General features: G+C 45.9%; 7 protein-coding genes and 1 long non-coding RNA gene across 13 annotated transcripts; 1 reads left to right on the top strand and 7 right to left on the bottom strand.

Annotated features, from left to right (window-relative positions):
• Positions 1–6,402: 6,402 nt before the first annotated feature.
• Positions 6,403–7,049, bottom strand: LOC136480946 (U1 small nuclear ribonucleoprotein C-2-like). The gene is made up of 2 exons (XM_066478363.1): positions 7,029–7,049; positions 6,403–6,798 (listed from the first exon to the last, which is right to left on the bottom strand). Exons 1-2 carry the CDS (start codon positions 7,047–7,049, stop codon positions 6,403–6,405), a joined length of 417 nt encoding a protein of 138 aa, XP_066334460.1.
• A 3,582-nt stretch (positions 7,050–10,631) lies between these two features.
• Positions 10,632–12,251, top strand: LOC136482962 (uncharacterized). The gene is made up of 4 exons (XR_010765260.1): positions 10,632–11,637; positions 11,723–11,870; positions 11,946–12,002; positions 12,086–12,251. It is a non-coding gene; the product is annotated as an uncharacterized lncRNA (long non-coding RNA).
• Positions 12,252–14,250: 1,999 nt separating this feature from the next.
• LOC136480947 (uncharacterized) lies at positions 14,251–19,209 on the bottom strand. Its single transcript, XM_066478364.1, has 5 exons — positions 18,593–19,209; positions 17,033–17,858; positions 16,906–16,944; positions 16,549–16,798; positions 14,251–16,313 (listed from the first exon to the last, which is right to left on the bottom strand). Exons 1-5 carry the CDS (start codon positions 19,207–19,209, stop codon positions 14,251–14,253), a joined length of 3,795 nt encoding a protein of 1,264 aa, XP_066334461.1.
• A 5,420-nt stretch (positions 19,210–24,629) lies between these two features.
• Positions 24,630–25,853, bottom strand: LOC136480948 (putative inactive disease susceptibility protein LOV1). The gene has a single exon (XM_066478365.1). The coding sequence runs from the start codon at positions 25,851–25,853 to the stop codon at positions 24,630–24,632; it is 1,224 nt and encodes a 407-aa protein (XP_066334462.1).
• A 6,543-nt stretch (positions 25,854–32,396) lies between these two features.
• Positions 32,397–37,328, bottom strand: LOC136484284 (disease resistance protein Pik-2-like). The gene is made up of 4 exons (XM_066481531.1): positions 36,312–37,328; positions 33,451–35,483; positions 33,233–33,297; positions 32,397–32,747 (listed from the first exon to the last, which is right to left on the bottom strand). The coding sequence occupies exons 1-2, from the start codon at positions 37,154–37,156 to the stop codon at positions 33,455–33,457; spliced, it is 2,874 nt and encodes a 957-aa protein (XP_066337628.1). The 5' UTR covers positions 37,157–37,328; the 3' UTR covers positions 32,397–32,747; positions 33,233–33,297; positions 33,451–33,454.
• An 8,067-nt stretch (positions 37,329–45,395) lies between these two features.
• Positions 45,396–57,296, bottom strand: LOC136484283 (disease resistance protein Pik-2-like). 6 transcript variants are annotated; one of them, XR_010765856.1, is made up of 4 exons: positions 56,173–57,296; positions 53,448–55,480; positions 53,273–53,333; positions 45,396–45,416 (listed from the first exon to the last, which is right to left on the bottom strand). XR_010765856.1 is itself a non-coding variant. In XM_066481529.1 (3 exons), exons 1-2 carry the CDS (start codon positions 57,030–57,032, stop codon positions 53,455–53,457), a joined length of 2,886 nt encoding a protein of 961 aa, XP_066337626.1. In that variant the 5' UTR covers positions 57,033–57,296; the 3' UTR covers positions 52,722–53,333; positions 53,448–53,454. The 6 variants fall into 6 exon arrangements, 2 of the variants coding, with proteins under 2 accessions (XP_066337626.1, XP_066337627.1); XR_010765853.1 differs by lacking the exon at positions 45,396–45,416 and adding an exon at positions 52,394–52,656; XR_010765854.1 differs by lacking the exon at positions 45,396–45,416 and adding an exon at positions 52,394–52,703.
• Positions 57,297–61,440: 4,144 nt separating this feature from the next.
• On the bottom strand, positions 61,441–62,723 carry LOC136480949 (uncharacterized). Its single transcript, XM_066478366.1, has 3 exons — positions 62,139–62,723; positions 61,667–61,995; positions 61,441–61,594 (listed from the first exon to the last, which is right to left on the bottom strand). The coding sequence occupies exons 1-3, from the start codon at positions 62,721–62,723 to the stop codon at positions 61,441–61,443; spliced, it is 1,068 nt and encodes a 355-aa protein (XP_066334463.1).
• Positions 62,724–66,649: 3,926 nt separating this feature from the next.
• Positions 66,650–71,462, bottom strand: LOC136482963 (disease resistance protein Pik-2-like). The gene is made up of 4 exons (XM_066480115.1): positions 70,434–71,462; positions 67,719–69,736; positions 67,499–67,557; positions 66,650–66,966 (listed from the first exon to the last, which is right to left on the bottom strand). The coding sequence occupies exons 1-2, from the start codon at positions 71,273–71,275 to the stop codon at positions 67,723–67,725; spliced, it is 2,856 nt and encodes a 951-aa protein (XP_066336212.1). The 5' UTR covers positions 71,276–71,462; the 3' UTR covers positions 66,650–66,966; positions 67,499–67,557; positions 67,719–67,722.
• Between the last annotated feature and the right edge of the window lie 72,717 nt (positions 71,463–144,179).

Raw genomic sequence — 144,179 nt, forward strand, 5'->3', positions numbered from 1 at the left:
ACCAAATCTCTTAGCTACGGGGCAAAATCTTACTCGTATTTTAAGCAAAACAAATTCCATTGCCGGAGCCTGAGGTGAAGCAGGAGCAAGCACGTCAACCGCGCCTTCCTCTCGGGCCTCCTCGTGCTGTTCAGCACCGAAGAACCCTGGGAGCGTATATGTGGCGGTCAGGGAGCGGAGGGCGCGAAGCCGCGTGGCGAGCCTAACGCCGGACTGGGCCATGTTGTCATGATGACGTCATATACGCTCTTTTTCCCTTTCAAAATTAAAGAAGAAATGTCTTCAAATACAAGTACACGTATCTCATCGAGAAGCTATCCCATTTTTTACCTTGAATGACAGTACTAAAATGAGCGATTACCCATGTTCCACTACTGGAGGCGTCCTCTTTGCCGAGGGCCCAGGGCACTCGGCAAAGGCCCAAAAGCCCTCGGCAAAGGCTTTGCCGAGCGCCGCCCTCGGCAAAGAGCCCTCGTAAAAAAAATTTAACGGTAAAGAGGCTCTTTGCCGAGGGCCATTTGTCGGGCACTCGGCAAAGGCTTTTCCGAGGGCCAACGGTGACCCTCGGCAAAGAAAAGCAGCCGTCAACGGCGCCTTTGCCGAGTGCCGACAGTTAGGGCACTCGACAAAGACATTTTTTATTTTTTTTTCAAAAACTCTTTGCCGAGTGCCGCGGCGGCAAGGCACTCGGCAAAGACATTTTTTATTTTTTTTAAAAAAAACTCTTTCCCGAGTGCCACGGCGGCGTGCACTCGGCAAAGCCATTTTTTTTAAAAGCTCTTTGCCGAGTGCCTCCCTAGCTTGGCACTCGGCAAATATTTTTTGCTTTTTTTTAAAAAAAATCTTTACCAAGTGCAATGTCCTGGCACTCGGCAAAGTTTCCCAGCTTTGCAGAGTGCCATAACCATTGCACTCGGCAAATCAACCGAAATTGTAATTTTTTTTATTTTTTGCATTCCACTGACACAAACAGTTCAAATATATATCACATGTCACATATATATCACAAACATCACAATAATCACATATATATCACAACGAAACCATTTTCACACATTATATCACAACCACAACTCAAATAACAATATATCGCAACCACAAGTCAAATATCACAACCACAAGTCACAAATTAACAACCACAGTCCATCAAGTCCAAGCACAAGTCACAACCACAAGTGAAGCTCAAGTCCAAGCACATGACGAAGCACAACTCCTCAAAAAAGCGACCTATGACACGATGGTGAAGCAAAGGCTCCATCATTCGGTGACGCATGAGCGGGGTTATTCGAACCCGCCGACGGAAGCTGCAAAAAGGATAAGAGGTTGCATGTGTGAGATTCATCTAGTAAGTTTCTATGTGAAGCATTGGTCCTCCTCCTCTGACCTCCTGTGGACGCTACCCCTAACCCCGACCCCTCATCTGAAACGGGAGGGCGTGGTCTCCCGTAAAGGGAGGCCGTCTCACGTCGTGGACGGCTGCTCGCCATCACCTGCAATCACAAAGAATGAACAAGACTTATTAGTATATATATTAGAAATAGATTCAAAATAAATAAAGAAAACACAAACTAAAACAAACGTAGTATTACATGTATTAGGAATAATCTTCATGATTAGGATCATAGGTGTCATCATCACTGTCAAAATTGTCCAAATGGGCAACACTATCTGACGTTTCTATGTTGTCTTCGTCGTCATTGCCTAGCCTTAATCGGTCAAGCATTTCTATGTCCTTGGCATTTTGCACCACATCTCCATCAACCTCGTCATCCTCCGTTTCGTTGTCTACTTCCATTTCGATCGCTTCAGGTAAGACTATCTCAAACGTGCCTGGTAGCCCATCTTCTTGATAGAACTGTCCATCATATATGTTTGCGTTGAAGTTGTAATCGTCATCGCTTGGGGCAGGTAGTTTACTGTGTGGAGACACCTGGTGCACAATAGCCCAACCCTTAAGATCCGCTTTGTCTTGGTTGGCATATCGCGTATAGTACACTTGCACGGCCTGTTGAGCCACAATGTAGACATCTTTTCCTAGATAGACGGAATCTTCTCGAATCTCGACTAGCCCAAGATGAGGGGTCCATCTCGTTTCTCGAGGATTAAACCAGTGGCATTTGAACACGACAGGTTTATGTTTGTGGCCATGAAATGAGAGTTCATAGATTTCCTCAACTCTACCATGATAGTCGAGGCCATCAGTGCCGGGCATGCAAACTCCGCTATTTGTGGTTTTCCGTTTGGGCCGAGTCTGCTCATATCTTGTTGTGTGGAAGTGATATCCGTTCACGTCATAACCGGTAAATGACTGCACCCTAACGTCATAGCCACCTGCAACCTGTCTTAACTCCTCACTCATGGACGAGTCAGTCTGGGCCTGCAAGCTCAAGCATGATAGGTCGTTATATTAATCGAACGAACGAGAAACTTGGAATATGGAACGTGGGAGCTAAATTGGACATTACCTTTTGTTTGAACCAAGAAATAAAATCAGGCCTCCCCGCACCCGCACCCCGAGAAAGAAGGGTGTCATGTTCCTGCGAGGTAGGATCCCTTGATTGATGCTAGGACTCACGAACAAATTCCCTGTCCGAACGAGAATCAGTGGGGTTGCATGAAGAATATCCAGGGTGTATTGAAACAAGTTCGTTGAGAACTTACTCGACGAACGGCTGCACCTCGGGAAGGTTGGTCAACACATATAGCATGACACTTCGCCACTCTTCATTTCCCAATATCTTATTGGTCGAACCACTTGGGCTGCCGAGTTGGCCTTGGAACAGGCTGTGGGTCCATTCATTTTCGCCAACATTGTAACGAGGGAGTGGATTATGATTGCTAGGAAGTTTCGGCTTGTAGTATAGTGTTGTGAAGTTTGCCACCTCCTCCCTTAGACTTGCCTCTGCAATGGAAGCCTCAATTCTGGCTTTATTTGTACATTTCTTGCGAAGAGTCTTTAGACATCTCTCGATTGGATAGCACCATCGGGCTTGCATGGGCCCCCCCCCCAAACGTGCCTCGGATGGGAGGTGCACAATCAGATGCTGCATGGGCAAGAAGAAGCCGGGTGGAAAGATCTTCTCCAGCTTACAGAGCAACACAGGTGCCGCTTTTTCCAAGTCCTAAGTGATGGTCCGAGATATCTCCTTGGCACAAAGCTGATGGAAGAAAAAGCTCAACTCTGCCAGCACTTGCCAGACATGGTCAGGGACATAGCCTCGGACCATCGCCGGAAGAAGCCGCTCAATCCATATGTGGTAGTCATGACTCTTCATCCCGTTGACTCGTAAAGTGCCTAAGTTCACTCCCCTGCTCAGATTCGCTGCATATCCATCTGGGAACATTAACGTCTTGATCCATTTTAGTACTTCCCTCCTTTGATCAGGTTCCAAGACGAAATCGACCTTAGGTCTTTTCTATTGTTTGTTTCGGCCACTAGGAGGCCGCATCTCTTGCTTCGGTCTATCACACAACGTCGCTAAGTCCACTCTAGCCTTAACGTTGTCCTTAGACTTGTCAGTGTTCATGAGAGTTCCCCAAAGTGCCTCGGCGATATTCTTTTCGGTGTGCATTACATTAATGTTATGTGGCAGAAGAAGGTCATCGAAATAGGGGAGCCTCGTCAAGCCGGACTTATGAGTCCACATATGTTCCTCACCATATCCCACAAAACCACCTCCTTCATTGGGCACGAGAGCATCTATCTGAGCACGCACCTCAGCACCACTCTTCATGCGCGGTTTAGGGTCTATCACTGCAACACCTTTCGTAAAGTTCTTGATGTCTTGTCTGAATGGATGGTTAGAAGGGAGGAATTGACGATGCCTGTCGAACGATGAATACTTGCCACCCTTCTTCAACCAAATGAACCTCACAGCTTCCTTGCATATTGGGCACGAGAACTTCCCGTGGACACACCAGGCGGCGAATAACCCATACGCCAGGAAGTCATGCAGGGAGTAGTGGTACCAAACATGCATCTTGAAGGATGATTTTGTAGCGCGGTCGTATGTCCATACCCCCTTCTCCCAAGCGTCGATCAATTCATCAATCATAGGCTCCATGTACACACCCATATTACTCCCCGGGTGTCCAGAAATTATCAACGACAAGAAGACGTTATGCCGTTGAAAGGAGATGCTGGGGGGAGATTCAGGGGGATAACAAACACGGGCCAACATGTGTATGGGGCAGACAACTGTCCATAAGGATTGAACCCATCTGTTGCCAGTGCGACACGTACATTACGAGCCTCAGCTACTTTGTCAGGATGTTTGTCATTAAAGTACGTCCATGCTTCGGCATCGGACGGATGCACCATCGTCCATGGCTTGTACCGTACACCTTCTTTATGCCATGTCATCTGTTTCACGGATTCCTCGGTCATGAAAAGCCGTTGGATCCTCGGCACAAACGGAAGGTGCCATAGGACTTTCACGGGGATCATAAGCTGCCTCTTCTGGCCATCTCTAGAGTCTACCTCTAGGTACCTTGAGGATTTACACTTCGGACAGTACTTTGCATCCTTGTGATCTTTCCTAAATAAGACGCACCCCTTCGGACAAACATGTATCTTGTCATATGGCATCTTAAGCATACGAAGTAGTTTCTGTGACTCGTACAAGTTCTTCGGCAGAATGTGCTTCTCCGGTAGCATGCTGCCAAACACGGCCAACATCTTATCAAAGCCTTCGCGACTCAGATTTAACTCGGCCTTCAACCCCATAACACGTCCAATGGCATCCAGCTGAGAAACCGTTGTACTCTCATGAAGGGGTTTCTGTGCCGAGTCCAACATTTCATAGAAGGCCTTAGCGGCTTCCTCCATCTCCTCCTTCTCACGTCCTTCTGCGAAGTGAGCTTGGTGAGTGTCATCTAGCATGTCTGCTACTCTGGCATCATCATCAAAAGCCTCGAGGCTTGGTCTCACCACATCCGCTCTTATACGATCTGCTTCACCATGGTGGATCCACCGGTGGTAGCCAGCCGTATAACCATTGTACACAAGATGTTTACCCATGGTCACCTTGTCTACCCTTCTGTTGTTGTCACATTTGCTACAGGGACACCAAAGTTTAGAATGTCCTTTAGCTACACCCGAGCTCCATGCATGTTCCAAGAAAGCATCTGTCCCATTCACCCACTCAATGTCAAAGTCACTCCTGCTTCTCTGGCCCGTGTACATGCACTAACGGTCTTCCATCCTTCCACATATACAGCACATAGTAATGTAACCATCAATTGCATCTACGCGGTGTTCCTACTCTCTAATAGGTGAGGATAGGTCCTAATCCCACCCGCGGATGCGTAGATGAGATTAGTTTCCATCCTGCTCTCCCTATCCGAGATAGAATTTCGGTAGCACCTCCCCGCTATTCTCCCGATGCACGTCCTGCAAGGGAGAGTGTGTATCCGGAGAACAACAGGGGGTGATGTCGAAACACCATCTCGGACCGGAGCGGACCATGGAAACTAACCCATCTACGCATCTGCGGGCTGTCCAAAAAACGTGGACCATCCAAAACAGATACGGTCGCAGATATACAAAGATCTGTATACCTCCAACCGTATCTCTTTCGAACGGGAGACACCTAACTAGGTTACGCGACCAAAGACCACATACGGATAGAGGGGTTATACCTAGGGTGCCGGTGAGGTCAGGGTAGCGGGGCGGTGGAGAGTCGGTGCAGTGGCGAGTCGACGCGGTGCAGGAAGACCCGCAGCGTCGACGAAGACGATCGGGGTCGCCGAGTCCCTCCCACAGGTCCTCCTGCAAAAAGGGCAAAAATGGTTAGTGTCGACTCAAAATTTCGGTAGCACCTCCCCTGCACGGGGAGGTTCCCAAAACCTGCAAAAAACATGGCACAAAGGCCAACAACCACATATATACCAAACATGGGCACGAAGGCCAACAACCACCAATATATCAAGAGGAGCCATGTACTTTAGTTCTCTTTCCATGCAGATGAAAGTATTGAAGTAGTACAACAACAATTACTACTACCCCTACAACTACTACTAACAACTACTTAACTACTAACAGTACTAATACTAAGAACTACTTAACTATTAACAACTACTACTACTAACCACTACTACTTACTAACTACTACTATTTACTAACTACTACTACTACTAAGCCTACAACTAACACTACTAACAACCACTACTACTTACTAACTACTACTATTTACTAACTACTACTACTACTAACCCTACAACTAACACTACTAACTACTACAACTAACACTACTAACTACTACTACTAACACTACAACTAACTACTACTAACACTACTAACTACTACTACTAACACTACAAGGGTAGGGCTTACCTTGGCGGCAAGAATGGCAAGAGCGAGGGCCGGCAACGACGGCGGGGATGACCGCAGCAGCGCGAGGATCAACAGGCGGTCGGAACGGCGCGAGGATCGACGGGCGGTCGGGTCGGCACCTTCCTCTTCTTCCTCCTCCCCTTCTCTTTCTTCCTCTTTCTCCTCCCCTTCTCTTTCTTCCTCTTGGTCCTCTCCTTCTCCCTCTGCTGGCCGGCCGCAGGGCACGGCGGGGCCGGTGGAGCTCGGGGCCGGCGGGGGAGCTCGGGGCCGGCCGGGTCGCTGTCCCCGGGGAGCTCGGAGCCCGGGGCGCCGGTGAGCTCGGGGCGGCGGCCGGGGACCCGGGGCGCGGGCGCGGGGCCGCCGGGGCGCGAGCGCGGGGCGCGGGTCCGCCGGGGCGCGGGCGCGGGGCTGCCGGGGCTGGGCGGGAGTGCCGGCCAGAAGCCGGGGCGAGCGCCGCCGGAAGCCTACAGTCGCTGTCGCCCATCTAAGCTGTGGTATTTTAGATGGCAGCATACCACCGGACAAGGAGAGGTAGCATATTAATCTACAACATTCTGTGTATAATGTTTTGACGGCGGGCAACTATATAATTCCAGTCCACCATCCTGCGATGGGCGACAGCGACTGTAGGCCCTGTCTCGGCCCTCCCTTGGTCCCTCCCTGCTCTACGGTTCTGCTGTTCTGGTATGAATACCAGCAGAATTTGGTTTGCCATGAGGTCAACTTTGATCAAGGCTAAGACTGAGCCTGGGTTCATGTACAGATTAGTGGTATGGGTGAGAAATTAAAGTTTGCACTTGCATAGGAGCAACATATTCAATTAAAAAAAGAATCTATATAAAGAATATTTGCTTCAATTCTGTTTGAAAAATTCAGAGTTTTTTTTAAAAATAGATTAATAAAGGAAATGCAAAGAGTCGACCTCTTCACCTCACATACAAGTTAGGGGCACCTTTGCCATCACAACAAATCTATGATAGTGTTCAAAAAGTGAATAATACATTTAATTTCATTGACTACTAAATAGACGGAGGATATACTTAGTATTTGTTTAGGCCATGTTTGGTTGGGCTTCCAAACCAGCTTTTGCTTCTTCAAAAGCAAAAGGCCAACCAAAGGGGTACAACTCCACCCCTTTTTTTTGTGAAAGCTGATTTTGTGGCGGTACAAATTTCACAACAGGGTGAGAACGAGGTGCTTGCACCGGCTGTGGAGTTGTGAAAATCCATGAAATTACCCACTTGCCACATGTTATGAAGATATCATTTCATTTTTTTCTCATCTTTTCTCTATTCGGCAGGAATCGCGAAGGTCCGTGCCAGGGTTTCACCGGCGGCAGCGCATCTTCGGCCACCTCATGGGCGACTACAAGCTCCACCGCTCCTTGCTAGAGCGCCACCCCTTGCCAGAGCGCCTGAGGAAGAAATGCGTGGAAAAAAGGACAAATATGTATTGGTTGGATGATACGTGGGGTTATGGATGACATGTGGGCCTACTGACAGCAATTTGCTAGTATAGTAATAGTCTTAAAAATTTATCGGGTTTTTTTTTAAAAAAAGAAATTAAAAATTCTAAAATCCCAGCTAATCATCAAAAATTCATAGAAATTTATCAGAGCTCACACTTACATGAAACTAGTTTTAAATTTTTGTCTGAACACGTCTTTGTCGTCGTAATGTCCGCTTAATATAAAGTTAAACCATACAATGCATGTTGAATATGCAATCACAGCTTGAATTATATTTTTACTTGAATTTTTTCTACATCCTCCATTGCATAATCTGGCCGAGTTTTAGATTTAGTAGACCATATAAGATTTACATAACTCAAAGCTAGGTTCCTAAGAATTTCATAAGATTAAATCAAAGTTTATAACTTTTAAATGCATATTTTTCTAGAAAAATATTTCATTAGTTTTTTGACAAAATCTTTCTAGTATTTTTTTTCCAAAAAATCTAATTGATCTCCCTAAACTATAAACATTGTCTGATTTACCTTCCGAGTTTTGATCGAACCAGGCAAATTGGATTTTCACAATAGTCGAGAGAGGTCAAATGGACTTTTCCCACTACTACAGCCTGTATTTGTAGGGGTGGCTCATAAGCATTTGTAGAGGCGGTTTTGCCAGCCACCCTACGGAAGCATTGCTATAAATCGCTGATTTGTATGGGCGGCTGGCCAACCACCCCTACAAATCACATTTATAGGGGCGGCGGTCTCCCCTATAAATCATTTTTCAGAAATGACGAATTCGGACCGAAAAAATAGCAAAAAAAAATTTAATCCGGGGAGGCCCCCACCGGTCAGCCACCCGCCCAGCCAGTAGGATACGAACTCGCAACCTCCCCCTCGCGCATACCCTCCTCTACCACTGCACTTCACACTCACTTATGTCAATTACAGATTTTCTTTCTCTACGTATTATCCTAAACCGAGTTTAAATTGATTGTTTGAGGCCCTAAATAAATTTAAATCGAAAGGTTATCAACTACAAAGTTGTATAACTTTTCGAGATCTACAACTTTCATTTTGTTAGTTTTTCCATCCGAGGTCATTTACAAAATTTGAATTCCAAAATTGAGAAATTCAAATGTAGTTTTCTTTGACAAGATGATTTCAAATAAAAAAGTTGTCAACTAAAAAGTTGCATAACTTTTTGAGATCTATAACTTTTCGTGTTTGATGTTTATCCATCCGATGTCATTTAAAAAATTCAAATTTCAAATTTTTTGAAATTCAAACGTAGTTTTCTTTGACAAGATGATTTCAAATAAATAAGTTGTCAACTACAAAATTGTATAACTTTTCAAGCTCTATAACTTTCATTTTGATAGTTTCTCCATCCGAGGTCGTTTACAAAATTTAAATTTCAAAATTTAGAAATTCAAACATAGTTTTCCATGACAAGATGATTTCAAATCACAAAGTTGTTAACTACAGAGTTACATAACTTTTCGAGATATACAACTTTTTTTATGTTTTTTCATCCGAGGTCATTTAAAAAATTTTAATTTTAATTTTTTGGAAATTCAAATATATTTTTCCTTGACAAGATAATTTCAAATCAAAAAATAGTTTACTACAAAGTTGTATAACTTTTTGGGATCTACATCTTTCATTTTGGTTGTTTCTCCATCCGAGGTCGTTTAGAAAAATCTAAATTTTAAATTTGAGAAATGTAGTTTTTCTTGACAAAATGAATTCAAATGAAAAATTTGTCAACTATAAAATTCTATAACTTTCCGAGATCTACAACTTTTATTTTTGTTTATTTATTCGTCCGACATAGTGGTAGTAACATTGTTCACAAATTTTACATATCACTCTTATAGTTTACAAAATTATAAGAGAAATATTTAAGTTTTGTGAACAATTTTATTACCACTTTGTCGGATGAAGAAATGATCAAAGTAAAAGTTGTAGATCTTGATGAGTTCTACAACTTTTATGTTCATGACTTTTTAGCTGAAATCATTTAATGTTTCAAAACGACGTTTGAAGTTGCTATTTTTTGAAATTTAAATAGATAAAACACAGTCACATGAAAGGATGGACAAAATAATAACTGTAAGAACACAATAAATTGATAGAGCATGATTTTTGAAAATTTTAGGAAAAAAGATCATCAAATTTGAAGTTAGTACGAGGGAGAAAGACTAGTTATAAGTTTTAGCCAAAGATTAAAAAGAGAAATCAGAGTTCTTCGATAATTTCAAAATTAAATTTCAAACAACATTTTGAAGCAGTAAATGATTTCAAATGAAAAAGTTATAAACAACAAGGTTCTATAACTTTTCGAGATCTACAACTTCTATTTCGACTATTTTTTCATCCGACAAAGTGATAATGACAAGCATTTGTAGAGGCGGTTTAATATAGAGCCGCCCTAAAAAAGGAGATGTTGCTATAAATCCTTTATGTACTAGTGTTCTATTTAGACAACAAAACTTTCTATTCCATAGTTTAATTTCAATACAATGTGAATATTCTCGGAGATTATTACAAAGTTGATGGTACTTCCATATTCATTAACTTATGTACAAAAAAATATTTCAAAAACATACTCGTAAATGGATCTGATCCTTATTAGAAATAAAATGTGAATTGTGCGCTCATGGATATTCATTAACATACAAAACAAAATTCAAATCAGATTTTCTGATGAACGCTATTTTTTTTTGCCGCCTACTGCAGTATGGAATAGTAAAACTTGCCGCCCAGTGGTAGTGATTTACTGAATTTTAATTTTACGCCTAAACTGCGCCCCACTCGTGAACTTAGCGGTTGGCGCCTCGTCTGCAGATTACGGAAAAAGGGGATCTATTACCCTCCGGCCTCTCCCTCCCCCATCTCCACATCCTCTCCCGCACCCCTTGATTCCTCGACGCCGAGGCATCAACCGCCCAATTCTTGGCCGCTCCTCCGACAGCACAGGCTATCCGATCCACTTCATCATTGCTCTTGTACGCAGAGGGCGGACATCTTCCCTTCCCATCGGTGAGCACACTTCACCTTCGTTCCATCTGCATCTACCTGTCTGGGGGTGTCGATCTTCTCCATATAGGCTCCGGCCGTTCCTGTCACTGCGTGCGGCGAGAGGAGCGAGCGATCTAGCGGTAGATGAGGGGTCCTGGCTGATCTGGGGTTAGGGGCGGCGGCCGGCGGCCCGGCGTAGGCCAGGAGCGAAGGGTCCGGCGGGGGCGCCAGCAGCACGGAGAAAGTTCGGCCCACCGTCCGTTCGGCACTCGGCGGGCAGCAGCAGCCAGCAGGGGGCGGGGGTCTGGCGGTGCCGCGGCGGTCGACCACAGCACAGCAGGCGAGAGCAGCTAGGCAGCCAAAGCGCCCAGCGCCCGGCAGGCAACCCCGTGAACTCCTTTCCTCTTTCTCAATTTCTCAGCCAGGTTCAGTACTGTCAAAGATAAAGTATTGAAGTACGTACTAGGAATCTCGGTTAAGTCAAAATTAGAATTGGCCCCTCTACATTTTGTTCTGCTTTTCTTTGCACATATCATTTATTTTTAAACCTGCAATTTTATTCTTTAGTTCGTTTAAAAATAGATAGCGCTGCAGGATGTAACCAATAGAATGCAGTATAATCTCTGTCACATCTTTATGTCAATTTGAATATCCCCACATTTTGTACACATCACTATAACCAATAGAAGGCAAAAAAAAAAAATAGATTTGAATATCTTGTGCAGGAAGATCGAAGGAAAGGAAAGGTTCATATGGTAGAATTATGGGATGCTGCTCGTAAGAAAAAGAATAGGAGATACAGCACCAACAAAGTGAAGCTAGTAATGGTATATTTCTCTACTCCTAATTAATAACATGGATTTGAAATTGTTGTTACGATTATGTGACCTTCCTATATGCTTATTTCAATAGGATGCATCATTTGAGAAATTAGAAAAAAGAAAAGAGAAGAACAATTGTAACCTTTCAGCTAATGATTTTAACGAGGTGTTCAATGAGATAAGACTATAAGAGTTCTGAAGGCCTAACTTTACTATGTGGTACCATAATGACCAACATGGTATGACTACGTTCCTCTTACTGTAATCCCTCATAGTATGGCTGAACTTGCTAAATCAATGATATGCTTTGATAGTGTCTACAGCAGAGGCCTTATAGAATTAATGCTCCAGCTCATAATCAATCAAGATCGGTATGTACTTGTTTCCTTGTTGTTTCAAAGCTAAATTAATTACAAGTTCCATGATCATAGCTTTATGTTTTACAAAATGGTAGAGCCAAATGGAAGTTATCTTATGTCACTAAGATACAAATATGAAGTTCTGGGCAAAGGAAAGTTAGTGACTACGGATAGCACTCGAAACATTGATGGCACCGTGCTTGGAAAAGAATTTGTTGGGGTTCATGTTGATGCCCTTGAAAATAATGGCAATGGGAACAATGGAGATGAGATGTTATCTAGACCACTCTATTCTATCAAAACTACAAGAGATGATATTGGCTTGTTGCTTGGCCCCGTTCACATGTAAGTTTTCTCTTATATTAAATGCTCTACAGTTTTGTAATTTCTAAAATTATACCATCTCTCTAAACACATGTCTTATTGTAGGTTAAGAGGCTTAAGAGTTCAACTCAAACTGCACAACTTGGTATGTTTCATTCTTGCGAGATTCGTTTGATTAGAATTCATGTTTGTCAATTTAATCTCCTTTTATTTTGCAGTATGGTGAAAACATGTAACTTGATATGGATGGAAAGACAAGCTACAAGTTTCGGAGTGGACAACATAGATTTTAGATGTTAGTGAAAAAAATAATAGATATTTGTATGATATTGTCACTTTGCCTATTTTTCTTTATGAACATGGTTTGTCTTTGAGTGTACTTTAATGAGTTAATCAGTATCTTGTTTTGTAAAGACAAAAATGGATTGTTCAATGTAATGCCTGCATGATTCACTCTCTAAATATCTATATTTTTTATATGACTTTATAAAACATTAAAGTATAACCTGGCTATATTAGTAGACACGAAATATAAATGACAATGTATCTATATTATTAGACACGCAATATAAATGAATCTACCCAACCGTCTCTATACTTCTTAATACACAATACAACGTCATTACACAACGTGACTATATTAGTACACACATAATGTAAATGTATCTATGAGAACGTCTCTATACTTTTTAACACACAATACAACGTCATTACACAACGTGACTACATTAGTACACACATAATATAAGTGAATCTATGAGAACGTCTCTACATTTCTTAGCGCATAATGAAGCGCTGCTATATAACGTTACTACACAAATAGACATGTTATATGAATGTATCTATAAAAGTGTATCAATATGCGTAGGCATGCAACTAACGTCCCTACAAAACGTCTCTTTATCACCTTGACACGCTTAGGGAACTCGTATCTACAAGTCCTGACATGGTCCATGCAAAGACGCTTCTAACACGCTTTATAAAAGCGTGCCTACAATCTTGTAGTGACGAAATAAAACGTGTCTAACACATAAATAAAGCGTCACTATAGGGGGGTATTTCTAGTAGTGATAAGAGCCAAAACCGTCTGGCTCACAGTCAAGTGAAGTTGTGTCTTGTGGCGATGGGCTCTGTTGTAGTCTTACAAGCATTGAAGCCAACTCCATTTGAGCTGCTCCACGGTTCATGCAGAAACTTGGATCAGAAACATCAATAATTCTACTTAATCATTGTGCACATACTATGCTTACAACCATAAATTATCCGATGACCAAAGTGCTTACTTCCTAGTGAAGAATCATAGAAGGATAGATGTGTCATAGACTCTCACGTGACAGATTATAAACAAATCGAGGCAGCACAGTACATGTTACATCGATATAGGACATAGGAGACTGGAACTGGAAAACAGAGTATCAACTGGTGGCCAGAAACAGAGTCGGTGAAGCTAAAACAGTAATGGATTCAATGATGGAAAATCAGTATGTGCTAAAACAGGTTTGGTAGTTTCATACATCAGCATAGATGTTCGCATAATGGAAATGCGACGGTGCTGTACCAGATATGTCTCTCTCAGGAATCACAAAGTTATTTGTTTGACGGAAAGTGGGCTAACACATTTTCAAAATCTGTGCGGTCGAATGGCTGACACTCACGAGCAGCAACAGTGACACCATCAGCTAGGATAGGACAGAACAGGTTGGAGAGAGTACTTACATACACTGTACGCATGCAGATCCAAATTCGTATCTCCTCAAGACACATTATTATTGTCTCCCCCTGAAAATTCGGATAAAGCTAATAATTAATTGAGTAGAGACAAGCGAGTGCTGTATATATATAATATATGCCAAAATGGAGACAGAACTGTAACAAGATAGAAACAAATTATGAGATATTAATTTGATCAGAACTACAAAATTCTCGTCGTACCTGATTAATATGATACCATATGAAACGTAGGATGGTTAGGATGCACATTGCATGCATTTCTCAGTGAAGCCAACGCAGCATCCCTCTCCGCATCAGGCACGTCTACACAGATGATCTCCCCTCTGAGTTCCCGAAGGGAAGGCAGGTACTCCAAGCCAATATTCACACAGTAGTCACTGTAGTTATCTTTTAGAGCCCACAGAGGGACATCAAATTGAAGCATTTCAAGATTTGGCATCACGCCAGAGGGTACAACTTTTCTGGAGTCATTGTTTTTTCTAGAGGCAAAGGGCATAGCATCCTCTCCATTCCACATATACAATGAAACGCTAGTGTCCTCCTCGTTGGCCTGCTCAAACAGAACCACTGCATTGGTAACGAAGTGCCTCAACTTCTGGAAGAAGCTGCGATCACTGGAGTTAATATTGCTTGCTGTTACCGTGGACTCTGTACTCAGGTCGAGATAACAGAGCGCCGGTAACCTAGCAAGGAGTTCCAGATCCTGCTCATCCATAGTAATCACAAACAGCTCCAAGTGGGCCAGGATGGGAAGAGCTGATGGATTAATGCATGACGACAATTTGGACAATCTAATTGCATGCCATCCCAAATAATGGAGAGGTCGTGAGAGCACAAAGCCTGCTGCTCCCCACATGGCTGTATCTGCGTGCCAAGCTGAACCGCGAACTTGTATATACTGGAGCTTTTGCAGATTCTTTACAGACTCCACGAAATCTCTCTGCATGCTCTCATCCGCCCCATCAGTGCCGAACACGAGCACCCTCAGTTCTCGCAGGTTGGCAAGCTCCTTGACAAATCTCTTGGGCTTATCACTGCAACCAAAAAATATTCTTAGCTCCTCCAGGGAAACCAGCTTCCCAATCCCATCAGGTACCTTTCCGTCAGCACATAGCCGGAGCAGCTCTGTTAGGTGCACAATGCTTGCTGGCAATGTTCCCTGCACATCGAGTGTTTGCAGTAACTTTAGATTCCCTAGTTGTATGGGGAGCTCAGGGGAACTAGCGTTGAATCTCATCCTAAGGTACCTCAAGTGAAGTAAATCACCAAGATGCTCAAGGTGGCAACCTTTCTCAAAGCTGCAGTATACTATGTCTAGCACGCGCAAAACTTTAAATCTCAAAAACTGGTCCCGGCTATCAATAAAACACCTGAGTGCAGTATAAGACCTCACTTTTTGCATCCCAGTGATCATTGCTTCAGAATTAATGTGCTTGGCTATTCTGTTCTGGTTGGCTAACCGACGGACACTGCTTGGTGCAGGTGTTGCTTCAACATTATCACCTAATATAGCAATAAAGTTTTCATCAGATGAAAGCTTACGCATCAGATCAAGAACCATATCATGAACATGACAGCTTTCTACTCTGCCATTCGACTCATTCTCCAATGGCTGGATCAAGCTTCTATTAATGAGATCATTGAAGTATCTTTGTCCAAGCTCAAATAATCTTGTCCCCTGTTTCCCATCAATAAATCCTACAGCTATCCACTTCCATATCAAAGAATCCTTTAGGATCAAATAATCTTCTGGATATGTACTTAGATATAGTAAGCATGTCCTCAAATGTGGAGGCAGATCATAGTAGCTAAATGAAAGTATTGTCATAGTATCTTCAGCTTCCCTGTTATCTGTAGTATGAAAACCAATAGAGTTGTAGACCATTGACCATTCGCATTCTGGTTTACTAGCCAACAAACTAGCCATTGTGATGATTGCTAATGGTATACCAGCACATTTCTTTAGAATTTTCTCAGAAATGTCATCTGGATGGTTATCAAGGAACTTTCGGTCTGCTCTAGATAACCTTGTATAAAATAATTTCATGGAGTCATCATAGGAAAGTTGTTTCAGCTTGTAAACCTCACCAGATGCTTTGGCAACATCAACATTTCTAGTAGTTGTGATTACTTTACATCCACAATTATTCTCAACAAGTGCTAGTTCGATTGCTTCCCAGGTGCGTACCTCCCATACATCATCAATAACAATAAAATACCTATCCACACCAAAGTGGAAGAACCATTGGTTAATAAAGTTTGGAGCTTCTGCAGAAGCAAGAAATTTGCTAAGATTAAAGGAAGTCAGCATGACAGATAAAACACAAGGTCGCGTTAGTAAAAATAAAACACATGACGGAAGTTGCGATGGTTAATGGTCAAGGATAATTTCCTTTGCGGTTCTAGTATTTTCCTTTGCGTTTTTTTAGCACCCAAGGTAATTCGGGATTCTAGTAGTGATATTTATAGAAACTACACACCAAATGGCTTAATTGATGAAAACTACATATGTAAGAAGTTAATTCTGAAACAAAAGTGGCAAATTCCTTTTTGTCATAAGTGGCAAATTCAAGCACCCTCAGTTCTCGCAGGCTGGCAAGCTCCTTGAAAAATCTCTTGGGCTTATCACTGCAACCATTGATTATTCTTAGCTCCTCCAGGGAAACCAGCTTCCCAATCCCATCCGGTACCTTTTCGTCAGCACATAGCCGGAGCAGCTCTGTTAGGTGCACAATGCTTGCTGGCAATGTTCCCTGCACATTGAGTGTTTGCAGTAACTTTAGATTCCATAGTTGTATGGGGAGCTCAGGGGAACTAGCGCATAATCTTATCCTAAGGTACCTCAAGTGAAGTAAATCACCAAGACGCTCAAGGTGGCAACCTTTCTCAAAGCTGCAGCCTACTGTGTCCAGCAGGCGCAAAAGTTTAAATCTCAAAAACTGGTCCTGGCTTTCAATAAAACACTTGAATGCGGTATATGACCTCACTTTTGGCATCCCAGTAACCATTGTTTCAGAATTAATGTGCTCGGCTATTCTGTTTTGGTTGGCTAACCGACGGACACTGCTTGGTGCAGGTGTTCCTTCAACATTATCACCTAATATAGCAATAAAGTTTTCATCAGATGAAAGCTTACGCATCAGATCAAGAACCATATCATGAACACGACAGCTTTCTACTATGTCATTCCACCAGATCCTCACTGGCTGGATCAAGCTTCCATTAATGAGATCATTGAAGTATCTTTCTCCAAGCTCAAATAATCGTGTTCCCTGTTTCCCATCAATAAATCCTTCAGCTATCCACTTCCATATCAAATAATCCTTTTCGATCTCATAATCTTCTGGATATATACTTAGATATAGTAAGCATGTCCTCAAATGTGGAGGCAGATCATAGTAGCTAAATGAAAGTATTGTCATAGTATCTTCAGCTTCCCTGTTATCTGTAGTATGAAAACCAATAGAGTTGTAGACCATTGACCATTCGCATTCTGGTTTACTAGCCAACAAACTAGCCATTGTGATGATTGCTAATGGTATACCAGCACATTTCTTTAGAATTTTCTCAGAAATGTCATCTGGATGGTTATCAAGGAACTTTCGGTCTGCTCTAGATAACCTTGTATAAAATAATTTCATGGAGTCATCATAGGAGAGTTGTTTCAGCTTGTAAACCTCACCAGATGCTTTGGCAACATCAACATTTCTAGTAGTTGTGATTACTTTACATCCACAATTATTCTCAACAAGTGCTAGTTCGATTGCTTCCCAGGTGCGTACCTCCCATACATCATCAATAACAATAAAATACCTATCCACACCAAAGTGTAAGTACCATTGGTTAATAAAGTTTGGAGCTTCTGCGGAAGCAAGAAATTTGCTAAGATTAAAGGAAGTCAGCATGACACATAAAACACAAAGGTCGCGTTAGTAAAAATAAAACACATGAGGGAAGTTGCGATGGTTAATGGTCAAGGATAATTTCCTTTGCAGTTCTAGTATTTTCCTTTGCATTTTTTAGCACCCAAGGTAATTCGGGGTTCTAGTAGTGATATTTATAGAAACTACACACCAAGTGGCCTATTTGAAGAAAACTTCCTATTTAAGGACACTTTATTACACAAAACTTACTCATCTATGGCCATGTTGCAAACATAGGCAACCCTAAAACGTTGTTTTTCCTATAATTTATAGTTTCAGAAGGAACACATTTTCAAAATCTAAGCTCGTAAAAATGTTTATGTATTTACTTAATTAAACTATGATGCTTAGAAGTGCTAAATGCATTGTCCTTTTTTATAGCTAGTGAAGTAGTCTAAAAGCTGCATACTATAAATGATGTGGAGATTATGTGCTTATGGTATACTTAAAAAAAGAGCACTCAGGGCATGGAGTGGAGAAAATTAATCTCAAGTAGTCTCGCATAAATGATGTGGAGATAGCATTTTTAGGATAACATACGACATAGTGTAGCATCGACTAACTGAGGAGCAATATCTTAAAAGCACAGGCTAAATACAATTTACAATTGGATGTCTGTGTTACCTCTTTTCCTTCAGGAATTCTCGGAGTTGGTGAATGAGGAGCTCGACGCCTCTCTCAGTGTTGTGAATGTCCTTATGGTTTTCACTGTCAAGATGAAAGAGAATATCCTTGAAAACTTTTACCAAGTCATGATCCCGACCGATTGAAATGAAAGCCCCGCAGTCGTATTGTGGTTTTAGCTTGTCATACACCGCTCTGGCAAGAGTGGTTTTACCCAATCCTCCAACTCCCACAACTGAAACCATCTTCATCTTCTTATTGGAGATATCATGATCCTGTTGGGATGTATTCAGCATAGACATGAGCTCGTCGCTTGACTTGTCGACGCCAATAAGTTGTGTCACTTCTTTGTACATAGCTTTAAGGCGAGGATCAATAGTTGACGTTGCTGCGAGTGGCTTGCACATAATCTCATCAAGTTTGTACTTCTGACGATTGTTGGCCACCTCCTCGAGATGCTTTGTTATGTCCATGATCTTTGCTGCAATATCACGGCGAGCCTTGGCCTTGCTGAACAGCTCACCCAGCTTCGTCATGGCAAGTTTGAGGCTGCTGGAGTCGGAGTTGTTCTTTCCGCCGTCGACGCGAACGAGAAAGGTGTCGATGATATCCTCCATGTCGTAGGATGCCTCCCTGACCTCTCCACTGCAGGCTGCTCCGTTATTGCGTTCTACTCAGAGCTAGGATGAGAGCCTGAGGCGCAGGGCGTGGTCGATGGCTTTGTCCTTTTGGTTTCCCCCTGCAGAAGTGCTACTAATAATGGCTTGAAATCCTAACTGAGCCAACCAAAAACTATCTCAACCATGCACAGCACAAGTGACACAATGCACGCCATTACTCCACTAGTGCAGAAATTTAACCAAACAACCTCAAATTATACATTCAGACCCCCAAATAAACCAACTATTTTTCTGTTTTGCATGTTAGTGTCAGCTCAACCCATCAGCTGAAACAGTCCAAATCCCAACTCAGGGTAGACAAGCATGTAGCTTACGGTTCACCGAAATAAATCTCATATTCTCATACCATTGTGTAACCACCCAAAAGCATCAATTATATCCTACCCGAAACCAAACCAAAACAAGCGTGCCTTCCAGTACACCCAAACGAATCCAACCTATTACCTGCAACCTTTAGTATTAACTGAACCAAGTCAGGCCAAATTAGAAACCAATCCATTAGCCCCATTCCAAACCAAACGAATCAGCATACCAAGCCTTCTCCAGGGAGCATTGTGTGTCACTAGGCCTAGTGGAGTCCAGGCAGCAATGATGATCAGATATCAATAGTTCGTACTACTAGAAAATTAATTTTCGGACAACCTCTTTGATTAATATAACATAGGCACATGTATATGGGGACCGCCTAGTGGCCTCTAGGCAAACATTCGTCTCTCAGTTAATCGTCGATTTATAAAGGCGGTCGACTTAGGACGTTTGTCTCGATCTGTCATGAATCGGTTAACAGAGGCGGCCATCATAAGAAGTTCGTCTGTAACAATAGACATTAACAAAAGCGGACGTTCTAATAAGGGTGGATCTCTAAAAATCGCCGTTAATAATTAACGCATGTGGGCATCATAATAGTTACATCTAAATAGAATTCATAACTTTTTCATATGACGTTGGATGACAACAAACTTTATATCAAAATTATATCCCTCCACACGATCTACAACTATATAGCATATAAGTTTTTTTAGTTGGAACTATTTAGAGTCCCAAAATATTGTTAGTCAGAGGTTTTGAAATTTTATTTTAAAACTTTTCAAAAAACATTGGATGTGGACATGGTCTATATCAAAGTCTGTCGCTACAATCTTGAACTTTGTAGTTGAAAAGTTTTTGAATTGAAGTTATTTAGAGGCCCAAATATTTGTTTTAAATTCATTGATATTGAAATCCAAAATTTATAATGTCCAAACGACCTTGAATAATCACATGGTTAGTACAAAAGTTGTAGTAGTTGATCCAATCAACAAGCTATTTGTTCAAAAGCTTTCTATTTGAAGTTATTCAGAGTCTCAAATATTTGTTTTAAATTGACATATTTCTATATTCAATTTTTTTGAAATTTTCAAACAATCTTGGATGGGGACTTATCTTATACCATAGTTATAGTGCTTGATACGATTTAAAACTTTGTAGTTAAAATGTTTTTCAATTAAAATCATTTAGGGGAAGAAATATTCGAAACAAAGTTATAAAATGTTGATATAAAAAGATGGGATAGCTATCTATTTATACTCACCAATGGCTGTAGGGCTGGCTCTAGGATTTGGAGGACCTGTTGGAATTGAGGGATCCCAGCGGGAAGGAATGAGGGGGCCCAGGAAAATGAATGGAAGGAACGAGCGAAGGCAATGGTCCTCAACCGAGTGGCTTCACTCACTCCGACACAATTGTTGAGACAATAGTTCCTTGGGTGGTGTGCCAACTGATCTATCTTTCTTGGGGCTCAAGTCCTCGTTTAATGGGTACGGCTATACATGTTCACAAGTACACAAATGCCCCTTGCCTGCTTCAGATATTTTGGCATATTCCCCCTTTTACGGAGTACACCAACGCCGAGGGATTTAGCGACATTTACATACACAACAACCTTCTCTATTGGGCCCTTGTCGAGTCAAAACCCTAGGCCCATCAAGTAGTCGAGCCTGATTTATGGACCTCCGCTGCAAGGGCTTCCTTCTCCAGTAATTGGCGGACCTATTGCCTATTGTCTCTAGAAGAAATGAAGATGGGCTTAGCCTGCTGGTTTCTCCCGAGGCTGCTTGGGATCCTCGGGATTTCAACACAAAGGCTCGCCCTGGAAGTCTTTGCTGAAGACTCACCTAGCCTTCATCTGTCACTCCATCGCTTTGGCTTGCACGGGTCCTTTGCCGAAGGTCCGCCTTGCCTTCGCCGTTAGCTTGCCGCTCGGCTCACGTGGGTCCCCACTGAAGATTATCCTTGCCTTCACCGCCGGCCTGTGGCTCGGCTCATGTAGGTCCTCACCGAAGGACTATCTTGCCTTCGTCGGCGCTCCTGGATTCACGACACCTGCATGGCGTTTGTTAGCCTTGGTTAGCGAACCCTTAGGCTGGAGGCTTCGCTCCCCAACAGTTCCTCCTTCGAGGGTGAGGTTTGACATAGGTGAGCCTGATCCTCAAATCTTGATGCTTGCCTTCGAGTCCGAGGGTTCTCTTACCACCTCCCTCTCCGGGCTCTCTTGTGTCAGACTTGCGCCGCGTTCACTTTTGAAGTGGTTGGTTTCCTTAGTGTTTTACTGTTGAAACAAATGGACAGGAGTTTGACCGTGACAAGGTGGAAGTTGGACCGTTAGTTGGGGCACTGTTTAAAGTTATTTGGGTGGTAGATCGGAGGCACCCCCTGTCACATTACCTACGGTTAAAGATCCAGCTTTTTTGTTTCTGCCATTGTTTTTAGAGATCCTTCATCGCGTTTGTTGGAAGTGGCTACATTTTGTGGCTGTGGTCCTTGGTCTAGGCTTTCTAACGTGAAGGTTCGGGAGTGGAATTTGTATTTTGAGCAATCCTTGATGGCGAGTGTGAGGGCTCAACATTTGGAAGAGCTCTGAGCGATGTTCAGGCCAGCCCTAAGGATCTAATCAAAGGCGGTAGCAAGACTGGCTAAGGCAAGGTTGAATATGCGAAGGCTTTCGAGTTTGGTCCTTCGCTCACCTTTGAGGCGGATGTGAAGAAGTATGCTGAGCTTGGATGGTTTGCCGAAGGCCGGGCTACAGCTCCGAAGGGTGAGTCTGTGCCTACGTGACTTCTTTATTGTGGCCCTGCGCATGCCATGGGTAAGGTTTGTGAAGGATGTGCTGGAGGCCTTCTCTGTGCAACTGAATGAGTTGACTCCAAATGGGATTTTGGCTTTGGCAAAGTTCTATTGGGCAAGCCTCACGTTCAATGTTGGATGCTGATATTGACTGCTTTTGCGCGCATTATGAGCTTCAGCGGCAGCTGAAGCGGATCACGGTCAAAGGCCTGACGAAGGAGGAGCAGTTTGCCATTTGTACCTTTATGCCCAAGCGGACTTTCGAAGGGCTAGGAAAAGGTATTTGATTGCTTATGCTCAGCGTAATCGCTGGAGCAACGATTGGTACCACTACTGGTTCTATGTCAGGACTCCAAGATTTACCATTAAGGAAGATGATGGTGAAGATGCCTATCGGTCCCCTCCTGCATCGAAGATGAAGGAGATGAACCCTCGACTCGGGTTGCGGCCGAGGAGACCGATAGAAGGGAGGCTTGAGAGATGGCCTTCGAGAATCCAGCAGACTGTCCACCATGACGGAGGTTCTTGACATTCTAAATGGCGACAAAGAGTTGGCAGCAGCCCAAAAAACAATTGCTCAGTAGACTCGAGATCAAGAGATGAGACCCCAAATGAATGTACGTAGATGATGTGTTGTCTTTTGCTGACACCGGTTTGGACTTTGTGTATTTTTGCTTTCCACCACATATTTTCCCAGAAAGTAATATTTCCATCCAGTTTAAACTATATATGGGATATGCTCTGTGTTTCCTATTCTCATTTAAGTTGTGACTTAGGAATAACCACTGACACCCGGAAAAACAGTACTTGTAACATCTTTTTATTATATAGTGAGTATATATAGTGAGTATATATCGCACATCTTTTTTTTTTGAGCAATGAGTATATATCGCACATACCCATTGGCCTGCTGTTCTCGCCACGGGGGCCGACGTGGCCCATGGGCCAGCAATCACATTTGTTACTGAACTGTAGGCCCACGGGATGAAGACCCATACCAACGGAACGGCTGTTAGCCATGGCCATGACGCAGCTAAAATTTTTGGATCGTGCCGTGTCTAGACTCTAGAGACCTTGTGTCTAAAAATTTTAGTCCACTCTATTTTCTCCTATGCGGTTGCACTATTTTTAACCACCGTGTCTAGAGGTTTAAGCCATATCGGAGAAATTACCATTTCTAAATAAAAATGATATGTTTTCAACCTCTACCGGGTCTGCCGGCTCCATGGCTGCATTCTCTGTTCTCTTGTTCCATGCCTGGATCCAGCATCCCAGCGGGCAAATGCGTCGTGTGGAAACCAGGCAGCGGCAATGCAAAAAGGCACCCTGAGGCAACGCAAGCAACACATAAAGCCTCCTCAAACTTTCGCACAACATAAATATAAATACGTTCCAAGCTTATTAGAATGTACGAACCACAGAAAAGGTCGAGAAACCAACTAATAATACTATGCTTAGAACCATAAATTATCCGATGACCAAAGTGCTTACTTCCTAGTGAAGAATCATAGAAGGATAGATGTGTCATAGACTCTCACGTGACAGATTATAAACAAATCGAGGCAGCACAGTACATGTTACATCGATATAGGACATAGGAGGCTGGAAAACAGAGTATCGACTGGTGGCCAGAAATAGAGTCGGTGCAGCCAGTGACTGAAAAAAACTACGTCCGTTATGTAATGGATTCAATGATGTAAAATCAGTATGTGCTAAAACAGGTTTGGTAGTTTCATACATCAGCATAGATGTTCGCATAATGGAAATGCGACGGTGCTGTACCAGATATGTCTCTCTCAGGAATCACAAAGTTATTTGTTTGACGGAAAGTGGGCTAACACATTTTTCAAAATCTGTGCAGTCGAATGGCTGACATGCACGAGAACAGGTTGGAGAGAGTACTCACTTACACTGTACGCAAGCAGATCCAGATTCGTATCTCCTCAAGACACATTTGACATTATTATTGTCTCCCCCTGAAAATTCGGATAAAGCTAATAATTAATTGAGTAGAGACAAGCAAGTGCTGTATATATATATATATATATATATGCCAAAATGGAGACATAACTGTAATAAGATAGAAACAAATAATGAGATATTAACTTGATCGGAACTACGAAATTCTCAACGTGGGATGGTTGGGATGGACGTTGCATGCGTCTCTCAGTGCAGCCCACGCAGCATCAGCCAACGCAGCATCGCTCTCCGCAACAGGCACGTCTTCACGGTCGATCCGCCCTCTGAGTTATCTTTTAGGGCCCGCGCAAAGGGACATAAAAAACAAGCACTTCAAGATTTGGCATCACGCTAGAGGGTATAACTTTTCTGGAGTCATTGCTTTTTCTAGAGGCAAAGGGCATAGCATCCTCTCCATTCCACATATGCAATGAAACGCTAGTGTCCTTCTCGTCGGGCTGCTCAAACAGGACCATTGCATTGGTCGCAAAGTGCCTCAACTTCTGGAAGAAGCTGCGATCACTGGAGTTAATATTGCTTGCTGTTACCGTGGACACTGTTAAGAGTCTGAGATAACAGAGCGTCGGCAACCTAGCAAGGAGTTTCAGATCCTGCTCATCCATAGTAGTCACGGACAGCTCCAAGTGGGCCAGGTTGGGAAGACGTGTGGGATTAATGCATGACGGCAATTTGGACAATCTAATTGCCTGCCATCCCAAATAATGGAGAGGTCGTGGGAGCACAAAGCCTGCTGCTTCCCACATGGCTGTATCTACCTGCCAATCTGAACCGTACACATCTATATGCTGGATCTTTTGCAGATTGCTTAGAGACTCCACGTAATCTCCCTGCATGCTCTTGTCCGCCCCATCATAAGTGGCAAATGCAAGCACCCTCAGTTCTCGCAGGCTGGCAAGCTCCTTGAAAAATGTCTTGGGCTCATCACTGCAACCATTTAATATTATTAGCTCCTCCAGGGAAACTAGCTTCCCAATGCCATCCGGTACCTTTTTGTGAGCACATAGCCGGACCAGATCTTTTAGTTGCACAATGCTAGCTGGCAACGTTCCGCCCACATCGAGTGTTTGCAGTAACTTTAGATTCCTTAGTTGTATGGGGAGCTCAGGGGAACTACCGTAGAATCTTAGACCAAGGTACCTCAAGTGAAGTAAATCACCAAGATGCTCAAGGTGGCAACCTTTCTCAAAGCTGCAGTCTACTATGTCCAGCACGCGCAAAAGTTTAAATCTCAAAAACTGGTCCCGGCTATCAATAAAACACTTGAATGCGGTATATGACCTCACTTTTTGCATCCCAGTAACCATTGTTTCAAAATTAATGTGCTCGGCTATTCTGTTTTGGTGGGCTAACCGATGGACATTGCTTGGTGCAGGTGCTCCTTCAACATTGTCACCCAATATAGTAATAAAGTTTTCATCAGATGAAACCTTACGCATCAGATCAAGAACCATATCATGAACACGACAGTATTCCACTCTGCCATTCCACTTGCTCTCCATAGGCTGGATCAAGCTTCTATTAATGAGATCATTGAAATATCTTTCTCCAAGCTCAAATAATCTTGTTCCCTATTTCCCATCAATAAATTCTTCAGCTATCCACTTCCATATCAAAGAATCCTTTTTCGATCTCATAATCTTCTGGATATGTACTTAGATATAGTAAGCATGTCCTCAAATGTGGAGGCAGATCATAGTAGCTAAATGAAAGTATTGTCATAGTATCTTCAGCTTCCCTGTTATCTGTAGTATGAAAACCAATAGAGTTGTAGACCACTGACCATTCGCATTCTGGTTTACCAGCCAACAAACTAGCCATTGTGATGATTGCTAATGGTATACCAGCACATTTCTTTAGAATTTTCTTAGAAATGTCATCTGGATGGTTATCAAGGAACTTTCGGTCTGCTCTAGATAACCTTGTATAAAATAATTTCATGGAGTCATCATAGGAAAGTTGTTTCAGCTTGTAAACCTCACCAGATGCTTTGGCAACTTCAACATTTCGAGTAGTTGTGATTACTTTACTTCCATGATTATTCTCAACAAGTGCTAGTTCGATTGCTTCCCAGGTGCGTACCTCCCATACATCATCAATAACAATAAAATACCTATCCACACCAAAGTGGAAGAACCATTGGTTAATAAAGTTTGGAGCTTCTGCAGAAGCAAGAAATTTGCTAAGATTAAAGGAAGTCAGCATGACACATAAAACACAAGGTCGCGTTAGTAAAAATAAAACACATGATGGAAGTTGCGATGGTTAATGGTCAAGGATAATTTCCTTTGCGGTTCTAGTATTTTCCTTTGTGTTTTTTTAGCACCCAAGGTAATTCGGGATTCTAGTAGTGATATTTATAGAAACTACACACCAAATGGCCTATTTGAAGAAAACTTCCTATTTAAGGATACTTTATTACACAGAACTTACTCATCTATGGCCATGTTGCAAACATAGGCAACCCTAAAACGTTGTTTTTCCTATAATTTATAGTTTCAGAAGGAACACATTTTCAAAATCTAAGCTTGTAAAAATGTTTATGAATTTACTTAATTAAACTATGATGCTTAGAAGTGCTAAATGCATTGTCCTTTTTTATAGCTAGTGAAGTAGTATAAAAGCTGCATACTTAAAAAAAGAGCACTCAGGGCATGGAGTGGAGAAAATCAATCTCAAGTAGTCTCACATAGATGATGTGGAGATAGCATTTTTAGGATAACATACGACATAGTGTAGCATCGACTAACCGAGGAGCAATATCTTAAAGCACAGGCTAAATACAATTTACAATTGGATGTCTGTGTTACCTCTTTTTCTTCAGGAATTCTCGGAGTTGGTGAATAAGGAGCTCGACGCCTCTCTCAGTGTTGTGAATGTCCTTATGGTTTTCACTGTCAAGATGAAAGAGAATATCCTTGAAAACTCTTACCAAGTCATGATCCCGACCGATTGAAATGAAAGCCCCGCAGTCGTATTGTGGTTTAAGCTTGTCATACACCGGTCGTATTGTGGTTTAAGCTTGTCATACACCGCTTTGGCAAGAGTGGTTTAAGCTTGTCATACACCGCTTTGGCAAAACTGGCTGTGGCTTTGCCGAGGGCTATGGTCATGCCCTCGGCAAAGCTGGGAATTTTGGAACACACAGAATCCCAGCTTTGCCGAGCGCATGACCATAGCGCTCGGCAAAGAGGAAGCCTTTGCAGAGAGCTGAGCCATAGCTCTCGGCAAAAAAATGTCTAAAAAAAATTGTCAATATTCTTTGCCGAGAGCTCTTCTGACAGACGCTCGGCAAAGTTTTTTGGAAAAAAATTCAGAAATTTTTTGCCGAGAGCTTGCTAAGGCTCTCGGCAAAGACCAACTTTACCGTGACCTCTCGCCGTCACGGCGAAAATTTTTGCCGACGGCCGGCTAACCCTCGGCAAATCCTTTGCCGAGAGCCCGAGATGCGGCTCTCGGCAAAGTAGCCTTTGCCGTGAGGTACTGTGCCGACTCTCGGCAAAGCCTTTGCCGAGGGCAAAGGCTTCTTTGCCGAGCGTATCCGGCCCTCGGCAAAGAACCTCGTTCCAGTTGTGCAAGGTCCTCCATGATGAAGGAAGGACCGGGTCCTTCAAAATTTGCCTCCTGATAGGTTTGCCTAACATGTCAGTCCTACTTCTCAGATGCATTTATCAATTGCGATATAATTCATTCCATCCGTTTCCTTCCTAGTCCTTTTTTTTTGAACAAAGTAGTTACAACATGTCGTTGCCTCGAACTCTTCCCTGCCTCTACTCACGCACAGTTTACTATGCTATAAACAAAGCAGGCGACCTAGCTACAGCAGCAGCCGCCCACTAGCTTGTGAGTAGCCTAGCCTCCACTGCGCGACAGGGCCGGCTCAACATATATCCGATCCGACTCCACCCCGGCATGAACGATGAATGCATGATGCTTGACGATGCATGTCCAGCAACCCAATTCATCCGTCCAGATTGGTGACGGGGCCCTTGAACCAGTGCCTGGCGCTGAGCACCCAGGACGCGAGGACGAGGAAGAAGAGGCCCCCGACGGCGACGGGTGTGTAGTTGAGCGTGTCCTTGGTGACCGGGTACGTGACCGGCAGTGAGAAGAGCACGGTGATGGTGGCCACCCAGAGCACGGCGACCTAACGACGCGCTGAAACTGCATGCTCGGCGCCAGCGTCAACGGCGCCGAGCTCGGCGCCAGCATCTACGGCACCGAGCTCGGCGCCAGAGTGACTGGCGCCGAGCTTCCTTCCATGTAAGTTCGCCCCAACCCAGGGGCTCGGCGCCAGCATCGATGGCGCCGAGCTAGGGTTCATTTTCTGAATTCTTTCCGCCAGGGGTCTATTTATGAGAAACTTTAAAAAAAAGACTAAAATGTAAAAAATTCGGGCCTGCAGTAGCTGAAGAGAAGCAACCAGGCAGCCGGGGGACTATGGCAGCCATCCATCGATGGGCCTCGGGTACCTACGCTGGTAGCACATGCGTCCATGTGACGCTGCGCATGCATCCATGCGGCTGAACATCTCACTGTCACCTCACGTGACCATCCTCTCGGGCCTCCTCGTGCTGTTCAGCACCGAGGAATCCTGGGAGCATATATGTGGCGGTCAGGGAGCGGATGGCGCGAAGCCGCGTGGCCTGCCTAACGCCGGACTGGGTCATGATGACGTCATATACACTCTTTTTTCATTTCAAAATTAAAGAAGAAATGTCTTCCAATACAAGTACACGTATAGAAGCTATCCCATTTTTTACCTTGAATGACAGTACTAAAATGACCGATTACCCATATTCGGAAAAATAAAATAAAATGAAAAATAGATATTGCTCTACATATTTTGGTACCGGTCCGACCTAAGTTGGTATTACCCCCCACCAATTTGGTACCTCCAGATATTTTCAGTTAGGTACCTCTTATTTTTACACCGTCCGATATCGCCCAATAAATGGTCCATATTTTTCCATATTAAAATTTTACATTTTATTAACAGAGGCGGTCTAAAATTGGAAGCGTCTCTAAAAATAATATTTTAAGGGAAACCACATCTTACTAATACAAAAATAATTTCAGAAGACAAGGAATTTTATTAACAGAGGTGGTCTGAAATTTTTAGCATCTCCAAATACGCAATGAAATTCAGATCGGAGGAAAGCTTCAGTACAATCTGAAATCAATAATTAATTAAGCATCTGAAAAGGTAGGGCTTTAATTGCAACCCACAACCTCAAAAAAAGGAAAATGCAAAAAAAGAGAGGAAAATTCTGACTTAACTTGTATCCTGTTTGTTACTGTAGTAACCCCTTGAAGACTAAAGGGGATTGAACTACTTTGGGGCCTGTTTGGTTAGATGGGACTAGAGACTACTGAGTCCATTTTAGTCCCAAATAGTCCCTACTTTCTCGAACACATGGACTACTAAAGCGACTAGAAGACGTTTGGGCTGTAGCCCTTGAAGGATGGCTATTTGGGGCTCTTAGGCCAAGTTGACAAACCATGCCCTTATCTCTCTCCTCTTTTATTGTGTCGGGACCATCCGCGTCTGCCCGCTGTAGCGTGCGTCGCCGCGGCCTAGAGCACCGATAGCGACTGAGCGATGAGGCTATGCGCGATGGCGACGGCGAACAAGGAGCTCGCGGCCCCTGGAGCTCACGGCCGTGCACGGGGGAAGGCTACGGCGGTGCGGTGAGCCCTTCCTCCAAGCATCGGCAACGGCGTCTTCTCTCCCTGGATCTGACAGCGTGGAGGCGCCCCGCCTCCGCTCTCCACCATCCCGGCGTGCAACGAGATGGTGGTGAGCTCGTGGCCGCGACGGAGACGGCGGCCAGCTCTGGCATCCCGATGCCCCTTCCCCACCTCCGGCATCTAGGCGGCCCCTCCCCACCTCCGACATCTTGGCGCCCCCTCCCCACCACGGCCCGCGGCAGCGCCCCTCCCCGGGCGCGCGTGCAACTGTCGGCGAGACGGAGCTCGGGCAGGAGTGGCGCGGCATGCCCCATTCCTCGGCGCAGCTAGGCAAGAGAAGTAGGGGTATTTTGGTCTTTATTTATCTGTCTTAATGGTCTTTAGTCTCTTTGAGTCCCTAGAACCAAACAGGGCCTTAGTCACCTTTTAGTCTCCACGTTTGACATTTTTTTAGAAAGGACGGTAAAAGCTTTTCCGTGATTTCTATTAGACAATGAAAGAAAAAAGGCAAGTGCCAGTCCAGTTTTTTGAATGGAAACTGGACCAGAAAAACCATACAATTGAGGAGAGTGCCTCACTCATCCTGCATAACTTTGGTATAACTATCACAACTCACGCCACTACTTGCAGCTTGATTGAATCGACCCAACTAACAACTACCCAACTAACAACAACTTGGCCGAAGAAATGATCCATTGGAGCACTGAGCACCACCACCCTTGGAGAAGCGCCATGGCAGACGGCAAGAGACTAACGGCGAAAAACTGGATAGCCTAGACAAGCCTTCAAGAAGGAAACGGTACTTGTAGTTTTTTTTCAGATTGATTCCTTCTCCAGTCCACTTCAATTTCTCTCATGTGTTTATATAGAACGGTAATGCTGGGAAAGCGGTGCCTGCCCCACTCCACCTCGCAGCTGCCGCCTTTTCCCACCGTGCGCCGTGCTCCTCCCCTGCTGTGCCCACTCCGCCTCACTGTGCCCATCCCCCGCCACGCCAAGGTGCTTCCGCTACCGCAGTCCCCCACCAGGAGATGTTGTACCGAAAGCGTATATTGTAAATGTATATCTCAATTTCAAGTGCTTTACATGTTTCGGAGGTTCGTTGCATGTGTTTTATATGAATGTTCAACAGTAGATTTGAATGTTGCATGTGTTGCAAGTGTTTCAGAGGTATGTTGCTAGCGTCTACTAAAAATGTTTCATCTATTTTAGACGTATGTTACAAGTATGTTCTTTTGATGTTGCACATGTTATAGTGGCTATACGCATATGTTCCAAATGTTTCATATGTTTTAGTTGTATGTCGCAGCAAGTGTTTTATGTTGTAGGTGCAAGCCCCCATCATTGGTGTCGTCGAGGGCTGTGGCCACTGACGCGGGAAGGAGGCGCAGGCCGCCGCCGACGGTGTGGGGAGGAGGCTTACGCAGCACGGCACCGGTGGGGAAGAGACCCACACGATTCGTAGCAAAGGAGTCCTACGCGGTGGAGGTGACCAGCACCCTGTCGCGTCCGCGTGATGAGCCGTGGGCGGTGGCGAGCCATCCGGGGCCGGGGGCGAGTCATCCGGGCGAGCCGGGGGCGGGCGGCACGTGAATCTGAGCAGATGGGCACAACAGGCTCCGGATATCCAGGCGCTGGCCTCTCCGTATATAAGAGATTGGTACATGATCAGCAGCAACCTACTCCCTCCATTTAATATTATAAGTCGCTTTGACTTTTTTGGTACATCCATTTTGATATGCATCTAGATATAAAATATGTGTAAATACATAGTAAAATGGATGCCAAAAAAGTCAAAGCCACGTCTAACCAGGACCGCAGGAGACGGTGAATCACGCATTAGATTTCACTGGGCTGCCCTCATGGGATTTCTTTTCTGGTGCGGTTGTGCTCCGCGGGGTTCCCAAGGTCTGTCCGAGGTCAACTCGATCGGCTGCGAAATCTCTGACATTGTTCTTGTCCATTCTAAGTTTTTTCAGCTTGTTTTTGGCATCTGCATATATATAGCTCCATCTGATTGAGGCTAAAGCTTCTGCAGGTGTAAACTTCTGCACATTGTTGTGACGCCTTTTGCTCCCAGCTAACGGCTGGTTGTGTATTACTCTACCGACGGGAATACGAAATTTACAGACGATATTGTTTTACGCAATTCTGGTCTTTCACTCTTTCCCAATTCTTTTGACCGCCCTAGCCGATGTTCAGTTTCAGTAGAGGTTATGGTTAAGGTCACTTTTCTTTTAGCACAGGTGAGTCTATAACTTTTCAAAAACAGTGTACTTAGTGGTGTTTCCCTCCTCTTTTATCTTCTTCCGTAATATAGAACGGCACGCAGCCCTCCTGCTTGTTCAAGAAAGGAAAAAAAAAAGGTGCAAATTTCATTCAGCAACTGCCGTAGCTGGACCTCTACGACAGCACATAAATACGTCGCTTGTTCCATGCCTAGAATGTACGAACCACAGTAAGGTCCAGAAACTAAATAAATAATACAAGCCACGAGTTCAGCAAAAAGAAAAATGTTGCAGCAGGTTCTAATAGCAGCAGAGTACATTGGAAATTTGATACAGCATATTTTATTTATTCGAATAGAAAATAGCTCGGGGGAACATAAGAGCCGAAACCGTCTGGCTCACAGTCAAGTGAAGTTGTGTCTTGTGGCGATGGGCTCTGTTGTAGTCTTACAAGCATTGAAGCCAACTCCATTTGAGCTGCACCACGGTTCATGCAGAAACTTGGATCAGAAACATCAATAATTCTACTTAATCTTTGTGCACATACTATGCTTACAACCATTAATTATGCGATGACCAAAGTGCTTACTTCCTAGTGAAGAATCATAGAAGGATAGATGTGTCATAGACTCTCACGTGACAGATTATAAACAAGTGACTTATGTACAAATCAAACGAAGGAACCAACCATCGAGGCAGCACAGTACATGTTATATCGATATAGGACATAGGAGACTGGAAAACAGAGTATCGACTGGTGGCCAGAAACAGAGTCGGTGCAGCCAGTGACTGAAAAAAACTACGTCCGTTATGTAATGGATTCAATGATCGAACATCAGTATGTGCTAAAACAGGTTTGGTAGTTTCATACATCAGCATAGATGTTCGCATAATGGAAAGTGGGCTAACACATTTTCAAAATCAGCTAGGATAGAACAGAACAGGTTGGAGAGAGTACTTACATACACTGTACGCATGCAGATCCAAATTTGTATCTCTTTAAGACACATTATTATTGTCTCCCCCCCTGAAAATTCGGATAAAGCTAATAATTAATTGGGTAGAGACAAACAAGTGTTGTATATATATAATATATGCCAAAATGGAGATAGAACTGTAACAAGATAGAAACAAATAATGAGATATTAATTTGATCGGAACTACAAATTTCTCGTCGTACCTGATTAAAATGATCCATGCATACCAAACGTGGGATGGTTGGGATGGACGTTGCATGCGTCCCTCAGTGCAACCAACGCATCATCGCTCTCCCAAGCAGGCAAGCCACGAGAGATGATCCAACCTCTGAGTTCTCGAAGGGAAGGCATGTACTCCAAGCCAATATTCCCACAGTAGTCACTGTAGTTACCTCCTGTGAGTTCCCGAAGGGCCCGCAAACGGACATGATGCTCAAGCACTTCAAGATTTGGCATCACGCCAGAGGGTACAACTTTTCTGGAGTCATTGTTTTTTCTAGAGGCAAAGGGCAAGGCATCCTCTCCATTCCACATATGCAATGAAACGCTAGTGTCCTCCTCGTCGGGCTGCTCAAACTGCACCATTGCATCGGTCTCAAAGTACCTCAACTTCTGGAAGAAGCAGCGATCACTGGAGTTAATATTGCTTGCTGTTACTGTGGACTTTGTTGTCAGGTTGAGATAACAGAGCGTCGGTAACCTCGCAAGGAGTTTCAGATCCTGCTCATCCATAGTAATCACAAACAGTGCCAAGTGGGCCAGGTTGGGAAGACGTGTGGGATTAATGCATGACGGCAATTTGGAAAATCTAATTAACTGCCATCCCAGATAATGGAGAGGTCGTGGGAGCACAAAGCCTGCTGCTTCCCACATGGCTGTATCTGCGTGCCAAGCTGAACCGTGCACATTTATATGCTGGATCTTTTGCAGATTGCTTAGAGACTCCACAAAATCTCTCTGCATGCTCTCGTCCGCCCCTTGAGTGCCGAACACGAGCACCCTCAGTTCTCGCAGGCTGGCAAGCTCCTTGACAAATCTCTTGGGCTTATCACTGCAACCAAAAAATATTCTTAGCTCCTCCAGGGAAACCAGCTTCCCAATCCCATCAGGTACCTTTCCGTCAGCACATAGCCAGAGCAGCTCTGTTAGGTGCACAATGCTCGCTGGCAATGTTCCCTGCACATCGAGTGTTTGCAGTAACTTTAGATTCCCTAGTTGTATGGGGAGCTCAAGGGAACTACCGTTGAATCTTATTCTAAGGTACCTCAAGTGAAGTAAATCACCAAGATGCTCAAGGTGGCAACCTTTCTCAAAGCTACAGTATACTATGTCCAGCACGCGCAAAAGTTTAAATCTCAAAAACTGGTCCGGACTATCAATAAAACACTTGAATGCGGTATATGACCTCACTTTTGGCATCCCAGTAACCATTGTTTCAGAATTAATGTGCTCGGCTATTCTGTTTTGGTTGGCTAACCGACGGACAATGCTTGGTGCAGGTGTTCCTTCAACATTATTACCTAATATAGCAATAAAGTTTTCATCAGATGAAAGCTTACGCATCAGATCAAGAACCATATCATGAACACGACAGCTTTCTACTCTGCCATCCCACAAGCTCTCCACTGGCTGGATCAAGCTTCTATTAATGAGATCATTGAAGTATCTTTCTCCAAGCTCAAATAATCTTGTTCCCTGTTTCCCATCAATAAATCCTTCAGCTATCCACTTCCATATCAAAGAATCCTTTTGGATCAAATAATCTTCTGGATATGTACTTAGATATAGTAAGCATGTCCTCAAATCTGGAGGCAGATCATAGTAGCTAAATGAAAGTATTGTCATAGTATCTTCAGCTTCCCTGTTATCTGTAGTATGAAAACCAATAGAGTTGTAGACCATTGACCATTCGCATTCTGGTTTACCAGCCAACAAACTAGCCATTGTGATGATTGCTAATGGTATACCAGCACATTTCTTTAGAATTTTCTCAGTAATGTCATCTGGATGGTTATCAAGGAACTTTCGGTCTGCTCTAGATAACCTTGTATAAAATAATTTCATGGAGTCATCATTGGAAAGTTGTTTCAGCTTGTAAACCTCACCAGATGCTTTGGCAACTTCAACATTTCGAGTAGTTGTGATTACTTTACTTCCATGATTATTCTCAACAAGTGCTAGTTCGATTGCTTCCCAGGTGCGTACCTCCCATACATCATCAATAACAATAAAATACCTATCCACACCAAAGTGGAAGAACCATTGGTTAGTAATAATGTTGGAGCTTCTACATAATTTAAAAAATTCTAACATTAAAAGTAGTCGCCATTACATATCAAACTCATGACTATTATGTCAGTACAAATATACAGTGCATTGATGTTTCAGAATCTTTCTGACTAGGAATCGTAGTTGAAAGTAATTATAGAAGAGTAACTTCAAGAAGTAACCTACAACTTTGGTCATATGCATGAAAAATTGAAAACTACACATTAAAGGTTTTAATTTTTTTTAAAAAAACTACAAATTTAAGGCCAAGTTGTATACAGAAGTTACACATCTAAGTGCATGTTGCAACACAAGGTGACCCTAAAACTGTTCTTTTTCTTAAAATATACCTCAACTTTTATGCATATGCAATAAGAAGTTATCGTCTTATGAGATTATTTTATACTATATTTTTTAGGGTCCTTATTTTTATACTATAAGTTGAAAGTTTATAGTTGCAGAAGAAAAATATAAAAAAAACTAAGTTCAATTATGAATTAGAAATGTTTAAGCCATTAATTAAATTATGATACTATGCATGCCCTTTTATGTCGGACACCACTGAATTATGCATTTTTCTAACAGGTGAGCTAAAAGCAATTATGTCGGATACCACTGAATTATGCATTTTTTTTATATGTGTGGAGTAGAAAAACATCAATCTCAAGAAGCAGTCTGGCATGCATAGACGATGCGGAGATAATATTTTTAGTATAACCTACAGCAAATTGTGGAGCAACATCATCTTAAAAGGCACTTGCTAATTACAATTTACAATTGGATTTCTGATGTGTACCTCTTGTTCTCTAGGAATTCTCGAACTTCACGAATGAGGAGATCAACACCTCTTCCAGTGTTATGAATGTTCTCATACCTATTTTTGTCAAGATCAAAGAGAATGTCCTTGAAAACTTTTACCAAATCATGATCCCTACCAACTGAAACAAAAGCCCCACAATCGTATTGCGACTTAAGCTTGTCATACACCGCTTTGGCAAGAGTGGTTTTGCCCAATCCTCCAACACCAACAATAGAAACCTTCTTGATAGTTTTCTTGTCAGGCGCATCATCATCCGGTTGGGATAGATTCAGCATAGAGATGAGCTCGTCCCTTGACTTGTCAACGCCAATCAGTTGGGAAACCTCTTTGTACATAGCAGTAAGGCGAGGATCAATAGTGGACGCTGATGTAATTGACTTGGACATAATCATCTCATCGAGTTTGTACTTCTGACGCCTTTCAGCTACCTCGTCGAGATGCTTCTTGATATCGTCGATGGCACCCGCAATATCACGGCGAGCCTTGGCCTTGGTGAACAGCTCACCCAGCTTCTTCATGGCGCGTCTGAGCCTGCTCGGGTCGGCAGGCTCTGCGCCATCGACGCGCACGAGGAAGGTGTCGAGGACATCCTCCATGTCGTAAGATGCCTCCCTGACCTCGCGCGCCCACACCTTCACCAGCTCGTCGAGCCGGTCCCATGGCACAGCAGCGACCTTGCGGAGGAAGGCGTGGATGCTCTCCAGCTCGCTGTGGAGCCACTGCACCTGCTTCCGAACGCCCTTCTGGAGCTTGTACTCACCATGGAGCAGCTGAAGAAGCTTGGGGGCGAGGCTTCCCAGCGCCCCCGTCACCACACTCATGCTTCCTCTCTTGGTTGGTTCAGATGTGAGCGTAATGGATTCGTAGTCCTACTGCTACTGTGGTGGCGGCGATGGCAAGGCTTCAAGTTGGAGGACACTGCATGCTGGCTCGCTGTAGAGCTCACCCTCGCCGATTCACTCTCTAGAGCAACCTCCAATGGACAGGAGGACACTGCCGAGTTAATATTAAATGGCGTCACTGAACATCGATGCAGAAACAGGCATCGTTTCAGACATGTCACTGATGCAGGCCATGTGCCATCTCAGCGATTGCAGATTTACCATGCGCATGCACTCTGCTTCGCCGGTGAATGGGGGCCGACGACTCGACTCGGTGGCCGCACAGATCAAGGTCTCCTCCAACCACGTGCCGTCGTCATCTCCACTGCAGGCCGTGGGCCTTCTTGTGTCGGCTTCATTATTGCCTTCTGCTGCGCTGAGAGCTTGAGGCGTACAGGCCGTGGCTAATGGTTTTGGTTAGCACTAGTAATGGCTTCAAATTCGAACTGAACCAGCTCAACCATCTTAAGCATGCACAGTACAGCCAACTACAGTCTGAATGGTCTGAAGCCTGGCCGCAAGCAATAGCCAGCCACCTGTGTGCTTCTCTGCGATTGTGGTTAGTTTTAGGGTGCGTTTAGTATAGTGCCCAAGCTAGCCAAGTCAAAGTTTGGCCATTTAAGGTACCCATTTTGCCCATATCGTTTAGTTGGATGCCGAATTTTGGCTTGGCAGTTGGCACCCGTCTCCTTTGGCCGCCTTAACTCACTTTTAGTAGCCAAAGCTTGCCAAATCCATGGCCACTAACTTGGTGACAAAAAATTGACAATGCCAAATTTGGGCTCGGTTTTTAAGTGGCACCAACCAAACACACACCTAATATCTAAGGCCCTGTTTGGATTTAACTGGTTAATAGCTCATATCTAATATTAGCTAGCTAGCTGTTAGCTAACTTTTAGTTAGAGGGTGTTTGGATGCATAATTAATGAAAAATGCTACTAAGATAACTATTAGCTACTACTATTTAATTTGGTCCAACAAATGAGATAGTTATTATCTAAAAGTCTAGCTAACAATTACCTATTTTATTAGTTGCACCTGTTTATCTAAAAGTGGTAACTATTAGCAGATAGTTATTTTCTATATGGATCCAAACAGGGCCTGGGTTTAGTAGAATAATATATGAAATTTACGAACAATATTCTATGTTCAAGACATATTAATTAAGAATCACTGGAAATAAAATTTTGATTCGTGAAGGTCATGTTCCAGCTAGGAGAACAATATTCCATGTACTCTCAAAAAAATATTCCAGTTTCAATAAAAAACATTCTATGTTTGGAAAAATAATATTATGTTGGAGGAGAATAATATTTCTGATTGAGAAGAATAAAATAGTAGGTTCATGTGAATGACATTCTAAGAACAGAAGAACAATATTCAAGATCACGAGAATGAATATTCTGGTTCAGTTGTAGGAAGCGGAAAAAAGCAATGGAAATAATAAACGTTCTAGATTAGGAAATTAGTAATATTTCAAGTTAGAAAAAATAAAACACCAAATTTAGGACAATAGTATTCTAGTATGTGAAAAAATATTCAAGCTCAAAGCAACAATACTCCATTTGTAGGAAAATAATATTCCAGATTCAAGTAAATAATATTTTAGATCCATAGAACAATATTCCACACAAGGTGTAAAAAGTTAAATAAACGAAGTAATGAAATAGAAATAAAATTATGGTTGAGCGAATAATATTCTAGTTAGGACAATATTCGGGGGAATAATATTCCAGTTCCAAGACTACAGTATTCTTGCTTTATAGAAAAATAATATTCTATTCAAGGAGTGGAATGTAAAAGAAATCAATTGAAATAAATAAATAAATAAATAAATAAAGATAAGAAGAAGATGAGAAATAAATAAAAAATAAAAATAATTATAGTTCACGGGAATAACAATCTAGATAGGAGAACAATCTTCTAGTAGGTCGAAAAGAAAAACACTCTGTTCCGGAGTAGCAATAATAGAGAACAAGTAAAATCAAATGATTAAAAAGAAAAAAAAAATTAAAGGACATTAGTAAAAAATCAATGCATGCAGCACAACATCGATGCAGAGGCAGTGTCGTCTTTTCGCATGTGCCATCTCAGCGATTGCAGACATACGCGCTCTGCTACACAACATCGATGCTCGGGAGGAACCGGCGGTTCCTCTTGACATATATTTTGTCAGCTGTTGATTTTAAATCGTACTAATTAATTAATTGTAACTAAGGGTATTATCGTAAGTAATCCCCGTGGTAGCACAAAACAGACGGTGGCGCCGGAGCGCTCATCCGCCGCCTACCGACGTCCGCTCAGCACTCCTCCCCATCGCCGAGCCGCCTCCGCCTCCCACCTGCTGCCCGCGGCCCACGGCCCGTAGCCCGCCGTCGGCCGCTGCACCCCCATCCAGCTCGTCTGCTGCAAGTCCTGGACTCATGGTCGTCCGTCCGTCCCGTGGAGAGATCCACCATCGGCTGCCTGCATCCACGAATACACAACCTGACATGATCCATACGGAGAGCAACATTGGTACGCTGCTCGTGTTCGTCATCACGGCGGCAGCGCCTGACGCTACGTGCTGTTTGCTATCCCTCAACAATGGGGGCACGTTCATTTGGACCCTGTCAACGAGTATGATTACGATCGTTGGTAAAATTGAATGGCAAACTTAACATTGTAAGATGAAATATAGCAGAGTTGCAGATGTTCACATGAGATGGCACTGGTTAGATCCTTTCGGGATGGAACAAAACTTCGCACGATGGGGAGACTTTCAAGAACCTTACTGAAGAGTGAAGATGATCACTGCTGAATTCCAAATTTTGTAGAATTTGGGAGCCATTATCCATTAGAATTATTTGTATTCTCTAATTCTCTTCCATGTTTACTCACTGATGAGTATCTACATATATCAAAGAGATGTCCAGTGATGAAAACCATCTCTGAAAAATCTTAGTGTATGATGTGTAGATATACAGAATTGAGTCATGTAGGATAACCCTTTGCGTTTGCATGGTTTGAGAGCTCCTGACTTATGTCTTTATTGTCTTCCTGAATTCCGTTGCATTGCGTCGTCAGTGATGCAAACTAGCGTTGTCCATCATATCAGCAGCCCATGCCGTGCCCAACTCCCACGCTCCACAATGTACTGTTGCAAACTTGCAATGCAAGCGCCCTGCAGCACTGCAAGGAGGCCGAATTTTTTATTTTTTAGCCCTTTTTTTTGAAATTTTTCACAAATATGCCCCTGGAGAAAAGATTTTTCAGAATCTGGACCCTTAGCTCGGCGCCATCGTTGCTGGTGCCGAGCTAACACTTCTCGGCGCCAGCATCCCTGGAGCCGAGCTCTTGGGCTCGAATCCAACGTGACGTGACATGGCAGGAAGCTCGGCGCTAGTCACCCTGGTGCCAAGCTCGGCGCCGTAGATCTTGGCGCCGAGCTTGGCGCCAGGGTGACTGGCGACAAGCCTTTCTTATGTATGGGCCCCAATCCTTTCCCTCTTCTTCTCCCTCTCTCTCTCTCTCTCTCGCATCTGCCTCGCAAGAGCAGAGCACCACCGCCGTCGCCCGCGCCCTCTCCCTTCACCGGCCACCCGAGCTTGCGGTTGTGCTGACCACACAATTGTGCTGACCATGAGATGACACTGAGGCATCGGCAGTTGACATCTACCCTCATTGCCAAGCGGTTGATGGAAATATTGCAGGATGAACCCAACATGAAGGTGAGGACAATTATCAGGACCGTTGAGGCGTTGTATGGAGGTTATGTGATAACTTATGGTAAAGCTTGGAGGGCTAAGCAGCGAGCGCGGAAGATGATATATGGGGACTGGGAGGATGGGTACGAGCAACTGCCAGTACTTTTCAATGCAATCAAAGCGGTGAATCCAGGCATGCATTATGAGTATATCCCAAAACCAAATGCATGGAAGGATGGGAGGCAAATATTCTTCCATGCTTTCTGGTGCTTCCCTCAGTGTGCCGAGGCCTTTAGGCACTGTCGTCCCGTCTTCTCCATTGATGGTACGTTCTTGATTGGCAAATATCAGGGCACACTTCTTATAGCCATATCCTGTGACGCGAACAACAAGTTGGTTCCTTTGGCATTTGCTTTGGTTGAAAAGGAGAACAATATCCGGGCACACTACTACAGGGCATGGATCCTACACCTATTTGCCTGCATTCTCTTCCCCGACGCCACGGGTGACACTATGTCCTGGATGTGGGTCCACTGCCTCAGTGACTGGGACTAGGCGGGTCACTACAGCTGGGGCTTTGCAGTCTTGGGTTTTCTATATCGGCAGCTATGCAAGGGGTGTCGTCGGACTTCATCCAACGCGTCACTTGGTGGATGCGTGTACCTGCTCCAGCTGTGGATGTGGGCTTGTCTTCTAGTTGGCCGTCCAGAGGTTCTAGCTCGTCGTGAGTGGTTCCAAGGTCAGCCTCCAAGTCGGTAGCCGATGTGGGCGTACCTTTGGGACCAGGTCAGGGTTCCGTACGCGAGGTTAGAGCAGGCGTACATTGAGTTCACAAACGAGCTAGATACGCTGACGGCGTCTAGTGCAAGTAAATTTTATTTCCCATGCTGGTTTGAAATGGATTAGTATACCATCTAACATCTTGTTTGGACATGTTGCAGGTGGAGTGAGAGCCGTAGATGGAGAGGGGGCACTTCCTTTTCAGTTGAGCAACATTTGTGGGTTCGACGACGACTTCTATAGGATGAGGTGCCCTCTAATCGGCTTCTATGCTGTCGAGTTCCACCTGCCAGATAGAGTTGCACGCCAATTTGGAGTGAGATAACTTTGGCCTACGGCTCCGTTCTCGACTGGCGTTGACTTACACAAGTAAGTGTTTTGCTATTTCAAATATCTCGTGATGGTCCATTTCTATTAACATGGTGACATGTACATGGATTCAAGTAACGATGACATACGTGCAGGTTGGATCGTCAGAAGAACAAAAAGATTTTTGACTGGGAGAAGCACCACCAGTCCTACATTGAGCAATGGGAGGAGATGCACGACAACGTGGACGAGAACAACGAGCCGCACACGAACCGTGAGTTCAGGCAGTACCAAGCTTGGTACCAACGTGCGACACGTTGCAGGCTAAGGGTACAGTGGACAGAAGATGACTACGCCGACATCGAGTCCTCCGATGATGAAGACACGGCGTACGACCAATCTACTCGTGCAGGAAGGCAGGTGGAGGCAGGACCGATCTTGGACAGAGTGGTAAGTCAATTGCCTTATTTTTCTACGTTAAGTTGCATACCAATACATTAGGCGTTAGAGTTATCTATTTTAGTTAGTGCCACCTTCGAGCCGTATCATCCTTATAATACGTTAGATTCTTGTACAAAAGAAAACAAAACCTATTGCTATCTATTCAGAAGTATTATTACTGAGAACTTTGTTGCAGGGCAATACACTCAAATGCTCCGTTGAAGAAATTGAGCGCATTCGGCCGAGAATTAGGGACGACTACATGCTTAGCTTCCTAGGTGTAAGATTCAAAATATTCTTTCAAACATATTATTAATACGGTAGATTCTTTCAGTTAACATAATTTTGTACAACAGAGGCTGTCACGTCGGCTACGTCGTGCGGCTGCTCGTTGTGGTTGCAAGACATACACGACGCAAGACATGTACATTCCTTTCGCAGGCAGAGGAGGCTTAGGTTCCTCTAGCCAAGCAGCTACAGGGGACGAGGACGAGGATGAGGAGGACGACGATGTGGACCAGAGGCACGAGGAGCTTGGCCCCTCTCAGCTCCATGATGCTCCCTCGACTCAGCCTACACAGCCTCCAGGCACTAGGCGACGCCGTCCACGTGACCCTTACACTCCAGGTTCGAGCGCTCTCGGTCATAAGGGTAAGGGTAAGATTAGGAGGCAGTGAGGGTTGTGGTAGATATTAGTATGCACTATTATGGATTTTGTATTTACTTTCCTATAACTATTTGGGACTGTATGGACATTGTGGACTATTTGGACTGTGTAGGACATGTTATGTTGATTGTGATGTTCGTTGTGGTTGCATTGTGCTCTTTGGATGGTTAAATGTTTGGATTATATAATGATGTCTCTGTTTGTAACTGTGGATGCTCCTGAAACAAGGGAAACTCTTGCGATTTTTTTCCATGAATCATTAATGATATTACACTGCTAAAAAGGTACAAATGTAGTACACAGATTAAATGTATCGTACAAACTTGGGTCGGGACTCCCGACTTGGGTCAGGACCTCCGACTGTCGGGAGTTCCGACACACGTCGGGACTTCCAACGTCCACTGTCAATGCACAGGCTAAGTGACTGGGCGTCAGAACTTCCGGCATGAGTCGTGACTTCCGACTGTCGGGAGTTCTAGCTTACGTCGGGACTTCCGACACCAACAATCACTAAAAAATATTCTACGTGCCCGTGGAGTGCTAGAGTGTCTCTCTTTTGACTTTATTTCTATGCTTGAGCACTTTATCTTCCTCAAATCAACTAAGTTTGTATCCCTCTTTATAGTACGGCGGATCCTAAACTCAAAAACAAAAATAAAACCTTTGGAGAGCGCATACTGAGTAATAGCTACGACATATCTCATTAAGATCATATTAATCCCTAATTTGGATGTCATCAATACACCAAAATCTACATAGGGGGCAAATGCACTTTCAAATCCTTAGTCTGAAACATACTGAGTAAGCAACTCATCATCCGAGTACTAGTCCTCTACCACAACCCTGTTGCTGTGGCTAGTCTCACCTGCATTGCTCTGACCTGCCTGTCGCCTGTAGTAAGCGGCCTCCGCTTCATCTACGGCCTCTGCGGCCTGAGTGAAGAACGCGTCGTCATCCTTCTCTGCCTGCAAGCCCGCCTCTACTAGAGCGATGAGCTCGCTCAGTCTGCCAGTGTCGTCCTTAGCCTCCTCCGCCTGCAAGCCCGCCTCTGCTAGAGCGATGAGCTCGCTCAGTCTACTAGTGTCGTCCTCAGCCTCCTCCGCCAGCAAGCCCGCCTCTGCTAGAGCGATGAGCTCACTCAGTCTGCCAGTGTCGTCCTCATCCTCGTCCCCCTCATCAGACAACACAATCGGTGATTAAACGGTGCGACCAGCTCGCGATCTGTGCTCATCTAACATCTTTTCCTCATACATTGCACGAGCCACCTCTGTGGCATGTTCCTCGCTGCATCCAATCCCTTCATGTATAAAATACAATCAGTTAGCAACGCGATTATATTACATTTAAAAGCAGGCAACGAAAAAAGGCTTTCAAGCACTCACTGGCACATAATGCAACAACATGCTCATTTAAGACTTGCATCTGTACTCTTGTCTCCTCCCTTGCCTCCTTCCTTGCCCTCTCCTACTCTAACGTCATCCGTCTCTCCAATCCCCATTTGTCAAGCCCAACATCGATCGGGTTACAAATACCGCGCTGTCTAGCAAACTCACGCATCTTTTCTTTGTGATGTTTAATGAATAGGTTGACCTAGTCAGGTCCATATCCCATCTTCCATGCAATTACTTGCCTCCCCTTCAGTTCATCCAAGAACTTAGCTTGACCATCATAATATTCCCACCAGCATTTCCTAGTGCTCTGTTCAAACGAAAAATTATATCATATATGTCTTAGCAAAAGAAACAAAATACGATTTCATGTTTACCACAAAAATAACCAACCTCATCATAGTCAATCATATGGCTGCAATAATGGCCTATTCTAAGCTCCGAAGGGACTAGGCCATAGTTGGATTTAACACCACATTCGCACATGACAGGAGGTGCTTTGTAAACTATCCTTTCTTTCTTCTTTTCCTTAACCTTTCGCGGTTCTTCCGGCCATTGGTTCTTAGGACCATACAACCACTCCTTAAAACAACACTTCGCTATTGAAAACACCTAAATAAGGTGACATTAGTACATGAACACATATAGCTCAACATTTCAACACATACACTTTGCACTTACTTCATGCTTGTTTGGACACACAAACTCTAATGTATTCTCAGGGTTTATCACAGCTCGATCTCCGCAATGGCACAGAGGAGGTTCCTCGAGTCGTCTAACTACGGCTAGGTGCTTCTCCTTAGCCGTCATTGGCGGAGGGTTAGGGGGGGTGGAACCCATCGCTTGAAGTGCTCACGTGGACGTCTCCCTCTAAACCAATCGTCGAAAAGGAGGTACCTAGGATCAAACTTGTCTGCACCATCGATCCACTGAAAGAAAAAGCACCCCTCATGGTCGTACACAACGTGATTCCAACAAAATATTAGTAGCATACTTTCACAAATAAAGAAAAAAGATAGTGGAAATAATTTCTTACATTAAAACGACTACATGTGTAGAAGCACCGCGCTGCTGTGTCCGGATGTTTCGATTGAAAAACGTGGGCCGAGAAACTACAGTCACAGTTAGGGACAGGGAGGTTAGGAGGGACGGGGGCATCTTTGCTAGACGCGTCGGGGTATAATTCTCGAGGACGACCCCATTTTCGCCAAAACTCCTCCCGATACATTTCTTGCATCTAACAAAACGGATGTAATTTAATAAACAAAAATCAAAACATCACAAATAAATGCCAATGAGAACCATAACTACAATACAACCAATTTCGTTCTAAGAACCGAAAGCAATTAACATTAAACCCTAAACCTAGGGTTTCCCATTTGATGCACAACAATTAACCCATAACATAACTACATGCGCTTTGGTTACCTAGGTTTGCTAGCTTTTCCACGCCTTGGCATCATCCTACGGTTGTATAATACAAATATTAAGGGATAGAATGAAACCCTAAGTAATGACGATTCGTAGGTTGAAAAATCTGACTAATATATACCGAATCGATGCGAAAAAACTAGGAGGGGAGCGAGGATACCTTGCTCTCAAAGATCTACGGATCAAATCAAAGTTTGCAAGGTCCAATATGCCGATTCGTGAGGTAGGGCGAGGTGGGGAGAGAAAAAAAACCCAAGAGGGAGGAGAAAGAAGAGGAAGAAGGCTCGGGCAGGAAGATTGGGGCCGGGGTTAAAACACAAGCTCGGCGCCAGTCACCCTGGTGCCAAGCTCGGTGCCAAGTTCTATGGCGCCGAGCTTGGCGCCAGGGTGACTGGCGCCGAGCTTCCTGCCATGTCACCGCCACGTTAGCTTCGAGCCTAAGAGCTCGGCGCCAGGAACGCTGGCACCGAGATGTGTCAGCTCAGTGCCAGCAACGATGGCGCGAGCTAAGGGTCTAGATTCTGAAATCTTTTCTCCAGGGGCATATTTATGAAAAAATTTCAAAAAAGGGCTAAAAAATAAAAAATTCAGGCAAGGAGGTCAAATATGCATGCTGGCGGCATGCAGAAAGTTGGATCCCGCCACGACGACGGGCAGAGCGCGCTATTGGCGGTCTTGCCGCCATGGCCCCATGAATTAGGGTGCATGCAGGAGTGGAACTGAAAGTGGATCGAGTCCAAGATAAGGATTAGATCCCGGAGGCTGCAGATGTGAGGAAGGACACCGGCGGCGAGGGAGAACGCCGACAGCGACCACAAACGCACGTCAGAGACAAGTCAGACAAAGGGAAGTTAGGATAGGATTCGGTCACCACTGTTCCATTACGTGTGAATAGATATGAATCTGAAATGACTACCCTAGCCTTTCTCTATTTTTCCTATTTAGTTGGTGGCCCACAAAATTTTAGTACCGATCCACAACTTAAGTTCCTTCTAATAGGTACCTCTCATCTATTAAGTTCCTGTTGAGAGCCAGAGAGCAGCCTTTAGCCTTTGGGTTAGCCCCTGCCAAAGTGCTAATAATGGCTTCAAATCCTAACTGAACAAACCAAAAACCGTTTTAAGAATGCACGGTACAACCGGCGCAATCGACACCATTACTCCACTAGTATACGCCCTGTTGGCTTGGCTGATAATCCATGACTGAAAGTACTGTTGGCTAATTTATTGTGAGAGAAAAATACCGTTCGTTGGCTGAAAGAGTACGGCTTATAAGCCAAGCGAACATGGCATATAGAAACCAAACCAAACCAAACCACCTCAAACTATCCATTTTTTTCTCACCCCGAAATAAACCAAGGTATTTTTCACTCCGTGAGTTCAGCCCATCAGTTGAAACCAATTCCCAAGCGACGGTAGAGAAGCATGCATGTGTGTCTTACCGTGCGCCCAAATCTCAATTACCCCTCCCCAAGTGCTACAGTCTGACTTGTAATAAGCCTCGAAGGCGGGTGATTTGAGTTTAGTATTCTAAATTTTGGAGATTAATAATTCATGTTTAGGAGAAAAATATTCTGAGTCCAGGACAACAATATATCAGTCCTGGAGAAAACTATCCAAGTTGTAGGGAACAAGATTCCTTTTACATGAAAATACTATTGTAGGTTTTGGAAAATGATATTCCAGTTTATAAGAGAATAATATGGCAATCTAGTAGAAATGAAAACAAATGAAAGAATCCATGAAATAAAATTTTGATTCAGCAAAATAACATCTTAGTTATGTGCACAATATTGATGTGAATGCTATTCCCGGTTAAAAAAATATAGTATATATTCTAGACAAGGAGTAAAAATATAAAATAGACGAATAAGGATTGGAAAAAAAAATAATGCAACACATCATTCATGCAGAGCCAGCCTACTCCGCCTGTGAATGGGGGCCGGCGACTTGACTTGGTGGCCGCACAGGGCACCACCACTACCGCGTCGTCCTCTCCACTGCAGGCTGCTCCATTATTGCGTTCTACTGAGAGCTAGGATGAGAGCCTGAGGCGCAGGGCTTGGTTGATGGCTTTGTCCTTTTGGTTTCCCCCTGCTGAAGTGCTACTAATAATGGCTTGAAATCCTAACTGAGCCAACCAAAAACTATCTCAAGCATGCACAGCACAAGTGACACAATGCACGCCATTACTCCACTAGTGCAGAAATTTAACCAAACAACCTCAAATTATACATTCAGAGCCCCAAATAAACCAACTATTTTTCTGTTTTGCATGTTAGTGTCAGCTCAACCCATCAGCTAAAACAGTCCAAATCCCAACTCAGGGTAGACAAGCAAGTGGCCTATGGTTCACCGAAATAAATCTCATATTCTCGTACCATTGTGTAACCACCCAAAAGCATCAATTATATCCTACCCGAAACCAAACCAAAACAAGCGTGCCTTCCAGTACACCCAAACGAATCCAACATATTACCTGCAACCTTTAGTATTAACTGAACCAAGTCAGGCCAAATTAGAAACCAATCCATTAGCCCCGTTCCAAACCAAACGAATCAGCATACCAAGCCTTCTCCAGGGAGCATTGTGTGTCTCTAAGCCTAGTGGAGTCCAGGCAGCAATGATGATCAGATATCAATAGTTCGTACTACTAGAAAAATAATTTTCGGACAACCTCTTTGATTAATATAACATAGGCACATGTATATGGGGACCGCCTAGTGGCCTCTAGGCAAACATTCGTCTCTCAGTTAATCGTCGATTTATAAAGGCGGTCGACTTAGGACGTTTGTCTCGATCTGTCATGAATCAGTTAACAGAGGCAGCCATCATAAGAAGTTTGTCTGTAACAATAGCCATTAACAAAGGCGGACATTCTAATAAGGGTGGATCTCTAAAAATCGACGTTAATAATTAACGCATGTGGGCATCTTAATAGTTACATCTAAATAGAGTTCATAACTTTTTCATATGACGTTGGATGACAACAAACTTTATATCAAAATTATAGCCCTCCACACGACCTACAACTATATACTATATAAGTTTTTTTATTTGGAACTATTTAGAGTCCCAAAATATTGTTAGTCAAAGGTTTTGAAATTTTATTTTAAAACTTTTCAAAAAACATTGGATGTGGACATGATCTATATCAAAGTCTGTCTCTACAATCTTGAACTTTGTAGTTGAAAAGTTTTTGAATTGAAGTTATTTAGAGGGCCAAATATTTGTTTTAAATTCATTGATATTGAAATCCAAAATTTATAATGTCCAAACGACCTTGAATAATCACATGGTTAGTACCAAAGTTGTAGTAGTCGACCCAATCAACAAGCTATTTGTTCAAAAGTTTTCTATTTGAAGTTATTCAGAGTCTTAAATATTTGTTTTAAATTGACATATTTCTATATTCAATTTTTTTTTGAAATTTTCAAACAATCTCGAATGGGGACTTATCTTATACCAAAGTTATAGTGCTTGATACGATTTAAAACTTTGTAGTTAAAATGTTTTTCAATTAAAATCATTTAGGGGAAGAAATATTCGAAACAAAGTTACGAAATGTTGATATAAAAAGATGGGATAGCTATCTATTTATACTCACAAATGACTGTAGGGCTGGCTCTAGGATTTGGAGGACCTGTTGGAATTGAGGGATCCCAGCGGGAAGGAATGAGGGGGCCCAGGAAAATGAATGGAAGGAACGAGATAAGGCAATGGTCCTCAACCGAGTGGCTTCACTCACTCCAACACAATTATTGAGACAATAGTTCCTTGGGTGGTGTGCCAACTGATCTATCTTTCTTGGGGCTCAAGTCCCCCGTTTAATGGGTACGGCTATACATGTTCACAAGTACACAAAAGCCCCTCGCCTGCTACAGATATTCTGGCATATTCCCCCTTTTACGGAGTACACCAACGCCGAGGGATTTAGCGACATTTACATACACAACAACCTTCTCTATTGGGCCCTTGTCGAGTTAAAACCCTAGGCTCATCAAGTAGTCTAGCCTGATTTATGGGCCTCCGCTACAAGGGCTTCCTTCTCTAGTAATTGGCGGACCTGTTGCCTATTGTATCTAGAAGAAATGAAGATGGGCTTAGCCTACTGGTTTCTCCCGAGGCTGCCTGGGATCCTCGGGATTTCAACACGAAGGCTCGCCCTGGAAGTCTCTACTGAAGACTCACCTAGCCTTCATCTGTCACTCCGTCGCTTTGGCTTGCACGGGTCCTTTGACGAAGGTCCGCCTTGCCTTCGCCGTTAGCTTGCCGCTCGGCTCACGTGGGTCCCCACTGAAGGTTCTCCTTGCCTTCGCCGCCGGCCTGTGGCTCGACTCACGCAGGTCCTCACCGAAGGACCATCTTGCCTTCGTCGATGCTCCTGCATTCACAACACCTGCATGGCGCTTGTTAGCCGTGGTTAGCGAACCCTTAGGCCGGAGGCTTCGCTCCCCAATAGATCCTTCTTCGAGGGTGAGGTTTGACATAGGTGAGCCTGATCCTCAAATCTTACGCTTGCCTTCGAGTTCGAGGGTTCTCTTACCACCTCCCTCTCCGGGCTCTCTTGTGTCAGACTTGCGCCGCGTTCACTTTTGAAGTGGTTGGTTTCCTTAGTGTTTTACTGTTGAAACAAATGGACAGGAGTTTGATCGTGACATGGTGGAAGTTGGACCTTTAGTTGGGGCACTGTTTAAAGTTATTTGGGTGGTAGATCGGAGGCACCCCCTGTCACATTCCCTGCGGTTAAAGATCCAGCTTTTTTGTTTCTGCCTTTGTTTTTAGAGATCCTTCATCGCATTTGTTGGAAGTGGCTACATTTTGTTGCTGTGGTCCTTGGTCTAGGCTTTCTAACGTGAAGGTTCAGGAGTGGAATTTATATTTCGAGCAATCCTTGATGGCGAGTGCCAGGGCTCAACATTTGGAAAAGCTTTGAGCGATGTTGAGGCCAGCCCTAAGGATCTAATCAAAGGCGGTAGCAAGACTGGCTAAGGCAAGGATGAATATGCGAAGGCTTTCGAGTTTGGTCCTTCGCTCACCTTTGAGGCGGATGTGAAGAAGTATGCTGAGCTTGGATGGTTTGCCGCAGGCCGGGCTACGGCTCCGAAGGGTGAGTCTGTGCCAACGTGACTTCTTTATTGTGGCCCTGCGCATGCCATGGGTAAGGTTTGTGAAGGATGTGCTGGAGGCCTTCTCTGTGCAACTGCATCAGTTGACTCCAAATGGGATTTTGGCTTTGGCAAAGTTCTATTGGGCAAGCCTCACCATCAATGTCGGATGCTGATATTGACTGCTTTTGCGCGCATTATGAGCTTCAGCGTCAGCTGAAGCGGATCACGGTCAAAGGCCGGACGAAGGAGGAGCAGTTTGCCATTTGTACCTTTTATGCCCAAGCGGACTTTCGAAGGGCCAGGAAAAGGTATTTGATTGCTTATGCTCAGCGTAATCGCTGGAGCAACGATTGGTACCACTACTGGTTCTATGTCAGGACTCCAAGATTTACCATTAAGGAACAGAATGGTGAAGATGCCTAGGGAGGCTTGCGAGATGGCCTTCGAGAATCCAGCAGACTGTCCACCATGACGGAGGTTCTTGACATTCTAAACGGCGACAAAGAGTTGGCAGCAGCCCAAAAAACAAATGCTCAATAGACTCGAGATCAAGAGACGAGACCCCAAATGAATGTACGTAGATGATGGGTTGCCTTTTGCTGACACCGGTTTGGACTTTGTGTATTTTTGCTTTCCACCACATATTTTCCCAGAAAGTACTATTTCCATCCAGTTTAAACTATATATGGGATATGCTCTGTGTTTCCAGTTCTGTAATTGAGGCTGAGCAAACCCTTTTTATTTAAGTTGTGACTTAGGAATAACCACTCTGACACCCGGAAAAACAGTACTTGTAAGTTTTCAGCTTGACTCCTTCTCCGGTCCACTTCAATTTCTCTTGTGTGTTATATAGAAGATCTGTAGATGATCAGCAGCATCCTACTTATTATATACTGAGTATATATCGCACATCTTCTTCTTTTTTAGCAATGAGTATATATCGCACATACCCATTGGCCTGCTGTTCTCGCCACGGGGGCCGACGTGGCCCATGGGCCAGCAATCACATTTGTTACTGAACTGTAATCCCACGGGATGAAGACCCATACCAACGGAACGGCTGTTATCCACCTCCGTGTCTCGTCTCCGCGGCTAATTAATCTGCGGCGCGGCTCTGGTAGGCTTAGGTGCTTAGCCATGGCCATGACGCAGCTAAAATTTTTGGATCGCGCCGTGTCTAGACTCTAGAGACCTTGTGTCTAAAAATTTTAGTCCACTCTATTTTCGCCTATGCGGTTGCACTATTTTTAACCACCGTGTCTAGAGGTTTAAGCCATATCGGAGAAATTACCATTTCTAAATAAAAATGATATGTTTTCGACCTCTACCGGGTCTGCCGGCTCCATGGCTGCATTCTCTGTTCTCTTGTTCCATGCCTGGATCCAGCATCCCAGCGGGCAAATGCGTCGTGTGGAAAAATGTTGCAGCAGGTTCTAATAGCAGCGGAGTACACTGAAACTTTGATACAGCATATTTATTCGAATAGAAAATAGATCGGGTGAACATAAGAGCCGGCACAGTCTGGCTCGAAGTCGAGTGAACTTGTGTCGATGGGCTGACGTGGACTCTGAAGCATTGAAGCCGACACCATTTGAGCTAATCTTCTGTACACCATTTGAGCTAATCTTCTGTACATATTACGGTCCAAGCAGAAACTTGGATCAGGAAAACTAATCTACGAGAGAAAGCAAGTTCGTCAATAATTCTACTTAATCTTCTGTACATATTACGCTTACAACCATAAATTATCCGATGACAAAAGTGCTTACTTCGTAGTAAATAATCATAGAAGGACGTGTCACAGACTCACAGGTGGTCAGTGGAAAACAGAGTATCCACTGGTGGCCAGAAACAGAGTTGGTGCAGGCATACCTACGTCCGCTGTATAACGGATTCAATGAAAAATCGGTATCTGCTTAAATACGTTTGGTAGTTTCATACATACATGTCGGCATAAAGTTATTTGCTTATTAGAACTCGCCCTTCCGAAACAAAAATGTAGTTCATACATCAACATAGATGTCGGCATGCATGTATTTGCTTATTGGAAATGCGACGGTCCATTCTATGTAGTAAGGACTCGGGAATCATAAAGTTATTTGTTTGACGGAAATTAGGTTAACCCAATTTCCAAATCCGTGAACTCCCAAAAACTCAGAAGCACTCGAATGGCTGACACGCATGAGCAGCAACAGTGACACCATCAGCTAGAATAGAACAGAACAGGGTGGAGAGAGTACTTACATACACTGTAGGCTTGCAGATTCAAATTCGTATCTCTTTAAGACACATTATCGTCTTCCAGCTGAAAATTCTCATAAAGCTAATAATTAATTAAGTAGAGACAAGCAAGTGTTGACAAGATAGAAACAAAAAATGAGATATTAATTTGATCGGAACTACAAAATTCTCGTCGTACCTGATTATTATCGTAATAAATGGAGACAGAACTGTAACGTGGGATGGTTGGGATGGACGTTGCATGCGTCTCTTAGTGCAACCAACACAGCATTGCTCTCCGCAACAGGCACGTCTTCATGGTCGATCCGCCCTTTCAGTTCCCGAAGGGAAGGCAGGTACTCCAAGCCAATATTCCCATAGTAGTCACTGTAGTTATCTTTTAGGGCCCGCAAATGGACATTAAAATAAAGCACTTGAAGATTTGGCATCACGCCAGATGGTACAACTTTTCTGGATTTGTTGCCTTTTCTAGAGGCAAAGGGCATAGCATCCTCTCCATTCCACATATGCAATGAAATGCTAGTGTCCCCCTCGTTGGCCTGCTCAAACTGCACCATTGCATTGGTAACGAAGTGCGTCAACTTTTGGAAGAAGCTGCGATCACCGGCGTTAATATTGCTTGCTGTTACCGTGGACTCTGTTGTCAGGTCGAGATAATAGAGCGCTGGTAACCTAGCAAGGAGTTTCAGATCCTGCTCATCCATAGTAATCACAAACAGCTGCAAGTGGGCCAGGATGGGAAGAGCTGATGGATTAATGCATGACGGCAATTTGGAAAATCTAATTGCATGCCATCCCAAATAATGGAGAGGTCGTGGGAGCACAAAGCCTGCTGCTTCCCACATGGCTGTATCCGCAAGCCAAGGTGAATCGTACACATCTATATGCTGGAGCTTTTGCATATTGCTTAGAGACTTCACAAAATCTCTCTGCATGCTCTGGTCCGCCCCATCATAAGTGGCAAATTCAAGCACCCTCAGTTCTCGCAGGCTGTCAAGCTCTTTCAAAAATTTCAACGCCTTGTCACTGCAACCTTTTATTATTCTTAGCTCCTCCAGGGAAACCAGCTTCCCAATCCCATCCGGTACCTTTTTGTCAGCACATAGCCGGACCAGCTCTGTTAGGTGCACAATGCTTGCTGGCAATGTTCCCTCCACATCGAGTGTTTGCAGTAACTTCAGATTCCCTAGTTGTATGGGGAGCTCAGGGGAACTACCGTTGAATCTTATCCTAAGGTACCTCAAGTGAAGTAAATCACCAAGATGCTCAAGGTGGCAACCTTTCTCAAAGCTACAGTGTACTATGTCCAGCACGCGCAAAAGTTTAAATCTCAAAAACTGGTCCTGACTATCAATAAAACACTTGAATGCGGTATATGACCTCACTTTTGGCATCCCAGTAACCATTGTGTCAGAATTAATGTGCTTCGCTATTCTGTTTTGGTTGGCTAACCGACGGACACTGCTTGGTGCAGGTGTTCCTTCAACATTATCACCTAATATAGCAATAAAGTTTTCATCAAATGAAAGCTTACGCATCAGATCAAGAACCATATCATGAACACGACAGCTTTCTACTCTGCCATTCCACCCATTCTCCACTGGCTGGATCAAGCTTCTATTAATGAGATCATTGAAGTATCTTTCTCCAAGCTCAAATAATCTTGTTCCCTGTTTCCCGTCAATAAATCCTTCAGCTATCCACTTCCATATCAAAGAATCCTTTTGGATCCTATAATCTTCTGGATATGTACTTAGATATAGTAAGCATGTCCTCAAATGTGGAGGCAGATCATAGTAGCTAAATGAAAGTATTGTCATAGTATCTTCAGCTTCCCTGTTATCTGTAGTATGAAAACCAATAGAGTTGTAGACCATTGACCATTCGCATTCTGGTTTACCAGCCAACAAACTAGCCATTGTGATGATTGCTAATGGTATACCAGCACATTTCTTTAGAATTTTCTCAGAAATGTCATCTGGATGGTTATCAGGGAACTTTTGGTCTGGTCTAGATAACCTTGTATAAAATAATTTCATGGAGTCATCATAGGAAAGTTGTTTCTGCTTGTAAACCTCACCAGATGCTTTGGCAACATCAACATTTCGAGTAGTTGTGATTACTTTACTTCCATGATTATTCTCAACAAGTGCTAGTTCGATTGCTTCCCAGGTGCGAACCTCCCATACATCATCAATAACAATAAAATACCTATCCACACCAAAGTGGAAGAACCATTGGTTAATAAAGTTTGGAGCTTCTGCAGAAGCAAAAAAATTGCTATGATTAAAGGAAGTCAGCATGACACATAAAACACAAGGTCGCGTTAGTAAAAATAAAACACATGACGGAAGTTGTGATGGTTAATGGTCACGGATAATTTCCTTTGCGGTTCTAGTATTTTCCTTTGCGTTTTTTTTAGCACCCAAGGTAATTCGGGATTCTAGTAGTGATATTTATACACACCAAGTGGCCTATTTGAAGAAAACTTCATATTTAAGGACACTTTATTACACAGAACTTACTCATCTATGGCCATGTTGCAAACATAGGCAACCCTAAAACGTTGTTGTTCCTATAATTTATAGTTTCAGAAGGAACACATTTTCAAAATCTAAGCTCGTAAAAATGTTTATGAATTTACTTAATTAAACTATGATGCTTAGAAGTGCTAAATGCATTGTCCTTTTTTATAGCTAGTGAAGTAGTCTAAAAGCTGCATACTTAAAAAAAGAGCACTCAGGGCATGGAGTGGAGAAAATCAATCTCAAGTAGTCTCGCATAAATGATGTGGAGATAGCATTTTTAGGATAACATAAGACATAGTGTAGCATCGACAAACTGAGGAGCAATATCTTAAAAGCACAGGCTAAATCCAATTTACAATTGGATGTCTGTGTTACCTCTTTTTCTTCAGGAATTCTCGGAGTTGGTGAATGAGGAGCTCGACGCCTCTCTCAGTGTTGTGAATGTCCTTATGGTTTTCACTGTCAAGATGAAAGAGAATATCCTTGAAAACTTTTACCAAGTCATGATCCCGACCGATTGAAACGAAAGCCCCGCAGTCGTACTGCGACTTAAGCTTGTCATACACCGCTCTGGCAAGAGTGGTTTTACCCAATCCTCCAACTCCCACAACTGAAACCATCTTCATCTTCTTATCAGAGGCATCATGATCCTGTTGGGATGTATTCAGCATAGACATGAGCTCGTCGCTTGACTTGTCGACGCCAATAAGTTGTGTCACTTCTTTGTACATAGCTTTAAGGCGGGGATCAATAGTTGACGTTGCTGCGATAGTTGACGTTGCTGCGAGTGGCTTGCACATAATCTCATCAAGTTTGTACTTCTGACGATTGTTGGCTACCTCCTCGAGACGCTTTGTTATGTCCTTGATCTTTGCTGCAATATCACGGCGAGCCTTGGCCTTGCTGAACAGCTCACCCAGCTTCGTCATGGCAAGTTTGAGGCTGCTGGAGTCGGAGTTGTTCTTTCCGCCGTCGACGCGAACGAGGAAGGTGTCGAGGACATCCTCCATGTCGTAGGATGCCTCCCTGACCTCGCGTGCCCACACCTTGACCTGATCATCTAGCCGGTCCCATGGCACATCTGAGACCTTGTGGAGGAAAGGGTAGATGCTGTCCAGCTCGCGGGAGAGCGACTCCACTTGCTTCCTCACACCCTTGTGGAGCTTGTACTCACCATGGAGCAGCTGAAGAAGCTTGGGGCCGAGGCTTCCCAGCGCCCCCGTCACCACACTCATGCTTCTTGATCTCTTGGTTGGTTCAGACCATTGCGTAGCGATTTCGTAGTGGTGGTGGCAAGGCTCTAGATGGAGTGAGGCATGCTTGCTGGTGGCTGGGCGTAGAGAGCTCACACCTTCGCCGATCCACTCTCTAGACCAACCTTTGCTCACACTACCGAGTTAAAACTCATTGGCATCTGAGAGGCTGAGACTGCAGGTGTCTTTAGAGATGGCACTGATGAGTGATGAGCACAACATATGCTGCTCCGCCGTGAGTGGGGGCCGACGACTTGACTTGCGGACCTCTGCCCCTGTCCTCTATTATTGCCTTCAGTTTAGATCAGAGTGCAGTGGCATGCTGGGTCATGACAAACTAGTATGTGCGTTTATACGCTTTTGTCATGCTGATCCATCGCAGGGGATCTCGTTCACACGCAAGCCAATTAAGTCAGATAGAAACACTGTGTAGGAGGAGACTTCACCATTAGACTGAATAAATTCAGTCCCGTGTGTAACGTCCCACCTCTCCGAGGCTAGGTCCGCTTACATCTGGTAGCTTTTCTAGGATATAAACTACCCTCACAGACCAACACCAGTCTTTTCTGCGTACTTTGTCCTCACTCATGCGCCCTGAATAAATTCAGTCCCGTGTGTAAAAGACTGCGCACTTTGTCCTCACTCATGCGCCCTGAATAAATTCAGTCCCGTGTGTAACGTCCCACCTCTCCGAGGCTAGACCCGCTTATATCTGGTAGCTTTCTTAGGACATAGACTGCCCTCACAGACCAACACCAGTCTTTTCTGCGCACTTTGTCCTCACTCATGCGCCCCCGGGAAGAACTTCCCGGTCGGTCACCCATCGCTCTAGGCCAAGCACGAGAAGTTGCAACTTGTTGGTACGAGTATCTTATTAATTCTATTAAGCCCTGAGCCGGGGTGTTACATCCTCACCCCCTTAAGAGATCGACGTCCTCGTCGATCAATCGCAAGCCAGGAACGTCCCCTCTTAGCCACGTCCGTGTGTCCAGTGCCAGCGCATGTGCCATGCTGTGTGACCACGCTGGATCCACACCAGCCATGCGCACCATGCCCGCGCAACTACGACACACGAGCCCGTGAAACCGCGAGAGTCGACTCTGATACCATTCTGTAACGTCCCACCTCTCCGAGGCTAGGCCCGCTTACATCTGGTAGCTTTCCTAGGATATAGACTGCCCCACAGACCAACACCAGTCTTTTCTGTGCACTTTGTCCTCACTCATGCGCCCCCGGGAAGAACTTCCCGGTCAGTCACCCATCGCTCTAGGCCAAGCACGCTTAACCTTGGAGTTCTTAAGAGGCTTAACCTTGGAGTTCTTAAGAGATAGACTTCCAGAAAAGAAGTTGCAACTTTTTGGTATAAGTATTCTATTAATCCTATTAAGTCCTGAGCCGGGATGTTACACCGTGAATGCTCATCACACATTCACACATCGAAGTTTCTATCATCGTCAGCTCTATGCCAACTTGTAACTTGTGTTCCGCACTTCCGCAGCATTTATGTACTTGAATGAGCAGCCACTGTGCGCTGTCAGTAACTTTTTTAGTATGCACTTTCTCCAGGTCTCATATTTTGATACGTGAAACAATTTCAAGTTTAACCAAATATATTAAAATACTATATTTTATACCAAATCAGCGTCATTAGCTTAACCATGTCACCCAATTCTCATCTGTAAACAGATTGCTCTAGCCTGGGTCGCACCCGCGCCTGGCTCATGGCCGACGGGACCGTGCCCGCGTCCCGCGCCAGCATGGAGTGGCCGCGGCCGGATCTGTGGCTCCAGGGACGTTGGCGGCCGACTAAGCCCGCGTGCGCCTGCAGCGGCCGGGTGGCCGCGCCCATGCCTGGGAAAGTTGCTGCTTCGTCCAGCTGTTGCTTCAATATTATCACCTAACAGAGCAATAAAGTTTTCTTCAAATGCAAGCTTACGCATCATATCAAGAACCATATCATGAATACGACAGCCTGATACTCTGCCATCCCATGCCTCCACTACCTGGATCAGCAAGCTTCTATTAATGAGATCATTGAAGTATCTATCAAATAATGTTTTTCCTTGATCTGGATTGATAAATCCTTCGGCTATCCATTTCCATATCAAAGAATCCTTTTTGATCTCGTAGTCTTATGGATATGTACTTAGATATAGTAAGCATGTGCTCAAATTTGGAGGGAGATCATAGTAGCTAAATGAGAGTATTGTCATAGTATCTTCAGCTTCCCTATTACCTTCAGTGTCCAAACCAATAGAGCTGTAGAGCATTGACCATTCACACTATGGTTTACCGGCCAACAAACTAGCCATTGTGATGATTGTTAATGGTATACCAGCACATTTCTTTAGAATTTTCTCATAAATTTCATGGAACTTTCGGTCTGCACCAGATAACCTTGTATAAAATAATTTCATGGAGTCATCATAGGAAAGTGGCTTTAGCTTGTAAACCTTACCAGATGCTTTGGCAACATCAAAATTATGAGTAGTTGTGATTACTTTACTTCCAAGATTATTCTCAACGAGAGTTAGTTCGATTCCTTCCCAAGTGCGTACCTCCCATACATCATCAAAAACAATAAAATACCTATCCACACCAAAGTGGAAGAACCATTGGTTAGTAAAGTTTGACCTTCTGCAGACGCAAGAAATTTGCTATGATTAAAGGAAGTCCGCATGACACATAAAACACATGATCGCGCTAGTAAAAATAAAATACATGACGGAATTTGCTTGATGGTTAATGTTCAAGGATTATTTCCTTTGTGGTTCTAATATTTTCCTTTGTATTTTTTGGCACTCAAGGTAATTCGGGATTCTAGTAGTGATATTTATGGAAACTACACACCAAAGGGCCTATTTGAAGAAAACTACATATGTAAGAAGTTAATTTATTATACAGAACATCTATAGGCATGTTGCAAACATAGGTGACACCCTAAAAATGTGCTTTTCCTAAGATTTATAGTTTCAGATATGAAACACGTTTTCAAAATCTAAGCTCAATTCATAATTGGAAATGTTTACAAATTTACTTAAACTATGATGTTTAGAAGTGCTAAATGCATTGCCCTTTTATAGTAGTCTAAAAGCAACATGCTTAAAAAATGAACTAGAAGCTGTTAGGTAGAGACTACTGGATAAATGCATTTCTTGTATGCATGGAGTGGAGAAAATCAATCTCAAGAAGTACTCTGGCATAAATGATGTGGAGATAACATTTTTAGTATAACCTACAACATAGTGTAGCATCGAGTAACTGTGAAGCAATATCTTAAAAGGCACTGGCTAATTACAATTTAGAATTGAGTGTCTGTGTTACCTCTTTTTCTTCAGGAATTCTCGAAGTCGGTGAATGAGGAGCTCGAGGCCTCTTCGAGTGTTGTGAATGTCCTTATGCTTTTCACCGTCAAGATGAAAGAGAATATCCATGAAAACTTTTACCAAGTCATAATACCGACCAATTGAAATGAAAGCCCCGCAGTCATACTGTGACTTAAGCGTCTCATACACCGCAGATCTGGGTGCGGTGGATTCATTGCACTGGTCTGGAGGTTGGTGGTGGCAAGGCGTCTAATTGGAGCCTGAGGTGAAGCGGGAGAGGCTCGTCGAGGTGCTAGGTGCTGCCCGAGCGAGCAGGAGCAAGCACGTCAACCAAATCTTCTGAGGAAAGACACATTTGGCTTGTGTCCATGCCAAGCCTTGCACGGCGTCTTGCCCTTTAGGGCCTTGGTGGGCGCACGGTTGACGATGAACACCACCATGGTCACCGCCTCACCCCACAATCTTGCCGGCATGCCCTTGGCCTTCATCAGGGATCGAGCCATGCCAACCATCATCTGGTTCCGCCGCTCTACCACGCCATTCTGTTGTGGCGAGTATGGCGCGGTATGGTGTCACACCACATCCTGATCCACGCAGTACGCAGGGAACTCTACCGAAGTGAATTCGCCGCCATGGTCATTCCTTAACACACGCAGCTTGCCTCCCAGCCAGGCATGAGACAACCACCTTGTCTCCGCGTGCGTCTTGAACTTCTTGATCGCTGTCGCCGCCTCATCCTTGCTCGTCAGGAGTTGTAGCCACATATAGCGACTGCAATCATCCATGAGCAGGAGAAAGTACCGTCGACCATCGTTTGTGGCTGGCGTGATTGGCCCACAGAGGTCACCATGGACCAGCTCAAGGGTCTCTGCCGTGCGGTAATTTGCCGTCTTCGAGAACGGTAGCCTTCTTTGCTTCCCAGCCAGACAGCTGTCACACAGCTCGCCTGCGTGCTCGATGTGAGGCAGCCCAGTCACCATATTCTCCAGCCGACCAAGAGCGTTGAAGCTGAGATGTCCGTACTGGGCATGCCACAGCCATGGCTCCTCCATGCACCGTGCAGCCTAGTAGATGGGCCACTCCACCTTGAGGTCGAGCAGGTATAGCCGGTTCTGAGACCTCTTCACCTTGGCAAGAAGCCGCTGCTCCTGGTCCCTGATCATGAGGACGCCATCCTTGATCAGTACCTCACTGCCGCTCTCATCCAGCTGGCCAATGCTGATGATGCATGGTCACAGCTACAAGATGTAATATACATCCGTTAGTGCACGGTGCTCGCTGTTCTGGCACCTAAAGATGATGGTGCTGCGCCCTCGGATCACCACCCTTGAGCCGTCATCGAACTTCATCATGCCGGTCACATCGTCGTCGAGCTCGGAGAAGGCTGCCTTGTAGCCCATCATGTGGTTGCTGGCGCCGGAGTCCAGGTACCACCGCTGCTCCTGCTCGCCGGCCACAGGTCTGAGGTGGACTTGGGCGCGTGGTTCGTCGAGGTTGACAGCTTTCAGAGCCTTTCCAGGCCCTTCCACCTCCATCACCTCTTCCTTCTCCTTGGCCTCAATGTCGTGCAGTGCACAGAACGTCGCCATCAGAAGAGTGGCCTCAACATCATCATCAGCCTACGCCAGATGAGCCTCAGTCTTCTTCTCCTGCTTGCGATTTGGGCACTCTTTTGTCCAATGGCTCGTCTTCCCGCAACGTCGATAGGCATTGGGGTCAACCTTCTTCTTCTTTTCCGAAGAAGCCTTGCCTCGGCGCTTGCCATCGCACCACCGCTGGAGGAGGCTTCCCCGGATTTCTTCCTCCAAGCAGCCCACTCCTCCTCTGTCAGCAGCAGCTTGCTGCTGTCCGTCGTCGCTGTGGCCTGCTCCATGCGCTCGTCCACTGCCCGCAGATGGGCAGTCACATCCTGAATGGTGAGGGTGGACAGGTCCAGCATCGTCTCTATGAAGAGAGCAATCTGGATGTGCTTCGCCGGCACAGAGTGGAGGTACTTGGAGAACGCCTCTTGTTCGTCGATGGTGACGCCATGGCTCCTCAGCGTGCTGATGTGCGTCTGCAGGCGGAGGGAGAAGTCCTCCACCGATTCACCATCCTTGAACTTGAGGTTGGCGTACTCCTGCTTCAGCAGCTGGGCCGTCGCCTTCTTTGCGCGGTTAGAACTGACGTGCATCGCCGCAATGGCCTTCCACGCCTCCTTAGAAGAGCTCTTCGCCCCCAACGGCTCCCTATACTCCGCTGGCACAACAGCGAGGATAGCCTTCAACGCTGATATGTCATCTTCTTCGTTGTCGGTGCCCTTGTCAATAGCATTCCAGAGCCATCGGGCTCTGAGCTTGACCTTCATGGTCACCGCCCACTCGCCTTAGCTGGTGCAAGTCAGCATCGGCCAACTGGTGCCACTGACTTCGCGCACTGTGCGCACAATGACCTCTTATCGTGGCTGGGCAGCCACAGCAGTGCCGCTACTGTCGCCCATCTCCAAACCGTCTGTCATCGCAAGCGGTTAGTCCGGCGACGGCGCTTGTACGACTCCGATACCACTTGCTGCTCCCTGGATCTTCGGTACTTGTGAGCCGACCACTCACCAGGGTTGTCGACCACACACTATGGCTAAAGGTAGAAGAAGGGAGGAAGAACAGAGTATGCACATACACAACACAAGCATCAGCGTTATCCGGAGCTCTGCAGGTGACATGGCAAACTGAACTCGCTCTCTTTACAGGATATTTTAGTAATTGAGGTTGCGCCCTTCTGAAAGTAGATGTAACACTGGCCATGAAGCACACGCGGTCAGGAAGGTGGCCCCACGTACTGGCGGAGCACGACACACCGGAGGGCACGGACGGTGGCTAGCGTGCCATGGCGGACTACGAGGCAGCAAGGCTTAGGACGCCGAGTGTGCGGCCTTTCTCAGGACCACTATCAAGTTCCCGTTCGAGCCGGAGAAGCTAGATGAACGGCTCCGCGGCACAGCCAAGCTGCTACCGCCATTGCCGGAGCCTGAGGTAAAGCGGGAGCAGCTCGACGAGGTGCTAGGTGCCGCCCGAGCGAGCAGGAGCAAGCACGTCAACCGCGCCTTCCTCTCAGGCCTCCTCGTGCTGTTCAGCACCGAGGAACCCTGCGAGCGTATATGTGGCGGTCAGGGAGCGGAGGGCGCGAAGCCGCGTGGCGTGCCTAACGCCGGACTGGGCCGTGATGTCATGATGACGTCATATACACTCTTTTTCCCTTTCAAAATTAAAGAAGAAATGTCTTCTAATACAAGTACACGTATCTCATCGAGAAGCTATCCCATTTTTTACCTTGAATGACAGTACTAAAATGACCGATTACCCATATTCGGGGGAAAAAAATGAAAAATAGATATTGCTCTACATATTTTGGTACTAGTCCGATCTAAGTTGGTATTACCCCCACCAATTTGGTACCTCCAGGTACTTTCCGTTAGGTACCTCCTATTTTTACACCGTCGATCTCGCCCAATGAATGGTTCATATTTTTCCATATTAAAATTTTATATTCTATTAAGAGATTGGAAGCGTCTCAAAAATATATAAAATCCAATCCACATGCGGAGATGTCTGGGTTTTATGCATCCGACGTCACAACTTGCTCGAAACCTTCTCAATTTTTTACCACAGCCTACACATGCGATAACATGACACCTCGACAAGTTTGGTGATTTTCGGACTTCGTATGGATTTTATATAATTTAAAAACACTTTTCCGACAAGTTCCTCATCATGTTACGTGAAGAAGATGCCCGAAATTTGATGCGAGTTCGTGGATAGGGACTCAACATACACCAAATACCATGAATAACATTTTTCGAATCACTAAATTGCATTATTCCATCCAACTACAGTTCAAATTTGAAATATTCAAAAAAAATCAACGAAAAGAAATAAATTAGGGAAATATAACAAAAAAAGTAAAAATTGGCCCAAATTTTAAAATTGAGTTTTCAATAATGTATTATAGCACCACAAAAAAACTAGGTTCAAAAAACAAAAAAACAAAAAAATCTTTGCCGAGGGCCTAGCCTGGCCCTCGACAAAGGGGATCTTTGCCGAGGGCCTGGCCAATGGCCCTCAGCAAAGAAAATTTAAAAAAAAATAAAAAATCTTTGCCGAGGGCCTATCCTGGCCCTCGGCAAAGGAGGGCTTGGCCAATGGCCCTCGGCAAAGAATTTTTTTTTAAAAAAATAAATTTTTTTTGCCGAGTGCCTGACGACGGGCACTCGGCAAAGACTGACGCCAGTGGCCGCCGTGACCCATCCGGCCATATTTGCCGAGGGCCAATTTGTCGAGGGCTAGGCCCTCGGCAAAGATTTATTTTACCGAGGGCCGTTTCTTTGCCGAGGGCCTATCTTTGCTGAGGGCTCCTGGGGCTGGCCCTCGACAAATAGAGCCTTTGCCGAGTGCCCCAGATCTAGCCCTCGGCAAACCCAGAAGCCCTCGGCAAAGGATGGGTTTCCAGTAGTGAATTAGTTACCCCAAACCACCTGAATGATGGAGAAAAAATGTACCATTTTAGGTCACTTGACGACTATAAATGGAATCATCCAGGGTTTCGACGTTTTGTCATCTGGACATGAGGAGACGAATCACATTTGCTTTTGCCACTTAATTGGTGTCAGCACTTGTATTCATAGGGATGACGACTGTACTGGTAGGTTGTGACACTGCATTTTTTTATTTTTTTGCAGCACGGGATGCGGCTGGCAGATGTGGACAAAATGAAGGAGTTATTTGATCCGACACTTGTTGAAGAATCATAGCTGATGGACGTAGCGCTGCTGTGCAAAGAGTTTGATCCGGCAGACCGTCAGACCATGGCATAGGGCAGATCTACCCACCCCGGAGCTTCCCCAGCACCCCGCTATAATCGGCTCACAGGCACATAGCAAACAACAGCTGGCCATCAGCATCACCTTTATAAAAATATACCAAAAATGGGACCACAAATACAGGATAATAATAGAGATTTGGACAACCCCGGCCTCCGCTGAACACAACAAATGGTGTCGGGTCTGCTAATGCACAAAGAAGACGAAAAGAGAGGAGCGTATACGCAGCTGGCAGGCAGACGAGCGAACTGGAGCTGTAGAACAGCTGGCAGGGGGACGCTTTTATCCGACGCTTTCCATGCCCGGGCGGTGAGGCCCAACACCAACGCACCTATCGCTGGTCGACAACGCTATCCTTTCTCGCGACATGTTCAATGGCGAGAAAGTGTTGCCTGCCCGAAAGAACAAACGCTCAATAGACTCAAGATCAGGAGAGGAATGACGAGATGAGACCCCAAATGAATGTGGACGATGGCTTGCCTTCTCCTGACACCGGTTTGGACTTTCTGAGCTTTCGCTTATATTATAGGGAGTACTACATCCATTCAGTCCAAACTATGGGATATGCTCACTGTTTCCAGTTCTGTAATTCAGGGCAAACCATTTGTGACTTTGGACGTGCCACTATCACACTACGAAAACCTGGAAAAACGGTACTCGTAGTTTTTTCAGATTGATTCCTTCTCCAGCCCACTTCAATTTCTCTCGTGTGTTTATATAGAACGGTAGTGCTGGGAAAGCGGGCATCCGTCCGCCCAGACTGCCTGCCCCACTCCACCTCGCAGCTGCCGCCTTTTCCCACCGCGCGCCCTATCCTAGCCACACCGTGCTCCTCCCTTGCCACGTCCACTCTGCCTCACTGTGCCCATCCCCCACAACGCCAAGGTGCTTCCGCTGCCGCAGTCCCCCACCAGGAGATGTTGTGCTGAAAAAGTATATTGTAAATGTATGTTTCAATTTCAAGTGCTTCCAATGTTTCGATTTATAGACGATATTGTTTTACGCAATTCTGGTGTTTCACTCTTTCCCAATTCTTTTGACCGCCCTAGCCGATGTTCAGTTTCAGTAGAGGTTATGGTTAAGGTCACTTTTCTTTTAGCACAGGTGAGTCTATAACTTTTCAAAAACAGTGTACTTAGTGGTGTTTCCCTCCTCTTTTATATTCTTCCGTAATATAGAATGGCACGCAGCCCTCCTGCTTGTTCAAGAAAGGAAAAAAAAAGGGTGCAAATTTCATTCAGCAACTGCCGTAGCTGGATCTCTACGACAGCACATAAACGATACCAGGTCTGCCGGCTCCATGGCATGATTCTCTTGTTCCATGCCTGGATCTAGCATCCCAGCGGGCAAATGCGTCGTGTGGAAACCAGGCAGCGGCAATGCAAAAGGCACCATGAGGCAATGCAAAAAGGAAATACATAGAGCCTCCTCAAACTTTCGCACAACATAAATATAAATACGTTCCAAGCTTATTAGAATGTACGAACCACACAAAGGTCCAGAAACTAAATAAATAATACAAGCCACGAGTTCAGCAAAAACAAAAATGTTGCAGCAGGTTCTAATAGCAGCAGAGTACATTGAAAATTTGATACAGCATATTTTATTTATTCGAATACAAAATAGCTCGGGGGAACATAAGAGCCGAAACCGTCTGGCTCACAGTCAAGTGAAGTTGTGTCTTGTGGCGATGGGCTCTGTTGTAGTCTTACAAGCATTGAAGCCAGCTCCATTTGAGCTGCACCACGGTTCATGCAGAAACTTTGATCAGAAACATCAATAATTCTACTTAATCTTTGTGCACATACTATGCTTACAACCATAAATTATCCGATGACCAAAGTGCTTACTTCCTAGTGAAGAATCATACAAGGATAGATGTGTCATAGACTCTCACGTGACAGATTATAAACAAATCGAGGCAGCACAGTACATGTTAAATCGATATAGGACATAGGAGACTGGAAAACAGAGTATCGACTGGTGGCCAGAAACAGAGTCGGTGCAGCCAGTGACTGAAAAAAACTAAGTCCGTTATGTAATGGATTCAATGATGGGAAATCAGTATGTGCTAAAACAGGTTCGCATAATGGAAATGAATCGGTGCTGTACCAGATATGCCTCTCTCTGGAATCACAAAGTTATTTGTTTGACGGAAAGTGGGCTAACACATTTTCAAAATCTGTGCAGTCGAATGGCTGACACGCACGAGCAGCAACAGTGACACCATCAGCTAGGATAGGACAGAACAGGATGGAGAGAGTACTTACACTGTACGCATGCAGATCCAAATTCGTATCTCCTCAAGACACATTATTATTGTCCCCCCCTAAAAATTCGGATAAAGCTAATAATTAATTGAGTAGAGACAAGCAAGTGCTATATATATATATATATATATATATATATGCAAAAAAAGAGACAGATTATAACAAGACAAATAAATAATGACATGTTAACTGGATCAGAACTACAAAATTCTGGTCATACCTGATTAATTAAATTCACGCATAACAAACACGGGATGGTTGGGATGGACGTTGCATGCGTCTCTCAGTGCAGCCAACGCAGCATCCCTCTCCGTAGCAGGCGCGTATTCACAAAGGACCCAACCTCTGAGTTCTCGAAGGGAAGGCAGGTACTCTAAGCCAATATTCCCACAGTAGTCACTGTAGTTATCTTTTAGAGCCCGCAGACGGACATAAAGGTTAAGCACTTCAAGATTTGGCATCACGCCAGAGGGTACAACTTTTCCGGAGTCATTGCTTTTTCTAGAGGCAATGGGCATAGCATCCACTCCATTCCACATATGCAATGAAACGCTAGTGTCCTCCTCGTCGGGCTGCTCAAACAGGACCATTGCATTGGTCTCAAAGTACATCAACTTCTGGAAGAAGCAGCCATCACCAGCGTTAATATTGCTTACTGTTACCGTGGACTCTGTTAAGAGTCTGAGATAACAGAGCGCCGGTAACCTAGCAAGGAGTTTCAGATCCTGCTCATCCATAGTAATCACAAACAGTGCCAAGTGGGCCAGGTTGGGAAGAGCTGATGGATTAATGCATGACGGCAATTTAGAAAATTTAATATCAGACCAGTGCAAATAACGGAGAGGTCGTTGGAGCACAAAGCCTGCTGCTTCCCACATGGCTGTATCTGCGTGCCAAGCTGAACCGAACACATCTATATGCTGGATCTTTTGCAGATTGCTTAGAGACTCCACGAAATCTCCCTGCATGCTCTCGTCCGTCCCTCGAGTGACGAACACGAGCACCCTCAGTTCTCGTAGGCTGGCAAGCTCCTTGAAAAATCTCTTGGGCTTATCAATGCAACCCTGTATTATTCTCAGCTCCTCCAGGGAAACCAGCTTCCCAATCTCATCCGGTACCTTTTCATCAGCACATAGCCGGAGCAGCTCTGTTAGGTGCACAATGCTTGCTGGTAATGTTCCCTGCACATCGAGTGTTTGCAGTAACTTTAGATTCCCTAGTTGTGTGGGGAGCTCAGGGGAACTACTGCAGAATCTTATCCTAAGGTACCTCAAGTGAAGTAAATCACCAAGATGCTCAAGGTGGCAACCTTTCTCAAAGCTGCAGTGTACTATGTCCAGCACGCGCAAAAGTTTAAATCTCAAAAACTGGTCCCGGCTATCAATAAAGCACGTGAATGCGGTATAAGACCTCACTTTTGGCATCCCACTAAACATTGCTTCAGAATTAACGTGCTCCGCTATTCTTTGGTGTGCTAACCGACGGAGATTGCTTGGTGCAGGTGCTCCTTCAACATTATCACCTAATATAGCAATAAAGCTTTCATCAGATGAAAGCTTACGCATCAGATCAAGAACCATATCATGAACACGACAGCTTTCTACTCTACCATTCCACCCATAACCCAGTGGCTGGATCAAGCTTCTATTAATGAGATCATTGAAGTATCTTTCTCCAAGCTCAAATAATCTTGTTCCCTGTTTCCCATCAATAAATCCTTCAGCTATCCACTTCCATATCAAAGATTCCTTTTCGATAAAATAATCTTCTGGAAATGTACTTAGATATAGTAAGCATGTCCTCAGATGTGGAGGCAGATCATAGTAGCTAAATGAAAGTATTGTCTCAGTATCGTCAGCTTCCCTGTTATCTCTAGTATGAAAACCAAAAGAGTTGTAGACCATTGACCATTCACATTCTGGTTTACCGGCCAACAAACTAGCCATTGTGATGATTGCTAATGGTATACCAGCACATTTCTTTAGAATTTTCTTAGAAATGTCATCTGAATGGTTATCAAGGAACTTTCGGTCTGCTCTAGATAACCTTGTATAAAATAATTTCATGGAGTCATCATAGGAAAGTTGTTTCAGCTTGTAAACCTCACCAGATGCTTTGGCAACATCAACATTTCGAGTAGTTGTGATTACTTTACTTCCATGATTATTCTCAACAAGTGCTAGTTCGATTGCTTCCCAGGTGCGTACCTCCCATACATCATCAATAACAATAAAATACCTATCCACACCAAAGTGGAAGAACCATTGGTTAATAAAGTTTGGAGCTTCTGCAGAAGCAAGAAATTTGCTAAGATTAAATAAAGTCAGCATGACACATAAAACACAAGGTCGCGTTAGTAAAAATAAAACACATGACGGAAGTTGCGATGGTTAATGGTCAAAGATAATTTCCTTTGCGGTTCTAGTATTTTCCTTTGCATTTTTTTAGCACCCAAGGTAATTCGGGATTCTAGTAGTGATATTTATAGAAACTACACACCAAATGGCCTATTGGAAGAAAACTTCCTATTTAAGGACACTTTATTACCAGAACTTACTCTTCTATGGCCATGTTGCAAACATAGGCAACCCTAAAACGTTGTTTTTCCTATAATTTATAGTTTCAGAAGGAACACATTTTCAAAATCTAAGCTCGTAAAGATGTTTATGAATTTACTTAATTAAACTATGATGCTTAGAAGTGCTAAATGCATTGTCCTTTTTTATAGCTAGTGAAGTAGTCTAAAAGCTGCATACTTAAAAAAAGAGCACTCAGGGCATGGAGTGGGGAAAATCAATCTCAAGTAGTCTCGCATAAATGGTGTGGAGACAGCATTTTTAGGATAACATACGACATAGTGTAGCATCGACTAACTGAGGAGCAATATCTTAAAAGCACAGGCTAAATACAATTTACAATTGGATGTCTGTGTTACCTCTTTTTCTTCAGGAATTCTCGGAGTTGGTGAATGAGGAGCTCGACGCCTCTCTCAGTGTTGTGAATGTCCTTATGGTTTTCACTGTCAAGATGAAAGAGAATATCCTTGAAAACTTTTACCAAGTCATGATCCCGACCGATTGAAATGAAAGCCCCGCAGTCGTATTGTGGTTTAAGCTTGTCATACACCGCTTTGGCAAGAGTGGTTTTACCCAATCCTCCAACTCCCACAACTGAAACCATCTTCATCTTCTTATTGGAGGCATCATGATCCTGTTGGGATTGATTCAGCATAGACATGAGCTCGTCGCTTGACTTGTCGACGCCAATAAGTTGTGTCACTTCTTTGTACATAGCTTTAAGGCGAGGATCAATAGTTGACGTTGCTGCGAGTGGCTTGCACATAATCTCATCAAGTTTGTACTTCTGACGATTGTTGGCCACCTCCTCGAGACGCTTTGTTATGTCCATGATCTTTGCTGCAATATCACGGCGAGCCTTGGCCTTGCTGAACAGCTCACCCATCTTGGTCATGGCAAGTTTGAGGTTGCTGGAGTCGTCGTTGTTCTTGCCGCTGTCGACGCGAACGAGGAAGGTGTCGATGATATCCTCCATATCGTAGGATGCCTCCCTCACCTCGCGTGCCCACACCTTGACCTGATCATCTAGCCGGTCCCATGGCACATCTGAGACCTTGTGGAGGAAAGGGTAGATGCTGTCCAGCTCGCGGGAGAGCGACTCCACTTGCTTCCTCACACCCTTCTGGAGCTTGTACTCACCATGGAGCAGCTGAAGAAGCTTGGGGCCGAGGCTTCCCAGCGCCCCCGTCACCACACTCATGCTTCTACCCTTGCTTGTTTCAGATCTGAGTGTAGTGCATTCATAGCAGCAAAAAAGTCTGATGGTTGGTGGTGACAAGGCGTCTAGTTGGAGGCACGAAGTAGCTGCAAAATTAACCCGGAAGCAACCAGGCAGACGGGGGGCTATGGCAGGCTGCCATCCATTCGATGGGTCTCGATACCTACGCTGGTAGCACATGCGTCCACATGGGGCCGCGCATGAGTCCATCTGGCTCCACTCACGGTCCTCTTTCTCTAATTTTTTTTCTCATTATTTACTATGACAAAAGATTTGGTGAAAAGTTTAAGTTCTGAATGCCATCATCAAGACTGGGTCAGAAGTTTATGTTCTGATTGCCAGCACCAAATATTTAAGAATTTTTTCTCGATACCATCATCAAAATTCAAGGGCAGTTTAAGATTGAACTGGTCCAATATATAAAGTACAAGAGGCGTGTGTTGCTTGCCAACGGTTACCACATCTCTTTGTTACAGCGCAAAATCTATGACGAGGCAGAATTTTATTAACCCACAAAATACTACTCCCTCCCTAAAAAAAAGACGTTATGAGATAGGTACTGGTCAAACTCTTTTAAGTTTGACTGGGTTTGTATAAAAAATATTAGCAATAGTTATATCTTTAAATAAGTTTATTATGAAAATATATTTATAGATTTATCTAATAATACTAATTATGTATTATAAATATTATTTTTTTATATATATTTAAATAAGAGTTGACATCTCAAGAAGTGATAACATCTTTCTTCTGTGGACCGAGAGAGTAATATTTTAAGGAAAGCAGATCCTAAACTAAATTATCAGAAATTGCCATATGAGTCGTGCGAGATACCATGGCACGACTTGTCACTGGGGGTCACGCCATACTTGATGTGATTTAACGGACACACTAGCTTTTCCGTGAACACATTCCTGTATATACAGTGAGTTACCCTATCCTAGTTGGCTTAACACACTCTCCATATCTTTTCTTGTTGATCCACTTGAGCTCTAACAGAAGTGCTATATGTCAACCCCATGATTTTTTGGCTTCATCTATCAACGGAATCATGGGCCCTTGGACTGACACGTGGCGCGCTGTGTGGCGTCCGACCCGGCTCGCCCCAACGGAAGGTTTCCGCCCGCATCCCTGACTCCGACGCCGCTGCCCGGCATCGCTCCCACCACCGCAGCACCCCACGCTGGCAGCTGATCCCTCCGCCGCCCCTAGGCCTGCCGCTGCTCCCTCCGCCATCGCTGTCCCCAGGCCGACCGCTGCTCCCTCCGATGGCCGGGCGTCCCCGGCGCGCGGGTCTCTCCCTCCAATGGCGCGTGTGTGGGTGTCCCCGGCATGCCGTGCTCTGCCTCTGACGGCACATGCACAGGCGTCCACGGCATGCGGGCCTCTCCCTTCAACGGTGCGCTGCCTCTCCCTCCGACGGCGCGTGCGTGGGCGCCGCTCCCTCCCAGTCGCAGTTTTCTTAGGAATTTGTAATTTTCTTTTTTAATTTGTGAAAAGTTTGAAATATTTGACATGTATTTCTCTAGTATGTGGAGTCCATAGAAAAAAATTGTAATTTTTATTTGAAAATTTGGCATATATTTGTCTGAGATCTTGTGTTATCCTTAAATTACATGACTCTGTCGAATAAATTACACTAAATAAATCATTGTAAATATAGTAATAATATGGCGGTGTAAATATAGTTAGAAGATAATGTAAGGGCATGAAAAAAATTCAGTTGTTGGAAGGGACTAAAATAAACAGTTGTTCGCTAGAAGGCTTCGGCTCTAAACACCTTAATCTTTTATAGAGATACTAAAAATTATGGTCGATACATTTTGTTCGGGACCAGTATCATATATAGCTTTTGTATTGTTCGGAATCTTTTTTTTCCTTGTGGAATAGTATATTTGAGTTTTCGGATAACCTGTACATAGTTATGTATCCAAAACGAAGGATCTAGGGACCTCCAAAAATATTGTAATTTTTCAAATAGATGCTAACATCATGGACGGCCCATTTTGTTTGGATCTGACATCATAGATTTTTATAGTTTTGAAATCGGAATCAATTTTTTTCTGTGTAATACTATATTTGAGTTTTCGGATAAGCTATATATTGTTATCTATCCAAAACAAAGGATCTAGGGACCTCCAAAAATCTTGTAATTTTTCAATTATTAGATGCTAAAATCATGCACTGCCCGTTTTGTTTGAATCTAACATCATAGATTTTTATTGTTTTGAAATTATAATGCATCCTGGAATGCTACGTTTCTGTTTTGGTTAGGCTGTTCTGTCCCAAAATGGTTTCCAAAATTCCAGAAAAAATCATCTAATTTTTTGCTCCGGTGAGTAGCATTTTGTCACCTAATTTGCAGCATGCATGCTCAAGTGAAACCTAAAGTTCTTTTTTTCTAATGCGGATGTGAAAACTTAGACTTCAATGTGAAATCAGATTTTAAAGAGTTCAAACCATACTGAAAATTTTCAAGGATCCAACAATACGGTATAATGTTCCGGTGAGAAGAATGAAGCTCTATGCCAAAGACTGGATACAATGAGGCTTGATGTGTCGAGTAGGGATGGAAAAAATAGATATCCAAATTATCCGACATTCATATCTGCTAAAACTTGTAATATGGACATTCGTAGTTTTAATCTAGATACTCAATGAATGTATCAGAGGAATATCTAACATTTATCTGTATCCACCAAGAACAAGGTAATTTAAATTTATTTAAAAGTTCCCTCTCCATGACTAGTTGTTGGGAGATCGCCCTCAACGCACCACGCCACCCATGCTTCGGCCAAGGCAGGCCCCTCTACTATTTCTGTCCCCCGCAAGAGTGAAGTTGTACCTTCATTGTCGAGAACCCTCGCTTGGCCCGTGGCCACCGGTGCCACCCCAGCATGCGCCCACTCTAGGAAGCCCTCTTGGACCGGCCCCAGGCGACCTCACCGGCACCCTCGATGAGCGGTGCCTCGATTCTATATTTTTGCAGGGTCAGGAGCGAATAACGGAATCTGCCGGCCCGAAGAAACCCTCGCAACCTTCCCGCATGAGTCATCTTTGGCAGACGGAACGAGGTGGCCCCCAAAGTGGAGCCCTAGACGGTGTCTAGAGGGTGGTTGGGGACGAGGAGCTAGATTGTCGGTAATGCCCTAATAAAGTTGTAAGAAAGCCCTTTGATGGTTCTAGGGAAATTGGAATTTCAACAAGTGTGGCCTATAAATGCCTGGTGGGGACCATAGTGATAAAGGATGAATCAATGACCATTTACTCTTAAATTTATTTCACTCTCTCCCACTCTCACTCTCGTGTGCACCTTCATCTCCCCTTTCTACTCCTTTCTACTCCTGTGGGTCACCATTGGCCTCCACCGCGCCACTCCGTAGCGAGCGTTTGGAAGCAGAGGGTTGTACCCACACTAGTTACTAATTATTTAATTTTAATATTACTAATGATGCATTGAAACCATTTGTAGGATCTCTGGTTAGCCAAGAGAGGGTGAATAGGCCTGTTAAAACAAATCAAGAACAAACGTCAAATTTGACCCGCGGCACTGCCGCTCTGACCTCGCGGCACTGTCGCACCTGCAGACAACTTTGAGGCACAATTCAAAATTTGTGTATGGAAACTTAGATCTGCAGTAGTCCACAGATCGACAGCTAGAAGTAGTAGCACAAGAGTATACAGGTAGATTGACCTCAAACTATAGAAATCACCTCAACCACAATATGAATCACAAGAATGTAAAGAAAGCACACGGTGACATAATGATTTATCCCGTGGTTCAGCTCACCACGAAGACTTGCCCAAGTCCACATTGAGGTTAGCCACTAAGGCTTAGGGGTTTGCAACCTTTCCTCGATCTCAAGTCAAGAGAGTTAACTCTTGAGATGAGGGGTGAGTTTACTAGCTTCTTCAAGAGGTGGTTACAGACCTCCCTAGGCTGCCACACAAGTTGGCAAGCTTCACGAGCGATGCTCTAGCCTACTAGGAGCAAGCTCCAAGAGTAACAAACACAATCTACCGGCTAAAACGTGAACCAAGTGCTCTTAGGCTTTGGGAAATAATGGATCTGCTCTCTAATCGAGTTTTGGAGCCTTTTCTCTCAATGATTTATGGGGAAATCACAATGGAATGCTTGGGAGCTCAAGGTCACCAATGGAGAAGAGAGAAAAAGAGCTAAGAGCTATTCTGGTCGAACTGAACGGTCAGAGGAAGAAGAAGAGCCGTTGATGAGGGATGGGAGAGGTATAAATACACCCAACTCCCAATGGTCAGTTAAGTCATGGCAGTGCCGCTCTGCAGTAGTGCCTCTCTTCAGATGCAGCACTGCCGCACCAGGCAAGATAGTAAAGGTAAAAGCAATGAAGAGTTAGTTGTCTTGGCTGAGCACAAGAGGATGTATGTATAAGATTGAGCACTTGATTGCACATTTTAGCAAGTTTATTATGTCCCCTTTATAGTACGACATTCCAATACTCAGTTTCAAAATATAAAATGAAATAAATCTCCTTTTGAGCTTGATGCCATCAAATTTTTGTAATTGGGGGTTCCTCCATTTCATATAACATCTGTTGGTATTTATTAACTTGTTACTTGTTTAGTAGTCACCTATTATAAACTAATATCTCCTAACATTACTTTATTAGCTTGTCATCCCTAGTGATGATGCCAGATATGCTTGTTGACATTTCTTAGTGTCGCTACTAAGAATAGAGTTTTAAATCTAGTCCCTATCTAGGGTGTCAGAAATGCTTGTTGGTACTACATAGCATTACTACTAGATTAATACTAAGCAGTTCTTTCTCATTTTATGTGACTAGAAAGAATAAATATATGAATGAAAAGGTTCTCCGGGCGCACAAATAATATACCATTTTAGCATTTTACCCGAGAGTATTCAGGTATCGTTATTTATATTTTTACCACACGGAAGGTCTAGCATGGACATGTATTGATAATGAAACATCCTCAATTTTCCTTGAAGGGGAAATCCACAGAATGAATTTTAATATGATGAAACCAATAGTTGATTTCATCATATTATCATATATCAGTCGATATCACAGTCATACATCGTAAGATTACAATAATACAAGATATTACATCACTGGGGAACACACCTATTACAGAGTTAATCTAGCGGAAGACTATCGAGTGAAGGCTCCTCCTTCACGGTCATCATCAGAGTTGGCGTAGTGCAGCGTAGATTCCATCTCCGAACCAAACTTGAGCGTAGGCATGAGACCTCCTAATCCTTCTAAAGTCAGCATCTCTGAGAAGCAGGAAATCTGCACACCGCCAGATGTGTGCAGGTCATGGTCAGCACCGATGAGCTTTAGTGGAAAAGATAATCAAGGGATCTAGCGATCCTAATATTTGGCTGTGGTTTGCATCCTTAGCGCATGAGAAGTAAATAACATCAGTAATATAATAATAATATCCAGTTTTTTAACACATTCACCACCACACCATCCATATCCATCCACCAACCATCCATCCCAAACCATCTCCACACCACCACACCATATCTCATCTCACACCCTCAGGTCGACAGGCCAACTCCCTCACGGCCTTGTCTCAACGGCCCGTAGCCCCCAAGGCTCACGACCGAAAAATACCCCGAAACCCTAGAGGGAGGAAAGAAGGACTCATCTCCTATCTAGTTTAAGCGAAACCCAGGAAAGGTCCATAGCCGACAAGTCGGCATATGTATCAATCGATCAACCAAACACTCTGCAGAGGTTTTACATACCCACAAGATTAGCCATCCTCGGAGCCATGTATCTCCTAGGCAGAATTCCGGTCGCTTGCTAGCCTAGAACGATGCCGCCCTACCTCTCAGCCCTGGAACATCCCAAGTCTAGTCTAGGATGGCTAATACTGTGAGTCGTAGATAGAGCCGGGGCCCTCCGGATGTCAAGAGCTAGGTCCACAAGGCCTCCTGAAGTCTCAGAAGGGTATGGGGGAAAAACCGCGCGCCCCGTACCTCCTTGCACACGTTCGCCTAGCAGTAGTGGCATCGCTCTACCAAGTAGTCCGACCGTCCCACACCATATAGGGCGTGTGGGATGTAAAGGATTCCCGGTGAGTCTGAGTACTAGTAAGTCCTTAGGGATTGACCAAGCCAGAATGCCTTCATCAGGGTTTCCATTTTTACGTGCCACCACAGCACCTCCAACCTGGGCTCCTCCCATCACAGGTTCACTCCCAAGGTCACCTCCAATTACCATTTACCCACCACAGGTATTCCATATCCAAGTGCCCAGGTAGCACCACTTGGCAAGACTTGCCCTAGGCTCGTCGTTATTCCAGCTCGGTCGACGCAACCCTCACTCTCCACGCACCCAAGGCACACACGCAGCATGCTCATACACCACCAAGTCCAGCTTCCCAAGCCAACCATTCCCAGGGGTTCACCACCAGCATCATATCCCCGATATAATGCGAAGTGGAGTTAATAATAAGTATAGTGGTGTAATATGCAGGCAAGCAGGAAAGTCAGCATATATAAGCGAGCGAATGCGCAAAGCAGGGTGACGTGGTAGAGTGGATTGCATCAGGGTAATAATGGCTCAGGTAGTACCATGCATCAAAGTACTAGCAAAGGAATAATTATAAAGCGCTAGCAGTTCTAGATATTATGCAATGTCTAATAGGATTCTCTAAAAGAGGGTGATGCCATGACACCTGCGATGTAGAGGTAGTAGTGGTACATTTCTCCATTCGTTGGTGTTCCATTAGTGGGGTCACCTCCTCCTGCGTTGACTCCATTCCGCAGTCCTTGTCGTCGTCCACGTTCTCTTGGTCCGATCGTCGGCTACTCCGCGAAGCGACATGTAAGGCAAGAGAGCACTCAACACTCGAAAAGATGACAAGACGCAGGAAATCCAATAACGTCATCGAGACAATAAGAGATACACGGCTTTGCCATCTCGGCGGTTGTCCGATTTCCTCGGGCCAAAGAATCACAAGTGGTGGTTTGCTAAGCACAAGCTTAAGTCATGGCCAAGCCAGTATGGCTTTAGGATAGATGGTTTAAGCCAAAGCTTATCCATAGCAACACCACGGCTCACGACCTTCGATCCGGGCGTCATGGAAAAGACGGGAATCGGGGGACGGCCCAATGAAGGAAGAACGATGGGGTTTGGCTCTTATAGTCTTATCCCGCAAGTCACCATTGGACACGAGTAGCATACACGAACGATTAACACTATTGTGACTTGGCTCCAACGTACTTTGGCTCGCCCGCTATGGTAGAATGCGGTAGCACAAAGAGATTGGACAGCAACGGGTCCTCTCGATCCACACGACATAATAACGTCGGGAGCCGAGAAGAGAGTTGCTCAGCAAAACAAAGAAGCGGGGGTTAGCTAGGCACATCCATGTCATGTTCTCAGACACATCTTTGGGAAAGATGGTTTTAGACTGCCGATCGGGTCGACACGCACGGGTCCAAGGTACGACATAAACCATTGCTTTTCCAACTAAAAAGAGATAGTCCGGTCTTTGATCCAATCGCCATGGGCAAGGCGGAATCGAACAGAGCAGGCTAACGGTGCAACTAGAGCAGGAACAACAAGGGACAAGGTCTACTTCTTCCAACACTCGTGCCACGACGAAAGACGGGGCATTGGAAGGAAGCGACAAACACCAAGTGCGCAAACCACTCATAGGGTACATGACTTAGGTGCACTAGCACTAAGACATCTCTCTAATTCATAGCGGTGCGGTTGTCACCGCCGGAATCAAAGAAATGCGATGGTCATACAAGGTACAAACACACAAGGGCTTGGGCACGAAGAAGCAAATGAAAGAGAGAGGCATAGCTCCATGGTCATGGCGAGGCAGACTCGTGGCCACAAGCTATACCAACACGTGTTGGCTTCCATCGTTCCATGATTGTTATCTCCCAGGTCATCTCCCACAGGCTAGGTCGTGAAAGGCTCGATGTGAGCGGGTGCTATCCGCATCGATGTCGATATCGATATCGAATCCATCGCGACCATGTCCTAGGGCCGAAGGTAGGAGTTAACACTCATAGTATTACGAAGTCAACTAAAGAGCGAGGGGTCGAGTTACACTCGGCGTCACGGCCATGGTGAGACAAATCCCACGATCATAACGTCCGAATGAGGTATGATCCCTTAGCCGGCTCGAAAGCTCGGCACACAGGCAACAACACAGCGATAAGACACAACCAAACAACCTGACAAAAATGGTGGAGTAGCACATTCCATAGCTGGGTGATGGATAGATCCTGTAAGACAGTTATGGATAGATAGGTCGTAAGAATAGGGCCCAACTAGGTAGATATGCGTATACGGAAAGATGTGAGATGGGGCTTTCCATGGTCTCGATAAGACATACAACTAGGGTTCATGGTCCAAATTGTACGGCTCGCAGTAGACGGGGTCATGAAATCTCCTCAACGGCACGCACTTGCAAGGCAAGGTGACCGGGATGTCGGAAGACTCCACTTTTCATCGGTACGATGCTAGGGATCACACGGTTTCTCAACGGCTCGCCCTCGTTTAACGAGGCAGCCGGAATGTCGGGAACTTACTCAATACAACGACGGCATGGTGCTAGGTCATGCGGTGCATACCAGGGCTTTGTCCGTGAGTTGTGCAATGTGACTACTTCAAAAGGCCTTTAGTGCGGGTCCTGGTAGATCTCGATTGCATGTTCTCGTGACTAGAGGTAGGCAGAATAGTGGTGAAACACGGGCATAGGGTTCCACGGAACCGTCAGGGCAACCAAAAAGGGAATCCTGCAGTCCATGATGCGGCGATCAATACCACGTGGTCCAATTACGGCTTCGGGGCTCACAATGAGGTCATGGTAGCTCTTCGCTGCGACATGGCTTGGCCACGACGGGTTTTATAGGCGACAAGTCCTTTCCGGTGTCTCCTACGTCGTGGATCCATTTGGCTAACTCCGGTCTCGTGCTAGTGAGTGCGGGCATAGGAGCGGTAGAGTTCCATCGCAACGTCAGAGACGGCGATCAAGGCTTGACTCATTCGGGCGTGGTTCTCGGTGGACGAGGCATGGCTTTAGAGAATGCTTCAATGGTAGTCGGCAACCACACCGGCGTTCTTGGAACTCCAGTGGTTCGATTTGGCTTGGGTTAGTCATGTGTGTGTGCTTGTGTCCAAAGGCCGGAGGTGGCCGCAGTCTACGTGTTCCATGGTTGGAACGCCATGGCCGGTAAGCAAAGTCGGGGTTGGAAAGAGGGGCATGGTGGTGGCTCCCCGAGGTTTGTCGAAGTGGAGGGACGTGACCTGCGTTGCTCGGCATCACGATCTTGGTAGAGCTTGTAGTTGGTCACCTGTGGTCATCCAACGGCTTCGGCTCATCCGGGTGATCGGGCGACGAAGATGTAGCACCTAATCGAAGCACTTGGGAAAAGAATTCAAGGTACAAGAGATAGACACGCATAATAGATAGATCGTCGTGAAGGGAAATGGAAACAAAGGAGTAGACCGGCGGCGATGGTCGGCACAGGCATTTACTAATCATGGATAGATAGATGATACATAGATGATGGTCATGTGTGAATGAAAAATAAACACATGTTCACAAAAGTGGCGAGGATATAAATTGCCGAACAGGTGGTGGCTGTTGGACGGAGCTCGGCCATGGTTCACGAAGGATGCCGTAAGGGGCCGGCTTCTCCCTGCACATAGAGTTACATGGCTCGAAGGCCGGTCACAGAAGATGACGACGGTTGACACCGGGAAGATGTTGCGGTCCATCAGCGAAGTGGTCGGTGGTGCATAACGAGGAAGGGCTGCTGCTGCTGTCTGGAAGCTTGGAGCATGCGTAGGGGTGTGCCTCCTGACGGGGATGAAGAGGTGCTCAGCGAGGTGGTGAAAACAGCGGGATACCTCGGGTGTGGGCGTAGCGCGGCGTTTAGCGAGGACGTGGACGAGGCGCAGAGGGCGACGAAGCATGGAAGCTGAGGCGAGGCGTCGTGGTTGCCACTCGAATCGGCGAGGACGACGTTGGGCGTGGATGCGGCTTCGGCGGTTCGTCATGGACGCAGTGCTTGGGGATGGGGCGAAGCTCGACGCGGTCGCGGCTCCATCGGTGGTCCTCGTGGACGCGTCGTGGTGGACGCCGCAGATGGAGAAGGAGCTCGCGGATGCAGTGGAGGTCGAGCTCGGCGTGGCTGTGGACAACGTCGCCGTGGCGAGGCCGGCTGTGGTGGGTGGAATGGCACGGCGAGGTGCGGACGGCGGGGTTGCGGAACATGGAGAGCGAGCGGCGGCTTGGGTTTTTATAGCACGCCAGCTAGGGCTTCTAGGAGGTGCCGTTCATCCTCGATGTCCGTGCCTAGGGAGGTACATGTGGCGCGAATCGAGGAGCGGAGCAGGTGAGGCGCGGGTGAGGGGTGCTGGCATTCGCGTCGCACAGCGTGCCAGCGGCGGTGGAGTCGGGAGGCTAGGGCGCGTGCGCCCTAGGGTTGGAGTGGGGGCTTTGGCTACTGGCCAGGTTGGGCCGTGCAATGGCAGTGGCCTGGTTGGGCCAAGGCGCTGGCGGGGCGGGCCGAAGGGAGGAGAGAGGGGCAGGCCAGGCTGCTGCGCCGGTTGGGCCAAGCAGGCCAGTGCGCGCGAGCGGGCCAGAAGGGAGGAATGGCGAGCTGGGCCGAGGGAGAGAAGGGCAAGCGGGCTGGCGGGGCAGGCTGGGCCACGGCTTCGAGTGGGAGAGGCTGGCTGGGCCTGCTGGCGCCTTGGGCTGTTAGTCATGTGCTTGGGCCAGATTGGCTTGCCTATTTTCTAAATAAACCAAGGCTCCTATATTGTATATAGGTGTCGCCAACTTGTACACCTCCTAGTGGGGTCCACTAGAGGTCAACTAGGGGTTGTGGGGTCCATGTCAAGGGTTGGCAATCCACGGGCATTGAGTTGATAAAGATAGTTGGTTGATTATAGAAATTAGGTCAAGGGTTCATGAGAGATTCCAGAAGGAGTCAAAAGGATTCACTACGGACTTGTGCTCTCCAACACAAAACCCTAAACCAAATAAGGAACTCTGGCAAGCTCCTACAAGCATCACTATATGTATGCAATAATTTATTTATAAATAGTTCTTTGTTTGACCTAGCATCTACATGCTTCACATATTGCAGGAAATTTTTTAAAAAGTTCATATTTTTGGCTTCTCCAAAAACCCGGGTTGTTACAGTCCACCCTCCTTACAGGAATCTCGTCCTCGAGATTAAGGTGTTGCTCGATCGGCAAAGAGGTAGGGTGTTGCTTCTTGATCGGGGTAGTTGTTCCATAGAACCTTGCAAAAGGAATTGTCGTCCTTTTATTTTCTTCGATAACTCAATCCAAATTTGTACGGGGTGTCCAAGGATCTCTAGAGGTTTTGTCTAGTCATATGGCGGTCTTGGTTCATAGCCTGCTAGGTTAGCCAGGGTCCTAGAGTCACATGTAAATAAAATAGCTTCTATATTCTCCACTCAAGCAATATAATCAAAAGAAGTATAAGAAGCAAAAAGATCCAAGCACTCAAGCAACATTACAACTCCTATATGCATAGTGTTGACTTAAGGCGACTCCTAAGCCTTTGAATCTCACACATCTATCGATCTTGCGTGGGCAATATAGGGAATCATTTCCTAGTGGTCAACTTTTCAGATCGGGGATAGTCAGTTAGTAGTAGAACTCAAGGTAGAGACGAGGAATCATGTGTTAGTAGCTCTGACTCTACTACAGATAGAATGTATGGCTTCTAAACTAGTGTTTGGTACTAAAGGTCTCATCCTAAGGTCAAGTATGGCTCTGATACCAACTGAAACATCCTCAATTTTCCTTGAAGGGAAAATCCACAGAATGAATTTTAATATGATGAAACCAATAGTTGATTCCGTCATATTATCATATATGAGTCGATATCACAGTCATACATCGTAAGATTACAATAATACAAGATATTACATCACTGGGGAACACACCTATTACAGAGTTAATCTAGCGGAAGACTATCGAGTGAAGGCTCCTCCTTCACGAGTCATCATCAGAGTTGGCGTAGTGCAGCGTAGATTCCAACTCTGAACCAAACTTGAGCGTAGGCACGAGACCTCCTAATCCTTCTAAAGTCAGCATCTCTGAGAAGCAGGAAATCTTCACACCGCCAGATGTGTGCAGGCCATGGTCAGCACCAATGAGCTTTAGTGGAAAAGATAATCAAGGGATCTGGCGATCCTAATATTTGGCTGTGGTTTGCATCCTTAGCGCATGAGAAGTAAATAACATCAGTAATATAATAATAATATCCAGTTTTTAACACATTCACCACCACACCATCCATATCCATCCACCAACCATCCATCCCAAACCATCTCCACACCACCACACCATCCATATCCATCCACCAACCATCCATCCCAAACCATCTCCACACCACCACACCATATCTCATCTCACACCCTCAGGTTGATAGGCCAACTCCCTCTCGGCCTTGTCTCAACGGCCCGCAGCCCCCAAGGCTCACGACCGGAAAATATCCCGAAACCCTAGAGGGAGGAAAGGACTCATCTCCTATCTAGTTTAAGCGAAACCCAGGAAAGGTCCATAGCCGACAAGTCGGCATATGTATCGATCGATCAACCAAACACTCTGCAGAGGTTTTACATGCCCACAAGATTAGCCATCCTTGAAGCCATGTATCTCCTAGGCAGAATTCCGGTCGCTTGCTAGCCTAGAACGATGCCGCCCTACCTCTCAGCCCTGGAACATCCCAAGTCTAGTCTGGGATGGCTGATACTGTGAGTCGTAGACAGAGCCGGGGCCCTCCGGATGTCAAGAGCCAGGTCCACAAGGCCTCCTAAAGTCCTAGAAGGGTGTGGGGGAAAAACCGTGCGCCCCATACCTCCTTGCACACGTTCGCCTAGCAGTAGTGGCATCGCTCTACCAAGTAGTCCGACCGTCCCACACCATATAGGGCGAGTGGGATGTAAAGGATTCCCGGTGAGTCTGAGTACTAGTAAGTCCTTAGGGATTGACCAAGCCAGAATGCCTTCATCAGGGTTTCCATTTTTACGTGCCACCACAGCACCTCCAACCTGGGCTCCTCCCATCACAGGTTCACTCCCAAGGTCACCTCCAATTACCATTTACCCACCACAGGTATTCCATATCCAAGTGCCCAGGTAGCACCACTTGGCAAGACTTGCCCTAGGCTCGTCGTTATTCCAGCTCGGTCGATGCAACCCTCACTCTCCACGCACCCAAGGCACACACGCAGCATGCTCATACACCACCAAGTCCAGCTTCCCAAGACAACCATTCCCAGGGGTTCACCACCAGCATCATATCCCCGATATAATGCGAAGTGGAGTTAATAATAAGTATAGTAGTGTAATATGCAGGCAAGCAGGCAAGTCAACATATATAAGTGAGCGAATGCGCAAAGCAGGGTGACGTGGTAGAGTGGATTGCATCAGGGTAATAATGTTTCAGGTAGTAGCATGCATCAAAGTACTAGCAAAGGAATAATTATAAAGCGCTAGGAGTTCTAGATATTATGCAATGTCTAATAGGATTCTCTGAAAGAGGGTGCTGCCATGACCCCTGTGATGTAGAGGTAGTTGTGGTACATTTCTCCATTCGTTGGTGTTCCATTAGCGGGGTCACCTCCTCCTGTGTTGACTCCATTCCACAGTCCTTGTCCTCGTCCACGTTCTCTTGGTCCGATTGTCAGCTACTCCGCGAAGCGACATGTAAGGCAAGAGAGCACTCAACACTCAAAAAGACGACGAGACGCAGGAAATCCAATAACATCATTGAGACAATAAGAGATACACGGCTTAGCCCTCTCGGTGGTTGTCCGATTTCCTTGGGCCAAAGAATCACAAGTGGTGGTTTGCTAAGCACAAGCTTAAGTCATGGCCAAGCCAGTATGGCTTTAGGATAGATGGTTTAAGCCAAAGCTTATCCATAGCAACACCACGGCTCACGACCTTCGATCCGGGCATCATGGAAAAGACGGCAATCAGGGGATGGCCCAATGAAGGAAGAACGATGGGGTTTGGCTCTTATAGTCTTATCCCGCAAGTCACCATTGGACACGAGTAGCATACAAGAACGATTAACACTATTGTGACTTGGCTCCAACGTACTTTGGCTCGCCCGCTATGGTAGAATGCGGTAGCACAAAGAGATTGGACAGCAACGGGTCCTCTTGATCCACACGACATAATAACGTCGGGAGCCGAGAAGAGAGTTGCTCAGCAAAACAAAGAAGCGGGGGTTAGCTAGGCACATCCATGTCATGTTCTCAGACACATCTTCGGGAAAGATGGTTTTAGACTGCCGATCGGGTCGACACGCACAGGTCCAAGGTACGACATAAACCATTGCTTTTCCAACTAAAAAGAGATAGTCCGGTCTTTGATCCAATCGCCATGGGCAAGGCGGAATCGAACAGAGCGGGCTAACGGTGCAACTAGAGCAGGAACAACAAGGGACAAGGTCTACTTCTTCCAACACTCGTGCCACGATGAAAGACGGGGCATTGGAAGGAAGCGACAAACACCAAGTGCGCAAACCACTCGTAGGGTACCTGACTTAGGTGCACTAGCACTAAGACATCTCTCTAATTCATAGCGGTGCGGTTGTCACCGCCGGAATCAAAGAAATGCGATGGTCATACAAGGTACAAACACACAAGGGCTTGGGCACGAAGAAGCAAATGAAAGAGAGAGGCATAGCTCCATGGTCATGGCAAGGCGGACTCATGGCCACAAGCTACACCAACACATGTTAGCATCCATCGTTCCACGATTGTTATCTCCCAAGTCATCTCCCACAGGCTAGGTCACGAAAGGCTCGATGTGAGCGGGTGATATCCGCATCGATGCCGATATCGATATCGAATCCATCGCGACCATGTCCTAGGGCCGAAGGTAGGAGTTAACACTCATAGTATTATGAAGTCAACTAAAGAGCGAGGGGTCGAGTTACACTCGGCATCACGGCCATGGCGAGACAAATCCCACGATCGTAACGTCCGAATGAGGTACGATCCCTTAGCCAGCTCGAAAGCTCGGCACACAGGCAACAACACAGCGATAAGACACGACCAAACAACCCGACAAAAATGGTGGAGTAGCACATTCCATAGCTAGGTGATGGATAGATCCTGTAAGAGAGTCATGGATAGATAGGTCGTAAGAATAGGGCCCAACTAGGTAGATGTGCGTATACAGAAAGATGTGAGATGGGGCTTTCCATGGTCTCGATAAGACATACAACTAGGATTCATGGTCTAGAGGGTACGGCTCGCAGTCGACGGGGTCATGATATCTCCTCAATGGCACGCACTTGCAAGGCAAGGCGACCGGGACGTCGGAAGACTCCACTTATCATCGGTACAATGCTAGGGATCACATGGTTTCTCAACGGCTCGCCCTCATTTAACGAGGCAGCCAGAATGTCAGGAACGGACTCAATACAACGACGGCACGGTGCTAGGTCATGCGGTGCATACCAGGGCTTTGTCCATGAGTTATGCGATGTGACTACTTCAAAAGGCCTTTAGTGCGGGTCCTGGTAGATCTCGACTGCATGTTCTCGTGACTAGAGGTAGCCGAAACAGTGGTGAAACATGGGCACAGGGTTCCACGGAACCGTTAGGGCAACCAAAAAGGGAATCCTGCAGTCCATGATGCGGCGATCAATACCACGTGGTCCAATTACGGCTTCGGGGCTCACAATGAGGTCATGGTAGCTCTTCGCCGCGGCATGGCTTGGCCACGACGGGTTTTACAGGCGACAAGTCCTTTCCGACGTCTCCTACGTCGTGGATCCGTTTGGCTAAGTCCGGTCTCATGCTAGTGAGTGTGGGCGTGTCTAGGAGTGGTAGAGTTCCGTCGCAACGTCGAAGATGGCGATCAAGGCTTGACTCATTCGGGCGTGGTTCTCGGTGGACAAGGCATGGCTTTAGAGAATGCTTCAATGGTAGTCGGCAACCACACTGGCGTTCTTGGAACTCCGGCGGTTCGATTTGGCTTGGGTTAGTCACGTGTGTGTGTGCTTGTGTCCAAAGGCCAGAGGTGGCCTCAGTCTACGCGTTCCATGGTTGGAACGCCATGGCCGGTAAGCAAAGTCAGGGTTGGAAAGAGGGGCACGGTGGTGGCTCACCGAGGTTTGTCGAAGTGGAGGGACATGACCTGCGTTGCTCAGCATCGTGATCTTGGCAGAGCTTGTAGTTGGTCACCTGTGGTTGTCCAACGGCTTCGGCTCATTCGGGTGATCGGGCGACGAAGATGTAGCACCTAATCAAAGCACTTGGGAAAAGAATTCGAGGTACAAGAGATAGACACGCGTAATAGATAGATCGTCATGAAGGGAAATGGAAACTATTATAACACGGCCTCCAAGAGTGGCGGAGACCTATGTGGCCATCAGCGCGCAAAGACGTCTCCGACCGATCCCCTAAGCGAAGGCCCAGCCACTACGCCTCCGGACCCTCACCTTGGAAAGATGACAGTTTCTCAGACTATGCTCGCAGGATGTTGCGTGCAACCTCGGCGGAGCCTCCGCCCATTAGGCGCGTCGGCACCTCTGGATGAAGAGGGCAGAGGCTGCCCCACGGATAGGCTAATCAAATACCAACGTCTAATATGTGTGTGCAGGTAACCGGAGGAAGGCGCTCGTGGACGGCACGGACGCGCCGGTTCGGCCTCCGCTCGAAGGGGCGGAGACCCAAGCAGGAGGTCGGTGATACTGGGCGTCGGGGGTCTGCGGCCCCGGCATCCTAGCAACGGAGACCTACAGCGGAGGCCCAAAGGCCCTTCACCGAATCTAGAGGCCTGATGCGGTAGATACCGACGGCGGAGGCCCAAAGGCCCATCGCCGGATCCTGAGGCCTGATGGGCCGGTTGATCGCGCAGGCCCAGTACCTGAGAGCGGCATGACAAGATTACTCCCGAGAGGAAAGGCGGGCAGCGAAATATTCCGAGAATGTACTGTAGCAGTTGAAGGGTACTATTGTAAACTCTGTAAAAGTGGTAGTTGAGCCCTATAAATAGGGAACACTTGTGACAGTATGGGAGGTTGGTTGGTGAATGAATTAATGAAACCCTAGTTTTGCGTGCCATTTTCCTACACGACCGCCGGTAGTGCCCATCCCCTGAGCCTCCGCCTGAGGGCGGCGCTCGGCAGGCGGAGGCCTCTGTCTTCTCCTCGCTGTCTGAGACTGCTAGTCTCAACATTGGCGCCCACCGTGCTTTGGCTAAGACAAACCAACGATGGCAGGGAAAAGAAAAACCACTACCAGAGCAGCAACGACCACGGGTCAGAGAGGAAGGCCTAGGCGCACCGCTTGTAGCTCCTACGCAACCTCGCTCACGGAGGATGACACCAGAGCAGATGCCTAGGGTCAACCACTAGAACCCCAAGATCCAGAAATTCAAGATCCGGAGGCCCAACCAAATTCAGGCACAACTCTCGAGCAAGAACTGCAACAGCTGCAAGCACAGTTGCAAAGAGCGCAACAAGAGAGGGATAGAATGGCAGCAGCATTCGCAGCTAATCAGCAAGCTACTCAAGCGTCAAAACAAGCAGTAGAAATAAGGCAGCAGTTGGCAGTCCTACATGCTGAGATGCTAAGTATGCAGCATGCAGTACCAACGTCAACCTCTGCAATCCCAGCCTCCATAGCAACACCTCCGCTAGTGATCAGCCCGACCATGATGCCATCTTAGGTGATGCGGAGGCCTATCAATCCCAAGTCCCCACTCTCTGAAGGCATACAATAGTCGCCATGGCCAACGGCGTACGAGCCAATCACACTACCAAAGTTCAACGGCAAGACAGACCCCCATCAGTTTATTATGAGTTACGAGGCAGCAGTAGCCTCCGCGGGCGGAGATGATGTCGTATTGGCAAAGTCATTTGTCATTGCAGCCGAAGGCGACGCGTTGGCTTGGTATTCTATGCTCAAGCCAAGCACAGTCTATTCTTGGGAGAACCTTCAGGACAAGATATTAGCAAACTTCAAGGGGCTAGCAGCACAGTCGCTGACTTCCACAGATCTGTTCCAGTGCAAGCAAATGCAGGGAGAGACACTACACGACTACTTCTGGAAATTCGTGCAACTAAAGGCGAAGGCACCAGACGTCCCAGACAAGATCGCCATCGAAGCAGCGATAAAAGGCCTCCAAATCGGGCCATTCGCTGCACACCTAGCAAGAAAGAAGCCAACTTCCATACAACAGTTGTATGACGAGTTCGAGACATACTGCAGATCAGACAATGACCTCCAGAAAAGGCTGGAGGAGTAGGGTCAAAACAGACAGCAAAACATCAGCAAAAACTCCCAGAAGAGCTATACGAACCAGAACACATCAAATCAGAAACCAAGCCAGGGGCAAGTGCTCAGCATCGAGGGTCAACCTCACCCCGAGCAAGGGCAACTGGAAGCACCAGCATGGCCGGAGACCCAGACCAGGAACCAAGATCGGCAAGGTTACCAAGGAAAAAACAGGAACAAAAACCACAGCCAGAAACAATGCAGGCCATATTGCGTTTTTCACGGCGAAAGCGCAGGGCACAGCACCAAAGATTGTCCGGAGACAAAAGAAACACATGAAAGGATGAAGAACAAGCAGACTGCCCAACCTCTGACACAGCAGAGCGCAAGAGAGGTCAACACCACATACACAACTGGCCACCAGCAGTATTGTCCAATGTACCCAACACTAAACGCAACCCAAATACATCCCTCCACATTGGCCTCTGCCTATTACCGAAACTTCCTACCAGCATGGCGGTCATCACCTTCGCAGCAGCCTCCGGCGGGCAACTACAGGTCGGAGGCAAGCCTAACCTACATAAACCCAAAATCTCCCCATATAACCTACGTCGAAACAAACCCACCGGCACAAAACCAAATAAGGTTCGAGCCTACGCCGCAACAGCACCACATGTAGCAACTGCCTCCACCGCCACCTCACAACCAACCACCATCACCAAAAAATGAGCCAAACCAAGAAAACCAAGTCAACCCCCATGGACCGCTACCAACAATAGGCATGATACTACCAATCGCCGAAGGATCATCAATGGAGTTTCAAACAAAGAAATAGAAAAAGGATCACCTCTGCCTGGTAAACAACGTAGCAGTCCAAGGCCCAGCGAAATACACAGATTGGTCTAGAGTCCTAATCACCTTCATAGAAGAAGATCTCCAGCTAGAGAGCTACCCTCATGCAGACGCAATGGTCATCAAGACCAACATAGCAGCATGGGAGATAAGCAGAGTACTGATCGACACTGGCAGTTCAGCAGATATCATCTTCGCAAATACCTTCGACCAAATGAAGCTCAACAAAAATCAACTATAGCCCTCCGAATCACCTTTAATAGGATTCAGAGGCAAGCAGATACAAGCATTAGGAAAAATCTCACTCCCAGTGTCGTTTGGATCCCAAGCAAATGCTAGAACCGTGTACATAACCTTCGACGTCGTTGATCTGTATTACCCATACAATGCCATCTTGGGCAGAGGATTCACAACCAAATTCAACACAGCCCTGCATATGGCCTACCTGTGCATGAAAATACCAGCACTCCATGGTATTATCACAGTACGAGGCAGCCAGAAAGAAGCAAGAAACATAGAAAAAGCTATCTACAGAGCTCAAAGAGACATCAATGCAGTCGAGTCGGCAGACAAAGAACTAGGGCCTCCGGATATGCCCAAAGGAAAAACAGATATGACAGGTCAAGAAGAGACAAAGCTGATCCCTCTAGAAAAGGAGCTTCCAGACAGAAAAGTAACAATTAGCTCAAAATTGAGCAAGGCAGAGGAGGAAGAGCTCATGGAAACTCTAGTAAAAAACAAGGACATCTTTGCCTGGTCAGCCTCCGACCTCTAGGGAGTCAGCAGGGACATCATACAGCACGAACTGGATATCAATGAAAATGTGAGACCAAGAAAGCAGAAACAGAGAAAAATGTCAGAGGACAGAATCCTAGCAGCAAAGGCGGAGGTGCAAAGATTGCTAGATGCTAAAGTGATCAGGGAAGTCAAGTATTCAGAATGGCTTGCAAACGTAGTACTGGTGCCAAAGAAGAATGGCAAAATGAGAATGTGCATAGATTTCACAGATCTGAATAAAGCTTGCAAAAAATACCCTTTCCCATTGCCAAGTATAGATGCCTCCGTCGACAAGGCAGCCAGATGCCAGAGGTTCTCTCTCCTCGACTATTTCTCTGGGTATCACCAAATCTTGATGAAAAAGGAAGACGAAGACAAGACAAGTTTCACCACTCCATTCGGCACATATTGCTACACCAGAATGCAAGAGGGGCTCAATAATGTTGGAGCAACCTTTGCCAGAATGACAAAGGAAGTTTTGGGCTCACAACTAGATAGAAACATCATAGCCTACGTTGACGACATAGTGGTCATGACCAAGAACAAGGATGATCATGTCTCCGACTTACAGGAGACCTTCGCCAACCTCAGGACAGCTGGCCTCCGCCTAAACCCAGAAAAATGTATATTTGGAGTCACAAAGGGGAAGATGCTCGGATATATCATAAGTAGTGAAGGCATCAAAGCGAACCCAGACAAAACCAGAGCAATAATGATAATGGTAGAGCCCAAAAACAAGAAAGAAGTGCAAAAGCTGACGGGAAGAATAGCTGCCCTCAACAGATTCATCTCAAAATCAACAGAACACAGCCTACCCTTCTTCCAAGCCCTGAGGGGCGGAGGCAACTTTGAGTGGGGGTCCAAGCAGTCGGAAGCATTTCATAACTTGAAAGAGTATCTGGCAAACTCACTAGTGGTCTCCGTCCCAAAAATAGACAGCCACCTATTGCTGTATGTGGCGGCCTCCGACCATGCAGTCAGCGCAGTCTTAGTTCACAAGTTGGAAAAAGAAACAGGCAAAACTCAAAAGCCAGTTTATTTTATATCAGAAGCACTGTTCGGAGCCAAGCTAAACTACACTGAGGTAGAAAAAGTTGCCTACGCAGTGCTGATGGCATCAAGAAAACTAAAGCATTATTTCCAAGCCCACAAAATCTCTGTTCCAACATCGCTGCCACTGTAAGACTTGCTCAAAAACAAAGAAACCTCCGGCAGAATAGGCAAATGGGCTATAGAGCTATCACGGTTTGGTATCTCGTATGTCCCCATAACAGTAATCAAATCACAAGCACTAGCCGATTTTGTAGCAGATTGGACAACTCCAACAGAGCCCAAGATACAACCAACCATTCAAGGCTGGACAACATTCACCGATGGAGACTAGGGCCAAGCCAGAACGGGAGCCTCCGCCGTCCTAACGGCACCCTCCGGCGTCAAACTTAAATACGCAGCAAGGCTAGAGTTCAGATCAACAAACAATATAGCAGAATATGAAGGCCTGATCTTAGCGCTGGGCAAAGCAAAGGCCCTCGGGGCAAAAACATTGACAGTCAAAATAGATTCTCAAGTGGTCACTGGCCAAGTAGAGAAAGAATACATAGGAAGAGAACCAGAACTCATCAAATACCTATCCGTTGTCAGAAATTTGGAGCGGAGATTCGAGGGCTTCACCCTGAAGCACATCCCAAGATCAGAAAATGCAGAGGCAGATGAATTAGCAAAGGCTACGGCAAACAACCTACCACTGCCACCAAACACTTTTTACCAGATCTTGAAGTCTCTGGCAACTGCGGAGACATCTAAGCCACCAAAGCCCATACTACACCTGCAAAATGAAGATTGGAGAAAGCCGATAACTGAATTCCTAGAAGGCAGAAGCACCGAAGATGATGAAGCAAAAGCAGCAAGAATACAGGCCAGGGCAAGAAATTACACAATCACAGATGGTGTACTATACAACAAAGGAGTAGTCCAGCCTCTCCTTAAATGCATATCGCAGAGCGAAGGCATAGAGTTGCTTCAAGAAATACACTCAGGAATTTGTGGGTCACACATTGGATCTAGAGCATTATCTGCAAAGGCAATAAGGCAAGGCTTTTATTGGCCAACACACATACAAGACGCAGAGTAGACAGTCAGAACATGCAAAGCATGCCAAACATTCTCTCCCGGGCAGTCAAAACCATCATCGGAGACCCAGCTTATACCTCCGACATGGCCGCTACAAAGATGGGGTATGGACCTGGTCGGCCCATTACCACCATCCCAAGGAGGAAACAGATTCACAGTAGTGGCAGTAGAATATTTTACAAGATGGGTAGAAGCAAAGCCGCTGGCGAAGATAACCTTAGAAACAGTCAGAAAATTCTTCTGGTAAAACATCATTTGTAGATTCGGTGTACCGAGGATTCTGACAGTAGACAATGGAAAACAATTCGATTCAGAGAACTTCAAAGAATTCTACAAGAGCATTGGGACAAAACTAGCCTTCGCCTCTGTATACCACCCAGAATCCAATGGTGCTGTGGAAAGAGCAAACATAATAGTGTTCTCAGCAATATCAAAAACATTGCTGGGCCTACGCAAAGGAAAATGGGTAGATGAATTACCCAGAGTGATTTGGTCACACAATACATCTATCTCAAGAACAACAGGATTCACACCATTCAAACTGCTTTATGGAGAAGAGGCCATGATGCCAGAAGAAATCAAGCACGAAAGCCTCCGCACAACGAGACAACTAATGTTGCAAGATGAAGAATATACAAAAGAAACAATAGAAGCCATAAGACTGGAAGCAGTCAAAAACATTGCAAAATATTAGTCCCAAACCAAGAAGTGGAGAGATTCTCAGGTGGTAAGGAAAGACATAAAACATGGAGACCTCGTACTCAGAAGAAAACCCAACGCACAACTTGTTGGAAAACTACAGCCGAAATGGGAAGGCCCATACATGGCAACGGCAGCAGGCCGCCCGGGCTCTTTCCACTTGACCGACAGCGAAGGTGTCATGACAACCCACACCTGGAATATTGACAACCTCCGTAGATACTACATCTAGGCAATGTAACAAAGGGCAACCTCCGCAAATAATAAGCGGAGGCCCCTCCGTTCATTTACCTTTCAGTTCTTTTTTCATCAACACAAAAAATGTAAAAGAGCCTGTACTCTTTTCCTCACAGGGGAACTCCAAGCAGAGGTGAGGTTTTTAACAAGGCAGGCTCAATGTAAAAATCCTCTAGAAGTATAAAGAGGTAATTCCCAAAAAGAATGCCTGAAAAGTTCAAAACCGAAAGCGGCCAGCTCTGGCACCGCAATATTCGGTGAACAAAACTAAGCACAGGTCCTTTCAAAGCGCCGACCATAGGCATTGGCAATTTAAAACGACCTCTATGGCCAAACAGGCCTCCGACCTTGACAAAGACCTGACCAGATTTAGGCATCAAGGCAAAAACAACCTCGGCCAAAAAGGCCTCCGACCTTGACAAAGACCTGACCAGATTCAGGCATCAAGGCAAAAACAACCTCGACCAAACAGGCCTCCGACCTTGACAAAGACCTGACCAGATTCAGGCATCAAGGCAAAAACAACCTCGGCCAAACAGGCCTCCGACCTTGATAAAGACCTGTCCAAATTCAGGCATCAAGACAAAAACAACCTCGGCCAAATAGGCCTCCGACCTTGATGAAGACCTGAAAAAATTCAGGCATCAAGGCAAAAAAAACCAACCAAACAGGCCTCCGACGTTAACAAAAAACTACCCCAAGCATCAGGGAAAACACCATTATGGTGCTAGAACCAGGAAGAAGGTCTCCGCCATCGAAAACAATAAAAAGAGGAAATTGTCTGGCAAAACACTGTCACGATTATGGCGCTAGGCCTATTTACTTCAAAAGATCTCAAAACGAACGAATAATTCAAGCAAGATATAGGCCATTAAAACCAAGATGCGTTCAAACTAACAACGTACCAAAAACATAACACCCAAAAGCCACCACCCCACTATAAAATGGGCTCCCCCCATGCCCTGAAAACCTCAGTCAGCATAGGGCGCAAGGGGGGAAGAAGGCAGAGCATAGGCACAAGCCACAACAATAGCCATGGAGACAGGGGTCTCCTTAGATATCTAAGTCGACTGAAGATATTGTATGAAAACTCGTAAAATTGGAGGCACCAGTAGACGCTCGGAGACAGTGGGAATAGAGACAAAGCCTACGGCACGGTGATGAACAGCGCAGGCCTACGGAAGAGGGGGGATATCGTATGAAATCTCGTAACATCCCCCTGACACCGGAGACCTAACCTGCCATCTCCAAAAATGAAACATGTCCCACGGGTGTGCATAGTCGGAGGCCCATACCACCAGACAGCTAAAACACCCAGCTAAAGAGATACCAAAAGTCTCCGCCGTATGCACAAGCTGCGCCAAACCTCCTAACGTATCACACACCGATTCAGCAAGCCTCGCCAGGCGGACTTCAAGTGCGCCTCTGATGGCCAAAAAACTGCCAACACTTCTACCCAGGCCCTCAAGCAACTGTAGAGAAGGAGAGAACATGGGGCGGAGGTCCTGGCCACCACCTCTGTATCGTGCACGTTCGTCCAAGCAAAGGCCCATGGTGTGCAAGCTCGGGACTAGACGAGATATGTAAACAAGCACAACAGACATGAGCCCCCGCACAAACAATCAAGAAAGAGAACCTGTTTTGTATTCCATAAAACATCAAGTAGCATTCTTACAGGACACGAACTTACAATAAAATCCAAACTATTGCGGCGGAGGTCCGCGCCAAGCAAGCACGCGAGTAAACAAAGCGCGCTCGTCGTCTATGTCGAACTTAACTGACTCAAACACGTCACGCGCAACGCTGCGGGGAAAGGCCGAACGCCAATACTCCCAAAGCTCTCCGCTCACATAAACACCGTCGCTGTAGAGAGTCAAAGGCGCAACATCTTGCGTAGGCTCCTGATTCGAAACCTACGCAAGGTTAAAAATATCCACAAAATCATTCAGAACAAAAGAAACTTTATTTACAAGAGTCCAACTGGACTACAATATACAACTCAAAACAACTAAGTCCTATAAAGAGCCTAGACCTCTAGCGCATCGGCCGCAGCAGAAGTCCTCGGAACGGAGCCCGCATCAACTGTGGGCGGGGACGGCGCCTGCGGCCTCCGACCATCACCGCCGCCGATCGTTGTGCCCACCGGAGTGCCAGTGATGGCGGAGGTGTCGCCCGCAGTCGCCGAACGCGGAAATGGCGGAGGCCTGCTCGCAAGACTCTTCTGCGCATCCTGTAGCACAAGTCAAATTATCAGTGCAACACGCAATGAAAGCCTTCGCAGCTTCACAAAAAGAAATGAGAAAAAAATAGCGGCTGCAAATACTAGAAATACCTTCACCCTCTTTTCCTCCGCCAGTTTCCGGGCTGCAGGTCTCCCAAATGGAGCCCAAAAGTACCCAATGAAATTTCTCAAAGTTTTTCGCAAACCAAGAGAAGTATCACCAAGCTCCTCCGGACCCGGCAGCGCTCCCTCCGGAATACTTTCGGTATGCGTACACCCACCGCACACCAAAAGCTTGGCGTAATTTGATACTCTTGCCAGCGCCCCGTAGTCCGTGCAGCCATTGATCAGACCGGGGAGCTTCACAAGGTGACGCTTTAGCTAGGAAGCAAGGGCGTAGACGTTGTCTTCCTCCGGAGGAGCGGACGTTTTGCCTCTGAATTCGGCGACGATGGCCCGGTAATGGCCAATGGTTGAAGCAAGGACCCCCTTGACCGAGTCCAAATGCCTCATCGTCAAAGACAGCTGCTCCACCACCGTAGCTGCGGATTCCATTTCAGAGGCCAGCTCTCACTGGAGACCCTCAGCCAACTCGTTCGCCCTGCGGGCCCGCTCGGCGGACAAGGCTCCCGCATCCCGGGCCTTGGCCAGATCGGCCCTCAAAGCCTCCTTTTCTTGTTCCTTCTTCTCCAGAGAAAGGCAGAGAGCTACAAGGGAGTTGGCCAAACCCTCTTTTTCACCTTCCAGGCGCTCGTTCTCCGCCTTGAGAGCTTCAATCGCAGTATCTTGGTCGGAGACCTCACGAGTGCAGCGCTCTTCCATAACAACGGCAGTGTGATACCCCTACAATTACAAAGAAGACCAAGGCAATTAGCAATAGGAACAAAAACCAGTCTAAAGGCCAACATACACCAAAAAAGGCAAACAGCCGAAGACGCACCAAGCTCTGGTGTTCTAGATGAACACGGAGAAGTTGGAAGAAATCCATGTCCCTCAGACGCTGTTTGAAGCGATCTGTTCAAAAAAAACAAACAACACAACCATAAGGTGAGAAAAGCAAATCTCACAATGAATACAACAACTGCCGGAGACAACCTCCGACGTCTCCAAGTACCCCAAGATAGCACTCTTCCCAACCTGAGATAGAGGTGTCGGAGGAGCCTGCGTAACAAAAAAGAACAACAATAACTCAGGTGAGAGGGCCGATCAGAAATAGGCAATAGCAGCAGACCAAAAGACGAGCAAGGTAAAAACAATCTACACTCACTTGGACCCGGTGCCATCAGCCCTGGCTGCCCCGGACCAAACCTGGCGCTGGCGGCGACCGCTTGTTCCTCCGGGGTGAGGAGTCCAGCCATGACATCACCTGCAAAGCAACAAGAACACAATTTTAGCACTTGGTAGGATACATAAACAAATAAACCGGGCGAAGACAGTAAACACAAAAATGTGCCCAAACAAACTTACTCATAAAAAGCCTAGGGTGTGTCGCCTGCCATGCCCCTAGGCAGATGTCTCCGCCATGTCATGCGGCGAAGGCCCAAAGGGCCGGTTCCCCTCAGCCAGCGGCTTGGCGGGCGGAGGGCTCGAAGAAGACTGAGCCGCCGGGGCCTGCTCATCCAGCAAGGCCTCCGGCTGCCCGATGTCTGCCGCTAGCACGGAGGAAGGTGCAACATCGGCGGGAAACGAAGGAGTGTACTGCAAGGTGACCTCTACGTCCTCTTCAGAACTTGAATACAGCCTGCCAAAAATATTGGGCATAGGATCGGCGGCGCTAGCCTCCGGCTGTTCGGCGACACTCCCAACAACGTGTAAGGAGCGCGACGGAGCAGCGCTGGCCTCCGGACGCCTAGCACTGCTCACTGCGCCGCTCACATGGCGCACCGGAACTCTAGCAGAGCCATGATCCTCGCCGCTCGAGACCCGCACATCCATTGACGGGACGGAGGAGCTCTGAACGTCTCCACTGCTAGCGGAGGCAGCGCCAGCACTACCGGCCGAAGAGGCGGCCGGCGCGATCACCAGAGCACCGTTCTTCTTCTTCTTTTTCGCAGGCGCCCGAGAAACAGAGGCACCCTTCCTCTTCTTGGACTCGGCCTCCACCGTAACATTCTTGGCGAAGGCCTTCTTCTTCTTCTTATCAATCGAAGCCAGGACCTCGGCGGGAACCTCACGCTCCCGGTAGACAATCCCGAGCTCCTCAAAAACTCGATTGAGCCGCGGCATGGTGCCTGCCATGGCTCTCCGAGACGTGTACTCACGCTCAAAAATTCTGCCGACCAACCCGACGGTGGCTTGCTCAACCTCAGAGACGAAACTGTCCTCCATCACCCCCTCCCCCAAAGACTGGCCGAAGCGAGGAAACGGGATCCCGGCCTCCGGCCCAAAAACGGGAACCACCACCGTTTCAAGCCGAAAGGGTGGACAGTCTTTTTTTAGGGGCCAATAGTCAGAGGCCATAATCTCTTCCACCAGATCCCAGCCCCCAGAGTAGCGGCATGCCAACGCAAAGGCCCAGTCACAAGCCTCCCTCACCGGAGACACCTCCTCCGGCGGATCCACGCGCATATGCGGCGCCATTACCTCCATTCTTGAAGTCAGCGGATACTCCGCGACCTCCGCACCATCCTCGGTAGTGCCACGGACCCCGTAGGTCTTCACGTAGAACCACTGCACAAGCCAGCCACGGTCCCACTTGCCCTTCTGGCAGAAAGAAATCTCCAGGCGGTCTACGCCTTGGTTCCTCTTCGACATAAAGGTGCAACTACCATACTGGTAGGTCACCTCCACCTCCTTGCCCTCCCGCACCTCCTTCTTCTTCTTCGGCTGCTTCTGCAGCTCGTAGTAAGCACAGAAGGTGTCCACATCTGGCTCGGCGCCATAAGAAACACACGCCCAACAGAATTTGCTGAGCGTAATGAAGGCAGTAGGAGTCAGATGATGAAGCTAGACATTGAAGGTCTCAAACACCCGGCGGAGGAAGGCGATGTAAGGAAGGCGGAGGCCACATGTGAAGAAGTCCCGAAACACCACCGCATATCCCTCCTCCGGTTCCGAAACAGTCTGGCCAGGCGGAGGGATTTTCACCCTCGAAGAAGGAAAATAACCTTCCTTCAGCATCTCCGTGACCGCCTCATCGGTAATAGATGAGGCACTGAAGTCCCATGACTTTATCGCCATATCTCCAGAATTCGCAGCGGCCAGGTCCCCGATAGATGCAGAGACGATCCCCAAATCCTCCTCCACCAGCTTCTCAAATTCCAGCGTAGAGGCGGAGGCAAGCATGCACTCCTCAAAGTGTGCACCCCAGCCGGCTGCCCTAACGCTAAGTAGGTAGCGATAGGGTCCGGAGAAGGCATGCCGGCGAGTATGGACGAAGGCGGAAAAGAAAGCCACCGCGGCAGAAGCCTAGGTGCAAAACGCAAGCGAAAAAAAATAGAACGCAGCTCAGGCGAAAGCGAAGAGAGCAGAGAGCGATTTCTTGAAGGCAAGCAAAGCGAATGAGCCATGCGGGGGGACCCCGCCACCAACCCCGCCCTTATATAGGCCACGGGCAGGTGGTTCGGATATCGCCGCCCAACGGTCATCTCCGGATAGTTCGCCTGGTGCCCAACTTTCATCTCTGGATAGTTCGCCTGCGGCCCAACGGTCACCGCTGAAGAAGTTGCAAGGTACACAACGGTCAGATTTGCAGCCTAACAGCTACTTTGACAAGACCAGCGGCCATGCCAGAGCGGGCCAAGGGGGAACCGGTGGGGATCAGCCGGAGACGTGACTACGCGCAGTCTCCACCCCCACGGACGTCCTCGCTTAGGGCGTTTTGAGCTCACGACACGCTCAGGCAGACCGTGGTCTCAAAAGGGGGGAACTGTTGTAACATGGCCTCCGAGAGTGGCGGATACCTACGCGGCCATCAGCGTGCAAAGACGTCTCCGACCGATCCCCGAAGCGAAGGCCCAGCCACTACGCCTCCGGACCCTGACCCTAAAAGGATGACAGTTTCTCAGACTATGCTCGTAGGACGTTGCGTGCAACCTCGGTGGAGCCTCCACCCGTTAGGCGTGTAGGCACCTCCGGATGAAGAGGGCGGAGGCTGCCCCACTGATAGGCTAATCAAATGCCAACGTCTAATATATGTGTGCAGGTAACCGGAGGAAGGCACTCATGGACGGCACGGGCGCGCCGGTTCGGCCTCCGCTCGAAGGGGCGGAGACCCAAGCAGGAGGACGGCGATACTGGGCGTCGGGGGTCTGCGGCTCCGGTGTCCCAGCAACGGAGACCTACGGCGGAGGCCCAAAGGCCCTTCGCTGAATCCAGAGGCCTGATGTGGCGGAGACCGACGGTGGAGGCCCAAAGGCCCATCGCTGGATCCTGAGGCCTGATGGACTGGTTGATTGCTCAGGCCCAGTACCTGAGCGCGGCATGAAAAGATTACTCCCGAGAGGAAAGACAGGCAGTGGAATATTCCAAGAATGTACTATAGCAGTTGAAGGGTACTATTGTAAACTCTGTAAAAGTGGTAGTTGAGCCCTATAAATAGGGAACACTTGTGACAGTATGGGAGGTTGGTTGGTGAATGAATTAATGAAACCCTAGTTTTGCGTGCCATTTTCCTACATGACCGCCTGTCGTGCCCATCCCCTGAGCCTCCACCTGAGGGCGTCACTCGGTAGGCGGAGGCCTCTGTCTCCTCCTCGCTGTCTGAGACCGCTAGTCTCAACAGAAACAAAGGAGTAGACCGGCGGCGATGGTCGGCACAGGCATTTACTAATCACGTATAGATAGATGATACATAGATGATGGTCATGTGCGAATGAAAGATAAACACATGTTCACAAAAGTGGGGAGGATATAAATTGCCGAACAGGTGGCGGCTATTGGATGAAGCTCGGCCATGATTCGCGAAGGAAGCCGTAAGGGGCCGGCTTCTTCCCTGCACATAGAGTTACACGGCTCGAAGGCCGGTCACAGAAGATGACGACGGTCGACACTAGGAAAATGTTGCGGTCCATCAGCGAAGTGGTCGGTGGTGCATAACGAGGAAGGGCTGCTGCTGCTGTCCGGAAGCTTGGAGCACGCGCAGGGGTGTGCCTCCCGACGGGGATGAAGAGGTGCTCAGCGAGGTGGTGAAAATAGCGGGCTACCTTGGGCGTGGGCATAGCGTGGCGTTCGGCGAGGACGTGGACGAGGCGCAGAGGGCGATGAAGCATGGACGCTAAGGCGAGGCGTCATGGTTGTCGCTCGAATCAGCGAGGACGACGTTGGGCGTGGACGCGGCTTCGGTGGTTTGTCATGGATGCGGTGCTTGGGGATGGGGCGAAGCTCGACGCGGTCGCGGCTCCATCGGTGGTCCTCGTGGACGCGTCGTGGCGAGTTTGGCATGGTGGACGCCATAGATGGAGAAGGAGCTCACGAACGCAGTGGAGGTCGAGCTCGGCGTGGCTGTGGATGACGTCGCCATGGTGAGGCCGGCTGTGGCGGGTGGAACGGCATGGCGAGGTGCCGGCGGCGGGGTTGCGGAACATGGAGAGGCGAGCAGCGGCTTGGGTTCTTATAGCAAGCCAGCTAGGGCTTCTAGGAGGTGCCGTCCATCCTCGACGTCCGTGCCCAGGGAGGTACACGCGGCGCGAATCGAGGAGCGGAATAGGTGAGGCGCGGGTGAGGGGCGCTAGCGTGCGCGTCGCGCAGCGTGCGAGCGGCGGCGGCGTCGAGAGGCTAGGGCGCATGCGCCCTAGGGTTGGAGTGGGGGCTTCGGCTACTGGCCAGGCTGGGCCGTGCAGTGGCAGCGGTCTGGTTGGGCCAAGGCGCTAGCGGGGCGGGCCGAAGGGATGAGAGAGGGGCAGGCCGGGCTGCTGCGCCGATTGGGCCAAGTAGGCCACGTGCGCGCAAGCGGGCCAGAAGGGAGGAATGGCGAGCTAGGCCGAGGGAGAGAAGGGCGAGCGGGCTGGTGGGGCAGGCTGGGCCATGGCTTCGAGTGGGAGAGGCTGGCTGGGCCTGCTGGCGCCTTGGGCTGTTAGTCATGTGCTTGGGCCAGATTGGCTTTCCTATTTTCTAAATACACCAAGGCTCCTATATTGTATACAGATGTCGCCAACTTGTACACCTCCTAGTGGGGTCCACTAGAGGTCAACTAGGGGTAGTGGGGTCCATGTCAAGGGTTGGCAATCCACTATCATTGAGTTGATAAAGATAGTTGGTTGATTATAGAAATTAGGTCAAGGGTTCATGAGAGATTCCAGAAGGAGTCAAAAGTATTTGCTACGGACTTGTGCTCTCCAACACAAAACCCTAAACCAAATAAGGAACTCTGGCAAGCTCCTACAAGCATCACTATATGTATGCAACAATTTATTTATAAATTGTTCTTTGTTTGACCTAGCATCTACATGCTTCACATATTGCAGGAAAATTTTTAAAAAGTTCATATTTTTGGCTTCTCCAAAAACCCGGGTTGTTACAGATAACTTATACTATTGAGGGAGAAGTAAACCATAACCAGTATTCTACTCATAACAGGGATAAGTCATATGATAAGATATATATATATATATATATGATGAGTATTGATCAATAATAATGATAAATCACTCATAGTACTCCTTTCTATGGCATTAGCATGCTCAGGGCGAACATTAGAGGAATAATTCCTAAGTCATTCTTAATTACAAGTCGAAGCATACATTGTAGCACCCCGTTTTAAGAACAAAACCAGATACGCACCATATGTGAGCCCGGGAAGTCAAATCTCACATATAGCTATAAATAAGGGTAATATCAAAAGACAATGCTCAATATATAACGTACTTAATATAAAGGATATAGCCTTAGAGAGCAAACAGCGGAAAGACAACTCTGATCTTTGAGTGAAGACTCCAATTCCACATGGACAACTGACTAGTTGATCACAAGCCTAATTCCTCCAAACTCTAGCAATTTGGTACCCATCCAGGATTTTTCCAAAGATTTAAAAAGAAAGCAAGCATAAGTACATGTCGTACTCATCAATATAACATGGGGTTCATGACGCTCAAAAGGCTGACACTGGTTTAACTGCGATTATGTTTTAATGAGTCATGATTTTAGCAATTGAGTAGCAACAAGTTTATTCACAAGCCCACATAAACACATGATCAGGTAAACATGAACAATAAATAGCATAAACAACTAACCATTAATGATCATCTATTCCGTAAGTGTTCCAAGGCCGCTCGTGATCATGATCATGGCTGTTATAATAGTTTTACAATCTGCAGAGTTCACCCACAACCTAGGCTCTTGACCCACAACCTAGGAAGATCGGCAGGGTTCACCATGAAGTCTTTCAAAGGTTCGTCTAACAAGTTAGGGCCGCTAGGTTTCCAATTGGTGCTTGATATAGGAACCCCCCTTTCGAATGGCACAATTCCTTCGTGGCTATACACATAGGAGTAGAGGCTATCCTATACCCAACTCGTCAAGCCCCTCTTGTGCCATAAAGGTAACCACTAACAATCTAGAAAAGGTCCTCATACTTGACTAAAGCCAGAGCCATGTGGCACTCATGGTTGTACTATAAGTCTCGGTTGTCTACTTATAGATAAGTCCTTAAGGAGAGGAATCTAGAGCACCATAATAACAACCCAATGCTCTAGCCATCTTGAGCCATGTTGCTAAAAACCATCTTTTAGTGTTTATTGCATATACCATTAGTCAAGTTACAAGATCATTGTTTCAGTGGAGCACTAGCATCATACTACCCAATGCAATACCCCATAGGTGACAAGGAATCCAAGATATCAAATAGCTAGGAAAAATTACTATGGTTGTTGTTGGGTTCATAAACCCGAGGTCCCCCGGGGATCGTCTTCCACGCCAAGGCTCGGCCCAAGAGTCTATACACAACAGGACGGAAGGGTGGCCCAGTCACCGACCGAAAGGTCTGGACCGTAAAGAGCGGCACCCACTCGTCAACCTTTCCGGTCCACCTCTTCGATCAGAGCGCTCGCTTCGGTCTCCAGTCGCCTCCGGATGCCCTCTCCAATCGGAAGACCTAGCCCAAAGTGCTACTTCGACTTCAACCTCGCGTCTCTCCGACCGGGGGCTCATAGCAACCCAGCACACCGCTCTTCTCTGACTGGCGCGACCAGAGCCAACTAGGGCTTTCCGACCGGGACGCCGGCTCGGAAAGGACCAGGGGCGCGAATGGACAACGCAAGCCAGGGAGCAGAAGTCAAACCGCGACCATACCCTGTACACTTGCAGGAACAGTACTCTGCAACCATCCCAGCACAAACAGTATTGTGGGCGCCTACATTTCCCTCTACAGTATTGTAGGCGCTGACAAAACCCATACGGTGAGGCCCCCATGTTCCTCTAGGCATCGATAGTGTTGTGGGCGCCGGGATTTACTGTACCGGGTGAACGTGGTGAGACTCCTCACATGCCTCTAGGCATCAAATAGTATTTGCAGGTACCAACATCTACCCTTCCCGAAGAAGGCAACGCAGCCTCCCACATGCGTCTGATGCTTAGCAGTAACATCCAGCAGTGTTGTGGGCGCCTACCATTGTCCTATCCCTAACGGCGTGGGCAACAAGACTTAGCAGCATTCATACTCTCTGCCTCTCACTTGTAAAGGCACCCCTTTATCTATAAAAGGGGGGCTCTCCCCCAAATAGAGGGGATGATTCAATCCATTCAAGCAGAGTTCCTTAGATCAAAAGCTCAGAACCACAGAATCACCAGGTTCGGACCTCAAGCACATGCTTGAACATTTAGCTCATAGCGGAGTTCCAATCGCTCTCGGCCCTTCTGACCAGAGCCAACCGAACCTCTTGTACACCCCATCTTTCTCCTTCTTATTTGTAACCCCACTGCAAACTTCGAGCCCCTGGGCTCAGGAATAAAGTCACTGACCGACCCTGACTGGACATAGGGCACGTTGCCTGAACCAGTATAAATCCTATGTCATTGAGTGCTAGGCCACCTCCGATCACAACGTACAACAAAACTACAAATATTCACTAGTTGGTCACTTTCTATACTGATAGTTGGCGCCGTCCGTGGGGAAGACGTTGTATGTTCAACACTTATTGGTCATCGGATGGCCCATTTTTCCGCCACCCCCGCCATGGCGGGCTCGAGCGATATGATTCGATTCGGCTGGCTGGAGTTTTCCGCACTCTCACCAGCTGGGATGCGGGTTCCACCTGTTTTCGAGCCATCCCAGGCCTTCCTCTTTGGAAGCCTAGACTTTGTCGCCGACCGGCTTGGCGTACTACACCTCCGCGGGAAGGCTCGCGACCCAGCACCCGTCAGAGGGACGTCCTCCATCGACTCTGGGACACGCGACTTCGACGACACGGCATCTGCCCATCATTCTGAGCAAACTCTCTGCCCAAACCCTGCTGTAAGTAATACGTCGGCTGTTATTTGCTCTTTATTTACTATCTCCCATCGATCACCCGGAGGGACTGCACCGCCCACGCCACGAACACCGTACGATTGGTTCCCCTATGGCCTCGTGTCCTCCTCAGAGGTGTATGCTCGGGGGCTTCGAAGGATAATGGCACTGACCCCCCTCACCTCCGAATTTGTGGGAATGGCAGGCTGCGCTCCTGCCGTTTCCCACGAACCCTCGGATGACAGGGGCGAGAGCGACAGTTCCAGCATCGGCGACGTGGCGCCCCACCACCGTCCATCCCGGGAGTGCGCTATGGCGGACGCTCTGGGACAGCCACTGATGGTTGTGGAGTCTGTACAAACTCTTACCCCTCTAGACCCATGTGCGGGGGTCCTCGCGTCTCTGCAAGCGCACGCTGAGGAATTGCAACAACGGTGGTGAAACCAGCCACCGCCAGCGCAATCGGCATGTGACCCGGCGGGTGGCACCTAGGGTCACGCCCGTCAGGTCCAGCACGACATCATGAACGAGGGGAACGATCTCCCGCAGTTCACCTGGGCTGGCCAGAACATCACTGCTGCGGCAATGCTTCTGCACGGTGTTCCTGAGCCCATCGACCCCCAGGAGCGGACAGTCTACCGGAACCTCTGAGTTCTAGTAGTAGCCACCGCCGTCCAACAGACGGAAAGTTCCGTGTCATGACTCCGACCCACGCCCTCTCTCCCCACCGGGGGATCGGGGACGCGCCAGACAGATAGCTCCATTCGCTCGTCGCTACAGCCGTCAGGCACGACTCGGGGGTCGGCAGTCGCACCACGATTTGACCCGACACCCTCTCCATGCCAACCGCCAGTACACGAGCGGCCCGATCTGCACTAGGACGCTCGAAGCATCGTCAGCAACTAGCATCAGGCCCGGCAGCAGGCGACACGGATCCTGGCCAAATCATCGAGGGGAGCGGTGAAATGTGCCCCAGGCATGGTTGCCGGCCTGACGACTGCAGCCCCAGCCCTGAGGGCCTAGGGCCACGGGCCTTCAGCTGGCGTATCCGGAGAGGACCATTCTAGCAGCATTTCCGACCGCCCGCCAACATCACCAAATACACCGGGGAGACAAACCTAGGCATTTGGCTCGAAGACTTCTGACTCGCCTGTCGGGCCAGAGGAGTGGACGATGACTACTTCATCATTCAGTACCTTCCCATTTGCATGGGGGAACACGTTCGGGCATGGCTTGAATTCCTCCCGCACGACAGCATCCATAACTGGGCAGACCTCAAGAGGGTCTTTGTCGGGAATTTCTAGGGGACGTATGTCCGACCTAGAAACTCCTAGGACCTCAAGAGCGGTCAGTAGGAGCCTAGTGAGTCCCTGCGGGATTACATCCATAGGTTCTCCCAATGATGCAACTCCCTCCCTGATGTCGTCGACGCAGACATCATCAGCGCATTCCTCTCCGAGGCAAACTACGAGTCCTTGATCCACAAGCTTGGCTGCTTGAAACCCCGTACGACCTGCGACCTGCTCGACATCACCACGAACCACGCCTCTGGCGAGGAGGTGGTCGGACCGGTCTTTAGCGGAGGCTAGGACAACATCAAAGCCAAGCGCATGGACCTAGACAAAGGCCCCTCCACGCAGAGGGGCAAGAAAAACAAAAAAGATCAATGCCGGTCGGACAGCTCCGTGCTGGTCGCCGTGGCCGATCGCATAGCCAAACAGCCCCAATAGGGACTGCCTGACCACTTCAACAAACTCATGGATAGTCCATGCACCAACCATGTCTACCCCGTCAAGCACCTCTACAAGGAATGCAAGCTCCTCAAACGCTTCCTCCAACAGGACGGCGGGCCAAAGGAGGGAGACGACAAGGAGGGGCAGCCAAGAAGGGAGGCACAGCAGGCAAGGACAGAGCCGGCTTCCCCAAGCCTAAGGAGTGCATCATGATCTTCGACGGATCCAACGCCATCTGGTCCAAGTGCCAGCACAAGGTCCGCTATAGAGAAGCATGCGCCGCCGAGACGGCCGTCCCCTCCTTCCTTAGCTGGTCAGAATCACCGATCACCTTCGACCAGAGGGACCATCCCTCCCATGTTGCGGGACCGGGATGCTACCCACTCATCGTCGACCCCATCGTCCGCAAGAAGCGCCTCACCAAGGTGCTGCTGGATGGGGCAGCGGCCTCAACATCCTATACATTGACACTCTCGACGCCATGCGCATCCCCGATCGGAGCTCCACCTTGCCGGCTCCCCCTTCCACGCGGTGATCCCAGGAGCGTAGGCATACCTACTTGAACAGATCGATCTGCCCATCATGTTCGGTAGCCGGTCCAACTTCCGCTCGGAGGTCCTCACCTTCGAGGTGGTAGACTTTCTAGGGTCCTACCATGCCATCTTGGTGCGACCATGCTACGCAATATTCATGGCAATCCCCAACTACACCTACCTCAAGCTAAAGATGCCGGGACCAAATGGCGTCATCACCGTGAGTAGCGCCTTCTCACACGCCTTCATGTGCTACCGCGAGCACTATGAGCTTGCAACCGTGGTCGTCAACTCGTCTGAGCTCCCGCAGCTTGGGGAGTCATCAACCCCAGCAGTCCCGGACTGCAACAAACCGACCTCCTCGATGGCCTTCTGCCCGCTCGAGGAAACCAAGGCGATGGGAATCAACCCCACCGACCCAACCAAGATGGTTCGGATCGGGACCCGGCTCCCGACCAAATAGGAATGCGAGCTCATCGACTTCCTGCATGACAATCGTGATGTCTTCGCATGGCAGCCTTCTGACATGCCGAGGATACCACGGGAGGTCACCGAGCATGCACTACGCCTTATCCTAGGCTCAAAGCCTGCCAAGCAGCGCCTACGTCGCTTCGACAATGAAAGGCGCAGGGCCATAGGCGAGGAGATCTCTAAACTCCTGGCAGCCGGATTCATCAGGGAGGTATTCCACTCTGACTGGCTTGCCAATCCCGTCCTCGTCAGAAAGAAGACCGGGAAGTGGAGAATGTGCGTTGATTATACTAGACTCAACAAAGCGTGTCTAAAGGATCACTTTCCTTTACCGCGCATAGACCAGATAATCAACTCCACCTCGGGCTGTGAGATCCTCTCCTTTCTGGATGCCTACTCTAGCTATCACCAGATCGTGATGAAAGAATCCGATCAGCTTGCAACCTCATTCATCACCCCGTATGGTCCGTACTGCTACGTAACCATGCATTTCGACCTAAAGAACGCTAGCCCCACCTACCAAAGGTGCATGCAGCAATGCTTTGCCGACAAAATCGACCCGCTCGATCAGCCTGATCAGGCCGAATGGCCGAAACCAACAATTGTCGTCTATGTTGATGACATAGTGGACAAAACGGCTCAAGCTTGCGACCTGATCGTGAACTTGGCCGCGACGTTCGCAAACCTCCGAAGGTTCAACATCAAGCTGAACCCCGAAAAATGTGTTTTCAGGGTTCCAAAGGGGAAGCTGCTCGGATACATTGTATCCGAGCGCAGCATCGAGGCCAACTCCAAAAAGATCATGGCCATCTCCAACATGGGCCCCATAAGCAATGTCAAGGGCGTACGATGGCTCACCAGCTGTCTGGCTGCCCTAAGCCGCTTCATCTCCTGGCTTGACAAATAGGGGATGCCACTCTACAAGCTCCTCAAAAGGACGGATGCCTTTGTCTAGACTGAGGAAGCCCAGCAGGCTCTCAAAAGCCCCAAAACATCCCTAACATCAGCCCCAATCCTCGTTGCTCCTGAATGGTGAGAGCCCCTCCTCCTTTACGTCGCGGCAAGTAACCATGTGGTGAGTGCCGCCCTGGTTATCGAAAGGGAGGAGCCAAGACACCAGCTCAAGGTACAGTGACCCGTATACTTCATCGGAGAAGTACTTACCGACCCCAAGGTCCAGAACCCCTAGGTGCCAAAACTCCTATATGCCATGCTGATGGCGACCAGGAAACTCCTACACTACTTCACTGACCATGATGTTACGGTCGTCACTTCGTACCCGCTCGGAGACATCGTCCGCAACCGCGATGCCGCGGGATGAATCTCCAAGTGGGCACTTGAACTCACGGGCCATGACATCAGGTATACCCCCCACACTGCTATTAAGTCTCAAGCTCTCACGAACTTTGTCGCTGAATGGACGGAGGTCCAGCTACCGACCCTGGACGTCACCCATGAATACTAGACAATGTACTTCGACGGGTCCATAATGGCGCCTAGCTCGGGAGCTAGAATGGTTCTGATCTCCCTGGATGGGAGTAGGCTCCGCTATGCCATCGGCCTCCACTTTTTGGCTTCAAACAATGCCACGGAATACGAGGCCCTCATCCACGGACTGCGCATCCCCATTGAGCTCGGAGCTATGCGACTCTATGTTCGCAGCGACTTAGAACTAGTCATTGATCAGGTCATGAAGGAGTCCTCCTGCAAAACCCCCTCATGACAGCATACTGCCAAGAGGTGCGCAAGCTCGAGGACAAATTCCAGGGGATTGAACTGCATCACATCCCTCAAAGGGACAACGATGCCACCGATTTCCTTACAAAACTGGCCGCCTGGCGGGACCCGTCCTCGAGCAGGGTCTTCATCAACGATGTCCACGAGCCATCCACCCACATCCTGGAAAGTCTGATCCGGACACACCCCGACGCCCAGCCGGCGCTCGAGGGCTCTGAGGAGGTTCTCCCGCTCGAAAGGACTGAAGCTCAACGGATCGCTTGACGCGCCAAGACCTTCATCACGCTCGGTGATGAGCTCTACAAATGGAGCCCATCAGGGGTACTCATGAAGTGTATCCCCACCAACCAAGGGAGGCAGCTCCTCCTTGAGGTCCATGCCAGCATTTGCGAGCATCACGCGGCCCCAATTTCGCTGGTCGGAAAAGCCTTCCACCAAGGTTTTTACTGGCCCACCACGCTATGAGATGTGGAGGAGGTCGTCCGTAGGTGTGTGGGATGCCAGTTCTATGCTCGGCAAACCCATTTGTCGGCACAAGAGCTCCAAACCATCCCCATCACCTGGCCATTCGTGGTTTGGGGCCTCGACATGGTAGGACCCCTCAAAAAGGCCCTAGGCGGTTTCACTCACCTACTCATAGCAGTCAACAAATTCACCAAGTGAATAGAGGCCAAACCCATCATCAACATCCGGTCGGAGGAGACAGTCAAATTCTTCCTTGACATCATCTACCGGTTCAGCGTTCCTAACTGTATCATCACCGACCACAGGACTAACTTCACCAGAAATAAGTTCCTAAACTTCAGCGATGGATATGGCATCAGGATCGACTAGTCTTCGGTCGGACATCCACGAACTAACGGTCAGGTCAAATGTGCCAATGGCATGGTCCTCCAATGACTAAAGTCACGCATCTTCGACCGACTCAACAAGTACGTCGGGCGATGGGTTGCAGAGGTCCCAGTGATCCTCTAAACCTAAGAATGACCCCAAACCAATCCACGGGATTCACACCTTTCTTCCTAGCCTATGGAGCTAAGGCAGAGTTGCCCTCCGACCACGACCACGGTGCACCAAGAGTGAAGGCTTTCGACCGCGACCGAGCCACGGAGGCTCAGCAAGACGCAGTCGACCTGCTCGAAGAGGCCCGTGAGAAAACCGCCATCCGCTCCGCTCGCTACCAACAAACCCTCTATAGGTACCACGAAAGGAAGATCAGAGGGAGGATACTCGAAGTCGGCGATCTCGTACTCCGGAGGACCCAATCGATGAACGAAAAACACAAGCTCTCTCCACCATGGGAAGGGCCCTATACGGTGACTGAAGTACTCCGACTGAGCACCTACCGACTGGAGGACAACAACGGCACTGTACTTACCAACACTTGGAACATTGAACATCTACGTCATTTTTCCCCTAAATTTGGTCTGACCGCTTTTAGTTAACACGTGCTCCTGTAAGAGCGCCCCCGCTCGAACACTTTCAGCTCGGGTCACTCAGGGGCTCCATAAGGATATTAAATATTACCTCTCTTTCTTTTATACTATCACATGATAAACAACTTTTCCCCCAAACGGAAACACATTCATGTCTTTGATTACCCTACGTAACTCTGTTTCTTACTCCCAACCGAACGCACCCCGCCTTTCCCTATGGTTATGACCAGCCGAGCCCCACGGGCCACGCCCTGGACTCCCAAGGTCGCACCCTATAGGACAAATGGGCAGGTACGAGAAAGAAAGGATAAAAACAAAGATTACGCTAGGATATAAACAGAGAACGGATATCGTGGTTCTGTCACAAGGGCAATACGAATGTATTCATTGATACAAAAACTGTTCACACAGGGAATCACCCACTAACTAAACTATTAGATTTTTTTACCACTACAAAATACTACTGCGGCCGCTCGACGACATCACCTGAGCACCAAAGAAGAAACCACGTCGGACAAAAACCACCACCGCGAGGAACCCGCTCGGTTCCACTCCTTCGACTTCGGCAAGCGCAACGGGTACCTCAAGGGCGTCGCACCCATAGATGCTCAGCAGAAGAACATGGAGCTCCTGACCTTCTCATGTAGTCGAGGCAGCTCTTGGGTAGGGGGGCTGCTACCGAGGTATGGCCACCATGGCTGGAACAAATCACATCAAACTTTATGAACTGGCCAACTTGAGCAGCTGCAGGCACGGAACCCTCCACCGGCATGATCTAGAGCAAACTCCCCTTCAACAAAACTCGCCTAGCAGAGATCCACCGAAGAAAATCCACACACGGCTCCATCCCAAAGAAGGCCTCACAGATTAAACCAGCATCGCCCACGGCAGCCTCCTATCCGAAATGGGATCTCCGCCGGGAGAGAGCGTCAGGCTTCCAAAGTCAATCGAACGGCTCAAGAAAAATGCACCGAGACATAAGTAGGAAGCGAAGGGATGCCCCATGTAGGCCATGCCGACTCCGTCACGAACGATGAGCGCGGGTCCTGGTCAAACATTTTATGACCGAAGCTCTCCGAGCCCCATCACTCCAGTCAAACAAGGTAAACATTATCAGACCCCCTCTATTTCCTTATAAATCATTTCATACATCCATACGCGCATCTCATTCCATACGCCCGTGCCTCCCGGATGATTCAGGCCCTAAACCACCCGGGGGCTCGGGAACTAAGCATCGCACGTGCAGCGAAATGTATCACAACGCTCCGTGTTGCATCACGAAGCGGCGGTTGCCTCATTCGACCAGAGCAACCAACAGAGCTAGGGGAGAAAACTGTAGATGAGCCCCGTGCAGCCCTCACCTGGTCTGGCAGACCGGGTCATCTCAACCTTCTCGTTCAATCTTGAACCTCGCCAAACCCATAGAATCTCCATCAAGGGTAGGTCGTTAGGCCACCTGGGTCGGTCTCCGGAATGACCCAGGCATCTGCCGGGTTATAGGTAAAGGAGTAGTGGAATGTCACATGAGGGCTATGCTAACCCCGTCACGAACGACGGACCCAGATTTCGCTCGATCACACCCATTAGCGAACTCACCAAGCAACATCGTTCGAGCCCGAGCGATTGGGACAGGCGACAAGACTCAGCCCCTCCGGTTGTGAGGAACCAAGGATGGGGTAATGCACACAACTCACATCGACCCATACGAAGGCCCAACAGGGCTCGGGGGCTCAAGATAAACACCAGGGTCTACAACCCCGAACTTGCTAGGATCCACGACTTTGACTCATCCGGTCCCACGGCGCGCACCGACGCCAGGATCCGCGAGCACCGTCTCGTCCGATCTTTTAGAAAACTAGCCTACTAACTACGCCTCCGGCTGCACTCCAAAAATCCAAGGACCGTGACCCCGAACTTGCATCATCCGGCTACACTTCCGACTGCGCTCCAAAAATCCAGGGACCGTGACTCTGAACTCGCGTCATCCGGCTACACTTCTGACTACGCTCCAAAAACCAGGGACCGTGACCCCGAACTCGCGTCATTAGGATCCACGACCATCACCTTGTCGCCTCATCCGATCCCTAAAACTAACTGAACTAACTGCCTCGGCTGCCTAGGCTACGCCGAGGCCGGGATCCATGACTTTGACCCGCCCGGTCCCACGGCGTGCACCGATGCCAGGACCCATGGGCTCGGTCTCGTCCGACCCCTAAAACTAACTATTTCAAAACCACGACATGCACCAATGCCTGGGTTTGTCTAGACTAACTCCCTTACCCGATCCCACGGCGAGAATCAACGCCAGGATCAGTGAGCTCTTTCATGTCCGAACTAACTTCCTCGCCCGATCCACGGCGTGCATCAATGCCACGATCAGTGAGCTCTCTCACGTCTGAACTAACTTCCTCGCCTAATCTACAGCGCGCATCGATGCTGAAATCAGTAAAGTTCCGTCTCAATCTAATCCCCACGCCTAAACGCCTCGGCTGCACAACGACGCCTTGGTTGATAAAATTCCATCTCAGACTAAGAAACACGCACACACGCCCACTAAACAAACACCCCTAGACAGTTCTGCCCAAACCGCCCAGGGGCTACACCCGCGGGTGAGCTCGCGCACACCCACCAACATAGCAGAAAAACATCCCCCGCTGACAAACACAGAAAACCCCCCAGCTGGTTCTGTCTGAATCGCCCGAGGGCTCAGGGGCTACACCCGTGGGTGCGCTCGCGCGCACCCTCCGGTAAGACAAAAATCCCTCGGACGATTCTACCTGAATCTCCCAGGGGCTCCTGTCGGGTTCATAAACCCGGGGTCCCCCGGGGACCGGCTTCCACGCCAAGGCTCGGCCCAAGAGTCTAAACACAACAGGTCGGAAGGGCGCCCCAGTCACCGACCGAAAGGTCTGGACCGAAAGGAGCGGCACCCGCTCGTCGACCTTTCCGGCCCACCTCTCCGATCGGAGCGATCGCTTCGGTCTCCAGTCACCTCCGGACGCCCTCTCCAATCGGAAGGCCTGGCCAAAGCGCTACTCCAACTCTGACCCCGCGTCTCTCCGATCGGGGGCTTGTAGGAACCCTGCACACCGCTCTTCTCCGATTGGCGTAACCTGAGCCGACTGGGGCTTTCCGACTGGGACACCGGCTCGGAAAGGACCAGGGGTGCGAACGGAGAATGCAAGCCAGGGCGCACAAGTCAAACCACGACCATACCCTATACGCCTGCAGGAACAGTACTCTGCAACCGTCTCGGCACAAACAGTATTGTGGGCGCCGACATTTCCCTCTACAGCATTGTAGGCGCTGACGAAACCCATGCGGTGAGGCCCCCACATGCCTCTAGGCATCGATAGTGTTGTGGGCGCCGAGATTTACTGTACCGGGTGAACGTGGTGAGACTCCTCACATGCCTCTAGGCATCAAACAATATTTGCAGGTACCGACATCTACCCTTCCCGAAGAAGGTAACGCAGCCTCCCACATGCGTCTGACGCTTAGCAGTAACATCCAACAGTGTTGTGGGCACCTACCATTATCCTGTCCCCGACGGCGTGGGCAACAAGACTTAGCAGCATTCATACTCTCTCCCTCTCACTTGTAAAGCCACTCCTTTATCTATAAAAGGGGGGCACTCCCCCCAATAGAGGGGACGATTCGATCCATTCAAGCAGAGTTCTTTAGATCAATAGCTCACAACCATAGAACCGCCAGGTTCAGACCTCAAGCACATGCTTGAACACTTAGCTCATAGCGGAGTTCCTATCGCTCTCGGCCCTTCCGACCGGAGCCGACCGGACCTCTTGTAAACCCCATCTTTCTCCTCGTTTGTAACCCCACTACAAACTTCAAGCACCCAGGCTTAGGAATAAAGTCGCCGACCGACCCTGACTGGACGTAGGGCACGTTGTCTGAACCAGTATAAATCCTGTGTCATTGAGTGCTAGGCCACCTCCGATCACAACGTACAACAAAACTACAAATATTCACTAGTTGGTCACTTTCTGTACCGACAGTTGCCATGGTAGACACATGCATATGATTACAATATTAAAGTGAATAGGACAACAAGGAAGATCACATGCTATTCTTGTCTTAAACTCTGATCTTCTTCTAGTCCAAACCTTCAAAGATCTGCTTCTTGATCACCAACGCAAAGCTCATCGACTGGACATGATCATAAAGCACCACACAAGCATTCGAACAGACATGCATAACATACTTATATGACTAAATTAGAATAGTACACCAATCAATAAAAAGGTTTGAAAACTAATCTACGCATTGCTACGAGCACATAGACACAAAAAGCAAGCTAATTGGAACTACGGTGCAAAAGAAACGACTACCGAAGGGTTTACTTTGAAAAGAAAACTATAGGCTTCATTTACTTTATATCTTAACTATATAAAAGCATGGATAAGATATTTTAGAGAAATATTTAAATTGAATTAAGCCAAATTATATTTTATTTAGAAAACCAAGATAAAACTAATCTTATTTCATTTAGAAAAGATAGAAGTGGAAAACCTAAGTTGCTTTTAATTGGAAAAGTAATTGCATATAGATTGATTCCAATTAACATTTTATTGGAAAGCACAAAATAAACTAAAAAGTTACTATCACGTAGATTATGTCGTTACAAATCTAACGCAACTTGAACGGATCAAATCAGAGTTAAAACGAAGAAGTTATGGCCTAAACAAGGCTAGTGGCAAAACTGTAAATAGATAAAAACGTATTTTGAATCTAACCGAAGGAAACTACGCTTTTAGAATAGGAAAACGTACTCTAGGAGTACGCCATGGACTGCGGGTTCTATTTATATAATACAGTGAGTCCCTTTAGCAAAAGTAGCAGACAATGTGGTATGGGTAGATTTGATCCATCGGATCTAATCTGGACGGCCTGGATTAGATCAGAGAGGGGTGAGAGAGGGAGACACCGGCGATGAATTCAGGCGGTGGCGCCATGGCCGAAATCGGCCCAACCTCAATGGAGTTCGTCGATACGGTGACTCCATGCATCATTGGTCCAAATAAAAGCATGGAGAGGGAGAGAGGAGTATGGCGAACTTAAAGCGGGGTTGGAACGGCGGCGCTATGCTCAGTTTGGTGGCTCGAGCTCGCTGGCGATGTCTCGGCGACGACGTGCGAGCGATGCAAACCAGGAGAGAGCAAGAGCAGGGCACCATGAGCCCACTTGCTGACTTTCGAGGCTCGGCAAGCAGCTCAACATGACGGCAAAGCGGCGGTGAGGCGGATCGAAAGCGACGGTGGCTTTTTAGTGTTTCGAGCTTGGGTACGGCGCGGCGAGCTCTTGCTAGGACGGCGGTGGCTTGTAGATAGGAAAGGGAAATGAGGAGGGGACGGCGGCTTATACAGGGCAACATGGCATGGTGCGCACACCAAACGGCGAAGACGGCATGGAGGCGGACTCCCAGTGGCAGAGTCCGGCTTGGAGACAGGAGGAGGAAGACGCGGCTTACAAGCGGGCCTGGGATGGCAGCGGGTGTGGGTGTGGGGCTACGCCGGTAGTGAGAGAGAGTGGAGAGGAGGCGCAGTGCAGGCCTCGGCTGCTGCGGCTAGGCTGGTGGCGCTCTAGGCCCAAACAGGGAAAGAGGGGAGGTTTTCTTTTTTACTTTTTTTTATTTTAGAGCACTTTTCAAAAACATTTGAATTCATTTTGAATTTTGGTCAAAACCCCTCACCTCAATAAATAAAATGCAATAGCATGTATGCTCAAACATGTTGTTACCTTATGATAAATTTGAATTTAATGAAAAATTATTATTTTCCTATATTTTCATGAGCACAAAATACATAATTAAACCATTTCATCTCTATTTCAAAAAGAAGCAAATTTTAGGGTGTTACATACATTGATTAGTGTAACTATACCTAGTAATCATTGCTAAGATCATCGTCATATCTACACATAGGGGATATTACTAAGGAAGATTAAGAACAGAGCTCGACCTTCCTTCGTAACCAAACCCTACGTGCGCCTATATTCGGGGAGTGGACTATAAAGGACTCAACGGGAGTGTCATATCTATGATGTACCACATGACCCATAATATAGGTTGTATCCGCAGGTAAACAACGTATAAGCACCACAGTTACACAATGTCGACCACTCACCCATAGTACCTTAGAGTGAGTGCTATACGAATTTATGCATGAACATGATGATAATCTAACTATACTAAGCATATAATCAAAGTAGATGATGAATATTGTAATGAAGAACATGAATAAGATAAATACTAATACTATCATAACAATAGTAACTAGCATATAAAAGTAATGGAGGTACAAAAGAGAGAGGGCTATAAAGATTATACCGAACCACGCTCTTGACATGATCGGGAGAATCCAAGCGAAGCCTGCTTACCTCCCTCTAGACCTAGCCTAACTAGCTATGCCCTAGAATATGGTGGAGCTCTAAGGATGATTAGGGTTTCTATCTTCTCAAATGACTTATGCCTTCAGGGGGGAAGGGGTTGATATTTATAGGCTGGAGCGTCCAACGTGAGCCCTTGGATCAAACTGACTTAAAGGACGGCGTAGATGCAACATTGGAGGTGGTGGAGAACCGACATTATGACGCAGAGGCTGATAGTGGGCCCCAAGGGCTGGGCAGCCTGCAGGTGGGCCCGGGCGGACCCACTTGGCAGCCTCTCACCCTCCGCTTTGGTGTGGAGTCTCTCGAGTCTTCTGGAACCTTTTGGTGTCCGTTTCGCTATGGATAAGCGCAATTAAATCTGACATGTAGGTTCACCTTGACAGTTTTCTAGATAAACCCTGTAGAAAATATAAATTCACCAAAACTCATGGAATTTGTTAGTTTAAACCCCTAAACCTTTGTCGGTGATTATTTTTATGCCCTTATACAATATATATTGACGGTTTATATTGGTTGTTAACTACCATCAACAAACTCCCCCAAGCTTAACCTTTACTAGTCTATTAGCAAAGCTAAACTCAGCAAATATGGATCAAGAGTTGCATCGATGCTTTCACTCCGCAAGAGTACACATGCTTTTAGACAAGAATTCTACTCCTGATTAGAATAAACGGATATAACTTTTAAACTTACACATATTACCTTCAACCATGGGGCTTCTTAGCCTTCACTTGGGTCTTGAGCAATTGAAAGACAGAACGATCAAGTCAAGCACTATGTCTCAAGTTCTTTGCTCAACCATTATTTCGTAGTTTTTATATGTATTCAAAATAAAACTCGGAGCTTCCATTGTATGACACTCTCAAGTCTCTCAGTACATGTGATATTTGTGGATCCTCACCTGGGAAAAGTGATGTTATGCCTTTCTCTCTTCCTATAACTAAGGCTTATGTGGAGCTCATAGGAGTGGAAAAAGCATGAAAGAGCATACTTGCAATATATATATTGTAAAGCCAAACTTCGGATCCAAAGAGAGTTGTGTCATACAATCAAATCAAAATATGCATGTGTATCGATGTATGTGGTGGATATATGTGGTGGTAAACTAATTCTACTATGCTCCTTAAAAACATATCTCTCTTCTAAAACTTAGAAACAACTTTGCAAGAAAGCTTGGGCTATCTTATTCATCTTTTCTCTCTTTTTTTCGAGCGAGCATCTAAATACACATTGTTTTTAATATCTCGGACACTTGTCCATTTTTTCTCAACTCTTTTTTTTCTTTGAATAAATTTTGCATAGCCCCATGCCTCTTTTCTGCAACAGAATTTTTGAGAGATAGCAACAAGAACTTGGAGCATTTATTTGGTGGAAATTTCTATCAAGAATATTTTTGGTGTTTACTCCTAGTGTAGAAGTAAAACATTTTTGGGTGGATCTAGATGGAATGGCGTGTTGCTGTGCCTACCCCTAGTGTAGGATTTGGGTGGTGTGTACGTGATCTTGATTTTAAAAGCATGACAAACCTCTCATAAGGGTCAACAAATCTTGACTAAACTCAATACAATGCAAGTAGCATATATGAGTGAAAGTTTTCCTAATCTAAATATCATATGTGGCTCTGGTAGGAATTTAAGTTGTCATACAGGAGCTCATAATGTAGGATTTTTATATTTTTCAAATGATAAATCTCCAAGACTTTAGTATCACTAGGAACAAGATAAACAACAGCTCATTCCTTCTCATATCATATCTGTCAATCACCTAGACTTAAATCAAGCATATGCTATTCACGAGATTCAAGTTCAGAGTAAATTCTTATATCAAAACAGTCGCATACAAAATTCAAGAGAATTCAAAGCTGAAAACTAGGTACTTCAAAGGAATTACGATAGAGCAACTATTTATCATTTCTATTTAAGAGATTATCCTCAGAGCCCATTTATTTATTTAGCTTTTAAAAATAGAAAACTAGACACACAATTTTTATTTTGTTTTCCATAATTTAATATCACACCTTTAATATATATATAACTAACTAAGATAAATTTTTATTTTGTTTTTGTTTATTATGCATCTTTTTTAGCAAATATGAAGCAAACTTTAAAATAGTAAAACCAAAAGGGAAAGAAATACTTAGCTCGATACATGGGGATGCTCCTCCCCAAGCTGGATGTTGTCGTGGTCTTTCTTAGAGTGAGTCTACCAGCAGAAGTCTTTCTCATGCGTGCAGAAGTTGTGTTCCTCGTGCAGCGGGTGTAGCGATAGTTCAGGAAAATATACTTTGGATGGATGGCTTTACTCTCGATTATCATGCAAAATACTCCAACAAGAACACAAAAACTCATGGCACAGATTAGGATAAGGGGTTAGCAGTCAGTCATTTAGAGATTTGTTGTCCTTAGAGGTTTAGACAGATTTCTTAATTGGCAAAGTTCTAGTAGGATGTCTATTTAATATTTTTGGATTTTCTTATTTATATAATGCAGAAAATATGTATATATATGTTATTTTTATTTTTATGCCACCACGGGGAATATTCCTATGGACCTTTACACCATAGATTTATTCACATGGGGCTTAGGATTTATGTTGCAATGATGTAATGCAGAAAAAATGAATATGCTAAAGTGAAAAGTAATTCATGCAATACTAAAAATAAATATGGATAACTACCGATATTACCTCATGGCTAGGGCTCAGATTTTTAAGTCCTCCGGACAAGACTCTTTTCCTATCTTGTTCATTGCTTGGGTGTATGAGCCGGTCCCGGGGATGGAGACCCTAATGGTTGCACCTCTTGTGACTCTGGTGGTGATGTTACATTTTCTTTCCATACCTGCTTGGTCTGTGGACTTGACTTTGGCGAAGCGGGTTCATCTTTTACAATTTCTTCAGGTTCCTCACATTCCTCCTAACTTTTCTTTGGGGATTGATTCTTTTGGTTTCAGGATGATCGACGTCTCCTTCTAGAGCGGGACTTCTTTGGCTGCTCATAAGTGGTATAACTATTAAAATAGGGAAAATTGTCCGTTGGACATCCAAAGTGATAGTCCTTTGCTGGCGGACACCCACTTTGGAGCATTTTGCCAGAAGACACTCTAGTTCATTGAAATTAGACCACAGGACACCGTGGCCTGGTTTTAGGCGGTTGAGGAGAGAGAAAACTTAATTTTGGACATCTGGTGTCCCTGAACCACACTTAGGTCTACCCCAACCTGGTCTAGTTGGACCCATAAGAACTGGCCCCAACCCGGGTGTTAGGCTTAGGTCGCCCGCCGTCCCTAATCCCACACTCCATTGCTCGCCGCCCACTCGACTCCAGTGCTTGCTGCGTCACCGTCCACCCCAGTGCCCACTGCCGCTGACACCTCCAGCCTCGACCGTCATCGGCCTTGTGGGGATGAGGATCTAGAGCACCCCCGCAACCCGAAGATGAAGTCCCCTAGCTGGAAGAACACATAGTGCCCTGGTTCTCCACCTAGGGTTCCTCAATTGAAATGGATTCCAAAAGGGTGAGTTTTTTTGAACCCATACTCTTTGGATTTGTATGCCTATGGATGCGTTAGAAAGTTTGCGGTTTGAAATAGTTTAGTTTGGTTCTTTTTCTTTGTTTTGATTTAGGATGGATCTGATGGCCGCGTGTAGGTTGGCGATTAGAGTACCTACCTATGTAGAGCAAAGACCAGGTGGACAAGGATCTCTTCAATTGGATGGGTTTTCATGAGTTGCTTTGTCAGGAGATAGTTCATGGTCAGGATCAAGAACTGCAGGTTACTTTCTTTGACAAAACCAAGGATGAGAAAGTGCGCATATATTATGATTCTGCTCTGTTACATGCATTTGATGTGTATTGGGACTGTAGGAAGCTACCATTGATTGTACATGTTGTTGACATTGGTCCTTGTTTGTTACAGTCTCAGTTTTCTAGTGCCAATGCCTCTGTTGATAGTCAGTCTCTTATTAGCACACAACAAAGTCGGGTCAATTGTCTGCCACTAGATATGATTTTGCCTTATGATATTCCAGTGCCTAATCCAATAGATGATCAAAATGTTGAAGCTATTCATATTCTAGAATGTGTTAGTAACCCTGATGTTGCTGCTGATATTGAGGTTGATAATCCTGATGTGGCTGCTAATCTTGATGTGGCTGCTAATCTTGATGGAGATGGTAATCCTAAGGTTGATGCTAATCCTAAAGGTCATGCTAATAATGTGGATGATACTAATGCTAATGATGACTGGGGCGAGTCTGATGAAATTGAGTATGTAGGAGTAGATGATGAGAAGGAGAAGTACAAGGATGTGCTAAATGATGCTGGTGATGATGACTGTGATTACTATCCTGACACTCACCCAGAATATGATGACCCACTAGTCGTGGATGATGAGCGGGGCTTTGAGGGTGTGGTGCATGTGACTAACATAGACAACCCTAAGATAGTTGTTGGTGTTACTTTTGAAGATGGTTTCTATTTTAAGAGGTGTATTAGGCAATATGATGTGCTTAATGAAGTTGAACTTGCAGTTCTTTATAGTGAGTCACGGCGGTACAGAGCACATTGTAAGGCCAGGAGGTATAGGTGGAGGATTCATTCATCTCGGTGCCAAGATGGGAAGACATGGTAGGTATGTGTTCATTTCAGAGTTTGATTTAGTGTTTGATTCAGGTGTTAATGAAGTTGTATACTCACTGTTCACATTGTTTCCTTGTTTAACTGATGGGTGCAAATTAAGAAGTTACCACACAAGCATAACTATGCCAGCACAAGCAAAGTCCAAAGGAATTGTATGGCTACCAATCATTAGGTCAAGGACAGAGTTATAAACTGGCTTTGGGAGGATCCAACTCTTGGGGCTAAAGTTTTGAAGGAGAAGTTAGAGGAGAAGTACTGCACCAGGTGAGCTACTACGTTTTTTGGGCCGGCCGGCAAATGGACTTAGATGAGGTAATGGGTGGCTAGGAGGATAGCTTTGTACATGTGTTTTCTTGGAAGAGAGAGATTGAGAAGAGGAGTCCTGGTAGTGTTGTAGAGATTGAGTGGGAGGTTGTGGATAAGAAGAGAAGATTCAGTAGGATGTTTGTAGCACTGAAGCCATACATTGATGGCTTCCTCCAAGGTTGCAGACCTTATCTAGGATTTGATTCCATAGTTTTGACAGCAAAGTGGAAGGAGCAGTTAGCAGCTGCAGTAGGGATTGATGGTCACAATTGGATGTTCCCAGTGGCCTATGGAGTATTTGGCAGTGAGACCAACGAGAATTAGGAATGGTTCACGAAGATGCTGCACAAGGCTATTGGATCCCCACCTGGTCTTGTTATTTCATCTGATGCAAGTATGTTTCCTTCATTGTTTGATATTGTGTTACATTCAGTGTTTCATCACATGTAGACTAACATTGTTTCCTTTGTTGCTAACTACAGGTAGTGTGAAGTACTCAGACTTCTTCTTATCTCTAATATGAGTCACTATGGTCTCATTTCTAGGTGAATAAGCTTCAAACATAATCTTTACTGCCTTGTGATCATCTAGCTCATCACCACCATAGCCTCTAATCTTGCCACCGTGGTCATCAATCTATCAAACATCTTTTGTGGCCCTTCTCCATCCAAGATCACAAATCGGTTGAGCTTGGTCATCAACAAATCAATTCTTGCCTTTCTCACTTTATCAACCCCTTCATGTGCAAGGTGCAAAGTGTTCCATATTTGCTTGGAAACATCAATACCAATCACTCTATTGTATTCATCACCATCCAAAGCACTAAGCAACACACTTGTGGCTTGGACATTGAGATGAATAATTCTCATTTCATCCAGGGTTGGATTCTTGGGATCAATCGGTGGCGCAAATCCATTGCAAATAACCTCCCAAATGCTGGGGTGAAGACCTATAAGATAGGCTCTCATCAAGTGCTTCCACTTGGCAATGTTAGTCCCATCGAAATGAGGTAACTTGCTTATGGGCACATTGATGAAAGACCTCCAATCATGGTTAGTTATAGGCATAGAGGAGTAGTTAAAGGATACGACGGTATATTTGTTGTTGGAGTCAGCTTTGCCCTTCCCTTTCTTCTCCTTCTTGCCCCCCTTTGACACTGGTAGTACTCATTGTCATCTCCATCTTCGAAACTACTTGAGATGTCACTTGATGATGCATTGGTTCCCTTTTCTTCTTCTTCCTTCTTCTTCCTAGCTTCTCTTCTTTTTCTTTTTGCTTCTCTCTTGAGCTTTCTTTCTTTTTTTCTTTGCTTCTTGTCTTCCAACCTTTGCTGCTCCTTCTTCTTTTCTCTTTTCTCACTGCCTTTCTTTTATTTTTTCTTCTTCATTTACAGCTTTCTCGACATCGGTAGCCTCTAGCTACGAGAGCGTGGTGTTGCTTGCTGTAGAGGCACTGAGCTCATTGTTGTTGGTCTCATGCAAGCCCATGTCCTCCAGATCGACATCTATGGGCTTCACACCACTAGATCCTCCTTCAGGCTCCATACCTCTTGTGATGAAGTGTACATGAGGTAACATGCTTCGATACCACTTGTAGAATCTCTTGTTAGCCTAGAGGGGGAGTGAATAGGCCTACTAAAACAAATCTTGAACAAACATCAAATTCAACCCACAGCACTACCGCTCTGACCCCACGGCACTACTGCCCTACGGCATAGCTGGGCCAGAACAGCGACACCGCCGCACCTGCAGACAACTTCGAGGCACAATTCAAAATCTGTGTATGTAAACTTAGATCGGAGAAATTACTGAGGTTCCTGCATGTATGTAGTCCACGGATCGATAGCTAGAAGTAGTAGCACAAGAGTATACAAGTAGATCGACCTCAAAACCTAGAAATCACCTCAACAACAATATGAATCACAAGAATGTAAAGCAAGCACACTGTGACACAATGATTTATCCCATGGTTCAGCTCATCACTAAGGCTTGTCTAAGTCCATGTTGTTGAGGTTAGCCACTAAGCCTTAGGGCTTTGCAACCCTTCCTCGTTCTTATGTCAAGAGAGTTAACTCTTGAGATGAGGTGTGAGTTTACTAGCTTTAAGAGATGGTTACAAACCTTCCAGGGCTGCCACACAAGTTGGCAAGCTCCACGGGCGACTCTCTAGTCAGTTAGGAGCAAGCTCTAAGAGTAACAAACACAATCCACCGGCTAAAATGTGAACCAAGTACTCTTTGACTTTGGGAAACAATGGATCTGCTCTCTAATCGAGTTTTGGAGCCTTTTCTCTCAATGATTTATGGGAAAATCACAAAGAAATACTTGGGAGCTCAAGGTCACCAGTGGAGAAGAGAGAGAAAGAGCTAAGTGTTGTTCTAGTCGAACTGAACAGTCAGAGGAAGAAGAAGAGCCGTTGGTGAGGGATGGAAGAGGTAGAAATATCCCCCAACCCCCAACGGTCAGTTATGTCGCAGTAGTGCCACGGCTCAACTGCGGTAGTGTCTCTCTTCAGATGCGGTACTGCCGCACCAGGCAAGACAGCAAAGATAAAAGCAGTGAGGAGTTAGTTATTGGCTGAGCATAAGAGGATGTATGTGTATAAGATTGAGCACTTGGTTGCACATTTAGCAAGTTTATTATGTCCCCCTTTATAGTACGGCATTCCTATACTCAGTTTCAAAATATAAAATGAAATAAACCTCCTTTTGAGCTTGATGCCGTCACCTTTTGTAATTGAGGGTTCCTCAGTTTCATATAACTTCCTTGATTCTTAAGTCCCTCCTTATCATCTCAATAAATCTCATTAGTTCTCTAATTGTGTGGTCATTATCACCAAAACCAACAATTAGGGCTTGATTGCACTTTCACCATTTAATATTATATCTATAAATAATTTAATACTATTAATGATACATACAGATTAAATTAATTTTACTGTTTTCCAATTTAATATCAAGTTAATATATTTGTAGCTGCAAATTATTTTAATACTTTGTTTTTTTATTTGCTAATATAAAACTTTCACTTATTTTATATAATTTATAATTTCATGATAAAATTACATAAATAATGATTGATTAATTGGTATACTTCATATTAGACATTGATTTATTTTTATGAGCAATCCATGTCTATGTTATATAACCAGATACTTTAATCCCTACTTGTGTAATAATTTTGTTATCACAAAAACATTGAGAACCATAATGAGATCTATAGCTTTCTAGTTTTGATTTTTTATTTGAAGTTATTTAGATGTTTTAAAAAACTTGATATAGAACACAATTGATGTGCTATTGAAACTTTATATTATTTTTTAAGCATATTGATGACCTTAAATGATAAAACACAAAAATAGGAATTTTTATCTGACACCATATTAGAAAAACTAGATGTTTTTAATACGACAAGCACTAGTCTAAGATTAATATGCTGCTCAAACTTTATATTATTTTTTGAGGATCATAACTCTCTCAAATGATAAAATCAAAAAATAGTAATTTTTATCACATGGAACTACAACTTTAATATGTACGATATCTTTATCTGACACCGTCCAAGAAAGATATGATTTTTCTAAGACGAAAACCCTAGTATGCAATTAATGTGCTGCTGAAAGTTTTTATATTTTTTCGAGGAACTTAACGATGTCAAATGTGAAAATTCAAAACTACAAAGTTGTTGGTCTTGTCGAGGGCTACAACTATCATATAAAAAACATCTACATTGGTTATATGAAAAAAGATACAATTTTTTTAAGGTGGAGTCATGTCGCCATAGTTGGCCATGCAGCCCAAGCCCGTCGGCCCGGCCCAAGGCCCGTTTTTTTGGCCCGGCCCAGAGGAGCAGGCTATGCCTGGGCCTTAGCCCAGGCACGTGGGCCGGCACGGCATGGCCCGCTCCACAGCGCATGGCCCGGTGATGGCCTGGCAAGATGGCCTACTAAGAGTCCCGGCCGTTAGTGCCGGCCTGCTCCCGTAGCCAGCCCGCCTGGCCGCCCCCACCCCCCTAAACCCTAAGTCCCTAACACCGCAGACCCCGCGCATCCCCCTCTCGGCCTCCCCACGGCGCAGACCCATAGTGCTCACTCCTCCTCTCAGCTCTGCGATTCACGACGTGCCCAGCTCCTCTCCCTCCCCGCTCCCCACTCGCGGCATTGCTCTTCTCCCTTGCTCCCTCTCTTCGTTCGCCGGCCAGGTGTGGGCGCTTCGTAGCCGGCACCGCGTGCTCCATCCCTGGCCACGCCGCCGCCTCCACCTCCACTCCACTCCGCCTCCCCCATCCCCAAGCCGCCGCCTCCAGAGCTCCACCTCCACCACGCGACGGCGTCGAGTGCGGCGGCGGCGGCCACCTCCACGGCCCCCGCGCGTCTGGCTCTGGCCACCTCCTCCGCGCCCCTCGCATGGCGCCAACTCCACCTGCTACTTCGCCGTTACTTCGCCAACTCCGCCAGCTACTTCGCCGGATCCGGCCGCTACTTCCCCGGACTCGCCTCCTCCGCCAGCTACATCGCTGGATCTGGCATCAAGCGACCCGGGGGAAGCTCGCTGGCGGCCCCTGCCACCTCCACTCCTCGCCTCCCGCTTCTCTCTATCGCTTTTGGTGGGCCTCGGGCCGGCCCGACCTGCTAAAAAGGTCAGGCTCATCGGGCCGGCCCGGCACGGAAATTGGCCCGACAGGCCGTGCCTGGGCCGTCGGCCAGGCACAATGGACTGGTGTGGCACGGCCCGGTGGCCCGATGGGCCCTTCCGTGCCGTGCCCTATCGGGCCGTGCCTAGCACGGGCCCATGCCGTGCCGAGCCGGGCCGGCCCGTTGGCCATCTATACATGTTGCTGACATGTGGGTCCCATCTGTCACATCCATGCGACGTAGGATAACGGATCGGCTAAACACCCCTTAGGAACTGGATGAGACCCGTTACAACTTCAGAGAGTCAAAGATGCATTTTGAAACTTTAGGGACCTAGATGACACCTCTAGAGAACTTTAGGGACTGCAATTGAATTTTACTCTGACCAAAACTTATGCAGACATGAAACCTTTGATATATTTTATTGGGACTCCCTATAGTGCAGGATGATGATGTTGGGAGTCACTAACCATGTAGTGGAAAACTATGATTTAGTAAAGTATTGAACAAGATTAGAATTGGAAAAATTAATTAGAATGGAAAAAATAAAATGACAATAATCAAATAGAACAACAATAGATAGTTAACAGTATTAGAAAAAACAAATGATATTTATTTCATAATTCCCTAATGTAAAATGAATTAGTTATCAATTTTTAGGAAATAAAACCATTTTTATTATTTTTGTGACTATCGATACAATCTATGTTAAAACTTGTTCGGTTTCAACTGTTGTAGTTGTCATTTGCTCTCTCCATTCCAAATTATAAGTCGTTTTGACTTTTTGATTTATCTATTTGACTATATATCTAGATATATTATTATATCTAAATACATAGTAAAATAGATGTACTGAAAAAGTCAAAACGACTTATAATTTAGAACGAGGAGAGTACCTGGGATTGAAAATCGTAGTGCTGTTGGTCCAATAAGTTGGTGGTTGAAAAATGAAGCCCCATTTTGAAAAAGTCAAAACGACTTATAATTTAGAACGAGGAGAGTACCTAGGATTGAAAATCGTAGTGCTGTTGGTCCAATATGTTGGTGGTTGAAAAATGAAGCCCCCTTTTCATTCTAACTCGAGAACCAACAAAATGGGTTCCTTTGTTAATCCATTTCTCTATGCCATGTCGTGTTCATCGTGAGGAAGCAATAATCAAGGTTCAAACGCCGAACCAATTGTGCAACCGATGCTGCTGGGAACCAGCTATCGATGCCCTGTCATTTTATTTTGTTTAATGACACAGTGCTAGTAGTTGAGATATGAATAAGGTCGATCTCGTGATGAATGCTACACGTCGGATAAGGGAATAAAATAGTATTTCTGCTAAACTGGGTTCGGAGAGGCGGAGACCAGCAGGCAGCAGCCATTGTTTTGGAAATTTGGCTAAAGCTAGAAGATGTATGTTGACGGCTTCTTTCTTACTATACGTAGTAAAATATAAGGCGACGGGAGCAGGTGAAGTGGGGCACACGCGCATTTGGACGACCATGATGGAGCCCACGTGCAGCATAACAACATGGTAAGCGACCGTGATGCCTAAAAGGTGGGTGAACTAGGCAACTTAAAACTCTAAATCTAAACTATGGTCTCTTTTTCTATCCTTAGTAAAATCAATGTAAAAGATAAATTATCTAAATGTGCAACTACGATTTTGCTAGTGTGTTGCTATTTCTATCGCAAAAAAAAGTTATGCAACCTAGATTTCAAACTTATCAACTAGCCTATCACTAAGTTAGGAAAGTAAAGCACAAACCAAGATTGTAATGTAAATGCGGAAGCTAAAGAGTAAAGTAGATATATGTAAATTCCTGTCGACGACTCCGTTATTTTTACCGAGGTATCGAGAAGCGCGCAAGCTTTCTCCTATTACTCGTTGGAGCCCCTCGCAAGGAATCCTTCGCCAGGACCAAGCTGCTGGTCGGATAACTCCGTGGATAGCCCTAGGCCTTCCCCACGCGCAAGTGGGTCTCTAGTGTGCCTTCCGGGAAGCCTTTCCCGGACCGCTCCCCGCCGTCTTCACTATCAAGCTTCCTTCCGAACCGTCGCGGGTCTTGTTCCCTTCGGTATACGGTGGTGGCCACACTACAAACGTGGTTGGTGTGATCTCGATGCACGACAATGGTGCGCGCAAGCACCAAGCGGTAAGAAGTGTGCAAACCTTACTAAACACTAGGCCTAAACCTAGAGCAAGCGCATAAGCGGTGGTCTAACTAACCTAAGCACTTCGTAAAGCACCTACGCTAATCACCAAATGTATCACTAAGCACTATGCAAGTGGAGATCACTAAAGTGGTGTATCAACACCCTTGGTATGTTTTCTCAGCTCTCCACTCCTCAAATGGCCGGTTGGGGGTCTATTTATATGTCCCATGGAGAAAGTAGCCGTTGGGGAGGAAACCCAACTTTCTGCCATTGATCGGACGCGCAGGTCGTCCTGATCGGACACGTCCGGTCGTCCCGACCGTTGGCGCTCACTGATGATTGGACTCTCTGGAGAGTCCGGTCACTTACCATCTGACGTGTCTGGTCGACATTTCACTGTTCTGGAACTTCTCTGGACTCGATCAGATGCCACTGCCTGGCACGTCTGGTCGTCCACAACAGCTATTACGTCCGGTCCTCACTGAGTTGTTGCCGCTATGATGAACAGGGAAGTCCGTGCGTCCGGTAACTGCCTCGCTTAGAGTTGCCGAACCGTCGCTGATGCCTACTGTTGCCGAGCAACTGATCGGACGCATCCAGTCCACATAGGGCAGCGTCCGGTCACATCTACCGAGCTCGTTTATTCACGATATTGCGTCCGGCTTGGTTCCCATCTTCGTGCTTAGACTTTGCTTGATATCTTGGGTCTTCTCTTATGCTTCCAGGGTCTGGCTTATGGTGTTGATCATGGGATCATCATGTCACCTTCGTCCAAGTCATGTCTTGCACCCTATTGAACTACAAAACAATTACTTGTAAATTCATTAGTCCAATTTGGTTGTGTTGGTCATCAAATACTAAAATCCAAAGTAAATGGGCCTAGGGTCCTTTTTCCTTACAATCTCCCCTTTTTGGTGATTGATGACAACACGATCAAAATAAGCAAATAATAAAAATTTTAGAATTTTAAAACTCTTTACTTGCTACGATGCAATGCAAAAGGCAAGGTCATATGATGCTAAGAGATACCACATGTAAATATCTTTGAAAACTTATCTTGCCCTTGCAAATGTCCCCATGTGGCATTATGTATTTAAGCCTCCCCCTAACTCCATAATCCACTATCCTCCCTTTCTTGGACCATTACCACTTATAAATTATTATGATCAAGCTTGCTTTTGGTCCTATAAATTCTCCCCCTTTGGAATCAAACACCGAAAAGGAAGATATTAGTAGCACAAGGGAGGGTCAAACTTTGTGATCCTTTGTTTGTGGAGTAGAATAGGTCACAAAATTTGACTCTCACATTACATAGACTAAGCTCCCCCTAAATGTATGCCCACATATGATGGAGAAAGTAGTTTATGCATAATTGACAAATTAATGCTCAAGGGAGTTTAATCTATGTAATGCATAGAGAAAGCATATAAATACCAAAGTAAAATCAACATGATGATATCGGTTTAGAAATACCACATGTGGAAACCAATTTGATTTATACCACTTGTAATAGGTGGTGGATATTTAGAGTATGATGCTTAACTCCGGGGACTCTATTTTCCTTGCAATGAGACTACTACACACATGATAAGCTTGAAAAGGTGTTAGTCTCAAAGCATCCAACTTGTAGAGTAACCTCCCCCTAAATTTATGCACATAAGTATGGAATACTTGTAGGAGACATGCACATTGATTTTAGAATAAAAAATACCACTTGAAAGATGACATCACATGAATGTGAGAATCATTTTCGAATGTGATATTTGGGAGAAATTATCTACAATTTGGACTTTGGCACATATTACATGAACAATTGTAAAACAAGCTATGTGTCGTGCTCCTAAACAATTTAAACGATGTAGGTTTGCCCCAAGGGTTATGAGTGAAACCGAGCAAGCCTGTCATAAGATATACCTAGTGTATGCAAGATAAAAGATTAAACATGCAAATACAAACCTAGGAATGAAAAGGAACTAGATGCTAATTGAGATTGCAAAAAATTAAATATAGTTACCTAACATGGGAAGGAGAATTTGGGTCTATAATTTTCACTAACCCACTTGGCAATTATCTTGTCCATAATGATACACCCCATGAAATGCACCCATACTTTGCCATGTCTCCAAATTCCCCAAAGTCCATTGGACTTCTCACTTCCCTTTCAGGATCCAAACCTTCTTGGTGCTCTTTATGTTGGAAATGATCTCCTTTGGCACCCAAATGCGTTTGGCCCCATTGTTGGCTTGCTTGTTCACCTTGATGGTCACCTGTCGGCACGAAAACATGTTGGCACATAGCAAGCCGGAAGGATCTGCTTAGGATGAGCCCGGAGATCCGCTTGGCTTCAACGCAGGACCCATCGACCCTGCGTATTCCTCCCAAGGCGTACCAGTCAACTTGACCCTAAAATTGACAAGGAGAGAAAGTTTATCAATAATTTAAGGTGAAACATGATGATCTTTGCCCAGACAGTTCCAAGTGTGCCACTTCGGGAGCAGCCAGACAAGAAAATTGACTAAATAGCCGATACGCACAGAAATCAGCTATTACGGACTGTAAAGCTCCTGGGTAGCGATTGATTTTATGTTGATAAATACAATGCCCGCAGATGTGAGTGAAATCATCAGCTAGGTGGATATTACCAGTGTGAATCGTTGAGCTGATGAATCTAATCAAGAAAGGATATAGCATGCGAACAAATCGACTGTCTAGTATAAATGGATCTACAAACGCTCTGAATCTAATCTGTTACCATCAACAGTGAGGTTCAACCGGATCGATGGCAGCTATGATGATAATAAAAAACTAAAGCCTTAGAATCCATAAAACCATCTACACATTGACAGGCTTTTCGAAAGACATGCTATACGTGAAGGCTCGGATGAATCGGCTAAAATAGACGATTCAGGTGAAGATGGACTACAACATGTGAACAATCGACTATTTCACATGGACAAACCTATGAACTCATCAGACTTAATCTGCTATCTCTAACAGTGGGGTTTGACCAGATTGATGCAGCCATGATAAAGACAACAAATCAAACCTTTAAAGTAAACAGATCTATTCATGTTTAACAGAATCATGTAAACACGCTATAGGCATTAACGCATAGGCGATCAGCTATTTAGCCGACGCAAGCATAGCAAAAAGGTAAGGTCACGCTTGATCAAGAACAAATCTACCAACTAGCATCATCCAGTCTAAAGTGCTATCAGTGGGGATCGATCGGATCGTTACAGCCATACCAGCAAACCTCTTCAAGATCATACATGCCTTAACCGCGTACTATACATGATCAAGATCGAAGTAGAACAGCCGATGAAACATAACCCGTCGCTCAGAGTAAGAAATATCGTGTTGTAGCAAGGCAAACGACGGACTAAAGGGATATGAGGCCGATCTAAATCGATCTCAACCAGGCAGGTTGATATTGCTGCAAACTAATAACAACGAAAACATCAGCAAGATCGGTAACGTAATGAATCTACCCAAAGGACGCCACCCGTAGGTAGAGCCGATAACTTGACCTTAATCTAGTTCGAGCAGTAGAGGTCGACCGAAACGATGTAGCCGTACTTGAACTAGATAAAAGTCGATAACTAGCTTATACTAGAGTTCGCAGTGGAGGTCGAACTTAACCGATGCAGCCGTACAAACGGAAGTATAAGCCATGACGGTACTTATAGACAAGTCGAAGGTCGGTCGGACCGATGCAGCCCTACTTGTTGAAGAACTCACCGAGATCTACTCTACTCCTACTCCTATGGGTTAGCACGGAGCCAAAAAAAGTAAATTGTATTTGATTGATTGGATGTCCTTTTTACAATGGGTGGGGTCCGATATTTATACCCGGAGCCTAGGCATGAATCCTATTTAAGTACGACTCATTACAATCTTTGGTATAAAGAAAATATTCTTAACTTAAGATAACTTGGACCCTAATTTTTCTCTTTTTGTAGAGTCCGACATATATTTCCCGACGCCAATCATAGCTCATCGTCGTTATCTGCTGACGTCATTCGAAGAGAGCCGATTCCAGTGCCATATTTGAATCAGCTGATATCGATTCTTATGCAATTGATTCCTTGATTGACACAATCTTGGAGCTTCGAGTTCTCGCATTCTTCTTCCCAAATTTTGGTGTAAACACATGCCTCCCAATTTTTGGATAAAAGTAATTTTGTTCCAAAATTATCATGCCTGTACCTCCGATAGGTCCGTAGTCATGGGTAGAGAATTTAGATCTGGGGTCTACCGTCTGTCACCGTCTTTGCCAGCTTATGAGCCCATGCTTCAAACCTTTACGAGAGCATCATTGCTTCACGGACGCTTGGATCCATCTTTCCAGGCCGACTATAAATGTCTATCCGACTCTAGCGAGAGCAACTCAACAACTCAGTCAAGTTTCTCTTCTGTTTGCTTCCTTGAGTGTCCCTGGCTCCGCTAGACCCTCCATGGTCTAATTCCTTGCTATGAGGATCTTGAGTGGTTAGAAGAATTCTTGTGCATAGGCTGATTGTGTCGCTCATTTTAGCACCTTGTCGAGCAAGAGGATCAGCTACTGTGGTTAGAAGAATTCTTGTGACATCACCTGAGTTTTCTCACTATGATTGCATAGCTATTCTAGTGTTTGCAAGGGCTAAAATGTGTGGACACCTTCCCCTTATTCGCTTCATCAAATGCCCATCGGGAAAACCACAGACTTCTTTCCCATGGTTTCCCAGCCACCGATAAATAGGCATCTTTTAGTAGGTGGCTTTCTTTCCCATTGTTTCCCAGACACCAAGAAATCGGTTGGGTGTATGGGCATCTTTTAAGCAGGCGGCCTTTCCTCTTCCCCTGATGCAATTTTATCAACGGGCCGATGTGACTTGGTCCATGATGACCTTTGGCCTTGTGGGGATCAGGACTCCCTTCAATCCAAAGAAGTCTTGGTGGGTTGATCGCCAGTCAATGTAAACCTTTCGTATCAATCCCATGATATTTTGTAATTATGGGAAGCAATAAGTTCGAATCTATTGTCTTTTCGAGATCCGTCCCCTAAATTTTTAGAGTGTCGATCCGTTTCCATATCTGACTTTAATTCCATAACCCCGGCTAATCCTATCTTCTCACCTCCTGAGCTATATATACGGGCCACGGTTGTGGATCGAAAAATAACCTGCCTCGTCCCAAAACTTTCGTATCTTTGGTGTGATTTTGCCTTCCCATAGGTTTGAAGGCATGGAGAATGGCAAGAGGTCTGCTAAGGAGGCCTTCATTGGGTCTGTGTCACCACACCGACGTCTTCATCATCAGGAGGTTGCACCCCGAGATGCTCCCATCATCCTGGAGCATAGGGCTGACTCAGCTCAACTTCTGAGGTCGTCTTCATCAACAACTCGCCACCAGCTCCCCTGCTACCTGAGGAAGCGAATAGACAATGACGATCTAATTGCCTCCATCGATCAGGCTAGCTAGAAGCTCGCCGACTACCTCTGGCCATGGCTCAATGCCAATCACCCTCTGAGGCCGACCAGGTGGAGGAGAGGTTGGCCAAGGCTGAGGCCAAAATCATAGGTGAGATGCCTACCAAAATTTTCTGTCTCTTCTTAATTTTTGTCTCCAATATCTTGATCATCCCTCCCTTGAATCTTTTTGGATATATCAGCTCAGCTAGAAAGCCTCCGATTAGCTGCGGAGTACGTGGCAGGATTCATCAATGCTAGGGGCGTCATTCCGGTGGTTCGCTTGCACAACATCCCGAACCGGGTCAGAGAGGTCGCTCTTCATGGCATTCGTCATGGTGCTGCCATGGCATTGGCTGCTGCGCAAGCTCGTTCTGGCCATGAGCTTTGGCTTCTTCCCCTTGGTTTTCCAGCCACTGAACACCCTAGGGATCAGGAGTGCCTGGTCGAGGATTTATTCGATGCCGCCAACTCTGCAGCCCTTACTTCCTAGGCCGATGACATAGTGAACAAAGTGTTTTATGGCCTTTAGCTTGTAATAGGTGACGCTAGCAAACAATCTTTTCATTTTAAGTGGTTTCTCTTTTGCCCCATACTTCATGTTCCTTGCATCAATTTATCCGTGTTCGTTTTGCTCTTATAGGCTATACGTATCGTACTAGCTTTTACCCCTTTAGGTTTAATTTTGAACTTGAGGCGACACCCTTCTGGTATCGGCTATTAGAGCCGATGATCGAATAAATTGGCTGTCAAGTATTAATCCAAATGCTAGGATAATATTTCTTTAGATATTTTTCATTGATTGCTCTATCAAACTCTTTTTCTCCTCCTAGTGTTTCCAAAATATAAGCATTGCCAGGCGCACAACGTTTAATCCAATAAGGTCCTTCCCAATTAGTTGATCATTTGCCGAACTTGCTGTCCTTTGACCCAATTGGCAATTTTACTTTCTAGACTAAGTCCCTTTTAGAAAATTGTTTGCCCTTGACCTTTTTATTGTAATACTTTGCAATCCTCAGTTTATTGGCTTCGATATTCTCAAGAGCACGCAGCCAATGGCAACTCAAGTCCTCTAAGTCGTCTATCATAAGATTCTTGTAGATTTCGGCTGACAAGTTATTTTGCAATGTGACACGCCTCGATCCAGTTTGAATTTCCCAAGGAAGGACTGCATTATGACCATATATAAGTTCATAAGGTGACATTTTAATTGATCCATGACAGGCCAGTCTGTATGCCCTTAATGCCTCATTAAGCATTGAATGCCACTTCCTTGGCTACTCCTCAATCTTTTTCTTGATTAGCTTAATTATAATCTGATTGGATGCCTCTGTCTAGCCATTAGCCTGAATATAGTAAGGAGAAGAATTTAGCAGCTTAATTCCCATACTAGCAGCAAAATCTCCAAACTCTTCTGATGTGAACATTGTCCGTTGATCAGTAGTGATAGTTTGAGGAATCCCAAAATGATACATGATATGCTCCTTGACAAAATCAACCATGTTCTTTGAGGCTACCGTCTTCAAAGGAATTGCCTCAACCCACTTAGTGAAGTAATCCGTTGCTACCAATATGTACTTATGTCCTTTACTTGAAGGCGGAAAAATCTATCCAATTAGATCAATTCCCCAACCTCGAAATGGTCATGGTTTGATTATTGGATTTATAGCCGATGCGGGTGATTTCTGAACATTACCAAAACGTTGATAGTCTTGGCAGCCCTTATAATATTCAAAACATTCTTCTAGTATTGTTGGCCAGAAATATCTAGTCCTGCGAATAATCCATTTCATCTTATAAGCCGATTGATGAGCTCCACATATCCATTCATGTACTTCACCTATCAACACCTTAGCTTCTTCTTGATTTAATCATTCAAGCAACACCCCATCAACTGTTTTATAATATAGCTGATCATCTAGTAAAACATACTTAGTCGATTTGTACCTTAGCTTCCTGGTAACCTTCTATGATGGATTCCTAAGGTAATCGGCTATTTCAACTCTCCAATCATTATTCAAGGTTTCACTACTTAAGACCTCTTGAAACACTCGATAACCTGACGCACTTTGAGTTAAACAATTACTTCTTGATTCTGTGCTCTTGGAATATGTTGAAGAGAGACATGAGGAAATTCCTTGAGCAACCCTCGGCACTCATCATAATATCCCCTCAGAGTATCTTCTTTTCATTCATATAGGCCGATCAACTAATTAATAATTAACTGTGAATCTCCAAATACTTCAATTGCCTTGGCTTTTACTTCACGAAGAAGTTGAAGCCCCTTAAGAATAGCTTCATATTCCGCTTGGTTGTTGGTAATCATTGGTTCGGCTAGAAAATCAAACTCAAAACTTGCCCCCCGAGGTGAAATAATAACAACACCAATGCCACCACCTTGCTTGCATGATGACCCATCAAAGAACAACGTCCAGTGTACTGGCTCCACATAGCCAACACTTGGCTTATGATGCTGGGTGACAAAATCGGCTATTACTTGCCCTTTGACTGCTTTAGCTGATTCGTACCTCAAGTCAAATTCTGACGACGCAACAATCCACTTTCCCATTCTTCCATTTAATATTGGCATTTATAGCATGTGCTTGATCACATCAGTTTTGGAGACAACTGTACACTCAGCCGACAATAAGTAATGTCGTAACTTAGTGCAAGAGAAATATAAGCATAAGCATAATTTTTCGATGGGAGAATATCTTGTCTCTGGATCCAGAAGCCTTCTATTGAGATAGAAAACAACTCGTTCTTTTCCTTTGAACTCTTGCATCAGGGCCGATCTAATCGTTTGGTCATCGACCAATACGTACAACTTAAAAGGCTTACCTTACTGAGGAGGGATCAGCATGGGTGGACATTTCATGTATTCTTTTATCTCCTCAAACACTTTTTGTTGTACGTCACCCCATTTAAATTCTTGATCATTTTTCAACTTCAACAAGGGAAAAACGGCAGAACCCTCTTCGACAAATTCAAAATAAACCTCCTGATAAAATTAATCTTACCAAGCAAAGATTGTAACTTTGTTTTAGTAGTCGGGGGCACTGCCTCATCAATTGCTTTCATGCTTTTTTGACAAATTTCGATTCCTCTCTCGTGGACCATGAAATCCAAGAATGATCCAGCTGATACTCCAAAGGCACACTTATTAGGATTCATCTTTAGACCATGTTTTCTTGTGCACTCCAAAGTCTCCCACAAATCAGCTAAATATTCCTTGTACCCTTTGGATTTTACCATCACATTGTCAATGTAAATTTCAACAATTCTACCGATCAACTTATGAAAAATATAATTCATTGCCCTCTGATAAGTTGCACCAACATTTTTCAAACCAAAGGTCATCACAACCTATTCAAATAAACTAATTGCGCTAGGGCATCTGAAAGCTATTTTTGCTATGTCTTCCTCAGCCATAAAAATTTGGTTATATCCTGCATTGCCGTCCATGAAACTAATAACCTTGTGCCTAGCTGTTGCATCTACCAACATATCGGCTATCGGCATCGGATAACCATCTATGGGTGTAGCTTTATTCAGATCTCTGAAATCGATGCAAACACTTAAGTTCCTATTCTTCTTATACACAGGAACAACATTCGATATCCACTCTGCATATCGGCACGGTCGGATAAATTTCGCTTCTAGTAATCTTTCAGTCTCCTTTTTAATATCATCAAGTACGTTTGGGTTGAACCTCCTTGGAGCTTGTTTAAATGGCCGATATCCAGGTTTGATTGGTAATCGATGTTCAACAATCGATCGGTCTAGACTAAGCATCTCATAGTATTTCCAAGCAAAACAATCTTTGAATTCCTTTAATACATCTACTAACTCTTGCTTATATTCAGGATCCAACTTGGCACTTATATACATTGGCATAGGCTTATCTCTAGAACCAATATCTATCTCTTCTAATTCATCGGCCGACGTAAAGCCATATCCTAGTTTACCATCTGTACCATCTGTTGGATTATCCATTAAAACAAATTTTCAAAGCCGACAGCTTGGATCGGTTGTTGGCTTTGATCATTGACCCTAATGAAGCCTTCTTCCCATAGCTTGCTAGAAAAACACTCAAAGTCTTCTAGCTCCCAATACACTGGATCGGCTATTGCGATATTCACAGATTCATCAGCGTGAACTAGCTCGACATCATCTTCATGCCACTGAATCAAACATTGATGCATGGTTGATGGCACACAATAGTTTGCATGAATCCAATCATTACCAAGGAGTAGACTATATGAACCCTTTCCATCAATGATGAAGAATGTGGTGAGCAAAGTCTTATTTCTGATTATCAATTCGACGTTCATTGCCCCCTGGTCTTAGATGCATTACCTCCAAAATTCTTAAGCATCATATCAGTTTCAATCAAATCTCCTGGCCCCTTGCCAAGCTTGCAAAAATGGTATAAGGCATAAGATTGACAGAAGCACCTCTATCCACCAACATCTTGTTCATCGGCTTCCCATCAACAAAACATTTTACATATAAAGCCTTTAAGTGCCGATGCTTGACTGGTTTATCGAATATAGCCTGATGTATAACTGTCAACTTAGCAACTATCTCCTCATACTATGATTCATCGAAATCTGAATAGACCTCTTGAACTGCTGGAGCCCTGAATTCTGATGGCAGCAGAAAAGCCACTTGAATATTAGCCGATGGTTGCCCCCTATCGGTTGTTAGTTTAGCACACGCCACACCTGAGGCCTACCAGATGCCAGAGCCTATTCCATCTCTCTTTTCCTTAGGCGTTGCACCCTTCTTTTTTGGCTTCTTCATTATCTTCTTCTCCATAATCAGCCCAGTTTTGATCAATAATTCTCTTCCCAAGCCGATCATGAACACTTCTATTTTTTAAGCGTCGATCCATGTTATTATGATGATACTCACCTTGAGCATGGATAGACCGGCGGTTGGCTTGAGATTGCCTAAACTCCCAATATTGTTCGCTGCACTCCAGACAATTATTTCTGGTAAGCAATTTCAAACCTTCGTTCCAGCAATGTCTGAAGAAAGGACAATTCCAATGTGATTCAGCTTGCTTTCTTTCATACTTCTCTTTTTCCTGTTGATGCTGGTAGTCTTGCTCTTCTAACCAACGCTGATAATCCTTTTCCTTCTACCGCTGCCACTTATTCAACAAAATTTGAGATGTAACACGCGGCCTTATCGCCTCATCCTTTGACGTCTCTCCCTGCTTATATCGGCTCTTTTGTTGGTCACGATGCCTTCTAATCACCCTATATTCATTAGCCGATATTTGCATCTCGGGATCGACTGTTCCAGTTTCTCTTGATCTAGTTGATGTTAGGACTTTAGTCTTTTCTTTGAGCAGCCTAGCATCGACCATGTTCTGATCTCTTGGGAAAGGATTATCATCAACCTTCGACTTTGAGCCTCCCTTGCTGAATAGCCCTCTATATGTGTTGCCAGAAAACTCTGCACTCATTAGTAGAATGAGAAGTGGCGTTGTGAAATTTGTAGAACTTCTTATTCTTCAACTGATCAGGAGGCAACATAACATGATTGTCAGGCAACTTGATCTGTCCCTTCTCAAACAAGAAATCAAAGAGCTTGTCTGATTTTGTGACGTCGAAATCATAGCTCTCTTCGACTCCTCTTCCCCAAGGATTTGGCACCATTACTATCTTCTTACCCCAATTCCATTCAACTATGGCAACCTCTTCTTCTTCATCGTCTTCATAGCCGTCATCACCCAAAAATGGATTATAGGTTTCAACAATTGTAGCATTCTTCTAGAATCGGGTATCTCTATGCATGTTCTAAAATTGGCTATTGAGCGCTGCCACTCGTTGAGCCAACTAACCTAAATTGTCAAACTCTTGCCCCAACAGCTTCTCTCTCCACGTTGGCAACATTCCATGAACGGGCAATGCAGCTAGCTGATCATCAGTCAAGTTCAATGAGAAGCACAAATTTCTGGTCTCTCGAAACCTCTGAAGAAACTCGGTGCCCGATTCATTAGTTCTCTACCTTATGGTCGTCAGATTGGTAATTTTCTTTTCACCTGTCCTAGTATAAAAATATGTATGAAACTTTTTCTCTAGGTCAGCCCAATTAGCAATGGAGTTAACTGGTAGTGATGAAAACCAAGTGAAGGCTGACCCTGATAGAGACAAGGAGAAGAAACAAACTCGATAGGCCTCTTCAATGGATGCTTCGCCCAACTGTGTAAGATATCAACTGACATGTTCTATTGTGCTTGTGCTATCTTGGCCAGTGAACTTGGCGAACTCTGGGGGCCTATAATTAGTAGGAAGAGCGACCAAATCATACCATTCTGAATATGAGCGTTTGTACGAGAAGGTCTGCCCTTTTGGCCTTAAACCGAACTGATTCTTCATCATCTCGGTCAGTCTCAGCAACAACTCATCAGCATTTGATTTGGATTTCTCTACAACTGCTGACCCATCTGTGGATTAAAATCCCATGTACCTTGATTCCCTAGATTTGGAATCATGTGAAGGGTGTTGTAATCTGTGCCATAATGATACCGTTGTGGAATCTCTATCTGATGGGTCCTTTGCTGGTTTGCTGCTTGAAGTCTCTAGTTATAGATATTAGGATCTATATCTCTATGAATCCTTTGAACTGATGGCGCTATTTTTTGAGCCAACGACGGTATTTGGCCTGATGTGCCAAAATTAACCATTTGGTTCTGACCTTGCCCTATCGGCTGTTGCACATGCTACACTGATGATCCAGGATTATACTGTATCTGATTATTAGTAGCACCTTGAACTTGCTCAGATGAGCTCTAAACTACCTAGGTATCATCATTACCGGCTAGTGCTGCTTCTTGATGGCTAGTACTGGCTTGATTATTCCCCTGAGTCGACGGATGAATATAATCAAGAAAGGATAGAGCATGCGAACAAATCGATTGTCTAGTACAAATGGATCTACAAACACTCTGAATCTAATCTGTTACCATCAATAGTGAGGTTCGACCGAATCGATGGCACCTATGATAATAATAACAAACTAAAGCCTTAGAATTCATAAAACCACCTACACATTGATAGGCTTTCCGAAAGACATGCTATACATGAAGGCTCGGATGAATCGGCTAAAATAGTCGATTCAGGTGAAGAAGGACTACAGCGTGTGAATAATTGACTATTTCACATGGACAAACCTATGAACTCATCAGACTTAACCTGCTATCTCTAAAAGTGGGGTTCGACTGGATCGATGCAGCCGTGATAAAGACAACAAATCAAACCTTTAAAGTAAATAGATCTATTCACGTTTAACAGAATCATGTAAACACGCTGTAGGCGTTAATGCATAGGCGATCGACTATTTAGCCAATGCAGGCATAGCAAACAGTTAAGGTCACGCGTGATCAAGAACAAATCTACCAACTAGCATCCTCTAATCTAAAGTGCTATCAGTGGGGATCGACCGGATCGTTACAGCCATAACAGCGAACCGTAGACCAAATTTAACTAACCAGCAAACCTCTTCAAGATCATACATGTCTTAACCGCGTACTATGCACGATCAAGATCGAAGTAGAACAGCCGATGAAACATAACCCGTCGCTCAGAGTAAGAAATATCATGTTGTAGCAAGGCAAATGACGGACTAAAGGGATATGAGGCCGATCTAAATCGATCTTGACCGGGAAGGTTGATGTTCCTGCAAACTAATAACAATGAAAACATCAGCAAGATCGGTAACTTAATGAATCTACCCGAAGGACGCCACCCTTAGGTAGAGCCGATAACTTGACCTCAATCTAGTTCGAGCAGTGGATGTCGACCGAATCGATGCAGCCATACTTGAACTAGATAAGAGTCAATAACTAGCTTATACTAGAGTTCGCAGTGGAGGTCAAACTTAATCGATGCAGCCGTACAAACAGAAGTATAATCTTTCCCTTTTTGTAGAGTCCGACATATATTTTTCGATGCCAATCGTAGCTCATTGTCGTTATCTGCTGACGTCATTCGAAGAGAGACGATTCTAGTGCTGTATCTAAATCAGCCGATATCGATTCTTATGCAATTGATTCCTTGATTGACACAATCTTGGAGCTTCGAGTTCCCGCATTCTTCTTCCCAAATTTTGGTGTAAACACCACCACCTTGTCATTTTTCTTCTTCTTCAAGAGATAAGGTGTGGAGGCCTTTTTGTCCACCTTGTTAGTGTAGGTGTTGGAGAGCTTGCTAGTTTCCTTTTTGTTTTTCTCTTTCTTTTTAGCTCCTCCCCCATTATTCACCTTGCACTCATAAGACTTGTGGCCTTCCTTGTGGCACATGTAGCAAACCATGGTTTGTCCTTCATCAAGCTTCTTCACTCCCTTAACGGTGTTATCTTGATGATGTTGGGCTTGCTCCATTTTGACTTTTACTTGAGTCAAGTCCTTGGTAAGGCGAGCCACTTCTTGCTTGAGTTGCTCATTCTCCATTACGACCTCTTGTGTACATGTATCTACAACAACTTTCTCAACACAAACTTGGTTGCACAAGGGTGAGTCTAAACATAAATCATTGTAAGAAGTAGAAGCGTCCTTTTTAGGCATGTAAAAGATAGACCTTTTCTTTTTAGGTGCCTTGGTAAGGGTTGTAGCGACAGCTTCAAGATTAGCAACTTTATTAGTTAGCTCATCACAATATTTGCACATGGTTTCCATTTTAGCAAGCAAACTTTTATAAGCATCTTGTGAGCTAGCTAACTTTTTTTTTAATTTTTTTATTTTTCTTTACAAGTTACTCATCATTGATTGTGCATGCATTTGTTGTTGCACTAGCCTCAAGTTGCTCAGTTTTAGTAGATA

This window comes from Miscanthus floridulus, chromosome 9 (genome assembly GCF_019320115.1).
Source record: "Miscanthus floridulus cultivar M001 chromosome 9, ASM1932011v1, whole genome shotgun sequence".
Taxonomy (NCBI): domain Eukaryota; kingdom Viridiplantae; phylum Streptophyta; class Magnoliopsida; order Poales; family Poaceae; genus Miscanthus; species Miscanthus floridulus.

What these genes read in the sequence shown, in the direction of transcription:
- LOC136480946 (XM_066478363.1), bottom strand. Translation starts at nt 7,049, where the DNA reads ATGGCAAACCAAATTCTGCTG. An exon ending in TGGCAAACCAAATTCTGCTG is followed by an intron (nt 6,799 to 7,028) that starts GTATTCATACCA and finishes CAGCGACTGTAG; the next exon opens with GCTTCCGGCGGCGCTCGCCC.
- LOC136480947 (XM_066478364.1), bottom strand. Translation starts at nt 19,209, where the DNA reads ATGGAGGATATCATCGACACCTTTCTCGTTCGCGTCGACGGCGGAAAG. An exon ending in TGGTTACTGGGATGCCAAAA is followed by an intron (nt 16,945 to 17,032) that starts GTGAGGTCATAT and finishes TGGACACAGTAG; the next exon opens with GCTGCAGCTTTGAGAAAGGT. An exon ending in ATTAACTTCTTACATATGTA is followed by an intron (nt 16,314 to 16,548) that starts GTTTTCATCAAT and finishes TTGCTTCTGCAG; the next exon opens with AAGCTCCAAACTTTATTAAC.
- LOC136480948 (XM_066478365.1), bottom strand. Translation starts at nt 25,853, where the DNA reads ATGGAGAGCAAGTGGAATGGCAGAGTGGAATACTGTCGTGTTCATGAT.
- LOC136484284 (XM_066481531.1), bottom strand. Translation starts at nt 37,156, where the DNA reads ATGAGTGTGGTGACGGGGGCGCTGGGAAGCCTCGCCCCCAAGCTTCTT. An exon ending in GAATTCCTAGAGAACAAGAG is followed by an intron (nt 35,484 to 36,311) that starts GTACACATCAGA and finishes TGGTGTGGATAG; the next exon opens with GTATTTTATTGTTATTGATG.
- LOC136484283 (XM_066481529.1), bottom strand. Translation starts at nt 57,032, where the DNA reads ATGAGTGTGGTGACGGGGGCGCTGGGAAGCCTCGGCCCCAAGCTTCTT. An exon ending in GAATTCCTGAAGAAAAAGAG is followed by an intron (nt 55,481 to 56,172) that starts GTAACACAGACA and finishes TGGTGTGGATAG; the next exon opens with GTATTTTATTGTTATTGATG.
- LOC136480949 (XM_066478366.1), bottom strand. Translation starts at nt 62,723, where the DNA reads ATGAAGGTCAAGCTCAGAGCCCGATGGCTCTGGAATGCTATTGACAAG. An exon ending in CCTCCAGCGGTGGTGCGATG is followed by an intron (nt 61,996 to 62,138) that starts GCAAGCGCCGAG and finishes CATCTGGCGTAG; the next exon opens with GCTGATGATGATGTTGAGGC. An exon ending in CGCAGCACCATCATCTTTAG is followed by an intron (nt 61,595 to 61,666) that starts GTGCCAGAACAG and finishes ATGCATCATCAG; the next exon opens with CATTGGCCAGCTGGATGAGA.
- LOC136482963 (XM_066480115.1), bottom strand. Translation starts at nt 71,275, where the DNA reads ATGAGTGTGGTGACGGGGGCGCTGGGAAGCCTCGGCCCCAAGCTTCTT. An exon ending in GAATTCCTGAAGAAAAAGAG is followed by an intron (nt 69,737 to 70,433) that starts GTAACACAGACA and finishes TGGTGTGGATAG; the next exon opens with GTATTTTATTGTTATTGATG.